Raw genomic sequence first — 144,179 nt, forward strand, 5'->3', positions numbered from 1 at the left:
CACTGTAAACTGAATGTCTATGAAGGATCTATGTCACTATGAATGACAGTGCTTAAGCCACAACCCAAGCCTTGATATTTTTATTAGAATAGACATGACTAATATAATCACAGGGCAAAGGGGCTCTCTGCTTGAGAGTACTCACCGTCTCTGATTTGAACTTCAGATGGGTACCGTTTCATAACTTGCCAACCCTGCTACAGGGGACCTGAAACAAGAAGATGGGAATAATTGCTAGGAGGTGACTGTACAGATTAAGTAGGATTTTTTCAAATGCAAAAGTATATCAGTAACCTGTGTAATAAACATGCAGTGTGTAATTCACTGTTACACTGTTACTGTGTGTGCAGAGACAAGGAAACTTTCTGATCAGCTAATGAGATCTGATGAAAGCTAATGGAGTGGAGTTGGCTCTCACACTAAGCATGTTTGTACCCATGCAAATAAACACATCAGGTACTCATCAATATGCCCTTGTCCAGGAGCAAATTGGATTCCAAACAAGCATCCAAGTATGTAAAAGTACAGATATAGTGATACTCTCCCTTTCCAAAAGTCAGCTGTGTACATTTAACAGAGCCTGAGAGGTTGAGGGAGAGGGGTTTGTATTATTCTACTCACTTGAAATGTTGGCTTAGATAATTCTTCTAATTGAGCCTTGATATTTCACTGCTTCCCATATTTCCCAAAATTATTATTAACAAATAAACAGATTTTTCTTAGTTGTCCCTGAAATAATAATGGCAAAGACTTCATTGCATATGCAGAAGCTCCAATTTAGGTGAAAATTATTTCTGGCAATGCAGCAGATGTCATCATGCAGACACATATACTAATAATGCTGCTTCTTTTGGTGCATGTGGCTTGAGCAGCTATGGCAGGAAACAACCCAAACCTGGTTTAATAAATGAACAATACAGATCATCAATAAGTGTTAAGTCAATGGAAAATAAAACCAGACATTATGCATATAATATAATAATGTGAAAAATCCACATAGATGGCCACATCACTGGGCTTTCCTTCTGCAGGGTTTGGACAGGCTTCCTATGTAGCTGGCCAGTTTAGAATTAGCATGGTCATAAAAAAAAAAAATCCAAAATGTAATAATATTTGGAATTATCAATACCAGATTCCTCTGTGGAAAAATAAGTTCTCTTTCCACAGGATAGACTAGTCTTCCCAGAATATTTCCCCAGACAGTCTCTTCTGCACATCCATTTGCCAACTGGAAGCTTTTGATCTCAACATTCTCGGTGCCAAATTCTTTAATGGTGTAAATGAGTGAAACTCAACCTAAGGCAGTGGAGCAGATCCCATTTACACCTGCAGAGAACTTGGCTTTGATTCTGTAGCCAAGGCGAGATTAAAACCATTGGTTCTAGTAGATTTGTTAGCCTGTAAAAATGTTCTTCATCTCCAGTTGCAGATAGCTCTGTTATCCAGTCCAATTGTGAGAAGGAAAAGCAACACAAAATGTTCTTGAGGGGGTGAATCCTGGACAGGGACAGTGACACACTGGAGGATTTAACAGGATTTTGTGATCTTTAGCATATGATTGAGTATACATTATCATAATTTTGATTCTGATCTCTTCACTTGCTCTCTGTGCAGCTTTTTCAAGATCCCCTAATATGAATCACTTATTCCAGATTGCTCTTTGAAGAAGGCATCCAGTGATGCATCAGAGATTAAATGAGTCACTCATGATGGATTGTGCTTCATGGCTTTATATACCACAGAAAATTATGCATTTTACACTACCTTGTAAAATAACCATTTATCTAAGCAAACAGATTGACTCCTTTTGGGTTCATATGAAAACTATCCTGAGTTGTGAATCTTAATTTAGTAAGCTCTTGACAAGCAGGAAAAAGGACAGCTAACAATGATGGAAAAGAATCAGTTACTTAAATGTCAATAGAGGGAGTTTAAAAAATGAGCTCAAAGTAACAGATCAATTTGTTCTCTAGAGTTTGGTCAGAGATACAGACTTGGCAACTTCTACCACCTTTTCCCCCTTCAGAAAAAAGCTTTAGATTCTGTGGCAAGTGGTGCAGTTATATGCTTCTGTGGTGTCAATTCAAACACAACAGCATGTGTTAAAGAAAGAAATGAGGCCAAGTGGTTAGAACGGAGAGAAACAGTTAAATATAATTTTCCAGGGATTTTGCCTCTTATCTATCTATGCTTACTAAAGTTACCAAAGCAAGATACCTCTTTTCTAAGCATCTCAGCTTGTGTATCTGTAGTATGGTAATTATCCTTCTGAACCAGATTCTCTCTGTGGGTCATTTCATGTGGGTCACCATAATAACACTTAGAGATCTGATACTGGTAAAATAGAATCGGCATACATGCACCCCAGTTCTTCTTATGAGTGGGAGGTGTTAGAAGGTATAAGTATTGTGCAAGAGTGCAGTTCAAGAATGGGGGTATTATGGCCCCATCCCCTTTGGAAAACCCTGTATTGGTCTGTCTAGGGAGCAGGAGTACAGGTTAGCACTAATGGAGTCTCACTTAACTTCCAAAAATAACAGGTTAGATTTTCTTCTACCTGGCCATTTCAACTTATTGCCCACAGATTGCATTTAATTGGTGTACCTGCCTGATTTTTGTCCTCTTCACATCCTTTTCTTGCTAAGTATTTACACCCCTCTCACTCACAACAGAGTCTAAGATACAGAGAGCAACATAGACTTGAGCAAGCTTTGGATCAGTCCTGGAACCACTTCAAGCTTCTGACTAGCTGACTGTAAGCATTTAGGATGAATCATCTCAGAGACAAAGGAAAATATCAGAGGAAAGGATTATCTTATATATTTCTGCCACCCCGAAGGTTTACTTTTCAAAAAAAAAAAAATCCATTGTCCTATATGTAATGTAAAATAATTCACCGTGGAGCAAAACATTGTATCATGATACAGATCTGGGCAGTGATTGAAATAATAACAGACTGTTTAATTGCTAAATTACAGTGGTGATATTATGAAATAACATATTATATCCGCATTTATAATAAATTAATCCATCATGATTAAAGGTCTCTCAATGCATACCAAATGAATTAATACATGATTGGCCTTTATAAGTATAAGCTTTTAAAATTATGCAGTATTCTGCAAGCAGCTAACAACACACAGAATAAAGTTGCAATGAGAGAATGTGTCACAGAAAAACTTTTCTATATTTCATGCAGAACACCTTTTCTTTCAGAACATTTTTGCATTGGATTCATTAGCAATCAAGACAGATAGCTTTTTAAAAGGAGAAGATGTGTCCATAATCACACAATGTTTAGGGGAGAAGGGAAAATTACCACAATATGACTAATTTTATAAAAGACATCTGTCACTTTCTACTGTTGTAATACAAGCTGTTTAGTAACTAAATTTAATTAACCAGATTTCTCATTTTAGAAAGGGGAGAAAAAGGCCTTTAAAGCATGCCAGGAGCATATCCCTTGAATATAGTTTGTTTAATGTGTCCAATTACACTGAATCATCGAAATTTCTGAACCTTAAATATCTCAAATTAATTTGTTTCCACATCATTCTTCTATATACCATTTTCCAGCCATTTGTACTGTGTTGTAGATGTTGTTTATTGTTGATATGATCATTTGGGAGTCTCTTCTTAAAAATGAGGCTTTTCTGTGCACAGTGCTGTACATAAAGGAAGAAGTCCCTATCAAAAAATTTCCCATTGAAAAACGGAGACATGCAAAGAGCAAGAAATGAGAATGGGGACACCTGCAAGGACAGCAGGTGTATTTGCCCCAGGTCATAAATAATTCAGTGAAACATCTGAGTCTTGGTCTAGTCTTGTATCAAATACCAGATAGCACTATACACTAGGATACAATTGTAAGTCAATTGTAGGCACTTGCCCAGAAGTGTGAAATTCCCTCTGCTGCTCTTAACAGTTGCAGACCTGATAGGTGAGTCCTCTTCTTGATGAGGGCAATATGGTTCATTTTGCACAAAATACAGATTGCCTCGACTTCATGGAGCTGGCAGCATAAAAAAGGGTATTATATAAACACCTTTTATTGATAATATGCAGAAGCTTGTGCTATAATACCTTTCCCCTCAAAAAACCTGCCAGTATTTATGCACTGTTTTTCCTATGACAGGAAGCAAAACAATAAAAACCAACCAACTAAACAAAAAACAAACAAAAATTATTTTATACTGATAAAATATAAAAATCTCACAACTCCACTGATTATATTTTAATCTAGCTAAGATTAAAATCCGACTGGCTTATTTCAACCTCAGTTAAAACAAATACTTTACTGATGCTAAAACAGTTGTTTGTAACTTTATATAGCATATTTTCCACTTGCTTAAACTATTTTTTAGAATACTTAAGATAGTAGTAGCTACTCATTTCCTAAACAAACCCTCTTGGTGAACTTCTGAAGTTACAGAATCTTCTGAACTCTGCTCCTAAATACAAGCACCATCAAAAAAATTAATATCTGCTGCTTTTGTACACAGGGGAAGACTTCAGAGAAAAAGAGCAAACATTTCAGAAAATACCCATGCTCATTGTCTAGGAGCATGCTAAGCCATACAAAATTGCACTGAAGAATAAAAGCTCCCTCTTTTTTTTTTGTTTATAATTTGCTTTAATTTAGAAACATTTACATAGATTATATATGGAGAGCACGGCATTAATTCCAGCAAATTTTTATTACCCTAACCTTAGATTTAGGAAGACTAATTGTACATAACATGTGCCTGGTATTTAAAGAACATAATTCACTGGGTAGTGTGAATAGAGTTACTAAATGTAAGGTATAAGTCATTCCAGAAGAAAATAGATTGCTTATTGAGGTGGAATGATCATGAAGAAAGTGGATGGGGAAAACTGAAGGTCTTTGGCTATTGTTATGTATTGGAACACATTGTAAACCTGCCAGGTTTTTACCTCAGGCAGGATGAGGTACCCAGGTCTAGTCAGGGGAGAGTCAGCTGCTTTTGAAGAACAGCTGATGCTTTAGTAAGGCGTTTAGGGAGCTATTTCGAGCAGCCAGAAGAAAATATTAGATCCAAAGCCCTGTTTACAAACCAGGACATTTGAATATGCCTTTTAGATTCTCTTTGCTAAATTCCCCATCTATAAGATAAGACTTTCTAAATGTCCAGGACAGATAAACACAGTGGAGTTTGGTACTAGAGGACATATGAATATCTACATTCATATCCATGCTGTCCAGAGAGAAGAAATATGTGATTCAGCATGTGGTGCATGCAGACATGAAACAAACCCACCTCTTAGGGGTCAGCAGCAGAAAACGTGTTAGAAGCTCGAGGGAATTTTATCTGAGCAAAGGCAATAGGATCAAGCTCTGAGACAGAACAGCTTTTAAGTGAGCACAGACAATCCTGCAATTAATGGAGACATATCTACTCAGTATTACAGAACAGCCAACCTGCATCCTTGGCTTATTAATTTCTCCCACTAGAACAAGTAGGTTGACGTCTTCTAAATTAAAAACAGTTCTGCCTTAGGAAGAATTGCCAAAGAATTTGTACATTAGAAGTCTCAGGAGATGCAACTCTTGCATGCCGCCTTCGCTGGGGAAGAGTACAAGCTTATCCTTCAGGAAGTGTCATCTGCCAGTTATGACAGCTACACATTTGTATTCATTTACGAATTCATAAATTACAACTGTGGCTATTTAACACAACAATTCCCTGGAAAATCTTTGGACTCTATATTTGCATAACAAGAAAAAACTTTCAAGAACAGCTCTTCTCCTTCCCCCTTTTCTGCTATTATTGTTTTGTACCTAGATAATTTTACACAAGAATAGTTTAGGACATCATTTGGCAGAGTTGTTCTGGCCTCTGTGCATGTAGGAAGCTTGTGAATCTCTTGCAATCTTGCTATAGGGGACAACATTTCTAACAGGGGGGATTCAGGAGAGCTGTTTTTGTTATTCTGCAGAATAAAAGTGTAGTCTGTCACCCGGACAGATACAACCATTAACTGGAGCATGGCTCCAGGAACTGAAGCTCTGTTCTGATTCAGCTAAAAAAGTCCTGAGTGACCCTAAATAAATCACTTAATCTAGCTAATTCTTCATCTTTGTATAACAGCAAAATACAGCTAAGATTTCTTCTCCTGGGCACATTGTTCTCTATGAGGTGTTTAGATAGCTCCATGTTGAGCCGCAGCATATGTGAGTTCACCTAGGCTGTTAGCTCTACCCCTTCTGGGTGTATTTCCTAAAACAGCTGAGGTGGTGGTGTCGATCTCACGTTAGCTCATTAACTTCTTTAGAGCAAGAGATTGAGAATGAAAAAAAAAAAGGACTGTCTAGCTCTCCCAAGACAAAAGGGAGACAGCTAAGTACAAAACTTACCTGTGATGGTGAAGAAAAATCAAAATCTTATCTTACTTATTTTGCAGTATTTCAGTTGATTTCAATGACAGTATTGAAATATCCACATGTTCACATCAAAAGTTGATCAAAAGAAAATATTTCCATGAGTCTGATCTCTTTTTTTTTTTCCTGCTTGGATTCTCTGTTCATTATCAGCGGGGGAAGGTGTTGATAGAGGGGAAGAGGATGTTGGTTTGGAAAGGAGTAGGGATTATTTTAGTAGAATATTAGCCTCTGAGAAGTCCAAGAAAGCAAATGAAACTGAGCTGTTGGTAGACTTGAGCCTCAGAGAAGGTGAAGCAACATGCTGCTTAGTGCATGTGTAATAATGGAAGATTTATGAGGTGGAGAGCAGGTTATAAGAATAGATCACATTAATCTTCTGCTTCAAACTCTTCTCATTAATCTCCCAGTAACAAACTGCAATGATCAAAAAAAAAAAAAATAGAATATTCCTTTAGGCTGGTTTTGCCACGATTTTAAGTCCTCAAAGAGCTTACCAGAAAAAAAAAACCCAAACTTTTTTGCTTCTATTTCTCTCAGCTTCCTGTGATATCCTATATGGGACACAGAAAATTCCCAGGCAATCTCTAGGTTTGCTATAACATGTAACTGTAGCTTCTTTTCACTTCTACTTGGAAGTCAGTGTCTTCCTTATCTCCCCTTCTCTCCCTTCTGGCAGCCAATGGGCTATAAGAGAGCTGTGATTTATAATTTTTATCTGCTGATTGGCCTGCACCAATGCCCTGAATGCCCTGCATAGGTGAATTTGCATTTGTAACAGGGAAATAAAGCCAGACACCTGCATAAGCATGAACATCAAAACTAAAAGCAAACAAAAAAACCCACACTGACAAGGTAAGAGTTTCCTTTACCAATCCATAAGAAAGGAGTTTCAGCAAACAGCTTTATCTTTTTCCTGAACTCTGTCTATAACATGTAAAGATTGCAGAAGTGCTGCATGCTGCTGAAACAATCTGGATAACTTGGCTGTATCTCAGTAAAATGGATTGTGCTAATCATTAGCCATTGAATTTTATTCTACATCTGAATTCCTTGGCTTTGGTGTACTGCAAATGTTCAGTGACTCTGTTTTTTCTAATTTTCAGTTATCTTTAAAAAAATCTTTCAATGATTGGAGGCTCTGACTAGATAGGGATCACGGACTCCATGTAGTCATTTTTCTTCACGAAGTAGTAGAAGTAGCACTGTCACAACAGCAAAATTGTATTCTATCCAGGGAGTAAATATATTGATCGCTTACTTAGCAGAACTAGAGAACAACGCACATTACACCTATTCTCTTCAGCTTGCACTGACTTTCAATTTGCTTTTGGGTGTTGGACTTGATGTATGAAACAATGGTGTTTGTGCCTGTGACTGTTTTCCTTCTTCACTCCTTCCTGTGTGCTGCCACTAGAGTTCAGTTGGGTTCCATCTGCTAATAGTCCCTGCTAACTCAAGAGGGGCACAAGCTTCTGCTATACATGGTATTTCTCCTGGCCCAGTAATTTTTAACCAATTAGTGCCTAGTACCGAGACTATTGACTCAGGTGATTACTTGGAGAACTAATGTAGGCTGAGTTGAGAACATTTATCGGAGTTCATTATTTGATATTTCTCAGTTTGTTTTGCAATCATCATTCCCGTCAGTCCTCTGGCTATGACCAGAGACTTGTATCATGGTAGATTCTGTTTTGTTTCCCAATATAAGATAAATATGACAGGGCTTTATGTCTTCAGATCAACTTGAACTCATTTTAGGAGTGACCACATACTGCCTAGGCACAGGATTCCACAGTTCCTGGCTGAAGATTGAAGTTCTCAACATAAAACCAGCATCTACGAAAGCTACTCTGTCTGGTGGTCTGGGCAATGAGCTCCCAGATCTGAATTTAAGCAAAAAATCCTCATTTAAATAGTCTTTGTGCCAAGGTATTTCCCAGTCACTTTGGAGAACTTTGCCACTCTTCTGCGCTAATAATGCTTGCACTCCTTGGGGAAAAGTACAGCTACAGATGTTTCATGGCATTAGCTGCGCATCTCTTCAATACACACATTTTCAGATGCACTTGAGTAGATCAGCAAATGAATGTTTGACTAAGCAGCATACACTTGATGTTTCATTAGTTCTGCTCTGCCTTTGAGAGTGTTTTTCACACTAACCATGGTTTCCTTCACGAACCTCTGTGCCTGTGATATGGGATTGTTAATATGTGTCTCTCTTGTATTTAACATAGATGGATAGAGAAATCCCACTTGACTACGAGGTGTAGTAGAGGATTTCTGGTAATACACTGACTGCCTGGCTAGCAGATGCTGGTCAGCACCCACATAGCATGCACCCAGCTCTACCCATTTGCCCGTGTTTGACCGTGACTCTCTGCTCATATTCACCCTGCACTGAAGCATCGCAAACTATTAGCCTGCTAGCTTCAAAGTAGCTTTGGAAGTCAGTATTTAAGAGGCTTTATTTGCTTAATATATAGCTTGTTCTTAGGTGCACACAGCCTGTGTTTCCGTGGCTTCTCCATACAGTTACAACACAGTCTGTGCATCTGTCTGTATAGGCTGCACCTATTCAGAGCCGCTGCTGCGGTAATCTACCTTCAGCCTGTGAGACAGCTGGAAATTTCTCAGAAGTGTGAGTTTGCTTTAGGAGATACCACATTGTGAAAGCAGTCTTTTTTTTGAGGCAGCGCAGGAATTGTACTGTAAATATCTCATTTGGGTAAAAAGCAGTCACCTCAAACTAAAAATGTGGCTGGATGCTATCCTAGTCACCTACATTGTGGGAAATACAACAGTTATGATACAGGGAATAAGTTCATGTCTCCTTCAGCATAAAAAACCTTGGACTAGTAATGCTTTCATCCTAAGGTAAATTATTTTAATCCCACATTTCCTGAAATGGGCAAGCTCTTTCCTATACAGCTCTCCACCGATTGCAAATGCTTATGTCAACTCAAAAAAAAACACCTAAAAAAATTTACTATTGACCAAATTCCTCAAGAAAAAGTTTGCATATTTGTCTTGCAGACAGAGATAACCTTTATCTTGGTCTTCTTAGAAAACCCGGGTTATATGATAACAGTGCTTGTACTCCAGCCCCCCATAACTGATAACTCTTGAGTCCATGAGTGGACTTGAGTCCAGTTTGCTAGTCACTCTGTACTTTACAGCAGCAGTTGGTTCTGCACACATGAAAGCCAGGGCTGATCACACTGTCTCTTGCTCGCCGAGATTTCATGGGGAGGACCAGCCCATATATTAGCTGCGGCAGGCTCAAGGCATGAATGCAAACCTGCAGGTTGTTTGGCTTCATTAATTCTGCAGCTCACACAGGAGTTTGTGGGTTAGGGGGGAGATGTGGATTGGCAAGAAGGGATTAAATATTTTTGTATTTGGAGAATCCCTCAAAATGGCATGTAAAGCAAATCCTTCTTCACTCTGCAGATTTTTCTGGGAAATGACTATCCCAACCTTTATCGTAGCTTATCTCCTGCACAGTGCCCTTTTAGTGTGTGCACACCAGTGCCCAATCAGACCACCGAGCTGCTGCGTTATCGCAGCTGTAAGCCCTCTCCCCCTCACTCTGCAAAAGCAGATAAATGGGAAGCAGGTGTGTAGTATCTGGCATGTTAACTGAGTGAGTGCTCCCCAAATCTGCTTCTTCAGCTCTCCTTTTTATCTTGTCTTTAACACTAAGCAGCCACCACTGATAACAAGCAGATTAAAAACACTATCAGATTAACATTTTTATGTAATAAATGGTCAAGAACCTCACATTAAAAGAGTATCTTTCCTGGCATTAAGCATCCTTCACTCACCCAGGAAGTCTTTATCAGCTTGAACCTGCTCTGCTCGTTGCATAATAAATCTCCAAACCCTGATTTCATCGTAAGGAAATTCTTCATGAGGACAGCAGGGAGCTAAATGGATGACTGTGTTTGAAAAGAAAATCAAGCAAAAAGATTAAAGTGCTGGTCTTCTTTAGTTTAAAACTAACTCTCTGTGCTAAATCTTTTAGCTGGGGGATTGCTTAGCTTGGATGTTTCATAGTGTGACACAGTTTTTTGCTTTCTCCAGGGCAGGTGAACTTTAGCTTAGTTCAGATTTGCTCCAGGTAGGCTAATTTCAATGTAAAGTCTTTTTTTTCCTTCCCTTCCAAAACATTACTTCCATCCACTCACCCTCTCCAAAACACTAGAATAACTATTAATACTTTTATTTTGTGCTCTCATGTTACTCAATTTATTTTTGACAGTTTCTGTTAAAGGAACAAAGTACTTCTTGGACTGAACACTGGACCTCTGAAAAACTGGAAAATCTGAGGGAACTATTTTGATAAACATGGCTATGGTAAATGTTCCACAGAAAATCCTATGGAAAATGAGCAAAGGTCATGCTGAACCCTGTCAAATGGAAACACACTTGGCAATTTAACTTGGGCAGCAGTAGTCTTACAAGTAAAATGTACTGTGAACATTAATCTGTATTTTCAGGATAAACCCTGAAAAAAATCAGCACAACTCTTGCTACTAGTTTGCATTTTTCTGGTTGGAAGGGGAGCAAGACTGAGTGTAAAGAGATGTATAAGCAAACCACCCCATTTATCTAACTATGGCCCCAAAGACGAAAGCAAGGAGTGATGTGCAAGGACTGATATTTGCACTACAACTGCTACACCTCTTGTAGACAAATACAGCTTCTGAAGCTCTAACATCTTAGAGCACTAAAGCCACTCAATGAAACGTAAAAATAAATAAATAAATAAAATCATTTTTATAGGAGGCTGAGTAAAAGTGAAATTGTCTTGAAGGGAAACGCTGCTTTTCTGCATAGCATATCCATGTTAAAAAGTAATGATTTAATGAGTTTTTCAACAACAGCTGTCCCAGAAACATTTTTATACTCATTCAGTGCTCTGTCACTCTTCAGTATCTTCCTTGAAGATAATCTTCAGCCTACTTTAGCTATACTTTAAAATAGGCTGCCTGACACAGTTCCAAGTTGCTTGACTAGTGTTGCCTGATAGATTTGATTTTCAATATTGAGATTATTTTTTAAAAAACATATAATGCCAGAAGGAATCTGAATTGTGTTTTCTCCTCAGGATACTGGACAGCCTCTATCCTTTATTACAGAGCCATACAGTCACAGGCTCAATCATTAATAACTTTCCTATACAGTGTTCTTAAAAACTATATGTAAACTCTAGTACATTGCCATTTAATAAAACCTTTTTATCAAACTCAGATGTTCAGAGCCACCTTTGGGAAAAGGATAAATCTTCATCTGTGAAGATGTCTCTTTTTCCATTTGGTTGAAAACTACTCCCATGATCGCTGGAGGAAGCACTATTTTCAAGCACATCTCAGAGGTAACCTGGGCAGATGTCCTAGCCTTGAGAGCAAAAAATAGTTAGAATTTTTTTTTCAGTTTTAAAAAGGTCACCTTATGGATATATATACACTAATTAGTAAGTTTTCCAAACGCATATCAATATAAAGTATACAAGGAACCAAAGAAAAAGTTGTTTTGGTGGTTCTAAGAAAATATACTCTGCTTTCTGTTATTGACAAGTAAATCCTACACTGTTGCTTCCAGGGTTGGATTTTGCATCCCATCTTCACACCAGTTAAAACATGTCTGCAGCTAATGTGCATCTCTCATCAATTGAAACATTGCCCTTGATTTCAGCTGAATAACATCATTTGGGGGTGCAAGACATTATCAAGTAATAATTGATAACACCTACTAGAAACTCATTTTTAGTATAGAAATGACAGCAGACTCACTTGACAGTGTTTTAAGCCCTAGTATTTCAGAATAAAATGTTAAGGAGCTAAGGTGGTGTTTGCCAAGCACCTTTCATCTAACCAGATCCTCAAGTATTGCGCAAATGTAACTGATTGCATGAACAATGCAATGTTCCACTGCAGCCAACACCAAAGTTCAGCAACAGCTGAGGCTGAACAAAGCACCTGCATACAGAAAATCCAGACAAAAGGGCATGAGGCAATAATGATTCCATGGAGAGGTCTCTTTTATTTTTAGTGTGAAAGGAGATTGGGAAAGGAATAGAAAGGTTAGGCATGGAAATTCCAGCAAGTAGGAGCATAAGAGGCTGCATGACCAGGCAGATAGTGATGACTGGGCAGGAAGACCAAACAATAGAAGTGCTCTCAGCACCAGATGCCAATTTCCAATAAATTCAAGCATCGCATAGGGTTTTAGCCACATGACTCCTATTGACTTTAATGGGAGTCATGCAGCTAAAAACCCCTCATTGCTTGGAAAGTTGCTTATTAAAAAGTGAATACAAAAATTAATTCAAACAGACGAGCTATTCTGAAACATTTGGCTTGGAAACACTATGAGTTATGCCAGGACAGAATTTGCACTGTTACCCCGGACATCTTTTTCCACTTCATATTGTACATGTGCCTTCTCCAGCATTAGTTACTGCATAAAAAGGAATGTGATCTCAGTTGACATTTTGGTCAACTGCCAAATAGAACTTAATAGAGTTAATAGACACTAATCCTGATTTAGTATTTTTCAGGGTTTGCTCCATAAATTACTGTAGTCACTGCACGTTTAAATACTGGTTTTAAAGACAAAAAGTATATATGAGAGTGTAGTATAGACAGCTGAATGCACCCAAGCTTATGCTGTTCCTTAAAAATTGCATTTCTGAAGTCTGTTTAAGACGTTGTAATGCAAAGAGATGATCTCTATTTTTTGAGCTGTTGTAACAGCAACTGCCATTGACCGAGTGCTGCCCTATAAGAAAGATACTCTGAAAACAAATTTGTAGATTTTTTTTAATCTCTATTTGTACTCCCACTTTCCTTACAAAGCAAGAGAAGAGTAAATGGAGAGGTTTGAGCACAGGTTCAGTAGGATATTTTGACAGGGATGTTAGGTGACAAGAAGCATAAGCAACAATTAAAAGGACAGGAACTCCTTAAAGATGCAATAAAGAATATGTAGATTTCCATCAGGCCATCTTCAAAGTGCCTGGTTTGGCAGATCCTTCTGAGGAAAATGAGCTAAATTCATTCCTGAACATATGATTGTCATATGTGGAACCTTCATTTATCAAGGTTGTTGTTGATAAGCTGGAAAGAGGAAAATACTGAGACTCAGATATATTTTCTTTCACAGGCTGGACTTTCTTTTGTAGGATGAAAAACTCCCAAGTTTAATGAATGAGCTCATTTTACCAGCAAGCAACTCTCCAGAGAGAGTAGCCCAATGCAACCTCAGCTGTTTAACATGCATATCTCCTACCTGAACTACTGCCTAATCATTTTCCTGAGAAGGGTATTATACATCAGGTGCAAAGCTATGATTGCAAAAAGCAGCTGTGATACTAAGTATTCCCATACTAATATTCCCATGTTATGGCAGCCAGAGCAGTTCTTTGCAATATGTACCTTCTGCAAAATGTTATCCTACGTAAACACAAATCAGGCACCTTATAGGAATACTGAATTCTAGCACCTCTAGCTCAGCAGAGCTGTCAAATCTATCCCTTGTTCAATTTTTATGCATCCTGAAACAGAACAGGCTTCTGTTTTAAAAAAAATACTTTTTAAGTTTTGCTTTAAGCATCTTTTGTTTAAACTGATTTGCCTACTTATGTCTTTGGAAATAACAGGCAAACGTCAAGCCAAATTTTGCACCTTAGAAGATTTAGATCTTAAATCCACCTCCAATTACAAGGGATTAGGGAAAGACTACAGTGCTTCAGGAAGGGGTAGCTTTCTCCATCAAGTTTCCGTTTCTTGAATGTTTTTATGAAGCTTCTAGGACTGTACTGGATAAGGTCATAACTTGAGAGTTAAAACAGTAGGATTATTGCTTTCCTTGTATATACCACAACCTCAATTAAGTCAGCAAAGGGGCAAAAGAATTAAAGAACATATGCTTATACAAGACACCGTGTAATACAGTCACAGACTTACAAATAAAGTGGATATTAAAAATCCAAGACAGGGAGCTTCAAAAGGAAGCCATATGAAGTACATAGAAATGAGCCTTACTTACTGATATTATCATGTCCAAGAAATGGATGATGCATGCATCTACTAGGATGCACTGACATTTCTACCAGCATAAACAATATAGAATAAAGGAAGTCTGTAAGATAACAGTGAATCCTCAAAAAACATCTTTGCTCACCTATGACATATCCATATCTCTCTATTTCCATGTTTTTTTGGTTAGTACATTGTCTTCTGTTAATGTTAATCTGGGAAACTCTTCCCTCCTCTCCACAGGATTTTAGATGACTAACTTTCACCCTTCTGAGTAAGAGCATTAGTTTCTCAACATGGAAATGCTAAGCATGACAACTACCTCCTTTCAAATACCGCCACAAGTCTGGCCAGTGTGCAAACTGCCTCTCTCATCCAGATTTCTGGCCACCTTGAGGAAAGGAATAATGAGTTGCAACAATTCGGTCCAGACATCAGCTATTGTTACCACACACTCTCATGAAGATAAGAAATGATAGTCCACCACAGAAGATTTTAACCTGCATTTCTCTAGCTTCTAGCCTTCAATTCAAGGCAAGAGTGTCACTACATTAACACTGTTCACTCCTATGTAGTGACACAGTAGATATTATCAAGAGAGGAGACAGCAACAGAATGCAGGAGGCAAGAGAGGATATGCAGTCGAACTTTGCCATACTGCTTTCTTTTGGGACAGATGCAGTAGTTTAGTCCCATGCAACGCACCTTGTCACTTACAATACAAATCAAAAAACTTGCTACATTTTGTCTTGAAATGTAGGCTGAAGAAAGTCCCTCAGTTAGGCAAGTGAATGTGCTGTGTTGAGTGCTTATTTTTCAATTTGCAGTTGTGATGACAAGCTTGAAATGTTTTGATTCTTCATTTAAGATGGTCTTCCCAAGAGATTTCAAGGTCCTCAGCATAAAGATATCTGTGTGCTTTAGAAAAAAATAGGGAGAGAAGGAGATATCCTAGTATGCCGTGCCTTGGCAGTCAAATACAGCAAAACACTTTGCTGCCCTCAGACATCTTCCTTTGTGTCAGTAAAAATGTAACCCTTAAATAAAAAAAATAAAAACAAGAAAGAAATAAAACCACATAAACGAAATGCTGATACCCTAGGGAAAATAGACAAAATATTTCTGAAGTCCAGAAATATGTTAATTGCAAATCAAAGAAGAAAGCGGAATCCAGTGAAGCAGTGATCCTCTGCAGGTTTCAGCTGACACCTGCATTTAGTTTCCTTGTTTTTTTCCACCTTAATGAACATATGGAGACTGCCCCATAAAGGGAGCAACGTGTCATACACTCAATAAGTAGTTTTGCACAGTTGCTGAAATGAAACAGACTAACTGGCTGTATAAACACCTTTCATTAATCACCCAAATACTGCTATGACACTTAAGTTAGCAGTTCGATTATTAAGAGCCCGTGTTCCTGGATTTCACATTCATGCAAATGTTATGTTATTCCAATAAAACATTAGGAAAACAATGTGTCAAAAGGAAATGAATCAGTCACCAGCAGCTAGCTTAATTTTCCATTTCCCTTTTCCTTTCTTTGCATTATTTTAAGGAGACACATCCTTAAAAACTAAAGGCTGAATGTCTATATATGTGCGTAAAATCAAACAATGGAGTAGATATAAAGGTGTTCAGGCCTCCTGTGCACAACCGGATGGGAAACCTGAGAGATTTTGTGAGACTGAGTTGCCCCAGAGCTGTGGAGCCTGAATCTCACCTTGGTATTTCCAGGAATCTAAAAAGGCTAAAAGATGCTTCTTCCTGTGGTAATAAATAAAAGAATACCAAAACTTCAGGACTTTCTAGCTCAGAATGCGACAAGTTTGTGAGTTCTCTCTCCTGTAGGTCAGATAGATTCTCTGAACTTCTTTCATTCTTGACTATCTTCCTCCTTCATATACTTTATCCCGCTCAGTTCTTAGGTTGCTCACAGGGCATTTCTCAGTTGCTAGACTTCTGGCATTTCCTGGGAACTGCAGAACCTTTCAAAACCTTGAGTTGCTCTAAATTCCTTGTTCCTAAAGCAATGAACATGCCTGGACTGTGCTGAAGCTGAGGATGCCAAAAGCCTAAACACCTTTTCTTTGAAGGATGCTGATGCACTGAAGCTTCCCAGAGCCCCAGATGATCTGGGCTTCTATCAGATAATCTGGCAAGAGGCCAAGCTCATTTCTGATAGAAACCTGCGCTAGTATAATTTAAAGTAAATACAAACAAAAAAAAATCCAAAGAACCCTGCTTAACTAGGAAATTCACAGCTGCAACAAAGTATTTGAAAAAAACAGATGAGACCAAGATTTCAAATCTCAATTAACAGTCTAGCAGTCAAAAAATAAATCCCCATTTAAAGGTAAAGGAGATAAAAAGGTAATGGAAATTCACAGATTCTCTGTTTATATCAAATTATTAGCTCATATTAAATTATTGAAATGGAGGCATCTAATATACACATTAAAGAACATCCCTGGAAAAAAAGATTTCAAAATTTCTTGTTACATTTGTGTCTATTTATGTTTCTTGGGAAAAGTCCAGACTGGATAAGCTCAGAGTATTTAATGTTACTGCAGCCATCCCTAAATTGTTCTTAGTTTTCCTGCACCCATGGCATTTTTCACTTTTCCTGTATTTAAAACAAGAAAGATATCACAGCCAACAGTGTACTGTGTTATTTAGGCAGTTGAGTGAGCTAATGGCAGTAGCTCAAAACCAGATTACTGCCTCTTGAGGTTTGTCTAAAGAAAATGGAGTCTTCAGTATGGCAATAATAAGAACAGGAAATATCTGATTCTAGCAACGCTGTGTAGTTAGCAAGAGATTGTACCTTTTCTTGGTGAACAAATGTCAAAAGGCAAAAGACTCTTCTGGATTAGTGTCTTGAAGCAGTTTTAGTGTACATGTCACTGTAAAAGCTAATCATGTGCAGCACTAAGGCATTTGTCTTAAAAGCCAAGGCGGTTGCATCCATGAGTCTGCCTGCTGGCAGGTGAATCTGTGCCTGCTGCACATAAGCAAACAGGGAATATTCCCTGCAGCCTACTAGAAAAGCTGACCATTTCACCACACAATGAAGGATCTGCCCATTTATGTTTGGACAATTCTCCAATATCATTCACTTATTCAAAAGATTAATGCATACAATGTTATGCAGAAAATCTATGTACCTTTCTTTGTTCCTCAAGCTCAGGCATTGTTTGTTTTTTTTAAATATATGTATTTTATATCATATATAAATGAGCTCACCATTAGAGAATGCGGCTCCACAATACATCCTCTGGATTGCTAGACACACTAGAGTCTTCCTCACTTACTTATACATCACAGTGGCAAACCAGTCCTTCTGGGGCATTCTGGAGATGACACACTGGTAAGCCTTGTGAATTATAGTATTTAAGTATCATTGCCCCAATACGTTAAGTCTAAGATAAAGACTTTGAAGGCAGGAACAGCAAACATGCACTGGTCTTCCTCAGTGTCAATGTGATCCACAGAAGATAATTTGTCCTCGCCCCCAATTATAGCTTTTGCTTTTTAGTTCAAGACGCAATCATATTTTTGTATATATCTATCTCTGCAAGTTTTAGCCTTTTCGGGGAGCTAAGTTTGCACATGAGGACCCTTTTGTTACATCTTTTTTGTGAACGCAACAACACTTAAGCAACTTTGACTTTCAGAAATAGTTTTCACTCTGACTTCAGGTCAAATAACACGTAGACTGAAGTGTCTAGGACATCAGCCAGGCAAAACTTAAGTGTTTCAATAATGACCTCTTGGACTTTTTTAAGCCTGTTCACTTAAACATATGGAGGATCTCACACAGAATCTTAGTGAGAACCAGGCACATTCCATTCATAGCTAAGACTGACAATACATGATTTATCCTTCCTTAATTTAGGGACCAAAAGGTATTTTGGATATAGCTTATGTAATTCGATCTGTAAGTTCAGAATTCTAAGACAAGGTAAGTGATTTACTTTCTTGTGTCTTGAACCAATATTCTGTACTTCCATTAACAAGACCAGCACACATACATCTGAATTAACGTATATCAAAACTCAGTGCTTTAAAGCACTGCCTCCTATCCACCTATTGATTTGCCTTTAATTCATAGAGAAAAAATAAATACTATAAGACGGTTGTGAGTAATTTTATAAATGCGAACAGAACCAGTACTGGTTTATGCTACCTAGACCACTTGAAACAAAATAGGAAAAAAAATGGCTATGGCATTCAGCAGACTCTGCTTGGCTCACTATCTTTCCTTGTTAATGCAATTAACTCCCACACAATCCCTGATAACACTCACATTAACCCTATCCAAACAAGAAGAATAATATAAGCTTATCCTGCCCATACTTTGTCTCTAGCAAAACCCTAAGATATACTGGCACCCATTTAAAATCAACCCTAAAGCCATCCATTCCTAATGACTCAAAACTGACAGATTTATTCATATACTTCACCATACACACTCAGCCCCGGAGGGCCTCGGAACATTTTCTTCCTAGATCCTCAGGGAATTTATGCAAATGCTAAGTTCTGTACTTGAGAGAGTTTCAGGAGTAGAATAACAAGGATGGGGTAGCTCAGGACTAAGGAACCATAATGCAGGGGAAGATTGCGTTACACCTGCCAATATTAAAACTGGGTCTTGCCAGGATAAGCACCCACTTCTCTCACAGCAAGTTTGTGTTAGAGAGCTTTTGAGGCTAGGTTATGCCAGTCCTCTTTACACTCGCTGCTAAAGGCAAGATAGGTTGCCCTCTTGTTGATGCCAGAGCTGGGCACTCTGAAAAGCAGTTTACTCACTATAATAGTTTGACCTGATTTTTTTCTAAAAGCCTAAGTATTTCATGTTGATGTTTTGCAGCTGTTCTGTTCAGAACTTAATTGATTAAAATCAGAACTTTGTGAAGGATTAACAGGAACAAAATTGGATCTCCTGATGTGGGTAATAAGTTTGCACTCCAGTTCAGTGCAGAATTTCCTGATTCTTTTTCCTTCCTTAAAGCATCTTCTTTACTTGTGAACTGGATACTTCTCCAAAGGCAGTATTTTAAGAAGATATCCCCAAGAAACATCTTAATCAAAAAGTATAATTTAAGAGTGTGCAGAATACCCAGAATGATGGATTGCCAAGAAGGAGAAGGATTAAAAACTTCGAATATACTTGTTGATTTAAATTTGGAAAGAAGCTTTCTAAAATATCCCCTGGATGGCAAGCAAGACAGAATAAGGTCAACCAATTGGCAGTATCAGTTGTTATCTAGAAATAACACATGAAAATCTTACAATCTGCAAAATGCAGTAGTCAGGAAATAACGAGGAGGAAAGATTGTGCATAGAAAATGGACAGTATAGAAGTCATGCCAGAGAAGGTAATGTAGAAGACTTCCAAAAGATTTTGAGAAAGGTTTTCTGAAATATTTGAAGCTAGCCCTCACATTATTTTTATGTTTGGAATGAATATATCAGTTATCCCAGACAAAGCTGAGAATGAGACAGATTTTTTTCTGATTTCTGTTAAGAAGGATATAAATTGTACCACATACATACAGCTTTAAAGAAAAGGCAGGAACTAAAGCCTCTGCTAAAGCAGAAAATGTTAAATGCACATGGATTTTTCATTTTACATTTATCTTTTAGATCATGAACAACAGATCATCATAAAACCAGGCATGGCTTAGGCACCCAAGTGCCTGAAGTTACCAGGAAACAGGTACCCACAGTACCTCACCAAAATTTATAGAACTACAATGCAGAGGTCTCCTTTCCAACTAGTCACATTAGATTCTCCTTTATAGGTAATACAGAAAATCAGGCATTTTTAGAGTATAATATATTTTAGTTATCTCCTGCAAGATGAGATTAATTGTTTCTGTGAAGAACCTATTTACTCCTTTGGTTAAACTGAGAGCCTAGACTGCTTATTTACTTTAGATTTCTGTGCTGTATGTAGTTAACAGTTGTTTGAATGATTCTCACAAAAAGAGGTAGTATTTTACCCTAGAAGCAGTGTAGAAAGCTGTACTCTTCAAGCCAAAGAGAATTTTCCTTTCAAGGTTATTGAGAACAGATAATAGCTAAAAAATTGCTGAGCAACCTGATCTAGTTGAAGTTGTCCCTGCTTACTGCAGGGTGGTTGGACTAGATGACCTCTAAAGGTCCTTTACAATCCGAACAGTTCTGTGATTCTATGATTCTATGAAAACGCTGATCTTAAAATTACTTTCATGGAGCTTTGCCAGAGTGCAATCCATCTGCATTCATTGGAACTACTGAATTCCCACACTCTCAGGAAAACCAAGAGAGTGCAAAACTAAAAGCTGCTTGACGATTCATTTCTTTGGGAAACTAGCCTCTGGAAAGCATCAAGAAATACACAAGGACAGACAGAAAACTGGGCAGGTGGATTCAAAGTTTATTTTAGATTTAGAATGTATACATGGATACAAGACAATCAAAAGAAACAACCTAGATATAGAAAGGATGCTAAGTGGAATTTCAATTTTTTAATATTGTGATGTGCTATCTATAACAAATTTTTGGTATTAACGGTGGTGATAGTTAACTTAGACATATAGAAAGAATTGAAGTTAGCAGAACTACATGCTAAAACAAATTAAAAAAGGACAAATATGAGTATATAGGCTAGGCTCTAAGGCATCTTATTCTCTCTTGACATTAAAAGTAATCAAACAAACAACTTTGGTCAAAACACCATGGCAATATATAAGTACTTTAGTCAACATCTGAATTTCTCGAGTTAGTGGGGAGACTTGCATTTCTGCTCTGCGCAATTACCCTTAAGGATCTTTAATAGGAAATAGAGCTTTTTCACAGGGGTTATGCTGAGCAGAGCACTACCTGGTCACAGCAGCAAGGCAGGTGCTCTGGGTGCACAATGTCAGCTTGTTACTTATCCCTGGATAACCACACATAAGTGGAGTAGTCTGACTGAAAGGAGTAAAGGCTGAACAAGGGGGAAAACATAATGCTCTTCTTCATGCAGAAAACATGTAGCTTTTTGAACAAGACCCACTTTACACGTTGGAAAAAAGTAGCATGGAAAAGATAGGTTGGACTTGGTTACTTGGTATAAAATTAGTATGGTAAACCAGAGGTGTTAAGCATCTGCTTTCCCAAGACTGTAAAAATATTCCTAAATATAAGTGATTTAAACATATTTGTGTTAGCTTTGCAGAAAAACAGAGTATACTTTTAAAAGTTAATTATACATCACTCTGGACTAAGATAACATAAGCCTTTTAGGATCGGAAGAAATAGCTGTAACTAAAATTAATCAATCGCTGAGATACAGCATCTACCTATATAAATGTGAGACAATGTTTTATGGATTTGGCTAATTGTTTTAATGAGCATAAGTGTTATATGAGTTTTCTGAAATGGCACATCTCAAATCTCCCATATTGATATGCTGTCTGCTCATTCAAACGGGTTATTAACAGACAAGAGTGAAGGTTTACTCAATGGTATTGATTCACATAGTACTAGAATGGTGGAAAAAATGGGTTTCTCAGGTGGATCGCTTTCCTCAGAGTACCTCAAAATCCCCAGCTAAATATGAAAAGACTACCTCTCTATCACCTAACTTTGAAAAAACAGAAATTTCTGACTTCTGTCTATGAAATGGGTAGCTGTGTTTCTGTCACTAGAGGCACAAGTTGCCAATTAGCACAACCCTTTTCAGAGGAGGATCTGATATCTTGACTACAAATTTGAGGTTACCGTGATATCATAAAACCTACTCTTCCAAAATATTTGCAAACTATAAATTGTATAATAAATATAAATCAGAAAAAACTCTTATAGGCATTTTTATCCTATCTGAGTAATTGACATACAGAACTAAAGAGAGGGTAAATTTCTAAAATACATACAATTTAAAAGAAAAATGGAATATAAGACAAGTAAGCAAATGAAGGTTTGAGAAAGACTGAAGATAAGAATGTGATCCAGAACGTGTATTTTATATGGATTTATTTTCAATAACATTTTCCATAAATGGCTCCTGACTTCAGCTGACATCCATTGCTGTCTTAGTAGTGATGCCTTATGCTAGAGAGGTTGTAAAAAAGGGGATCCCCAATAGCCTTTTAGATTCACCTAATCCTAGAATAGTTTGCCCATTAAATAGTCTTTATAGGATGGTTAACTGGTGCAGACCCAGTGAGGTTCATTTTTATTGTTCTGAATCAAACTTCATTCATTATGAAGAAGAGAGGTCAAAGGTAGTGAGGTAAAGTGGCCCGTCCTCAAATACCCTCTGCAGCAGAGGTCTGATTATTGCTTCCATAAACATCTCATGTCTTTGGTGGATGAGGAAATGAGTGCTACAACAGCAAATCACCTAACCAAACTCATGTGTTTCATTATCTCTATGCCCCTGTATGTCTTCACCCATCTTTATCTCAGACTGGCCACGAGACTAAGATAATAACCAAAAGTCAGGTGCCAATTCCAAAATTGAAATTGTCACCCTTGCTCCTCAGTTCCAGTTCTCCTAGAACTAAAAATCCATGACAAAGTTCAAAATATGCTTTTTAGACAGGTTTACTTTTTTGACTTTTTTTCCAGATCCCTCTAATTGAATAGAAAAGTGTGAAATTGAAAAGATATACACAAATCAAAACCAGGGACTTGTACCCAGATGTTTTCCTGTTTGTCCAAAATCTCTCTCTAATGCTGCCTCTACTGGAAATAAACAAATGTCTTTGTTCCAAGCATGAAATATATTATTAAATAGAAGTTATCTGTGATTTTAAGCTCTAATTCATTTTAAAATTGGAGTTATTGTTTAACTTTGAGTTCAACAGGTTGTTTTATATAGAGGTTAATCAAATGAGAAGTGCTTTTCTTCACTGTCACTCTGATTCAACAGAGTTTCACATTTGTGGTTCACCTTAACCACACAAATTATTCCACTGAATCAATGGAACTGATCTCATACTTAAACTTACATGAATATATGTTAAGCTGGGATCTTAAAGAAAAAGGATGCTAGTGTTTATTATCCCATCTTTATGCCAAGAAGTTGAAACAGAGAGGAAATTTTAGTAGCTTTTATTAATTATTTATTTTTCAAATTATGTTGTCTTTCTCTTTAACAGTTCTTGTCCTTAGAACTTAGCTCAGCTTTTTTCCTGTGGCAGTCACTCAGGACAGCTATCATATCATAGCCAGGAAAGATAATTGAATGAAGAATTGATTTTTATTGCCTGTAATAAAAAGCAGTTCTTATTACTTTTACAAATTACTCATAATTACAATTGTCTAGAGAATGCCTTATCACCCTAAGTAGAGCTGAAATAAGCTGGTTGCACAATAGTACTTCTATGTCTGTGATTTAAAACTTGTGTTCTCATTAATGGCAGTGCAAATTAGCATTATGGCAAATTTAGTTCGTATCATTTTACTGGACAGATTCTAATACTGCTGTGGAAGAATCTTAAGCAGACATGCAATTTATTTCTGAGTGGCATCATTCCTGTTGGAGCATGTGCACTGAGTCTGAGAGGTTTCTTTAATTATTAAAGAAGTACAGTTGTGCAAGTTACACTTCATGAAACATTTTGATTGTGTCTTTTAGAGCCACAGCACTGGAAACTCTGGAGTGTTATAACCAGGTATCAGATTTGTTACTTTGCAGACATGCGAAGTTAGTTTCAGCATTAAGATTGCTCTGATTAGGCTCATCAGATATATATTGAATGGCCTTTCCTAAAGTCTTGTCTTTAATTTTCACAGAAAAGCAGCAATAAGTTTGCACCTGCCACATCTGAATTCCTTTTTCCTGTTTATCATGCAGTAAGGCTAATAAGGAACACACTTGGATTTTTCTGCCATTTTTTTTTTTAAGTAAAACATGTAACTCTAGGTCATTTTCATATTCTCGTGAATATGGAGGAGAGCAGGAAAAGCTGGAATCAATCACAACCTCTCTCACCTCCCTAAAGAAAAATGAATTGTTAAAATTTCCTTGAGCACTCTGTCTTCATTAGCTTCTACCATAGAGTTTTGTGCCTTGTTTAAGTGTGTCATTCTGAAAAAATCAAGATATTGATCTCACTTGATTATAAAGAAAGTGTCTTTTAAGAAGAATGAGAACCAGTCTGAGGATGAGAGGCTGGAATTTCTTCTGTTATGACCAACAGGCAGAGAAATGTCTGACCTCCCCTTGTTAAGTTGTGTGAGCATAAATGAGTTTTAATTTCTAGAAGTGTTTTAATGCTAAATTAGATTTGCTAATTTTGTTCATGTTATACTTCATATTTTATGCGTATTAACTCACTCATTTAAAAATTACTACCTTTAAGGCAAATATTTATGTTAGACAGTACTGTGTAAACTAGGATTCATGGTTATTTTTTACCAATCAACAAGTCCTATTAAGTCACTAAAACCTGCCTAAGGATATAATCAGCAATTTAAAGATCAGTTTGTACATTGTATTTGCATACCAGATATCTAGACATATCCTAACCACACCATGCCACATAAACAGGCATTTTATGTAGGCATGTGAGGAGTTTCTGCATTTATTCAATACTAAAATTAAATTATCAACTCCTTATTAATGTACAAGGTATTTCTGATGCTCTTTGACTTGGGTATTCTTATGGGTAAGAACTTTTTATTTTTTGTTCATTTCATTTGCCAATAAAAGTTCTGATTTAGAGCATCAAAAATTTCTAAAACCAAAACAAAATACTTACTAATGCTTCTCTCAGGACATTGTGCTTGAAATTTCAGTGAAGAAATGCATACTTAGATCTACTTAGTAAAATCATGAACTGTCATTCTACACTGAACAAAAGCTTTTGGGGCTTCTAATATTAAAGGAAATTAAACAAAATATAACCTTGAAGAGAAGAGCTCTTCTAGTCCACTTAATCCTAGGAACCTCAGAGAAGAGAAACTTGCAATATTTATCAGACTGCTGTGGACTCTGCAGCTTCTTCTAAGGTTCCCATGGCAGCCTCCTTCTCTGCATGCCTGACGACTGGAATATTTGAGGAGACAACCTTTTCCTGTTCCCCATGAAGACGCGCCACCAGGCTCTCAAGTAACATAAATCATGCATATGCCATCATACGCACTTAGGTTTAAATCTACATTAAAGTCTAGACTCTTCAGTTGCTTGCTTGCCAGCTTGAGGCCATGGTGGCCTAGGTAGGTGAGTTGGGAGGAAAAGTTCTTCATGGTGGGGTCATTATGCTCAAGTTCTGTCTTTACACGTTTCATAGATTCAACAGTTTCATCATGAATTCTCTTACCCTGTCAGTCCCTTTAACCCAAGTAATATCTGCTTCTAGTGAGGCTCTACAAAAGAACCATGAAGGAATGTTCCGTTCACTGTTGTTGCTGCAGCAGCTCATGGGGAGAGACTGGGGATGTGGCGTAGCTTTCTGTCTGAGAAGGCCTATGGAAAACCTCTTGGAAAAACAAAATGCTACTTTGAGAAGCAAAGATGAGACTGAGGTTTGTGTCAACAGAACAGTGATCAGTTCAGAAACAAAAGGTGAAGAAAGATATTCTCTTGGAGAAAGGACCGAGTCGATTAGGGCTGTGAGATGCACTTTTCCTTTAAAGATGTTTTCCACAAGGTCATGCATCCTTGTGGTACTGGAAGGTTGCTATAAGGTCTTCTTGGAGACTTCTCTTCTCCAGGCTGAATAACCCCAACTCTCTCAGCCTGTCTTTGTATGGGAGGTGCTCCATCCCTCTGATCATCTTTGTAGCCCTCCTGTTCCAAGAGTTCCATATCCTTCTCATTTTGAGGATTCCCAAACTGAACACAAAACTCCAGGTTGGGTCTCACAGGAGTGGAGTAGAGGGGCAGAGTCACCTCCCTCGACCTGCTGGCCGTGCTTCTTTTGATGCTGACTGGGATACAGTTAGCTTTCTGGGCTGTGAGCGTGCATTGCCAACTTATGTCAAGCTTCTCATCAATGAGCACCCTCAAGTCCTTCTCAGCAGGGATGCTCTCAATCATGTCATCTTCCCTCCTATATTGAAAGTGCAGATTGCCCAAACTCAGGTGTAGGACCTTGCACTTGGATTGTTGAACCTCATGAGGTTCATGCACAGAATGTCTGGGTTCCTTTTTGTCCTTAAACTTCCCACCATCACTTCAGAAGCTGATGACCTTCCCAGCTTGCTCTGGAACTCTAACTTTATAAACCCAGAAACTCTTTAATTAGACAGCAGAGGCACATAAATGTAGGCAAATGGAAGTTCTCCAAGCAAGCAGCTGTGTCATGGCCAGAAATGTTATTTCCCAAATTCATCAGCCCCGCACACTTCAGTGTCACACGTGGAAAAAGCCTGGTCATCACTGACCTGCGTGGAGGACCCCAGCCTGCACCGTTCTTCTGTCTCTCCCTCTCCCAACATCAAGCATCTGTCTGAGCTGGGCCACTTAGTTCTGCCCACCAGTGATCCTTAGATACAGAAACCAAGTTTCCGAAAGTCCATGAAGACAATTTACTGTAGAATTAGATCATTTCTCAGTGATATATAGCAGGAGCAGCTCTTTCTCACCCCTTTGTCTAAACTCCACTCATATGCCTCATTCAGCCCATGAAATTCCATCTTCAGCTGACATTACAAAGCCTAATAATAAATGAGGTCTAGTAGGTGCTCATTCCATTTCACTCGACCACTCTCTACTCCACCCCCGACAGCATGGCCTGTAAATTACAGAATAACAGAAGGTTCTAGGACATTTCTACTAGACTCTCAGATATTTACCTGTAGTTTTTTGTTGATCTATTCTTTGTATGGTCTCCAGGGTAACACAATCAGGTTTGGGCTCCAGATACAAAGTTATAAAATTTGACCTGTATGTGGAGGTCTCAGCAGTCCATGTCTGGATGTTGATGTGGTTTATTACCTTCTGTCTTCCTGACCATGCAGCGTAATGACATAGTTGGGTTTTTTTCCTTTTCTCCCAGAACCACATAAAGAAGTATCGATCCAGGATGCTTTCAACATTCAATTTCCAAACAAATTCTACCTGTTCAAGTGGACCAAAAGCAGACGATATGGCAGAGAAACTGCAAGTCAACTAGAGGATTGAAGTCAGAGTCTAGGTCTAGAAGGACTGTGAGGATCAGCCGAAAATCAGCTGAGAACAAGTTGGGCTCTCCCAGAAGTTGTTGGCTGTTAATGCAGAAAAGAAAAAAAGAAAAAAAGAAAAAAAGAAAAAAAGAAAAAAAGAAAAAAAGAAAAAAAGAAAAAAAGAAAAAAAGAAAAAAAGAAAAAAAGAAAAAAAGAAAAAAAGAAAAAAAGAAAAAAAGAAAAAAAGAAAAAAAGAAAAAAAGAAAAAAAGAAAAAAAAAAAAGGCAACTCTTAAGGGATCTCTTTTTTTAAGTGCAGGACAGTGCCTTCTCAAAGGACTGCTCCCCTCCCAGTGTCCGATCTGACTGTGATGGCTAATTCATCCATGCTCTGATTCACTCACAGTTAGTGTGTAACATTTCAGATTTATCTCTTTGAGAGAAGTCACCAAAGTTTTTCTTGTTGTAAGCAATATAGAGTAAGTAGACTACTCCACAATTTTCCACTTGTACTGGTGAAGACATTGTCTTGCCCACACTCTAACTCCATAAAATTAAAAGGAATGAGAAATCTCCATCTGCTTCTTATTTTCTTTCTTTAAACATTAATATAATGGAATAGGCTGATACATTATCTCTTGGTGATATAAAAAGTCAGTCTTACAAAAATTGTCATCTGCTTTCCCTATGTACAGCATTTCTCCTCCTCCCTGCCCCTCATCAGTGAGTTAAGACTCATACTGAACTTCTTTTAAAACAGAAATTATTTACTCTTGGACATTAGGCAAGTAGGATGTTGTAGACAGATACCATTTTAAAAATAGGCTGAAGAAACAAACAACAGAAATCAAAATTCAATCATAAGAATTATTCTGTCAAATTAGCCTGTCAAATTATTCATGTTGTTTATCCTCTCCTCCATCCTCATTGACCCCCTGAAGGAAAGCTGCTTCATAAAAAGACTTACCTAATACCTATCCAATTATTTTTTAAATAGCGTTCTGGAATGTATTTCATGATCACTTGTGGTTAGTGTTTTAATTAAACTTTTGCAGTGTATCTGCATGAAAATATAGCCAGTGTGACAGACATACTTGTTCTATGGGAGTTGATTGACAGAAGGGAACAGATTGACTTGGCATGTTAGTAAGTCTCATTAATCTTCTTCAAGTACATACTGGGAAAAGATGGAGTTCTCTCAACAAGCTGTTACCAAAACATAGTTTGTGTTTGAACAGTTACGAAACTAACAGGACAAGTGGAAGTTATAAATGAAGAGAGAGATGCTCTTGCAGGATGAAGCATTGTAGTTTGGGGAATTTGTTGCTATGTATAATTTACTTTAATTTTTAGAACAGGATGATGCTTGTGAGAAAATAATCCATTATCACTTAGATCTGAATTTTTTGGTTTGAGTATGAATCTGGAACCTAGACATTAAAACCATGTTATTAGTCTTGAATTACAGATTAGTCTATTCATATTATACTGAATAAACATGCAGCTTCTTAAAAAGTAAAGTATATATGATGGGCTCTCATACCTATCTAATGTGATGAAAGTATGGAAACATACTTTTGATGTAGCACAACAGAAGGGTTTAAGAGAAGGTGCAGGTACCTGGACATATTCCTGGGAAATAAAATTAATTAGAAGTGCAAGAAAATATATTTTCACTTATTGCTTCTGATCCACTTCTCAGCAGACAGACTTTTGACATCTCTCATATGTGACTTGCATTAAGAGAGTTTTTCACGTTTTTTATACTAAACACATTGCAGGAAGGGCTGAAATTACTTTTCTTTTCTTTTCTATATTCTTAATTAGTTGATAGCTAACGTTTTAATCACAGTCTCCACAATCTACTCTTGTATTTTTTATTGCATCTACTATTGCATCTAATAACAATGGATGTATCATCTGAAAAAATAAACTTTTAGCACAGAATAGGGAAAGTCATTCCAGCTGAGGTATATTGAGAGGAGAGGTATGATGAGGTATTTTGAGGGAGATACTTACACAGAAACAATTATATTTATGACACACCCCCAAAATTCATCTCTGATAGAGATGCAACCAGTATAAAGATCCTAAACTCGTAAAAGGCTATGAACATCCTTTTGCTGATACTACACTCAACAGAATGTTTAGTATATGACAGAATTCCCTCAAGACAGAGAGATACTCAAGAGCCCTGAGAGGAGGGGCCGTAAGGAGGAAATTAGGCTGAAGCTCTTTCCAAAAGTGTCTTTCCCACTTTACAAGTAAAATTTATGAACATCATAAGCTGAAAAGCTAAGATGATCTAAAAAAGTAATTGCAAGGACTCAGCTGATTTTTTTCTTCATTTTTTGTTTCACTACATTCCCTAAAAAGACAAAGGGAAGCAAACTTAGAGGATTCCTTGCTATCTCAAATATGCAACTTAGTTCTCTGACATTTTTCCATTTGTAAAATGATTCTTTTTTTCTTACTGATGTTGTAACTAGTACAGGCAAATTAGATGCTATCGAAAACCAGATGAAACATTCAAAGCAGCATCAGCATCTGCTTTGCATACAATATATGGAAAAAAATACTTTCTTCTTTGTTGTTACAGGAAAGATTTTTATGCACATTCGTTGTATTTGCAGAGCTTTCTTCTCCAACACACTGTCAACTGGATGGTTATACACTATACATCTTAGCAGGCATACAAACACAGAGAGAAATAATATAGCCTGCAATACATTTAAGCAGGGGATACATATATTGGAAAAAAATTGGACATTGTTAATAGAGATTTCTTGGTAACAGAACTGCGATAATATGAATTTTTATTCGTATTTTGTTCAGCTGGCATGCTTGGGGTGTCATGCTCAGTGCTGAAATGTAAAGCTGACAGGAAGATACAATGCACAATAACACTGCAGGCTTCCGAGGGAGAACTCTACTGAGTCTTCATTGCTTGACTTTTAGCATAGCTGTCTGTAGTTCTTTACATTTTCAAATTTGGGTTCATGAATAAATGTCCCCCCAAGAGAGGTAAGTGTCATTGGTATGAATTTTAGATATCAGGGGAAAAGCAAAGGCATTTTCAGTGATATTTATCAATGCTGGCTACCTCCTTTTGAGATGTTCAATGGATTATTAAATCCTGCACTTTCAAAGGCCATCAAAGGTCTTCAGCCATCTGGAATCAGCAGGCCTATGTAGGTACTCATTACTTCTGAAAATTAAGTCCATGGTTTCAGCTAAGCATCCAAACAGCAAAACTCAGATATATATTTGGAAAACATTCTTCAGGCTTGCTTGCCAGTGAGAAATGGATAATACCATACGAGCTTCTAAATAAATTGGGTTAGAATCTTTTGGATAAGGTTTGACCCAATGCACAGTCTAATTGATCCTAAATCTTTGCAGACATGTACCCGTTAAATTTTCCTTAAGTGGGTTTTACAGATTTTCTGTACTTAAGAGGAGAAAAGAGAAAGCCAGCAACAAGGACCAAAGGCTTTCAGGTCACGGAGAATGGAAGAGCAAAGTACAGTTCACAGCTGCTCAGAAGTATCATGTGGAAAGTTTTGATTTATGGTACCTTTGTAGACAGCAATTGACCTTTATTTTGTTGATGTGACATCTTGGATGAAGGGTTGGGAAGAGGAAAAGTTAGGTTTCAATCCCCATTCTGCTAGATTTGGAAGAGTTTTTTCCACATCTTATACCAATGCTTAATCCTTTATGCTACACTAGACGTCAAAATCAAAGAAGCGGTTAAGAAACTGGCCTTTGCCATCCCAGAAGTTTTACCACAGCTAGACAGCAAAATCATATTGTATATATCACTTCCATCTCATGCTCGTGTCCAGCCACAAGTCCAGTGTTCTGCTGTCTGGGTTTTGCCCAGCACCTCTCACTCATTTTTATGTTTCATGTTGGATAATTCTCTTCCTGCCTTCCCTTTCTCCCATGTGCTCCTTTAACTCAGATTTCTTCCTTTGATATATCAATGTAGCATCTGGACCTCTCCATCATAAAGCAGAGACCTTTAAATTCATGATTTGGCACTGATCCAACATCTCCAAACCACATATCATACTAGATAAGGCTTCTATGAAATGTAAAATCAAGAATTAGACATTGGTGTATTTCCATAGATCTGAGATTTAGAAACTCACTAATTGTCCCTGAGGCCCTTTCATACACACCTAAATAGCAGAGTATTTTGGCAGTGTTAAGACAAATAGCTTCATTCAAGTTCAGCGAAGCTGAACTGGATTACAAAAAGAGAGATGGAAAAACAATATCTGGAAATTTCTGTATTCATAATACAGTGACATTTCAGGAATCAGCCAGGGTCTGTGTTTCTGGAATTAGAAGCTTTACTTGAACATGTTTAAGAGAGAATTTGGCTTGCACCTTTGTTCAGCTTTTGCCACTTGTTGTTTCTTGAGAAATTTCAATCCGAGATTTTAGACCAGTACTCCATCCTTACCCTTCATTCACCCACCTTGTCTTCTGTACATCCTGTACATAGATGGGAGCAAATTAAATAAGCCAAATGTTTATGTTAACAACTTAAACCACAACCACATTGAACGAAGGTGTAAGTAAAGAACAAGCAGTACCTCTAATGATGAAAGCCACATAACACAAGGGTGAGGGCCACTAGGGAAAGAAGCTCTTAAATGATGAGTATTTCATACCAAGACCATTTCAGAACCTGAGGTAAATGGGAATAAGAAAATAGAAGAGATACATTATTTTGGCAATACTCCAAGAAAGGTAACTGTGAAGGTACAGGCAGAATTCTTGTAGTTCAAACCCTTCAGGACATTGATACCAATCAGTGAAAAAAATATTAAAACCAATTAAAAATAATGTACGTATTAGGATACCTGGTGTGGTTAATCCAGACAAGACAGTTTCAGAAGCACCAAAGCTACTTATGCAAAAGCAGTTATCTGAGAAATTGTTGTTGAGTTCTTACACCATTTTCATAGATTGACAGTAAAGTCTGTTATGTTAATCCAGATAGTGCACAGTAATGATTTAGTTATTACCAAATAATTCCTGTATTGCTAATTACATGGAGCATTTTGAATAAATTATTCATACACAGTTTAACCTTTTTGAAACAAATGTTTTTAATCTGTTTTTCATCTGCTGTATGCAGCCTCTGTTTTGTTCAAGTGCACGTTCCCAGGATAAATAATACTGATGCTAGTAATTATCATGGCTTATTCTGGGGGAAAGATACTTCAAATATCCATTTCTTCCCATGTGTGGATGCCTGGCTATGATAAATTGTAGCACAGACTATGCAGTTAGTAGATTCAGCAATAAAACTGACTGTAAATTAATCGAATGTTGTCTTTGTCACAATGATGGATCATGTACAGTCAAAGATCTGACATGTTACAGGTTACAAGAGAGTATTCTTCCATCTTACTTGCTCTATTTTTCAAAATTCAAATGGTAATTTGCCTAGAAAATCTCTAAACTGTTGGTTGGCAAGTCTGCTTTCACTTGACATTTGAATTGTAGTTGAGGTATTATGAAAAGCTGCCTAACTGTCTAGGTGCTGAGCACATTTGCAATTTAGTATAAATTATCTTACAGGATTACCAATGATTTATATGTGTTTTTCTGAGTATTCTGAGTTTTTCTAAGATTAGAATTCCAGTTATTATTTATTTCCACATCTCTGCAAAGATAAAAAGTGAATTATTCATTTCTATGTCACAGACTCATATGGCTGGGAGGGATCTCAAAGGCCATCTCATCTATCCCCCTGCCCTAAGAGGTATCAACAGCAGATGTGTTAGTCCTGACAGATGTTTCTTTAAGGTCTCTCACAGATTTCTAGTGACGGAGTCATCATAACTTCCCAGACAGTCTGCTTGATGTTTCCCTATCCACACTGTTCAAAAGAGGGTTTGTTTGGGTCCCCCCCAACACTTCCCCCAATGTTTTTGCTGCCACTGAAACTCATTATTTCTAATTCTTTCCAGCACTGGCCTGAAGAACAGATTGCTCCCCTTCACGCTGCAGCAGTCAATTCTGCATCTGAAAACTGCTGCTATTCCCACATCAGGTTATTAATTTCTTTCACTCACTTCTTAAAGACTGTATTTCCTTGTTCTTCTGAAGGTTCTCTACCTTGACATAAGTCCTGTGTGTAAAATGTGGACTCTAGGTGGGATTTTGTCTTCACTGGAACTTCAGACCAGTTTCTATGATGTAGATGTTTATAGCTAAGCAGGTCACCATACTCTTTTTATAGCATCAGAGAGCTTGTCACCTCCTTATAATCAGCAGTGTTTAGGGGACAAGTGGTTTCATTGCAAAGTGGATACTTGCTTTTGGACAAATTAATTGCATCTTAAACTCCAACATCAGTATTGGGGGAGATTCATTTGTGCATAGTAAGTGTATAGACAACTCATCTTTTAGGTGCCAAAACAAGGTGATATTATTTCTGGAACAGTGATCTCAGAGGTAACTGGCTTTTGCTGTGTATTGCTCCCATGTAACCATCTAATACCCATACAGATAGCATCAGCTTGTCCCATTTGGTCTCCATCTATTTCTTTAGAAAGGGATGAGTCTCATATGGCTTCTCTGTACTATCTATCTGCTCTATACTGAGGTCTTAAGTATCCCAGAATGGCTGAAATGGCTCTATATGCCTGCATTTAGACAACTGAATCTTTCTGTGTCTTGTAGATTATGTTCTTCCTTAGATTTCTCTGTATAGGAAATGAGGAAATTACAAGATTCCCCAATACTGGCCCATACTGAGACACCGTAGAATCCATTGCCTTTTCTGAGGAGAAGCCACATAGCTATATATCTGTGTATTTGATGCTAATTATTCCTGCTGAAGCATTGTGTAAGTCTTATGTCAATCTAAATATATGTGGGAGTCTAAATAAATATATTTCTATTACGTCCGTGTTTGAATGTGTCTACATTTAATATCTCTTTCCTGAACTCTGTGGAATTTTATTCTCCAGAACTCTAAACCTCACTCCAGTGTCTGTGCTTCACATTTAGGTGGCACAACTCTTTTACCAGTCACAAAAAGTGGTGGATTGCAGAAAGTCCACAAGGATCAAGACACCCAGGGTCTCATCCAAGCTCATTCACCAACTTCAGTCTTAGGCAAATATCTTTCTTTGTTTCCCCTTTTATCTCCATCCTGTCAGTTCTCTGGGACAAAGTATATCTCTTCCTTTGTGTTTCAGACTCTACTGAGTCTTCTAAGTGCTATTGGAAACCAATTAGTAATAATATGCTATGCTTACAATAAACCTGTTGATTACAGAGAGAAAAGCTACTCGTTTTTATTTCTGAGCATGCTAGATAGAAGGACAACTATATCCTCCACCAGGAATACTTTAATACCAGAGGGGGAATTTCTGGCCCATTGAAGGAAAAGTGAGTTTTGCAGCCATAATTTTAACTGCAGTCTATTCTTAAACCCAAAAACAGCAAGGTGTGATGGCAGGGTGCGATGTACTAGGTTTTTTATCAGACAACTTAAGAATTAGCCACGGAGGTGACTTTTCTTAGGTTTTAGAGGATTTTCCTTATGGATTGTTGCTCTGGCAGATTTGCCAATACAGTATCTATTTCTCGTAAGTTTAGAGTTCATATTGTGTCACTGCTTGTGTCTACCTGTGCTAGTTCTAACAGCTAGCAAGCATTTTCTTATAATCAGTTTACAGTTTCCTTTGTTCATAGAAAGGCATATTTAGAGCTTCATTTTAAAAGCTTGTCTATCTCATAGAAACTAATGCACTTTTCATTTTTTTAGTATTTGGTATTAAATTCAGATAGCAATCTCTGCATTTTTTATGGAAAATATTATTTTTCTCTTTTATCACATGGATGTCTGTAAGTAACGTGCAAAATTATGTCTACTCTTCTCTTGTAGAACTGTAGACACATAGTGCTTGACTGCAAAGCTCTGTAATTTTCTTTTTTTTTTTCCTTAATACCCTGCATTTAAAGTTTCACATCTGCAAATCTGAAGAGGAGGATGTAAAATAAAAAGCACACAATGTTCTCAGGAAAACAAAAGAGAAGTGGGTGGCTTTTAGATAAAACGATTGCCTTGTACCTCTGACACGGTTTATTTTGTTTGGTGGTGCATAAGGCTCTAAAAGAGTCCATTTAGGAGAAACATCTGCACTCTGAAATTGCCCAGTACAATGGGATACAGGTTAGTCTTTGGCTAAAGAAGGAATTCAGATAAATTCAGACAGAAATGAATGTTCAGTGTTAAGCAAAGAATACTGCATTTCTGAATGGGTGTTAAATGATGTGTCAGGCAGCTCTAAAGCGTACCCTTTAAAATGAAAAGATAGTATTGCTTCCATGTCCTACTTGCTTATTTGCACTGAAGCATCAGTGACAAAATATGGATTGTTTCTCTGATTCTATCCAAAACAAGGCTTTGATTATCCACAGCTGCCAGGCAACTAAACCCCAGGTATTATCACAAGACAGACATATTTTCAGTGTGAGACATAATTTATGCTGAATTGATGATGAAAACATTTATAGCTGACCTGGGCATAGACAGTATCATAACTAGAATGCAAGGTATTTTTCAAGTAAGAGTAATTTTGTTATTTTTTTAATATATTCACTCTGGACTTTGAAAGGCACCTTTTTCTAAATAAATCACAAGAATTTCTCAGGGAAGAGGTAGGTACTTGTGTGTAGAAATGAGGAATTACAGATTTTACTGTAACAAACCTACAGAGTGAATTTTTTTTTTTTTACAGGTCAGTGAAAACAAGGTTAGTAGAACTTCTTGTTGAATAATCAAAAAGCAATATGCTATCATCCACGTAAATCTTATTTGATTCAATATTTGCTTTAATTAGGCTTTCTGCAATGTTTACAAGGGCTAGTGATCCCTTTAGAGAACCAGCATTTCAGATTAGGATTGAGTACTAATGAAAAATAGTTCCAAACTATGGCATTCCATACTTTTTCAGAAGGCTAATCTAAGGGACAGAGAGGTTACACAGTTTAATATGGCTAATGTGACACCTTGAAGGCAGGGTCAGGACTGGGATGTAAGAAGTTTATGGTTTTCTTTTTTTATCCTGGGAATATAGATAATTGTCATCTCATACTTAAGAATAGCATGATAACAGCCTACTTCTGCTATTTTTTTATATATGATTCCTGATAGGTGATAAGGATATAATTCAGACAAAAGGTTATGCTTCCAGTTTGTGGAAAAAAATTTCTTGTTCTTTCAAAAAACACTGAATTGGTCTGAAAATGTTTTATCCCAGAATTTTCTGCAGAGTAGAAGCTCTCAAGAGGCATTGAAATTGGCAGTCTGGCTACATGTATTTCTGTAAGGATATCAGGTTTACAAGACTGCAGCAGGGATTTCATAAGCTCCCTGGTTTTATGGCAAATCACCCAGGAAGACTATTCCAGAAGTGAGGACCTCATATCTCCATGGTGTCTGGCTTTAAGTGCTAGTCTGCCTCACAGCTAAACCAGTGATGGAGGTGTCTCACAGAGGGCTGCATCTGGAATGAGACATATAATTTGTTTTTGTTAACTTTGTCCAAAAATTTTCAATCACTATGATCATAAAGGACAGTAAAAAACCTCTATGTCTTCTTGGCTTTAAGATGACAACAGAATAAGCACTGGAAACATCTATTAAGCTAAATTACAAAGGTTCCTGTCCCCTCAGAGCCTAATAAAATAGCCTTCAGATGTTAGAGCTTTAAATGAGACAATAAACTTCACAATGTTGATTTATTTTTTTAGGCTCTTTTCAGATCATTGCTAGGGTAAGACTTTTAACATTCATAATTTAAATATCAGTCAGCAAAGAATAAAATCGATGGATGTAGGTTTCTAATGTTTCCAAAGCATTCCCCAGGAAACATATATACTGCTACCTAATTATCTGTGTTTCTCTTTGGGTAAAGATTCTGCTTTGGAATTAAAATCCTTACTCCTCTAGATAAGGAGAGGTTTACAGGTCTGACATCAAAATTTATCCTTCAGGTATCTTACTCTTAGCATTCCACTTTCTAAGCACACCATGTCTGAAATAGTGAGGAGCCAGGGTTTCTCCAGGTGTTCTTTAGCAAAGAGAATACCACAGACATTGTTTGTTCACTCCTTGTCACTGTCATTGCATAGCGGAAACTAGGGAAAGCCATGGAGTTAGAAATGAGATAGAAAAGATATGAAAAAAAGTAAAAGAAATCTTAAATGAAAAACAAAGTTGTAGACAATCACTGACAATTAAAAAACAAGTTAAATCATTCAATAGAAACAGACATAACAGCTCTAAATGAGAAAAGAAAGAAGGATGCTGCTTATTTTCAGTGTATTAAAGGAATGATAAATGTAAAGTGCAAAAGTTCAGGAAAAAAAATCGAAAGCAGAAAAATAAAACCATAAAAGGATGAAGAAAAATAAAACCAAGACATGCTGTAATAATTCCAAACATCTTATTTACAGCAAATTACTTGTAAATATGCTTTCCATATGCTTATAAATATTAATGTTACATATTGAACATATAATAAAAAGGTAAGAAAAGAAAAGATTCTAGCTCTAACATGACTTTGATTTTCTAAACTATGACACTTTTTAACATTGGTGTAATACACCAGGAATCTAATCAAGCATGAAACTTAAGCATATGCTGAAATCTAAGCACTTCGAGAATTCCATTCACTGTTGTAGCTGATTAAAGCAACTATATGCTTAAATGTATTGCTGGATTAGGGTTTCTGGGGAAGGTTAACTCACAATACATACAAAAGAAGATGATGTTTTAAACAACATCAATTTCTCTTATTCAAAGTCTTTCTATGGCAGCATAGATTTCTATGCAAATATTTGGGATCTCTTTTCTGCTGAATTTCTCCCTGTATTAGTTGATTTTAAGTGAAAATGAAAATCAGCTTTTCAGGACAGATGATTTTTAACTGGGGTGCATCCTATGTTCCTACTGCCATCCTGTTTGCAAAATTCTTAATTAACAAAATAGGTTTACAAGTCAAAGCTGCTGTAGGAAGGGAACATTTTCAGCACAACACATTGAAAATTAATGAAGATGGGAGGTTGAATTGAAGGGATAGGGCTTGGAAAATGCAGAGCAGAATTGCAAATGCACAGGATTATTACTCCACTAATTACTCAAAAAAAGCAAGTTGATGGTCAATATCACATTTCCTGGTTTGTGTTCTTGTTTGCAAGCAGATCTGCTCTTAAATCCTACTTATATTATGATTTTTGACACAACACTCAGACAGAGATATATCAGCAGCATCAGTGCCAAATTGCACAATTAATCTAAGGTGACCTGAGTAATTCAGCTAAATGAGGCATGATCTGAATATGACAAGGTAGAGGACATGCAGAAAAAAGAACAGAACACAAAAGGAGAGGGTCTTAGCTCAAAACAAGAATTAAAGATTCTGGTTCGCTATTTCCCCATGCTTTTTATATTTATTTGCATCACTGTACAAAGTGGATGTTACATGATACAAAAGAACAAGTAAATGAAAATGCATCTCAGTGGTACTCTTCAATGGTAAAGTAGGACAGTGCTGTAATTTAACACATAGGGACAAAACTACGCTAAAAAACAGCTAAAACCCCCTGCACTTTAACAACGCTCTCTCCTGCTCTCTCAGACCTTTTCACTGCACTTTCAAGCCTGACTCTTATAGATTTGTATAAAGATGATAGTCAATTGAATTTTCCTTTCAACAGCCCTACTAGCTCATCATCTTTTTTTTTCTGTCTGATTCATTTGTGTCATTCTATGGCACATTTTTTCCAGCTGAAAAGCCTGTATAAGACTTTTTTATCTGATCGTGCCCATGCCTCACCAGAATAATTCAATATCTTTGTTCTACCCACGCTTTTTTTGCAGAGTTGCACCATAACCAGAATTAACTGAGTTAAAAAGAAAGAAACGAACAAAAAAACTCAAACCAAAACAACAATTCAACAGCTGTGTGGAGAGCAATGGGAATGTTTAAGGAACTTGGAGAACAGAATTTTGTGGCAACTGGGGAAAAAAGAAAATCTTCAAGCTCTTGTGAAACCATAGCCAAAGAGGAAAATATACAAGCCAAACAGCAGAAGAAAAAGCAATGCTGAATGAAAAGTAAATTTTATTATAGGCAGACTTTAGTGAGCTGTCAGAAACATGTACAAAAAAAAGAGTCCAAGTGCCCTAATAAATCACAGTGCCATAATAAAAAGATCATCTTTTCTCCTTCTACTGATGTAGTGTTCAGACGAATGAATAATTCCTCAAGTTTTTCTGCAACAGGAGCTAAAGCAGCAACATTACATATCTTTGATGATGCTGCGACAACTTTCAGACAATTGTCTCTTTTTATACCCTTGCCATTAGGATCACAGTATAGTTCATAGTAATTTTAAATTTATCCTTATCTCTTTCTTACATCTCTCCAATAAATCTTATCTGCTTGCTTTGTAGAGGAGAGGAAGGTATAGAAGACGATTGTAAGAGCTGTTTGTTTTACAAGCCAAGGTAAAATTTACAAGTTACAGTCCATCCAGTTGCTGGAAACGTGCCTTTTATCACATGCAATTCATTTCGTATTTTTACAATTTTTTTTTATTTTATTGTTTTATGGAGAGAGCTCTTGCAGTTCATTATAAGCCACTACCAGAATCAATTAAACATGGCACAGAAAAACTGCAGAACAAAGGACAGAATCTTTGCAGGATACAGTATGTTCAGTTAATTCTTCCATTGCGAATTAGAGGCAATTAAGATTGAAATCTTTTTCATTGATTTGTGCTAGTTTATCTGTGATTGAGCCAGTAGATGAATTACATTAAAGAAGAGAAAGAAGGATGAGTGAAAAAAAAATCTAAGAAACATTTAGCTTAGTTGGATTTGTTTAAGGTCAGAAAGCATACCAGATGTTTCTCAGACCTGAGAACAGAAGCGGGGACCAGGAACGGTTGGGGCGCAGAAGATGGTTAACTTTAACTACAGAACTTTGGTGTATATGACAGGAATAGAACTGGCTAAATGCTGTGTGGCTCTAGTGGAAGTTTCCACTGTGTTCTAGAGACCATGAGGGTCATAACCATCTCCTGCCAATACTCAGGGGAAACATCTGGTCTTTTAAAGTGCACTGTTCTACGTGGTATTTAAATGCCTTCAAGACAGCTATGATGGAAGCAGCTAATCTTAAATTTCAGTCTAGGAATTTTTGCTTTCAAAGTGAAAATCAGATGCCTACATAACTGAGCTGGAAAGAAAAAGATCAGAAAATTTACCTTAGAAAATGTTTATACTAGTCCATACATATATCTAATATTTTCTAACTTGTTTTCCTGACAGAAACACACTTATTTCTGAACCTGGTTATCGCTGACCAATTCAGTCACACAGTTCCTGAAGACAGAATTTTTTTTACTACATATTACTCTTTTGGTGGACTATGTTCCACTATCCCGATGCAGCTCCTGAGCTGGAACTAGAAAAGCAAGGTCAGAATTCTTGACAAAAATACAAGTATAAAGGCAGCGCTCGAGACGCTTATTGTGCAATGGTAAAGTACCCATAATGAAATGCCATTATGGTATATTAAGTTTTTTGTGGTCTGTGAAATGCTTTGAATACAAAGGGAATTGCTTAACTTCCAAACCCTGGAATACCCCTAGTTTTACCATCTCTGAAATGACACTAATGCCACAGAAAGGAAAAAAAAAAATAAATAAATAAAACAACGTATTTCAGGCATTTTTTAGTTGCTTATAAGATACCAGATTTATGAATGCATGGAGCCAGGCTACTCAATAAATTGATATCTTGAATCTCAACAGCTACAAATCAGTCAGAAGTTGTTACTGTCTGGTGGCCATTTAAGAAAGTAAGTGAAATAGCCCACATCTCTGCGGGCAGAAAACATCCTAGTAACCATGGTATATACTCTGCTGTTATCCCTGCTGCCACTCTCGACACTCAGAGATGGAAATGACCTTAATTTTCTCCCACTGAGGCTACATCTTCATAGCAAAGCGGAGCTGCTTTGACAGAGTGGGTAACTCTGTACTTGCTGTGATAAACATGGCTTGCAAAGCACAGCAAGGATTTGAGATCTCCAAAGGTTAGCAGTGTACCCGTATCTACCATTAATAACATCAGACACAGATGTGAAACAGAATCCCATCTTTCTGCATGCAAAGTGCATTTATGTTCACATATGTCCATGAAAGAGGTTCCACATGGTAGAAGGTTAATTAGAAACCTCCAACAGGTTTATCACAAACTTCACATTTCTCGCTCTCTGTTTTCTAACACGCTGGCTCTACCTCTCTGAAAGCAACAGGTGTGGGTATAACACAGGCGCAAAGGTAGGAAAGCACAGATGGATTCATTAGAGCTTGAATGCACAGGCCAACCCAGAGCTGAGTTATGTAACTACTTCTCTGCACACGTGATTTTGGATCACAGCTGTAGTAAAAGCACCATTCCCTCGTTAACATTTTAAGTGCACAGAGCAGTGTTATCTTGCTGAAAAACCAAAGTGCGAGCATAATGAATTGCACTAAGCTGATTTATTACTGCTCCATTATGCTTCTGCAGAGATTTTTTTTTATGTTAGCTTTTCAATGCTCATAACAATTATAACATATAGTTATACCTACTACACATGCACCTATCTCTCTTTTTAAATACATGGCCATACCTCTATATATTCATATATAGTGATAGATACAACAAATAAAGCAGTATGGCACTCTTGATGACAATAAATTCTTGTACATGCAGTAAGGAGTACTTGCTCTTATATACTTCAAGTATTTGTATATTTGTTTAACACATAACATCGCAATACCAGAACACATTTTAGCTGTAGTGCTAAATAGCAATAGTGATGTTATTTCATAATACGTGCTAATACTCAAACTCAGAAGAACAGGTAGGATTTAGGACATTTTCGGTATAGACCTTTCAATGCACTGCATATTTTTACCTGCTCCCTGGGCTACATCTCCGACCAGGTAAATTCCAGGCTCCTACAATAGCCAAAAAGATGTGCCTGAACACTTCCTCCAGAAACAAAACCCCGCTTTTAAAAGATACAGAGAAACCTTTTTGGCCATTTGGGATTTCAGAACTCAGATTCTTCATAAGCCTGAGAAGGCAAGTAGGATCCAACTCAGATCAAGATACTCAAATGTTGAGATCTACACGTATTACATGTAAGTTAGGAACCTAAGCTTCTATTATAGTCATCAGGAACATGGGATTCAATATAACTGCCCTCAAACTGGCATATAATGCTACTTGGGATGGAGTCAGGCATCCATCCTGTCCTTCAGAGAGCCCCTACAAAAACCTCCGAGGATCATATATTTTGTGTTATGTGAGCCAGACTTGTAATGCACCTCAGATCTTCGAGGGCATATAAGGTCGCACAAGAAACTTATGTTTAAGCAACTTTATTTTGTCTGCTTTCAGGTGAGTTGGATTACTGTCTAGATGCTTTCAACTGTATTGACCAGGGGATCAATAAATTGTAAAACTTATGTATAAGAAACTCAATAAGTTTAAAATATATATGTACATATAAAATTGCTTTCTGTGAGGAGTCTGCTCGTATCAATGTGAGTTAAAAACATTATTCATGGACCTACTAGCCTGGGCACCTGAAGAAGCTAAGACGTTGTCCCAATAGTTTACTTGGAATTTATACAGCAGATAGCTGTTCAGACCACAGCAAATAACTGCATATGGTACTTCTGATCTGATTCAAAAGAAGAATAACAAGCTACTGAGAAATAACCTAAGCAAAATAGCTTTCTGCAAATAGTGGCATTAGGCACCTTTTGAACAAGACAGTTACCAAATAATGACATCCCATAACCTAACTTTCAAATATAAATCAATTTAGTTGCCTACAACCTTCTTTGAATCTTACTCTACATTTCTATATAACCCCCATATTTGGAGTGTGTATAATAGAGTACCAGAAGATTTGCACTTCACACATTTCCTATCAGCCTACTGCTGAAGTTAAACCAAATACACACACAGTATTAAAGTAGAATACTTATCATTTTGTATCAATTTGATTAAAAAAATACTGGAAAGCAATAATTTCCCTACATTTCGCTTTTAGAATTTTGTAGCAAAATTTTGTTCCAGAAAAGTAATGTGTTTTTTAAATCTGCTCCAGTGCAGTGGCTACAGATCTCTGGCATCTCAATGACAACCCTGTGTCTTCAGTTAATCCTTTGCTTAAACAGGACATACTTGGGTCTTGTTTCCTTTTTCTGGAGGGAGCTAATCATTCTGCAGCAGAAAAAGCAACCTACCATTTTTTCGTACACTCACTATAAATCTCAGAAATTTTATTCTGAAGCATCTTAGGGTCATACTAATTGTGCTCACTCATTCCCTGGCACAACAGCCCCATAATGAATGTGTTTTATTAGATCATTCCTTCACACTCTGACTGGAGCTCCCAAAAAGTGTTTGTAGTTTGAAAAATGACAGAAAAATAACACTGTAGGTTCCTATATGTCTTCTACCAATAGATTCCTGATCCAATTTTCTCATTTTATGAGTGAAAGGATGCTTATTTTCTCTTCTCCCACTTGCAAACACTTGCCTGTGATCTGAAAACCAAGCAGGGTTCTTCTTGTCTCTTGCCTCATTACCAATAATAAAGGTTCTGCAAGCAGGATTGACTTTACCTTTCTAATGATGAGAATACATTCGAATTTAATCTTCACTTTTGACTTTCTTTCTCTAATCATATTGGGTCTTTTTCCTGTCAAAAGGATAAACATAGTAAGGGCCAATATCTGAATAAGAAGAAGTCACTTTTACAGAGTCATATGTCATTGTAAAACAGCATTTCACAGAGATTTGTTAATGTGTCAAGAAAAAGTTTATATGTGCAGGATGTTAAAGTTTATTTCTGAATTTCTTGGTTTGAAAGACCAGTCTGAAATAGCATCAAAACTGGACTCTAAGGCCAGCAGGGAGTCCCACAGGTATGTAAGATTATAAAGAAAGAAAAATCTAGAAGAAAAAAAAAATTATTTTTTTTTAAAAAAAAAGAACACAGGAAAGTACAATGTTTGTCTTTAGACCCTTGACAGTATCATTTTCATTGAACCAGTCATCATTTTTTCCCACTATTTTTCAATGAACTATGTGGAGACCAAGTGCTTCCTTCAGGGCAGCATGGGGCAGCCAACCAAGATCACTCTAATGGGATTACAAGTGACATTTCACTGGCCCTCATTCCAGGTAGATGTTTCTGCATCAGCAGCCTCTTTTCAATCCTTTCCTCATCGCTCAGAAAACCAAGAAGCTTTTTCCAACAATTACCTTGACCATATATGAGCAGGCCAAACTGTAGTCAGTTCACATTACTCTGTCATCTTGAAACTGGAGAGGGGTGAAAGTTGGATTTGAAAGCAACAGAGGAAAGAATGTAAAAAAAAAATATCAAATTTATTAACACTAAAAAATCAGCCAAATATAGTGATCATAAAATAGTCACGAACTAAAATCAAGGGGCGTGAAAAAAATCCTTTAATCTTCTTACTTCAAATCACACTGTTGTATTTTATGGTAGATTGCACAAAATGCTCTTTGTGTTCCTGCAGTTGTAAGACTTTTTTATTTTTAATGTGTATATTACTGTTAACCTTACCATCTCTACAAAATCTCATAGTTCATTGCAAACTGTAACATAATGCACTTCACCATTCAGATTAGATATGGGTGATTATAACACAATAATCGTGTGCATGTGCAATACATCTATACAATCAAGGCATTCTTTTTTAAATATTAAATGGCCTCGTGGGGCAAAAAGTAGGTTAATCAAAATAATACTGTCAAGTAGAGAGTACAGACCTTTTTATAAAAGAAAATTAAGTAGAACTGGTAATTATAACTAGTGTACAACCTTTCAATGTAGTCAATAAGAAAGTCAATTTGCTTAAAATAATGAGGTATTCTGGCATGAACAATCTGTTCATACTTTGTTCCCAAGAGCCTCCAGAGGGAATCAGAGCCCTAGCTGACATTTGATACTTTCTGTCAATTTATCAGCTCTGTGTCAGTCTGAGTTTGTAAGATGGTGGTAGGAGGATGCTTGGGGACTTATACAAAAACTGGGAAAGCACAGTTGATTTCCAGTGCCTGAGCTTATCCTTATTAAAAATAAATAAAGCTCTCACATTTCCATCCACACTCCCTCCAAAATCAACTTGAGATGTTTAAATACGGTATTAAACTAGCAAGAATAACTAGGGTAATAATGATAAATGCTAGCAGTATTTGGGAAAGGTGAGGAGATCCTAAGCTTCAGACTTCAGTAACAGAAATCTGTTTGCAAACTAATAAGTATAGGGGAAAGCAGATTAACTCCCATTTCTGTTTCATTCTGACATTGTTCCTGTGCTTCCAGGAAGGCTGTCAAGTGCCAGCCTTGGTACGATAAGAAACTGGATGAGGTATGTTTGGTAGCCAGTTCAGATCAGTATTTTTCCATATTTAGTAAATTATACAGATTTAAGCTCAAACTATGGAAGCTTGCATTCCCTTCTGCTGCCTTGCCTTCAAATACATTTACTTTAGGAAGTTTTTCTTGGAGGATAGAAACAAACAGCCAAGTAATTGGTGAAGACTTAGGGTCTCAAAAGGCTGTGGTTATGACAAGTTGTCCTGGTTTTGATACTGTTCACACTCGATGTGGAGAGATTTGGACACCCCCACAAATCAATGATGCTCCGTCAGAAAGCAGTATTATTAGAAGAGTAGTCTGGAAAGGAGATATCTGTACATATGCCACAAAGAGGTCACAGCTAATTAACAGTCTATGGTTAATGGGAATATGCAGTGGTTCATGATAGTACTTACTGGTTCATTAAGATGCTGTGTTGCCAGCTTGATTGATTTGCGGAATCATCAATGTCTAAATGGAGATTGTCTTCAGATCGCCAAAATCAGTTGTTCAGCTGACAAAAAGCAACTCTTACGGTTTTTGCAGAGACTGCTAAAATGACCCACCATGATAATTGACAGTACTGCTCAGCAAGACAGCTGGTCAAAGGAAGGGCAGTAGCTGGTCCATAATCTCAAGTCCTTCTCAATTATGACCACGTGAGGATGGCTGATTATCCTGTGCTAACTGAACTCACAGTGGATATGAGAGAAGTCATTGCCACCACCATCTTTCAAAAATAGCCCCCGAAGACATGCCTGTGAGGTCAAAGAAATAACATCACATTTCTTCAGTAATGATGATGTTACAAGAAAATGGACGCTTCAGTACTGCTGATACTTTTCGCTTTGATGCAGAGTATATAAAATCAGACAAATCTTACTGAGGACAAAACAGGGATGAAGAAAGAGAAGAATGGAAAACCCAAAAACTTAGAGAGGATATCCAGATCATGTACCCATTTCAAAGTTTGTCTAGTTAACTGAGGAACTGACATGTCTGTTAAAGAAAGTCTTATGCATTTTGTAAACAGATCAGGGAAGGGGACTGGAACACCTCACCTACAAGGACAGGCTGAGAGTGTTCAGGTTGTTCAGCCTGGAGGAGAAAAGGCTGCAGAGAGACCTTATAGAAGCCTTTAAGTACATAAAGGGGATCTATAGGAAAGCAGAGGAAGGGTTCTTTATCAGGGAGTGTAGTGATAATACGAGGGGTAACAATTTAAACTAATGGAGGGTAGATTTAGACTGGATATAAGGAAGATACGTTTTGCAATTAGTATAGCGAAACACTGCAACAGGTTATCCAGGGAAATAGTGGAGGCTCCATCCCTGGAAACAATCCAGATGAGGTTAGATGGGGTTCTGAGCAACCTGATCTAGTGGAAGATATCCCTGCTCCTGCAGGGAGGGTGGACTAGATGACCTGCAAATGTCCCCTCCAACCCAAATCATTCTATGATTCTATGACTGAAAAGCCACCAAGAGCAAGTACACAGAAGCAAGAAATAAAGATTTTGGGCTTCCTGTGCACAGCCTTGAGCAGGCATTCTGTTTGTTGCCAGCTTGTACAAAGCCCAGGACAGGACTTAGGGAACTAGAAAAATCCTCGCTTTCTCCAGTGCTCTGCCATAATTGTAACAAAAAGATGCCCAATTTCCTTCAGTTTCTGATAAGCTCTATTTAGTAGATTTGTTTATTCTGACAGTGGAGAAGGTAGAAGAATTTGTTTTCTCAGGCCTCCCTACAGTCAAAGAGGGAATGCTGAGTATTTGTCAACCATTCCTGGGAATGTGCACAGACTTGCAAAGCCTCACTGCCTCTGAACCTTTCTACATGGATGCAGAAATCCTCAATGAGACATCCCTTTGTAAGATCAGTCTTCACTTGAGACGGTTTTTTTGTGTCTCCTGGGCACAAATGTGAATGCAATATGTTCATTGAAATGAAAGTGTTCTGCAAAGTCACAGCACCCAAAATATGTCCCTTAGGGAAGTTTTCAAAACGTCTGATCTCTTTTCCAACCCTGAGGATGAGGATGATGGCTCCCACGGCCTAGAATCCTTCTCTAGGCCACACCATCCTCAGAAAAAGATAAAAACATCTTCCATTAAGAAGAAGAGGAGGGTGATTGTTGTAGGGGACTCCCTCCTAAAAGGAACGGAGGGACCCATTTGCAGACCGGACCCGCTCCACAGAGAGGTCTGCTGCTTACCGGGGGCGTCAGTGAAGGAGGTAGCTAGAAAACTTCCTTCCCTGGTCCACGAGACAGACTACTATCCTCTGATAGTAGTCCAAACTGGTAACGATGGTTTAGCAAACAAAAATGCTAAAACCATCAAGAATGACTTCAGGGCCATTGGGAAAGTGATGGAGGGCTCTGGGGCACAAGTAGTATTCTGCTCCATCCCAATGCTAAATAGAGAGGAGCAGGAAGTCAGGAAGAATTCAATTAATGCCTAGCTCCGAGCCTGGTGCGAGGAGAGGGGCTTTGGCTTCTTTGATCATGGGGTGGCTCACGCACCCCCAGGCTTTCTTACTAAGGATGGGACACGTGTGTCTCCTAGGGGGACTAAATCCCTTGCAAGAAACCTATCTAAGCTCATAAATCGAGTTTTAAACTAGATGTGAAGGGGGACGGGGTTGAGCCCAGGCTAGACAGGAATGAGCCTGGACGTGGGGCAATGGTGATTGGGAGAGGGTGTGCTGGTGAGGACCACCAGTACCTCACCACACAGAAAGTGGGTGAGAACACACCTCGGGGTGCTAAGGGAGATACGGGCACTCTGGGGCTAGCTACTCCCGTTACCAGGCAATTGGGAATGAACTCTGTTCCCTCTAAGAGGGCAGATGGCTCAGCAGCTCAGTTGAAGTGCATTTACACCAATGCACGCAGCATGGGGAATAAGAAGGAAGAGCTGGAAGCTGTCGTAGGGCAAGGAGCCTATGATGTCGTCATCACGGAAACCTGGTGGGACGACTCATATAACTGGAGTACAGCTATAGTGAGTACAAACTCTTCAGGCAGGATAGGAAGGATAGGAGAGGAGGCGGGGTAGCCCTCTTTGTAAGGGACAACTTGGACAACATTGAGATGGATCGTGGTGATGAGGAGATTGAGCGCCTATGGGTTAAAATCAGAGGAGCCCACCAGAAGGTAGATTTTGTGATGGGAGTCTGTTACAGACCACCCAGCCAAGGAGAAGCAGCTGATGAACTCTTCTATAAACAGCTGGGGTTAATCTCTAGATCAATGCCTCTTGTTCTTGTGGGAGACTTCAATCTGCCTGATATCTGCTGGAAGTACAATAGAGCAGAAAGGAAGCTGTCTAGGAGGTTCCTGGAGTGCGTGGGAGACAACTTCCTTGCACAGCTGGTGAATGAACCAACAAGGGAGGTTGCCCTCCTGGACCTGCTGTTTGTGAACAGAGAAGGCCTTGTGGGGGATGTGGCAGTAGGTGGACGCCTAGGACAAAGTGATCATGAGATGATAGGGTTTTCTGTTCCAGGTGAAGAGAGTGGTTAGTAGGACAGTAGCATTAAATTTCCAGAGGGCAGACTTTGATCTCTTCAGAAGGCTGGTTGGCAAAGTCTCATGGGAGACAGTACTTAAGGGCAAGGGAACCCATGAGGGCTGGGAGCTCTTCAAAAAGGAAATCCTAGCAGCTCAGGAGAAAGCCATCTCCATGTTCTGGAAAAAAAGCCGGCAGGGGAGAAAGCCAGCTTGGTTGAACAGAGAGATCTTGAGTGATATCAAGAAGAAGAGAAATGTTTATGGGCTCTGGAAGAGGGGACAGGCCTCTTGGGAGGACTACAGGAGGGAAGTGAGATTGCGTAGAGAAAAAATCAGAAGGGCTAAGGCTCAACTAGAAATCATATTGGCAAAGTCTGTGAAAGACAACAAAAAATCCTTCTATAAATATATAAACGATAAAAGGAGGTCTAGGGAGACCATACAGTCCCTATTGGATGCAGAAGGAACAACAGTGACAGGGGATGAGGAAAAGGCTGAGGTACTTAATGCCTTCTTTGCCTCAGTCTTTAATTGTAAAGGAAGTCATTCCGTCTGTGTACAAACCCAGGAGCTAGAGGAGCAAAATGAGGCTCCCATGGTCCAAGAGGAGGTGGTCAGAGCCTTGCTAGTCCGACTAGACAGCCACAAGTCTATGGGGCTGGATGGGATTCATCCAAGGGTATTGAAGGAGCTGGCAGATGTGCTGGCCAAACCCCTTTCCACCATCTTCCAACAGTCCTGGAAGACTGGGGAAGTCCCACTGGACTGGAGGCTGGCTGATGTTGTGCCCATCTACAAAAAGGGCTGCAGGGAGGACCCAGGAAACTACAGGCCTGTCAGTCTGACCTCAGTGCCAGGGAAAGTCATGGAGCAGGTGATACTGAGTGCTATCATGAAGCACATGCAAGAGAACCGGGTGATCAGGCCCAGTCAACACAGGTTCACAAAAGGCAGGTCTTGCCAAACTAACCTGTTCGCCTTCTATGACAAAGTGACCCGGCTACTGGATGAGGGAAAGGCTGTGGATGTGGTCTTCCTGGACTTCAGTAAAGCCTTTGATGCAGTTTCTCACAGTGTTCTGCTTGAGAAATTGTCAGCCTCTGGGCTGGACAGGCGCACACTCTCCTGGGTGGAAAACTGGTTGGATGGCCGGGCCCAGAGAGTGGTGGGAAATGGTGTGAAATCCAGCTGGAGGCCAGTGACAAGTGGGGTTCCCCAGGGCTCAGTGCTGGGTCCAGCCCTGTTCAATGTCTTTATCAATGACCTGGATGAAGGCATCGAGTGCACCCTTAGCAAGTTTGCAGACGACACTAACCTGGGTGAAAGTGTCGATCTGCTGGAGTGTAGGGAGGCTCTGCAAAGGGATCTGAACAGGCTGGACCTCTGGGCTGAGTCCAACGGCATGAGGTTTAACAAGACCAAGTGCCGGATCCTGCACTTGGGGCACAACAACCCTGTGCAGGTACAGACTAGGAGAAGTCTGTCTAGAAAGCTGCCTGGAGGAGAGGGACCTGGGTGTGTTTGTTGACAACCGACTGAACATGAGCCAGCAGTGGCCCAGGTGGCCAAGAAGGCCAATGGCATCTTGGCTTGGATCAGAAACGGCGTGACCAGCAGGTCCAGGGAGGTTATTCTCCCTCTGTACTCGGCACTGGTGAGACTGCTCCTCGAATCCTGTGTTCAGTTCTGGGCCCCTCACCACAAGAAGAATGTTGAGGCTCTGGAACGAGTCCAGAGAAGAGCAACGAAGCTGGTGAGGGGGCTGGAGAACAGGTCTTGTGAGGAGCGGCTGAGAGATCTGGGGTTATTTAGCCTGGAGAAGAGGAGGCTGAGGGGAGACCTCATTGCTCTCTATAACTACCTGAAAGGAGGTTGTGGAGAGGAGGGTGCTGGCCTCTTCTCCCAAGTGGCAGGTGACAGGACAAGGAGGAATGGCCTCAAGCTCCACCAGGGGAGATTTAGGCTGGACATTAGGAAAAAACTTTTCACAGAAAGGGTCATTGGGCACTGGAACAGGCTGCCCAGGGAGGAGGTTGATTCACCTTCCCTGGAGGGGATTAAGGCACAGGTGGACGAGGTGCTAAGAGGCATGGTTTAGTGTTTGATAGGAATGGTTGGACTCAATGATCCGGTGGGTCTCTTCCAACCTGGTTATTCTATGATTCTATGATTCCAGTACTTTCTAGCCTATTTTAGAGGTAAACGTTTGCTCTTCAGGAAGGATTTTAATGTCTCCCGGGGTGAGCATCATCCTTAGCAAGGACAGTAGCACTGATTTTGGTTTGGCTAAAAAATACGTCTATTACAAGATCTTTCCAGGAATAGTCATCAACACCTTGTAGCAGGTCTCATGAGTGGCAATAGCTATAGGAGAAGCAGGCTGTTTTAAAAGAAGGGGCCAAAAAGTTAAAGAATAGTTAAAGGGTAGAAAACTTCATCACTTTCTGATGTAATGCAGAGACAAAGAGAACTTTCCTACCATGAGGGTTTGCTAAAAAACCTTGACCCCTTTTCCAATTAAAGTAATACTTATATGGACTGCGTACTTTTATTAAATAAAGTAAAAGAAAATAATGCTCAATGATACATTTCATCTTGTCAGAATCCTCACATTTTTTCTGGAGCGACTAAACACAAGAGGGACTATCAACTTAAATTTCTACAAATACAAAAATGTGAAAAAAACCCTGATTTCAGTCTGATGTGCTTTTCGAAACTTTCCATATGAAGGAACTAGCTAACGTTAAAATGTAGAGACTTACAATGGCAAATACAAATTGCTGATGCTGAAAACAGCGCACATAGCTTCCACTGGGCTACAGCAGTCCAGATACCTGTCTGTGTCATACTGTCCCATCAACAACAGATGTCTGACCATCTCCCCTGAAAATAAACTATCAGTCTAGGGCAAATCATATACCTAATTAATACCAGGGAGAGGTTGAAGTTTGACAGGAATTGAGGTGATAGTGGGAAATATTTTGTATGTTCATTATCACAAGGGGATTAAGAGAGAAAAGGTTAAACCTTCTCACTGTCCCCACACATCAAACATAGACCTTGAGTCCTTAAAAATGCATAACAAGTGATGGAATTATTTTCTAGGAAAACTTGCTTAGCTATTTTTTAAGATTAAACCAATCTCTTGCTATGAAAGTTCAAATAGAAAGACCTTCTTTTGGTTATATGAAACTGAAATTACAGGGAAAATCCTCGCACATTACATAGCTGCACAAAGCTGGTGGTTGTTTCAGATTCCAGCAACTCATTTGACTGTGTATTTACGTTCTTAACTGGGTTTCTGTGCAAACCTACAAGGCACCTGAAGAATTCTGGACATTTTGCACCTATATCTGCACATATTAGCCATTTGACTGCTGAGTTGGGGTTCTTTGATTTTGGAAATCTTCTTGAAAATGCCTTAAATGGGCTTTCAATAGACAATGGTCTCCACTCACTGATGATTAAGACTAAAGTGTCTCAGGTTGAGTATGGTATATATTAAATTAAAATACAAGCTGTTCTTGAAAATGTTTGCTGTGTTATCTATGGACCAAAAGAAAAGCAAAACATTATTATTATTATTATTATTGTTGTTGTTGTTGTTATTATTGTTACTACTACTACTACTACTATTACTATTATTACATTATTACATTACTATTATTAGTATTATTATTATTACTATTTTTAGTCTGTCTGTACTGCACAGAGTGGAGTTCATCTGACAACACATGGATTTCTGGATGTGCAAAGACACTTATAAAATATTGGTTTCAGCATTTCACAAATTAACTCTAAACTCCCTCTGTTGAGAGACAGTCAATATATCTAAAAGTGTCACCTTGTTTTATGCAACTACACTTCATTAAAGAAGTCTTCCCCCACATTTCCACTGACTCTCTATTCTTATAGCTCTGAAGCCTCAGCTCAGGCATACACTCTGCTTTTGTCGGATGAATCCAAGTTTGTATTTCTGACTCTCTGATTCAGTGTTTTTCTAAGCTTTAAGATATTTTTTTTTTCTTGCAGAAGTTAGAATTTATGCTCTTTCCTCAGGGTTAGGGTTCTCCAGTCCTATGAAAAAAATATAGTCCAGTCTGTTCACCTCAACAGGGAATTCTTCATGTTGTCATATACTGGTTATGGATATGTATTTTCAGGTCTTATCCACACACTGTTCTCCACCCTGTGCTTCTGTGAACTCTGCCACTTCATGGCAAAATGAACACAAGCAGTCAACACTAAGAATCATTAATTGTGCCCACAATCCACTCCACAAATGCCTTTCACTCTGCTAGGTCTTACTGCTCACTCACAACCGAGTCACTTAAATTTTGCTGCTCATCATCAGAGGCTTCATATTACATGTGGCATTTGCTCCTTAAGGCTGAGAGTTATTCCCAGGATTCAGGCAAGGGTTAACTTCAGTAGGAGTTGCATCCTAATTCTGTAAAAATGTTGTTCTGAAGCATGACTAAAATGATCATCGCATGTTAGAAATTTACTTCTTGAAGAAATGAAAGGCATTGTCAAATAAAAATTAAAACTTCCAAAGTTCCCAGTAAAACTGACATACCTGGCACGCATTAAATCAATTAGCTGTAAAGCTGAATAAATCAAACTTTCTTGCTTTTATTTTTTTTAAATAGAGCACAGACTCACCTTTCATTTGTTATACGGCCTGAATATTTAGTGTACTCAAAATGTTCAGTTTCTGGAACTGAAGATAACATACAAAAACCATGAGCATGTTTTTTGTATGTTGTCTTGAAAAATTTTTAATAGATTTCTCTGTCATCATTGCTTCAAAGACACATTTACATTCACCATATTTCTTGTGGGACTTTTAATGTTACTGTGTGGAGGAACTTTGACTTGTGTTGGACTGCTGTAAAAAATCAATATCAAAGAACTGAATGTACTGCAATAGGGAATGCTTATTAATGTGCAGTTGAGGGAAGTAGTGAAAATGACCCATCTTAATGCTGCTGACAGCACATTTGTCTTGGTGTCGTATTGGTTTTAATTTGTCATCTGATAAATGTCCGTTTATGTAATGGAGAGTTAAGTGCTCATTAGTTTACATTTAGCTTTGTGTCTAGAGTCAGGTCAAGCTGCTGAAACTGATGTTACATGAAAACTATTAATACTCACAAAAGGTTATTTCAATAAAAACAACCAAAAGGAAACATTGTATTTGTAACTGTTCAAATAAATTCATCATTTGGCTGCTTGATTGACTCTAGTGTCAAGACAATAATTTTCAGTGGTGTTTTTGAAAGATGTGGAATTTTATACTCCCTAATGTCCGAGACCTTTTGTATAAAATGTTTATCAAATCAATTTTTATAAATACAGCAATAAATCTACATCCTTTAGTACTGGTAAAAAAAGTGAATGCTATAGAAAAGTATGTAATTATTATTTTATGTAGTGTCATATGATCTGTATTGCCAAGCCACTTATCTTTTGTCTCTTGCAGTTTTTATTTATGTTAGCTCACTTTTACAGTGGAGTTATCAATGCTACTTATAATGAAGAGTTTATAATAGAAATCATTATTTCTAGGGCTTTCACCTGAGACCTGTATATTTGATGAACAGCAAGGCAGCCACAAACAATGGCATAATTCAAATTCCTTCTGCAGAGTTGGGCAGGATTTTCCCTCAGAAATTTGTGTAATAGTGAAGATTTTACCATCTTTCCCTCAATATCTTAAAGAAAAACTCCTAGAAGTTCTGGTGTTGTTTTGGTATGGGGTGAGAATGTTCATAAGGTCAAGTTATACACTGAACTATAGGTTGGACTACAGAGTAGTAACAGAGTCCAAAGCGAGGTGTCTTTAAACCAACCCTGCCAAGCATGTCTGCTTTGCTCTCACCTATTAAAAATACTCAATCTGTTAAGATCCAGTAAAATAACTTTACCAGTGCCTCCCTGTAAATTCTGGCTTCTTCCATTTGCAACAAGTTATTACTTTGGTGTATCCATGAACTCTGACTATGGCAGATGAAGTGGTGATATCTTTAGTCTCAAATCCTTTTAAATACAGGAAGATAGGGAAGAGATTTGTATGTAACGGACAACATTACTGACACTTTAAAACAATACATGTTAAGCTTTAAAATCAATCTTAGTCCAAGATACACACTGGCTTTGAATCCATTCTGCTGCTGTGATCATCGTACTGAAAAAGGCAAGATGATTTTATACCACTTTGAAAGTTGAAGAATGAACAAAGAGGACAATGAATTGCAGGGGTAATTGTTTTCCACATATTTTTGAAAATCTAGGTAAATATTTTGATCCAAATGACCACTTCAGTTAGTACTATACAGCTTAAGTCCTAACTTCAGCTTTCCCATCCACTGAATATCACTAACCTTCAGAAAGTACCTTAGTTTTCACTGATGAAAACCACAGTGTAATAGCTGCCTGTTGGTATTTTACATCCCACAGGTCAGTGAGTGCAACTCGTGTCATGTGTGACTAAGCCACACTTAATGAGTATCTGCACTAGCTTTCAAGTCTGGCCCTTTTCCTTAATTTCTCTGCTTTCCAGTCCAGTTCCAAGCCAGAACAAAACTACGGTTGTCGTGTTTCCAATGTGCTGAGATGCCAAGTATTCCAAAGTTTCAGAAGTATCTTTTTTCAGATGAGTCCTATGTTTTCTAAGCAAATATACTACCTGAGCAGCAGAAACTGAGTGAGGAGCAGCAGAGAAGCCTGGACTATCAGGCTCAGAGTGAGAGAGGATTCTTCCCCGAGAAGGTCCATTTCCATCCAGAGACCAGAGGAGAACAGGAACACGTGAATTCAGATAGAGGATGGTTTTGAAATGGGTTTGGGTTGATAGCCTCATTTTTTTCAAAAAATTCCTGGGCACAATCGTGCCAAGATAATCTGAGGCGCAATCACTATGTTTTGAGAAGATGTTAAGAGTTCAGCTGTACGCACATGACCCGTGCAGTGCTATCTGGTTTCAGACCAGTTGCCAGTAGAGAAGTCACCAAAGAGGCATTAGGGTCAGAGAAAATATCAGTAATCAGTATTAGTACATTCTAGTGCTACACAGAATTACTATGATCTATATTCCCTGTCTGAAATAAAGGATGATGTCTTATCCTCACAATGTATCTCTCATGCTTTTTTTTCATCTCTGTGTTCCTATGGACCTCAATGATCTTATTACATTTCAAAAGCTTAATTGTGTTTTTTAGAATTGTGCTTATCAGTTTTCAAACACTTCAAGATGTTTTTAACCATTTTCCAAAAATGGTGAAATTGAAAACGGTTTTAGTTTTGATTACAGCATTAAGTGCATCAATGTTTAGCCAATTCCCGCAGCCTATTCATTTCTGCTTGGAATAAAGGAATATTCTTATTACCACTTTTGAGACAGAAACAGAGAAAACAAAAGTTCACAAATTTTCATAAGTCCAAAGAGTTGAGATTTGAAGACAAAACTTCCAGCAGTTTCCTAGAGCAAGACTCCTCATCTTACACACACCCTGGGCTGAATCTCTCAGTACACAATATTCCTCAGACAAACAATCCATGCCCCTACTCCTTATCATATTTCAATCCTTCAATAATGCTCACAATTTCATGTGAAGTCAGGGCTTCCTTAGAAAAAGTGGAGGGATCAGGAGAGTTTATTTTGTTTGCTGAAATCAAAATGTGAAGCCCAACCTTTCCATGAACTAAATCCCTTTCTACTTCTCTTTTATAGTCAAAGCATTTAGAATCAAGTCTTTGTTATAAGTTTCCCTCTGATAGGTATACAATATCATAATTTTAGCACATAGGAGGTGAGACTTTTATAATTTTAAGCTTATATTGTTGTATTTCTTTCTTCGTATCTTCAGTCATTTAAGGTATATTCATCATCCTCAAAGACTATAAAACTTTCATCTAAGTAATCCTGATCTGCACATAATTACATAGAAATCAGTAAACAAAAAGTAAACTGTAATGTTTGGAAATACCTTAATTTTTTTTTCAGTATTGGAAGTCTAGGAATTAACAAACCTCACCCGTTCCATTAAATAAGTATTGTTTAAAAAAAAAAAGCAAAACAACTCTGCATCTGTTATTGTTCTGACAAATATCAAAAAGCAAGAAACACTTGTTACACAACATGCAATATCAAAAATTATTCTCTGTAACATAATTTCTTGTATTATATAACACCTGAACTGGGCAAGTAGCTGGAAGGAACCATTCATTGTCTTTTTCCATAAACTTGCAAACAGGATAGTATCTCTTAAAAGAAAACATTACATTTTAAGGAGCCAATATAACAAAGAATGTGTCTGTAATAGGGCAAATGTTTTTAGAAAAAGAAAATGCTCTTACGTTAAAATTCTCTGTATGATGGCTAACAGCAAAATCCAGATTATACATAAATTTAATGGATTTTAATTAAGATATAGTCAATCAAATATGGCATTTTGAGAGAAAGAGGTGTTCAGTATCTGTGGAGCAGAAAGTAATAGTAAATTGTAAGAACCCTTAAAGTAAAAACTCATCGACTGCTACAACACAGAAAATAGTCTTATGCAAAAGGAAGAGCTTGTAGCACAAAGGCAAGGCTAGACAAAGAAAGCAATTATGTTCTTATCTACTGACAATTGCAAAAGGAGAAGTGAAGTGTAATATCATGTATTAAGAGGCAAAGTACCAAACATGAGGCCACAGCCATAATTTTATTTCAGATGTGTAATTACACGAAGTTGTAAGACAAAACAAAAAAAAGAACCCTTTTTTTTCAGCTCTATGATTAGTTCTTGTTAAATCACTAGCTTTCTTTGAGTTCAAATCTGAATGGAAATAAAATTTAATCAACAGCTATGTTGCTTAGTTTTACTCTGTAAAGTTTTGAACGATTGATTGAACTTTCCCCTTATCCATGTAGCAAATCAAAGAAAATAAGTAGAGAAAGAGAAATAAGTAAGAAAATAAGGAGAGTAGATCAATTAAGAAAGATTAAGTCAGTCACTCCAAGTGGGATATAAGTAAGTTCCTTTACTTGGAATGAGAATTCCAGTAATCTTGAGTATTTTGGCTAAACAGGTTTCATACTTAGTTATTACTCATTTAGTGTAAACTTGTTTTATATTTTAATGTTCCTTATTCTGTTTTCTTTGTTGAATAAGAAAGCTCCAACCAGCACAAAACTATTTGAGACCTATTTGCCTCAAACTGGATGGATATAACGTCAAATCAGTCTCCTACTGGCTAGCTGGTAACAATTAACATTTTGGTAATCATGATGGTTATTATTGGCTTATATGCATTTTGTTAATTTTTTTTTTTTACCTTTGTATTAGTAAAACTGATCGGGGTAAACATTTGAACCAAATTAGCACGGAAGAAACTGAAAGACAGGGTTTTGTATGGAACTGGCATAGGGTTGTGACTGTAAATACTTAACATCACCAAGACAAAACAGGACACTAGCACCATTTCAGAAAAAAAATGGGATTCTGTCTCCCATTTTTGGGTACAAGTAGTGCCAGTAAGAAGGATGGTTTCTTAATGGCACAGGGTCATATTCTATGCCTATGCAGAACATACTGACAATACACAATGTCACTGCACAAAAAAATACACCACCAAGGCCTTCAATTCCATAAAACAGAAAGGAAGTCATTTTATTTGTGTTACTGTATTACACAAGAGGCCAGTGACAAGGATGGGACCCCATAGTACTAGACTCAGTACAAACACAGAACAAAGAGACTGCCCGGGTCAGCAGTTTACAATCTAAATTTAGCTCTTGATTTGTAGACGGAAGGATAAAAACAGTCTGTTCAGTCTGGCCAGAACTGGTTTAGCATGTGTATCACATTCTTTTTTTCCATTCTGCTTTCCAGGACCAATCAGGAGGGATCAACTAAGAAGTGTAGTTCAGGCAGAATAGACTTACTATTTTCATTTTCTTCTACATAAATAATGCAATGTTATTATGGAAAGGAATAGAAAAAGATTATCCTCTTTTTAGTTCCAGTCCCTGGATGAAGGTTGAAAAATATATTATTGTAGTTCGCAATGTTACACTTGCAGAGAGAATTTGAATATCAATAAGCAGAGAGATTTTTAAATGGATATTTACATATAATATCACTGTATGTTTACATTTAATATCATATTGGATTTAATTTTATTATGTTCAAGAAAGCAATTGGGTGAAAAATAAACACTGTGGGATGTTATCTCATTGATATGCAGAATCAAAATGATAATCAAGTTGCAGATATAAACTCATAAGAAAAAGCTTCTGACATTTCATCTAGGATCCCTAATTTCATATTTACAATGTGGTGTGAACCTATATACTGCAGTCTTAGTGTTTAATTAGGAAGATTACTCTCGTATCTTTTTTATTTTTTTTCTAATTACTTTTACTCCCCTTTCAAAAGATGGAAAACTAATACTGGCTTCCACCAAAAAGTCATGAAGAATTTTTTCTTTAAAAAAAAGTGTCGTGAACAAATATCATGTGTATGTATGAAACCAAAGACCATCCTAAACCTATGCTATAAGCTTTGTGAGAAGTATTTTTGTCTTTATTAGTTAGAGTGGTTAGCGTCTGTTTCCAATATCGTAAACAAGTATATTATTATGAAGGAATTTGGACTGAGTATACATTATATTCTTAGCAAAAGTACAGCAAGTCATGGTGATTAGTATGTATATGCTTCATGCTATATTTTAGGGAAGTCATGCTTTTTCTTATTTGCACTATAATTTGATTAATTTATTTAATAAATTGACTTATTCTTTTCTATGCCTTTGGTCAAATAAGCCTCCAACAACTTCAGTGGTTGACATGTTACATATTCACAAAGAGTACATACCTAGTTACTCCTCAGAAAAAGAAAACAAAGAAACAATGCATTTCCCTAAATTTCACAACCAGCACCCATAGGATGGATTTATTGCGTGACCTCTCTTAGGGTCCTTGGGCATACAGAGCAAATAGCAGCAGTGCCTGGTGCAGGGAACTTACCAGAACTGAGGACTTACTGTGGTTTTGGGGCAGGGCACTAGCATGCTGTGAGGCTGGAGAATAGTCTACTTTGACTACAGATGTTTTGTATCCTTATAGATCTGGGTGCTGAAAGAACTATGAATGTTCTCACCTACGTGAACCTGCCTTTAAACATTATTAACAAATAGTTTGCTCTCCCTCTGGATCACCCTCGGGGCAGTATCACACACAGGGCAGATGTGTCACCCCTGTAAGGGAATAAGGAAAAATGACAGTGACTTTCACGTGTGTCTTCAGTGGTGTAAGAACACCTAATGAAATATGTTTCTCTGTCTGAATAAAATAAAACTTATCCCTTTGCAAACTGTTCTATAAAAAGATATGAGAGTGAAATGCCTCTAAAAGTGATGTATCATTAAGGCTTCTACAACATTCCAGGAACTGCCACTAGTAAATTTTTGAGTTAGGATTGATTTGGTCTCTATTCCAGAATAAAAAACAAGTGGTGTGCCAAGAATGTTGACAAGGAGCGATATGAACCCAGTCTTATCGCAGTGTTATTGCTCTTGCCAGTCGCTATCTTACTATTAAGATAAAGCAAGTTACCCCAGTGTGAAAGCTACTGATTGAAGGCTGGATAATGATTTCTGGATTTCTCACTGCAGCTGTAATATTGGAGAGGGTCTGGAAAAAGATGTATTGGCAAATTGTAAATTTATGGTCTAGGGTGTGCACATAAAAAGCAATTTAAAAAATTTGTATACTTGTTCAAATGTACTTATTTCTGTCTTTCATTGGCATAAACAAATGGCGTCTACCCTTCATAAATAGGTATACATAAATATGTCATCTCTGCTTGTTGGTATGGCATTTTAGGTGTGCAGAGACATTTAAAAATAAAAAAGACGTTGCTTCTATTCTGAATCGTTCTATTACTGTGATATATACCTCAGTATTTGGGAAACATTGACATGGCCTATATACTATATATCTATAAGCACTGTATGTGTATATACGACATTTATATGTGGATAGTCCGATCCTGTAAAATGTTTCATGCTTTTAAGTGGCTTTTCAATCAGACGCAGTATTTATTTCTTGTTTGGCTGCAGCAGAATTTAATTTTATTTTTTTTCTTGTTGGTTGTCTGATAAGTTACGGTTACAACAAGCAAGGGTTGTGCTGAGGGAAAAGAGGTTATGAGATTCCAGAAATTTATGTGTTCCAAGCAAGGATTAAACTAAGAATGTAAAGATTTTCAAAAAGATAGATACAGTCCTCATAGGATAGTAATAGGGCATGCCAGTAGGGTGCTAACATTAAATTCCTCCTATACATAACTCAGATCAGGAATCTGAACCTCAGTTCCCACATCTCGGATTCAGTTCCTAACCACCAAATTATTAACAGTTATAGAGTGATATTTTTATTTACTTCTTTTGTGATAGTTTCTTTCCCATCAAAACTCCTACGTGTTTCAAGAATTCTTGGTTTTTTTCAGGAAAATTTATTTTATTGAAAGATCCTTGACAAACTCTACAAGATAGCTTCCAGTTTCAAAATTGAGTGTGTCTCCAAATACTCTGGCTTCACCTCCAAGCTATCTGGTGGAGCAAGGATGTGCACAGCATCCTATGTGTCTTTATAAAATACCTAGCACAGCAGAGCATGGGCTGAGTTAGGCTTTTAGGTGCTAACACAGTATTTTCAAACTTACAGAGCTTGTTACTCTAGGACTACCTTTGTACTGAATGGACAACAATAGCCACCTCAAAAAAATAACTAATTTAAACTCCTATATTGGAATACGATTAACCTAATTCTAAAGAAACAATTTTGAGATGATGGGACTGTAGGACAAGTCATCCTTAATGCTATCCTACAATTTCTGCAGGATTCTTAATCCATCATAGCTGTTTCTCCTATTTTTCCTCATTAGCCTAACCTTTTATCTTGGGAATTTTTTAAACATTTCCAACAGTACATGTCTTCATTTGGAGAAAATATCTACCCTTTCAATATTAACTCTGTATTGGGCTAAAGACAACACACGTGCATGACTTTTAATTTCATTAGTTATTTGTACCAAACTTTCTGTACAACTTATAAAAAAATGGAAACACAGATGTTTTTCCTCCTACTGTACTATTTCAGGTAGAAACTGTTGCTCTTATTTTATGGTAAACAGACTCATTGCTATGATTTCTTTCTTCATTTTAGTATTTTCACTATCTCGAAGCCCTGAATTCCATAAAAATTAAGGTATTTGATTTCTTTTTTTTTAATTTTAGTTCATAGCACTGATATCAACATTGATTTACCTATTAGTCTTGTGCTACATGGCTGACAGGATTGTCTTTCAGATAATGTCAGTGTCCACTTCTTAGAACAGAATTAGAAAGAAACTATATTGTACGGTATGAAATCAGAAATAGCTAATGGATTACTGCCAGCCTTGATAATTATGACAGCTCTGGGATTTATTTTATTAATTGATTGCATTAAAGGACTGTTCAATCTAAGCCTTTTCCAGTTTTTAATTAGTGTTTCATGGACTTCAGGTAAATAACTATTTTAACCTGCACTGCTACAAATTATTCAATTTGGTGTGAAATTCAGAAAATGAATTTAAAACACTTAGTACCTATCCTGTGTAGGTCTAAGTGCTTCATGAAGTCTTACATAGTCTCTGTTTATGTTACACATATCATATAAGCTGGCATCCTCTACAGACCTCAAAATCCCTTGTAGACCATAAACAAGCAGTGTTATCTCCATTTTCTCACATTTCAAAATCCAGGCATAGAGGCTCATCTGAAGTTCAGTTTAGCATACAAGTTCTTCATCCAGGGTTTGATATTAGCTGTTTGTCTCTAGCATGTTGCTTTTTCTAAACAATAGCACATGTATTGCACACACAATACTTGCAAGAACAGAATTTTTCCTTCAGTGTATACACAGAAGTTGAAGAATAAGAAAGAAAAGTTACTTTCCCAAAGTTGGACAGATGATGTGCGGCAGAATACACCTCCAGCATGCTATAAATCTCCTTCTCATCTAATGTGGAATCCTGGATTTATTCTTACCCTCCTGCTTTAACCAAGAGCTTCCTATTTACTTTTAAATGCTGACAGATGTCTTCAGATCAGAAGATCACTTTTGTTGTGAGGAGCTTATTGTATAAGTAGATAGTGTGAAATGGAATGCCTAAATCCCTGTTACACCTAAATTGGGACTAAGGCTTCAAAAACCTAAATCCCATGCAATGACCCAGTCTGCTTCATTTCCAGGGGAGTCTGCCGTTAAAGATACACATATTCATTAGGCATCTCCAGTCAGTACCTAACTTTATATATTTGCTTAAATATGCTTAGAAATGCTTGCTGTTCAGATAGAATATCTCTTTCTGTAGATCCTGGTTTAGTCAATCATGCACACTGTGCTGATGTGCCCAGCAAAGCCCTGAGACTGGAAACGGGTGGGAGCACAATAGCATGAGTGCTGCACAGCTTTGCATAGCATTAGGATATGAGGCCTTTTGGGTAAGAATGACTTCTATTCTTCCATTTACATTACTGTAAGAACAAAAGACAAGGACAAGAACAAAAACTCCCAAGGCAAGATTGAAATCCCTTAGCTACTTTCTTTCAAGCTGGCTTTCCTAAATAGCATAAACTCTGATTTCCGGCCCATAGGCTGCACTTACAGGCACACAGTCTTTCAGCCTTAACATATTCTTACTTAGAACATTACCAAACCTCAAAATTTAGCATTCAAAGTTTGACTGACTTCTGTCTTTTCAGAGGCAACAATCTCTCTCCAGTAACCATACACATTGGGTACAAACCCAAAGCCTCATGTTCCTCTCTTCTCCATTTCCTTTTTTCTCTAGGTTTACGTGGTCAAATTTTTAGCAGGAATATGCTAATATTTGACATTGAAATTTTGCCAGTAAATATCCATCACAAGACTCTCATGTTTAATGTTCCATCATTTGCTATTGTTTTGGTTTTGTCCACTAACTCTTCTCATTTTGATGATTTGGAATGGCTTTTTTAAAAAATTAGTCTTAGGTAGAAATTTTGAAGGTGAGAATGTGGTTAAACATCCTCAGCCTGAGGGATTTCAAACCTAAACCACTGAGCACCCTAATTATTCATTTTGGAGTATTCTGAGGAACAAAATATCAGAAGGAGAAGTGATGAAAAAGCAAGGTCTTTAGTCAGAGCAAAGAAATGCTAATAAGAAAAGACAACAGAGAGACAAACAGCTCAGAATGTGAAAGGGAAGAACTCAAATTTGAAGCCAGGAATTACTCTGAAAGGAGGAAGCTTCCTGTTATCCAATCCAGATCTCATTGATGTTTTCTTATTTTTTGCAGCTACAGTCCGAAGATGTGCAACATCCCAATATTTCATGGTGCTGCTAATTTTCTGCTCAGGCTGCAGCCTTCTCTTTACAAATGTGCCATAACTTAACATGTAAACTACTAATTATGAAACTATGCTAAATAACATGTTAATGCAAAATTTTATATGTCTGTACCAATTTTTATTAATCTAAAATGCACATGTGCCTATGTAGTCATTACACACTGTCACAACTGAAATTACTTCAGGGCGTGCAACAGTGCTTGGACTTACAGTTTCATCATTCAGGATTAGTCATCAGTGCTTGGACTCACAGTTTCATCATCCAGGATTAGTCATTAAGATATCGAGATAACCCTAAAATTTCAGTCCCCATATGTGGTAAGCAACTTCTATAGGGTGATGTGTGGCATAAATGAGGTAAAATCAGAGCAAAGGCTGTAAATCTTCAGGAATTTAGTATGCAGTTAGCAGCATGTAGATCCATGAATGTGATTAACAGTCACATGTAAGTAAGCCAACTCCTCTAGCTGTCAGGATTTTCACAAAGCAAAACCCAATTACACATAAACAGATCTTGAGTTCTCCCTCTGGGCTTATGTTTCTCTTAGCTATAGATTTTCATTGTTACTTTTTTTTCCAAATGTAATATTTAATACATCTAAAGGTTGCCATTTTATTGAGGAATTCAAACTGCATAATCCCATGGGTGGCTTTCTTTGATCATATGTGGTAGATTTTAAATTGAATATATTGGCAGCCTATTATTACATACTATGTCTTGTAAATTAATTTTCAATTAGTTTTTAGTGTATGTAAAATATGGATTGTAATCAGTTCTTGTGTTTGTGTTTTCATATCATGACCACTTCTTTCATGAATGGACAAATCCTTCTGCAAATGGCTTAGGGCTGCTTTCAATTAAAACACATCATTTCATCTCAAAGGGCACAAATGAATGTCACCTGGGACAAGGTTCCTGTGCCTTAACTCAGGCATCTAAAACTTTCTTCTTTAAATCTGAACTGCACATGTTCCCTGCATATTCTACAGAAAGAAATTCTTACATCTTAAGGGTTATTAATTTTCTCCAGAATGGCCAGTTTTGCTAGGTCAAATGCATTATCCTCTGAAGATGCCTATTTATCTCTAGTAACTCCACAAATAGCCTATATTGTCTAGCTCAGAGCTCAAGAACACGCTTTTTAAATACATAGAGTAGGATTCAGTTCCTTAAAATAGACACACAGGGGCTTTTTATATGCCCTTTGGTATCCAAGATGTCCACTTGGGGTAGCAGACATGATGCAGAGCTTACAGCAGGCACAAGATCTCGTAAACTAAGAACTAGAAACCGGCAAAATAGTCCATAACACATAATGAATACTAAATGTCTATTTGAGGCAGCTGAATTCTATCCCTGATTTTAGGTGTCACACATTCCACCCCCAGCAGCTTCAGCAAATGAGTGAGGAATAAAGGATTACCATTTCCCCCTAGAATGTTAATTTAATATTAGAGGACTCACATTTACTAGGTTTGAGATTAAGTCATTGAAATGAGCGATGAGGCTGAGGGGAGACCTCATTGCTCTCTACAGCTACCTAAAAGGAAGTTCTGGAGAGGAGGGAGCTGGCCTCTTCTCCCAAGTGACAGGGGACAGGACGAGAGGGAATGGCCTCAAGCTCCGCCAGGGGAAATTTAGGCTGAACATTACGAAAAAATTTTTCACAGAAAGGGTCATTGGGCACTGGAACAGGCTGCCCAGGGAGGTGGTTGAGTCACCTTCACTGGAGGTGTTTAAGGGACTGGTGGGCGAGGTGCTGAGGGGCATGGTTTAGTGTTTGATAGGAATGGTTGGACTCGATGATCCGGTGGGTCTCTTCCAACCTGGTTATTCTATGATCCTATGATTCTATGAAATTTAGGTGTCCACATATAGCTGTGTATCTGTGGCCTGTGTAGCTGAGCTCTCATGACCAACAGTTGCCCATTCATACGTATGGCCTGCAAGGTGTGCTTTTCAGATATATCTTAGGCATTCACGTTTATTGGTAGCTATGATACAGAACTTATGAAAGATCCATGCCCATCTGGACTGGTAGCTGAAGAACAGATGAGAAGTTGTGGAGAGGAGGGTGCTGGCCTCTTCTCCCAAGTGACAGGGGACAGGACAAGAGGGAATGGCCTCAAGCTCCGCCAGGGGAGGCTTCAGGCTGAACATTAGGAAGAAATTTTTTGCAGAAAGGGTCATTGGGCACTGGAACAGGCTGCCCAGGGAGGTGGTTGAGTCCCCTTCCCTGGAGGTGTTTAAGGCACGGGTGGATGAGGTGCTAAGGGGCATGGCTTAGTGTTTGATAGGAATGGTTGGACTCGATGATCCGGTGGGTCTCTTCCAACCTGGTGATTCTATGATTCTATGAATAACCTCTATGTCAACATGTGGGCAGATGGGTCAAGCCCCTCTTTACACAGTCATTGCAGTCTAAACAGTCATAAGGCAAATCCCAGAAGCAACACTTGCATGTTGTCACACTTTAGATAACTGATTTTGTTAATTAGGTCTCCATTAGCTGTTGTGAGGGATCTGGTAACTAGTGCACATGTAATTGCCTCAGTCTGGAATAGATAAATGCAATATCAAAATCTGACTGAACTTTGGTTTGCATGACATGAGCTACTTCTCATCTAATCATCTCTAGAGAAGGTCTACATTTCTAAATTTCTTTTGCTTTATTCATTATCAGTGTTAGAAGGGGGATAGGACAATCCAGAAATTCCTCTTTCAGTTGGCTTTAACTTCTGTTAAAAGCCGTGGGGCTAATCTGACTCTCTTTGAAAAGTTTGATAAATGAAGCAGTATCTTGTCCCCTAAAATTGTATTTTGTCTGCAAAATGCCTCAGAAAAATCACTTATCTCAATAGCACCAAAGAAACCATCTCAATCCTGGCAGACGCTTTAAAGGAATTCCCTGTTTAGCTGCTCAAATGAACAGATTTAAAACTAACTTAAATCACAGTCTGTGTTTGCACAAGTACTTACGCTGAGTCTGAAGGGGTCTTTAATCTAGCAGAGAGAGGCAGGATAAGGGCTAATAATTGCATGCTGAAATCAAAAAAAGTTTAAACTAGAATTAAAAGGAAACTCATTTATTTTTTAACTGTGTAATGACCTAACTGACTGGGGCAAATTTCTAAGTGTCATTGTAGTCTTTAAATCAAGATCAGACATGCTTATAAAACATACATCTTAGTTTAACAACATATAGCTGGGCTTGAGGCAGAAATTCCTGGATGAAGCACGGCCTGTGTTATGCAGGAACTCAGACTAGATAGAGGTCGAACTAGTTAGTCATAATGGTCCTCCATGGCTTTAAAATTCACAAGCCCATTAATTTCAAGTAATAGGAAAGATATGTTCACGTAAAACTTAATTTCCTTAGGGCCTTTAACCCCACCTTCTCCTTATGTACTAGTTTCTGCTCTTATTGGTGACTTGAGTCTGCTGCCTTTTTGCGAGAGACTGTAGTACTTTAACAAATAAAAAACCAGAATTTAACTTACCTCTCACTTAAATGCCAGGATCTACAGTTAGGTGAAATAGTAGCTAAGTGGAAGAGGATACATTTCCACTTTTGCTTTCCCTAATATCTCATGGGCTAAATCTGACTTGCCATTTTTATTGAGACATCTTCTACTTTGGTCTAGCTAATATCAAAGCAACATCAAAGAAAGGAACCCTTTTACAGATCATCAATAGGGTCCTGCCTCTGGAGCTTTATGTGAGAACATGAAGTTCATTTGTACAACTCTCATGTGTATTACTCCCCCTCCCTCATCTTAAAAAGAACTATTGTATTTATGGAACAAAGACAAATATCAAAGTTTCAACTAACCATGGAAGAATTAGACATTAAATAAGAATGTCCTTTAAAATGCAAGTGGCTAGGAATCTTCTTAGCAGTTCAAGCCTTACTAGTTGCTTTTCTTTCCAAAGTTGTGAATTAGCCTTTCAACAGGAGCATTCTAGTGCCAGTGGTCTAATGGAAACATATGGAGTATCATACTAAAAGGTACCTATAAAACAACAAGCTTTCCTAGTCCATGGATTTTAAAGTCCATCAGCAACCAACTTCAACACTGAAGTTATGACTGGAGAACAGTTGCGTGTGATGTATACAATGGAGAAAAATCACATGAAAAGAAAAGCAAACCTGGATAGTAACCTATATGTCTATTTTAATGTGAACTCTACCTTGGGAAAGAGATTTCTCTGGAAACTACAGACACTGCCATTACCAATATAAAAACCTCTTACCAATATCAGCTTGGACAAATTGTCCTCAGAAAGACCAAAATCATCAAATGTTGTTGCTATCAGGCACCCTACAGTCTGCCATTTCTACATGTGTAGTATTTTGTGGCAGCATCAGTTGAGTGCATTTGGGAGTGTGGACGCACTGTGAAATCACTATGCATTATATTCGTGATTTTGGATGCAGTACTGAATTTCATGACTCTCATACTGCAGAATGCTCAAGAATGATGCCTTTCTGTAATTGAAATGGGAAAGCAAAAAGAGGTCTTTTTCACTGCATGTCTTTGATCTGAAAAACAGTGGAGAGCGTATTTCTCACTGTAACCACTTCTTGGTGAGAACTCAGATGCAAAGACAGCATTTCATTTCCACTTAATGTCAGTGGTCATTCTAACCATGGAAGAATGTGGCACTTTACTTTTCATTGTGAACAGGACTAGACCAAGAAGACAGCAATTAGAATAGCCTCATTTTTAATATTTGATTTCTTACAAACCACAAAGCCTCCAAAAATAAAACCCTTAACATCAATGTCTTTTTTATTTTTCTGCAATTTCTGCTAGAAATAATCATTTTTGTGTCTCACTGAACGTGAATCACAGATTTTCTACTAAGTTCAGGACAACCATTAACAAGCTTATACAAGGAGAATTAGGCAACTTATAGGACTTGTGGGGCCAGTAAAAAACCAAACCTTTCTTTGCACATCTCAGCTTCCTTAAGCAACTCTTTAGTTCTTTTAGATTGGGAGAGAATTTCTATTGGTTTTATTCATCACAGGCACTACATCATCACAACTTTGTCACTTTGCTGATTTCCTCAATCCAATTCTGGTCACCTAGATGTCTGCGTGGTGAATGTTTCTGCAGATTTGAATTTGTTCATGCACGGTAGGTCTAAAATGAGATGAGACAGATTTATCTGCAATCAGACTTACCTTTGCTGACTTATCTCTTTATGTTCTATTGTTCTCTGGATTTTTTGTGTTATAATTGTTAATGAAGTACAAGTCAATGACAGAAAAATAACACTTAGCATGTAACATTTTCCATTGGTTCCTTTGGGTTCACTGAAATACATATACCATGGCAGAACAGACAGGTACATTAACCATTCTGTTTGCAATAATACCCATTCATAACTTAGTACCTTATGGCAAGGATTTCAGAGAAGAGCTACTAACTTAACGCTTAATTTCCCTTAAGGGTCAATGGGCATTAGACTCCAAATTTCCTAGGCACAGATGAAAATTTCATTTCTAACCAACGCATTTGTAACCTCAGATTGAGCAAAGTGTTCAAGCCGGGATCCATACAGGTCTTTGGAGCCATAAATTCCAAAGGAAAAAATGGGAACAAGCCTCCTATGTGCCACAGGCATTTGGACTGTATGAGAGTATATCTTTCAGCTTGATGGGTTTTCATTGACCTTGATGGGCTTTATTTTTGTCCTTATAATTGGGTAAATGCTTACATTCTTTGCTCTAGACCAGTATGGGGTTTCGTCCATTGCTTTTAATTTCTATGGAATTGTTCTCTGCCAGTTATTACTATCCTTAATTCAAGTATGGGTTGAAATATATTTATAAAGAACTCCATCCATTATCAGAAAGACAGTTTCTAAAGCTAAGTCCACATGGTTTGCTGTGATACAGACCTAATAACTGGCTTTTCAGCCTGCAATAAATATTCTTTCTCCTGTCCTCTTCTGATTGCTCCATAATTAACACTAGCGAGAGATAGATTTAACTATCTGACAGATATTTATTTAAAATACCTTCTGCTGCATATATTAACATTTCTGTATCTACTTTTTTAAAGCAGCTTTGAATTCTGCAATAAGATCAGATCCAGAGTCTGGTTATGTTAATAGCCTTGCATGGCAGCGGTATAGATCAATTTGGAAAAGGAGATGAATCAGTCATTTGCAATATAATCGTGTGTGTTTACACTTAGAAATGCTTTTAGCATAAAAACACAATAGAAACATATGACTCGCATCAATATCACTTAAGCAAGATAAATTATGAAAGGAAGTTTAGTGGAAATGAGGATTTAATGCTCTCCACATGCATGTACTGATAGCATATATGTATGCATTAAGTAAGTCTTTCTCCTGACCCTCTTTGAAAAAGTAGGACTTCAAACAACTGCTTTGCCACTCAAAAAGGAGGCACAAGTGCCCATCCAAGAGGTCAGTTTCATCAGTTGTTCTGGCTTTCTAATGCATCTGTCCACTAAAAGTCAACAGATCAGATATACGATAGCATTTGCAGTTTCCTTCCCTCCCCTCCCCTTCACCTCCCATCCCTTCCCTTCTCTGATTGACATGGTACTTTGCAACATCAATGTTGAGGACACCTGGCAGAGGTACTGGATGCAAATAGAGCATGAACTTCATCACTACTATACTGGAAACCAGCTAGGGGACCTCATGACAGTACTATTAATGTTAACATTTTTGCACTAGTATTCCCCAGGCAGCCCTGACCACTTCAAGCTGCAGCTGACTGAGCAATCTGGGGTGCAGAAACCCCACAGGGACAGCCAGTGAGGTCAACAGCCACTGCATGTTCAGAGCTCAGGAAATAAAGGAAATATGTAAATATTTGCACTGTTAGTGCATGCTAGAGGCCCAAGACAATGTAAACCCAGCTCATGTTACTTTGTGAGTCACTATGGGCTAATGCTACCCAAAAAATTGTGCTCTTGAGCAGTGAATATTACCAGTAATGTTCATATCTACCATGTGGTAGATATGCTAGTGTGGCTGTAGTAGCCAAAATCACTTTGGAACACAGATTAAGCACATAGAGATAAAATAGGTTAGTGATCTGTCAGGATGCATAAAACCCAATCCCGCTGATCCCAGTCATTGTGCTAATGACTATAGGATAGTTCACTGGAAACTTAGCAAGGGGTTTTAACTCTCTTTCACAACGTAATCTCCCTGAGCAAATGAACCAGGAAAATGTCATGGGTTACATAATTCTTTTGCCAGAAAAAGTAAATTATATTTTTTTGTGCATATGTATATGAAGATGTGTCTAGAATAGAATTTATTATAAACATGTTCTAATGCTATTGTCATCACAACAATACATGGGCACTTTCATGTCAAGCCTTAAGGTCCTTTGTTAAGATCTGCAGTTAACAGCTCAACTTCTCCCTGGGAAGAATCAAGTGTGAAATACGATGCAGTGTTTTGAGAGTGTATTATTTTGTTTGGGGTTTATTTTCATAATATAGGCTGAGGTCTGACAAAATGAACACTGTTTTCAAAACCAGCAAAGTTGCAGATGGAGGAAATTATTTGTTTATGGTATCCTCTATTAAAGAAGTGTCACAGATAGAAGGGTTCTACACAAATATTAGAGTTTGCAACCAGTTCTCTGATTTAGCTGGGTAATAAGTATATGCTCAGGCAGCAAGACAGCTTGTTGTTGGCTACATATATCATGTTCAAAATGATATTCAAAATAGAGAGGAATCCCAACAAAGACACTTGTAATTTGCACTCTCTAAGTTGGATACATATACACCTCTTTTTTTCCAACCATAGCCTAGAATTAACAAAAGTTTTGGGAGAAATGCCTGGTTTTGGTTGAACGTTTCTTCTCTTTGGCTATCTGCCATCACAAACACAGAGGGGATATAATAACAGTCATTTGGATTTCTGTAAACCTTGTCATCTGAGGACCTCAGAATGCTTTCCAAGTGTTAATTAAATCCTCACAACAACCATGTACCCATGCATAGCAGATTTCAGGTTGTTAGGCTCTCCCTGTGACCACAACGGCTCACTAACTCTATTGTTCTTGGGAGACTTCAGACCCTTTCACACCAAAAACACGATTTGTATCTCAGCCTCTGCACTGCCCCCCCAAACACTGGCACTGTGGTTTTCAGCTAGCTCTTTCTAAACAACCAGAGGAATTTGTAAGAGAAATTGAACCACAGGACATTAATTACAGTGGAGATTTAACACATGTTAATGTGTTTGGGGTAGATAATGTTTTATTAGTGGCTTCAGAGATGGTAGCTTAAAAATATCACTGAGGACAATACAGAAAGAAATTGTTCCTTAGTTCTGAAAAAGTACACAATACCTCCTCATGTTGCTGGCTCCAAGCAATGAAAAATTATTTCACTCCAAGAAATTATTTTAACAGTCTTTTTTTCGCAAGGTTTTTCTCCCTGCCCAGTCCTTGAGACAATAGAGTTCTTTGGAGTTGGAAAATATTTTCTCCACAATCATAAGAAAATGGAAACAGATATTCTTTTCAAGTCACATGAATCATTAAGCTAGAAAAAAAGCAAAAAAACGCAAACAAATATTGCAAGACCTGGTATAAAACCATGCGAGTCAGAAGTGTCATTATTTATTATTTAACATGGCAATATTTTCCTTAGTTCCTTAGTTACTAGCATTAGTTCTGATAAGATACTTAATCTCAGACTCAGAGTAGAAAGACCTCTTTCTTTCTTATTGCACTCTAATAGGCATCTTGTAGTACATCTCTGGATATATCTGTCAGGACAGTCTTAAACAAAATTCCATCTAAATGCTGTTTTCTTCCCCCCACCCCCTTCTGTGTATATTTCTTTAATCATATAATAGTTTGGGTTGGACGGGACCTTATAGATCATCTAGTTCCAACCCTGCTGCAATGCACGCTCCTGAGCGCATCCAAATTAATCCTGCACCAAATTTAGAGAAAGACAAGACTGAGGATGCAGTACAGCACACGTGGAACTTTGCCTTGCTACCTCCTGTCAGTGCAGTTCACATTCTTAGCTCTGATCATCCCAGGTCAAATCCCAGCTAAGTCACCCTTGGGGACAAGTATAGCACAAAGTTAACATTAAACATTCTCCAGACAGCCTTCTGGAAGTGTTTCCTTACCTTGAAATGTCAGCGGATAGTGCTTTATATCATCAACTGAACCCTGGGAGGTCATTACCTCCTGTCTACCTTGTGATCACAGAGGAAACTGCGCAATGTTCTTAGTGACTACTGTATATTATAGATACATAAGAGGCTGCTTTACAATGGATCATTTGGATGCCGTAACAGTCCCACCGTAGTTGCCTGGAGCTCATTTGCCCTGCCAAGGGACCTCTTTAGGTTATATTAAACATGCAAATCATAACAATATTTCTTCTGTGTTCAGCAGAAGTCTATGCAAGTTAAAGATGATCTGAAATAGTTAGCTGGTCTACTTTATAACTCTAGACATAACAAATAATAAATTAGATTTCCAGAAATTGCTTCTTCTGACATTGTTATGATGAATATACTTCAATAATGTTATATACAGCACCACTCCTGGTTTATAATTAGTCATAAGCCTCTAAAAAATGTATTGTCTAGAAGAAAATATTACTTTTTTTGTATTGTCTCTCAGTGATTGGCATGAAAGTTATAAAAGTCTCACTGGGTAACAAATTATAATACCTAAATGTCTTGATTTGTTTTTCATGGCTAATACAATTTTCAATTCCTGACATGTTTTAATTTTAATTAAGGCAAGGAGGAGACCTTGCAAACTGCCTTAGATAAAGTTGAAAAAAATTTTAGTTGTGAATTTTTTTTCAGGGAAATGTTATTTGGAAATGAGATGTGAACAGTGTTCCCTTTCCATACATCCGTTACACCACAACTAACACAGTATTTGAGAGCCTTCCAGCCCCATATGCAGTAACATTACTAACTGTTCCTGCACTTTTTGTGTTCAGCCCTCTCTTTGAATTAAAGGTATATGCAGTAGAATTGTTTTCAGTGTACGTGTACAGAAGGTATTAATTATGTAGTATATTTGTTAGAGGAGGCAAGTTCAAAGAAACATACACTGTGTATTAGATGGTTCTTGCTCCTTTGAGATTATTATTCGGATATCAGACAGTAATTGAATCGCTATCTACTTTGTGTAGCCACTAGTTCTAGTTTTTCAGACTTACTGCAGGACTGGTAATCACAATCTTTCTTTTAACATATACTGTGTTGGTCACTATCATTTAAATATTGTTCTTCAGAAAAACTAAATAGTTTTAAATTTCTTCTCCTAAAGCAGGCAGAGATGTGCTTTCCAACATCCTTTTCCTTAACCAGTTTATGAGGGGTCAAATGGTAAATCCTGCTTTTCCTTGTCACTCTGCAGAATTCTGACCTCACCCTTCCTCTTTCAGTTTCTCCTCCTGAACAGTCTTAAAGAGATCCAAGATCCAGCTGATGAAGACAACACCTACAATATTTCACACATCACTGTTCTCTAGGAACTATTTAATGCAAACACACTTACCTAGGTACTTACAAAATCAGCATAAATTTCCCAAGAAGAAATTGTGTCAAAACAATCTAGATGTCACCCACTGGAATGGAAAGGTTTGGGGGCAGAGAGGAAGCAATTGAAAGAAGGTTTTTTGACTCTTTCGTACAGTTTTTGACATTGCCTTACGTGAAGTTGTCACAAAGAACATTAAGAGAGGGAAGCAGCAAAATAATTTTGTTAATTCATCAACTGTAGCTTGTTATCAACTTAAAGGGAGATATCAAACAGAGTTACAGGGAATTCAGCTCTGCTTTAGATTGTATTGGGAATCTCTGTTAAAACCTTAACAAGGGATTAAAGATTATGTTCACTAAAACTGCAGATGACACAAATCCGTGAGGGACAGAAAACACTCTGAAGGACAATAGAATACCCATAAAGATCTTGATCACAGTCCTTTGACCGGCTTTAGATCTCCTGGAAGGATCCCAAAAGATGGTGATGGTAATAGCAAAATTTATTAGGGTTTATTTAACCTAAAGGGGATATGGTAAGTATTAAAGATATGGAAGGTTAAAAGAAGTTATCACAGGTTTATACTATAAGAAAAAGAAAGATTCAAATTAGACATTAAAAGTGGTTTCTAAAAATGAAGATAGTAATTCTCTTCAATAAATTGAGAAGGGGGTTAGAGTCCCCACCAGGTTAGACAAGTATCTACCAGAAATGTTGTAAGGTGAAGCAAATCCCAACTCAGAGAAAAGATTTTTCCCACTTACTTTCACATTTCACTGACTTCAGTACTGTAAAATCTGAGTGCCTTTAGAGCTGCTACCGTATTTGTTTTCTCAGCAAGAACATTAGGCCGGCAAACAACTATTATTATTTGAAATTTGAAATTAAATGAATGAAAATAAATGTAAAGTGCCTTTAGCAATGCATAAAGAAGCCACTATGGCCCAGATCCAAAAGGTACTGAGCAATTTCATGCTCACTGATGTACTGGTGATCTTCTCTAAGTCTAGATCAGTACTAGGAACTTTATGAACTCTATTTTGTTTATTATAGTATCTGAACTGCAACATTGTCTGTTGTTCCATTTCATGTCTCAAGAGAGAAAACAGAAAATTTCTCTTCTTTTGACATATTATACAAGCACAAAGGCTAGAAACACTATGTATGAAATAATGGATCTAGTATGTATATTCCATAAACCAACGTATAGGCCTCTTGGCAACTTTACAGTGCATTTCAACTTTGATCATAATTTAAAGGATGGAACTTACCTGCATCATGACTGCTCTCCTTTCAAAGTCTTGTTTCTCATGAAAAGTAGGGTAAGATGTCTTTGAAGCTAACAGCCATCAGGATATTATATTAACGCTATATTGACTCAACCCTTCATACTTCCAAGGTATATAAATTGAGTTCCATGCAGGCAGGTATGTGATGGGACCTTTAAGAAAAGGTATTTGTGTGCTCATTATCGTCACTATTACTCTATGTGTCCCAAGAAAGGTATCATTGTGGGACACAGTAAGTAAAGCACAGAAATGTGCAACTTGGGGCACCAGACTGATGCTCCTGTCATGACCTTGGACATGCAATTTCCCCTTACTGTGCCTCAGTTTCAGCATTTATAAATTGAAATAATGATACTTTGCAGACTACATTAATATCTGGAGCTGAAAAGCATTACCTGAGAGACAGCTATTGCTACTATCTTAATTGGGGTCTTACTTGTGTAAAATATTTTCCACCCTTAACTGCCAAAAGCTTGCAGTTTAAAACAGTGGAGGTAGAAAACAGAAAGCTTCATCTTTATGTCAGTTCCTTAAGACTTTTCCAGGTGTTCTCCCTGCATGTTAAAGATTTATTGAGAGTTTTCATGAAAGAGTGGATTTGTGCCTGTATCCACGGCCAGGATTTTTCCCTTCCTCTCAAGTTACGTAGAAAATTGTTTGCTCAGAGTTTGCTGGCTTGTCACCCCAGAGGCGACCATATAGCAGTAAAGCTACACAGACTGTAAATCACACAGATGTTTTCATCCTATAAAGTAGCAATCAAAATCTTATACAATTTTTCCAGACCTTTATTTGAATGGAAGGTGGATCAGAAGGAAAATCAGTACCTACTGCAAAATGCTAAGGGTTTGGAAAATTCCTGGGGACACAGCATACCCGTTCAGAGAAGAAGGATGGATCAGACTTTGACACTGGGTCAATGGATTGGGGCATAAACCCTCCAGGCTTTTCACAGCAGCTTCCTTTCATTGTCACTCTCTGCACAGAGACAAAGGGGCAAATCTGGTATAATGTAGTAATTGAACATAATAGCTGTTACCACAATATACAGCACGTGAAAACTTTTTTGTTGGTTACTCTTTCCTCTCACCGTCTTTATCTCTACCTCCGTTGTTTCTGATTTTTTTTCCTTCAGCATTTCATGCCCTGGTGCTACTCTCCGTTTGCAATTTAGTGGGTTTTGTTATTACTGTCAGGTCCCATTCCATTCACTGAAATGATCAGTGTCTAAATAATGTCATTGATACTGATTTATCAGTATAGCTCCTTCACTTCCACCGATTAAGCAAAGATTGTGGTGCTTAGATTTTTGGTTCACTGTTTCAGGTTGTTGATATATATGAATTGCAACAGACTAAATATGATATACTTGCTTTGTATGTAATACTAGGTTTTTCTTTCAATACTTGGATCTTGTAAGCCATATAAACGTAATATGTCAATGGAGCTAGGCTAGGAACTACAGGTGGGATCACCTGTGTTCACAAACCACCTTATGAATATTCTTACTAGAATAATTAAATTTTGAATAACATTTCCTGTGCACCTAAACCATCAAAGGTTTTCTATCCCAGCTGCTGTGGTTGCCAGACTCTAGGTACTTAAAACTCTAGGTACTTAGCGTATTCTGTTTCTGCTATCCAAGAATCAATATCAAGAAACAACACCAGTGCTGAGCAGCATTAAGTACAAAGAATCATGGAATCATTTAGCATGGAAAGGACCTTTAAGATCATTGAGTCACAACCCAACACCTCCAAATGCACCACTAAACCACGTGCCTAAGTGCCACATCTATACATCTTTCAAATACCTCCAGGGATGGCAACTCAACCATTTCTGTAGACAATCTGTTCCGGTGCTTGGCAACCCTTTCAGTGACGTAATATTTCCAAATATCAAACCTAAACCTCTGCTAGCACAACTTGAGGCTATTTCCTCTTGTGCTATCACTTTTTGCTTCAGAGAGGACACCAACACCCACTTCACCACAGCCTCTTTTCAGGTAGCTATAAAGAATGATAAGGTCTCCCAAAGGTAGGGGATATACTGGAATGAATTCAATGACAGGCCGTGAAGATGATTAAGAGACTGGAACATCTCTCATATAAGGAGAGGCCAGTAGAGCTGGGACTGTTCAGCCCTGAGAAAAGAAGGCTCAGGGGGATCTTATCATCATGCGTAAATGCCTGCTGGTGAGCCATAAAGAAGAGGGAGACAGATTCCTCTCGGTGGTGCTCAGTGACAGGACAAGAGACAATGGGCATAGGCTGAAATACAGGACATTCAGCTTAAACATGAGAAAAAACGCTTTTCTTTTTACCATGGGGATGACTGAGTACCAGCACAGGCTTTCAAGAGAGGTTTTGTTGTCTCCATCCTTGGAAATATTCAAAACGTGGCTGGGCAACCAACCTGTTGTAGGTGACTACTTCAAACAGGAAGTCTGGACTACTCAATCTCCATAGGTCCCTTCCAACCTCAGCCAAACTTTGATCTTATGTCTCTGTGAAGTAAAATATTTTACTGCGGGCAAAAATTTAACTGTCTTCCCTGGACCCACAGTATGTAGCTATATCATACAGGAGTAGAGGGGAAATAAAGACTTACAAGTTCTGAACACTATCAGAAACTAATACCAGGGGAACAGTGGTCTGAAGGGCACATCCAGAGTAAGACAGTTCAATCCTCTGTTTTTGCAGGTCATTGCAACTGATAATCCTTATTCTAAACTCCTTTACTATAAATTAGGTCCAGGCACACCTCGGAATACCAGGTATTTCTAAATTGAAAAAGGGAACCCAATGGGGACACTTGCAGAGAGATCAGCCGAACTGCCCCACAATCTAAAATGTCCCTGAAGGAAGATGACCTGCCTTGTACTGTGAAATAAAGGAAGCCAGAGAGCCGACAAAAGAAGGTCTAGGTGCAGTTATTTTCTTCTCGGGGTGGGTAGGACAGACTAGTTTTCGGTCTAGCTGGCTGAAAGATGCATTGTCATCTTACTGTTAAATTCTCTGTGGAATCCAGTATAAATAGAAGTAGTGCACTTTAGGTCCAATGGCAAAAAAATAAAAAAAATAAAAAAAAATAAAACCCCAAACACACCTTAGGTTTACACAGTTACAAAAAGAACAGGAAGGAGTAAAGAGTGTTCAGGGCTGTTAATAACACAATGTTGCCATTTAGTCTTCCTTTACAAAATAGTGCCCGCTATCTACTATCTCATGATAAATAGAAGCTGTATCGCGTGACACTTGTGAACAATGGCTGAAATGGATATTAGAAAAATCTCATTTATCTTCTGCTTTATTTCTTGATAGAGGTCCCTGTCACCGTGGCTATTATGTGACTAGCCCTAGAAAGGGCACCTCATTAGTTTTCTTTATCAAGATAGCAAGGTCTCCTTTAAAGGAACAGTGCTTAGATTTTAGATTCAAATACAAAAGAGACTGCACTCTGTCAATGTGTTTCTACCTCAGTTTTCACTGCTTAAATGCATAGGCTATTTCCATAGCTGTCAACCAGATGAAATTAACACTTCTGTGATTAGGAAGGTGTCCCTGGAACAGAAATATAAAAATGACACTTTATGAGCAGATTGCTTGTATTTGCCCCCTGGATTTCTTTAATGCATGTCAGATTTCATTAACAAACAAACACACAGCGAAGAGGGAGTGGGGTGGGGAATGAAAGCAACTTTCTGTAAATTCTGAAAATTTATTTTCCCCTTTGTCTCTTCCACTCACAAATACATCTTCCTCTTGTCTGACAAACGCTTTGAAAATTTTCCTCTGTTGCCACCAAAGCAACCATGTGAGTGGCAACAAATCAGTAATGATTTAGAATATGTCAAAGGAAATGCAACATTTTAGTCTCTTTTCAAAAATCTTAATGACAGGTAGGTAAGGTTGGACAGCACCATCTCTATGAGTTTTCTCTGAGTTTTGATGGGTATTTTTCATAGAATGAAACAGTTTTCTTCCCTTCTGCAGCAGGCAAGGCAGTGGAAGAGTAACTGAAAAAATCTGACAGTGCCAAATAGTTGTATCAACCATGTCAAGCTTTCAGTATAATTAAGAACTTTTTGGACGCGGGGAATATGGAAGATCAATGATTACAAAATATTATTGGTTTTTTCTCTCTGTTCTGAATTATGATATAGTAGTAATTAACTCTCAAAATACACTGCTAGCTTTAAGTAGGTGATTAAAAGTACCCTCTCATTTAATAACTCACTAAAGAAGAGCCTTAGAGGTAAGAGGACACTGAATGGATCTGACAATGCTATTAGATTACTGTATAAATCACAGTGACTTATTTCACTACATTTTAAATGACGATAAAATATTAAAATGCAAAAAAAATTGCATTAATACAACATTGAGGTTCAGAATTTTAAGGCATAAGATCAGGAAATTAAAAAGCTAAGATTCTTTAGTAACAATTCCGTATCTGGTGTGTGTTTTCAATAAGTAACCTGAGCAACAAGTTGTATCTGAATATACTTAAAATATCCTAGAAATAATAGGCCAACTACATTTGCTAGAAATAGATTAGATAGTACATGGAATTTGAAATTACTATTAGTCTTGTATTCACAGTTTTAAATATGAAAGAATAGAAGGGACAGTGTGGATTTTTCCCTCAGGTTGCTGCATGCTCTACTGACACCTTTTGGTAGTAGTTTCTCCATATGTCATGTTGTCTAAAGAGATGGAGCAGTCATGTTACAGAAGCTCACTGTGAAAATGCCATCAAGAAACTACAAGAACCGCTTGTACTTCAAAGAGTTTGCAAGTTCAGTGTTGGAGTTAGCAGATGTAGAAGGAGTTCAGAGAAAGAAGATAAAATAAATCACCATGGTGCATGGATGGTTATTGGCTCTGTGAGTCCATCCTTCTTGGATAAAAAAAAAACCCTTAGGCAAGGAAGGTGCAAGACTCATTCATTAAACAACCAATGCAGAGATCTTTGTTGAGTTACTTATACTTGAAGTGAACTTGTGGTCCTGTAGTGGCAGTATTGTTACTCCCCTGCTTTCAGCAATTTTGGTGTTGGAATTTCTTAAGTGTTTAACAAAACAAAGGAGACTGAGACAGGAATGGAAATGAAGACAATCTAGCACTTCCTTTCTCAGTTTATTCCTACCTTTCTAGCCACAAAGACGTTTTCTCTAGGAGTTACTTTTATTTTAGAGTCCTTGAAAGTCACATTCCTATTCCATTGGAGCACAATCATTCCACTCTTGCACCATTTTTGTGCCAGAAAATACTCTATTGCATCACTAATACACATCACATTGGTTATCATGTTGTGTAAATCAGCATGTCATTAGTAATGCGTACACATGAGCTGAAGAAATGTAAGAAGCATCTGAACTTGCCACCACTTTTTCTTCCTAATAGAGATACTCAGCTAGGACTCTGAACACTAATGCTCAGGCCAAAACCACAACAGCAGAAAAAAATTAGAGCTTGTGCAAGCTTGCAGGAGCTTAGTCTAAACAAACAAAGCAAAGTGGAGGAAAAAGCAGAGGAAATGGAATGCATATGTGGAAAGAGAAGAATGGCTTATTGAGTACAGAGTGTAGCTAGATGGTGACAAAGCTGGGAACAGAATCAGCTCCTCAGACTTCCTTTTCAGGGCATAACCTAGCAGGTTTGGTAGGTGGCCATGCTGTGAACATATCCAATTTGTTGATATTTCACAGGCCAGCCTAAAATGAAAATAAATTAATCAATAAATCTGGGTTTAAAAGACACTTGTTTGATATAATAATGGGGGGAGGGTATTTTAAATGTCATTATTAACCACTATCACATATATTGACCATCCCCACGATGGTCTGGATGACCACCATGCAGAGACAGACCAGCCAGTACAAATACCAACTGCATAACAAATCTGGATCTATTTACCTTTCAGAACAGTCAGATCGATCTGCTCTGAACTTTGGTGTTTTCATAGTCGGAAGTATTATTGTTTCCCATTCTTAGTGACTGCAGAAATAACAAGGTTGCTGCTGACGGAAAGACTGTGACCTTACTTATTACACCACCTGTGAACTATTGAGAACCCTATAATTGAAACATTACATCTTGACTCACCTTTTTCTTACGATGTATTGTAACTTCTCAAGGCTAGAGTTTTCAGTCATGGACTTTCAGAGTTATATCACTAAAAGAGATTTTAAATCCATTCTACTCTGAGACACGCTGGACCTCATCAAAAGACTCTCCATCTTTCACATTTATTTTATTCCATTAAAATGAAAGTTCTAAACAATTCCTTTTTCTCTTATAGCTCAGTATATTCTTGAATAAAATTTTACTATAAGGTTTTCTATTCAAAAATATAGTCAGGCCATTTAGCACTCCAGCATTTCAACAGTGCACATTCTGTTCTCCTCTCAAAGGTTTCCATACTTTCCTTAGACCACATATAGATATAAAAATATACTCCTGCTACTACTACATCTTGCAAATGTCATCCCCTCTGTTTCATTTGCCTTCTGCAAACCTCTCATGTAGATGCTACCTTCAGCTCTTCTTTCCTACTGTTCCCCAAAACAATGATCCGGGAGAGTATCTAAGATATGTTCATCTGTCAGTGGAAATACTACACTTGTAGAGACAGCCTGTGCCATTTGCCTTTCCAGAAGACACCTCCTTATGAATGCAGTCAGATGCAGTCAGACCATCTGCAAATCATCCTCCAGGAAATTTACCTGATGATTTAATATGAATGGTGGATTGGCCTAACAAAGCCTATTAGTCCTTTGGGACTAATTAGGGGTGAAATTACTATGGAGAGCAAATATAGAATCATAGAATCATAAAATAACCAGGTTGGAAGAGACCCACCGGATCATCGAGTCCAACCATTCCTATCAAACACTAAACCATGCCCCTCAGCACCTCGTCCACCCGTGCCTTAAACACCTCCAGGGAAGGTGACTCAACCACCTCCCTGGGCAGCCTGTTCCAGTGCCCAATGACCCTTTCCCTGAAAAATTTTTTCCTAATGTTCAGCCTAAATTTCCCCTGGCGGAGCTCGAGGCCATTCCCTCTTGTCCTGTCCCCTGTCACTTGGGAGAAGAGGCCAGCACCCTCCTCTCTACAACCTCCTTTCAGGTAGTTGTAGAGAGCAAGGAGGTCTCCCCTCAGCCTCCTCTTCTCCAGGCTAAACAACCCCATTTCCCTCAACTGCTCCTCGTAAGACTTGTTCTCCAGCTCCTTCACCAGCCTTGTTGCTCTTCTCTGGACTCGCTCCAGAGCCTCAACATCCTTCTTGTGGTGAGGAGCCCAGAACTGAACACAGGATTCGAGGAGCGGTCTCACCAGTGCCGAGTACAGAGGGAGAATAACCTCCCTGGACCTGCTGGTCACGCCGTTTCTGATCCAAGCCAACATGCCATTGGCCTTCTTGGACACCTGGGCCACTGCTGGCTCATGTTCAGTCAGCTGTCAACCAAATATGTTTCTAGCTTGACTGTCATACTCATTTAAATATATTTCTGGGGTCCGGACCTTGTCCTGTCAGATATTTGAAGGATGCCAATAGCCAGAAGACATTTCTTACAATGAACCCCATGGAAGTTGTTCATTTACCAGGGCTTGCTGTAGTCTTACACAAACAGCTGAGAGATGAAGGAGCACAGAGTATGGTTCATCTATCTGTGGCAGCTTCCTCCTCCTATAGGGGAAATCAGGTCCTTTTGCTATCAAAAAGCGCAGTGATCAATGTATTTTAGTCTATAGTCCCTACCACACTAACCAAAAAGTGAGAGAGACTTTTAAAGACAATTGTTTCTCTAGCCGTGGGAAATGTATTCTCTCTACACTGATTCATAAAATAATCCTAATGATATTCAAGTAATGCTTTGGAGGTTCTGAGCACCCTGGATATTTTTTCCAAATTTCTTCATTTTATGCTAGTTAGCTACTAACTGAGAATACTGTTAAGAGAAGCATGTCACCTCCTGCAGGAATAGGTGAGGAAAGTATGTTACAAGATGTTATAGAGGAAGCTACTTACAGGTGAGAATATACGTCTGATATTTTCTCAGATTCTGATTGGTTGCTTACCAGATAAATGGAGAGATGATTACAAAAGAAGATTAAATAATTTATAATTATTCACCAGAATGCACTGACATCTCTAGGCTGATATTATTTATATGTTGTTCACCCAGAGTATCCCCTTTGCATATAGTACCTTCTGGATATTTTCTCTTTCAGTATTGTGGAAGGTTTCCAGAAACTTTCAGGAGGACACTAGTTAATATAAAGTGACATGAAATAATTGACCCCAGTTCTTGGCTCTGTCAACTGCTTGATAATTGACACAATGTGCACAAGTTCTACTTCCTCAAATAGACTTAGCACTTAGTATCTACTCATCCTAGAGTGAGCTAGGTGCCTGAATAAGTTCAAGGATCTACTTATGACAGATGGGGTTCTGTCAAGAATCTCAAACACTTAAATCTACTAAAGTAGCAGTAAAATATTATTATTAACAATAGTTTTGAGTGAAAATATTTAATTACCTAAATCACTGAAGATATAACTTATTTTTGAGAAGAGAGATGTCATTCCTCACCTAAAATTCCTGGCACAATTTCCAACTTCTTTCCTCTCAACAGAAAAATGTTCCAAGACTTCTTCCATCTTTTGCATATTTTAAATAATTAATGTCTTCTGAAATAATGCATGAAAATTATGCTTGGCTTTGGTTATTAGAGAAGTTAATGTAAGCTACTTAGGTTGCTATTATAAAAATGTTATTCAAATATTTTTACTAATGTAAGTCCATATTGAGAGCTTGATCACAAATGGCTTTTGTTTTTCAAGTTCTTCTTGACCTGCATAATCCTCTGGTTTAAATTCCTGAGGGCAAATAAAAGTGCATTAAAGAGATCATGTTCTGTGTACAAATAATTTTTCATTATTTGCATAATGAAGGAGTAGTATTCCTATTGCACACGGTTTTCTTCTTTAGGTTAAATATTTCTTCACATCCAAAAAATACATAGCCTGGAATCACAAAGGTCTAAAATTTGACAATGTGTTAAAATACTTTCACAGCAGTAATTTAAAATAGGCTGCAAAGTTTAGTACTTTTTCTTTCAACCAGATGATTACAAAAGATTTTTAAAGGGGAAAAAATATATCCTGCCTTTTTTGCTGCCCTATGTACAATTTCCCATCTGCTTTAAAAAAAATAAAAGGAAGGGGCTGGGGGAAAGGACAGAATAAGAATAAGGGAAGTCTCAGAAGGTATCAGAGACAAAAAGGAATTTCAAATTTTGAAGAATACTCTGCTACCAAAGTAGTAAAACTGGACTCAGGAAAGGAGGGAAACATTTAGCATGTTCATAGTGCCATGAAACTGCAAATGTAACGCATCCTGCCACACTGTGGTTCCTTATCTCCTCTAGAATATAATCCCACATTGCACTATTGATGAATATGCTGCTGTTATTGGTGAAGTTAAATATTATTAGTTCATCAGAGATTCACATTTTCAGATGTCCTGGAATTCATTCTCATCGATGATTATCCTCAGGAGTATTATAATGGTTTGTAGTCATCAGCTGACAGTAATTATGGAAGGAAAATATTTCAGATGAAAGAGAGGTGGAGATTGAGTGGTTTGGAGGTGACTGGAGTGATTTGGAGATTATTTCCCCAGTCCAATTCCTATCTTGTCCCCCAGGCATATTCATCAGCATGGTGTGTTCTTCCTCTGAAGGGGGAAGTTTTACTCCCATGCAACTTTTCTTTTACCATGGGAGTGTGGTAGTGTACTGCCACCCTCTGCTGGAATACACATGGACGAAGCAGTTTCTCCACCTCCCTCTGTTGATTTAGAAAGGATGGTATGAACTGCATTGTACTTTCTTATCAGGCATGGGAATAAAATAAGGAATATGGAAGGTTAATTTGACATGCCTCCCACTGGAGAACAACTAAAAGCAGAAAGTGCCACAAGTTCTGTTATTGTCCTTTCTTTATATGAATAAAGGTCTAGTTGGTATTACTTAGGTTATAAGCCACAATTTCCTGCTTTATTACAGTGAAAGTCTTTTGAGTTATAAAAGCAAATAAAGGATGTGATGAGATGGGCAAGGATAGATTATTTAAACGAGGTAAAGACATCAACAACTTTTTTTATATGTTTGTCTAAAGAAGTACAACATGGTCCATGTTTTTAAATGCAACTGATGAAACTGGGCATCTCCATTTCTGCTTCTCCAGCCTGATGGTTTAAATGCAAGTAGACAATGCTCTGTCCTCTCTGAATACGAGACTTCTCCAAAATATTCAAATCCAGTACCAAGAGGCTGAAAACCACAAATCCCCTCTGAAATTTTTCCATCATCACTAAAGCACAAGATGAGTTCAGTTTCTAAAAAACAAAATTGAGCTATTAAGATCAAATTCTGACCATATGGGAGTTATAAGAAGGTCTCAGTGCAGAAATACTCCATCATGTTAATTGATTAGTGCAATATGTTGCACATGAGGAGAAGGAAGCAAAAAGAATGTCATGAAGATGTTCCAGCAGGTCCCGTCTTTGAGTAATGCAGATCACTGAGGATTTATTGCCCAAGAATTTACTGCTTTTATTCACATTTGGCTCTGATTTAAGGATCTGATTCAGATTCATGAAACAAATGGTAGACAAAACCTTGACTGTACTTGAGCTAGGTTCTTTGCAAAATAAAGTTAGCTTTTAAGCTTACCTAGGGGAATCAGATTTTTGCACTGGCAAAAAAACCCCACTATTGCTGTTGCACAACACTGACTTAAATGGTCGTCTGACACGCACTACGATAGTTTCATGATCAGTCTATTAGATTGGGTAATCACCTAATCGTAAAGTATTGTTCACATTTATTCCTAATCTGGGTTGCATTTATTAATATTTCCATCCAACAATGCCTTCAATCCCTGTGTTTTAACCTTAGTTATATGCAGTGAAAAATAGAATGAAGGCAACTATATTGTAAGCAAGAGAAAAACCATGACAATTTGAGTAGTAAAGTGTAGCACAAGGGGAAAGTCGGGTTAACATAAAAGCTCAGTATTTCATCACTGTTACTAATAATTTGGAATTTAAAATCAATTCAAATTACTAACACAAGAGGGGTTTCAATAAAATCATTGTTACTGGACTTATGAGCCATCTGTGCCATATACCGAAGCTTAACTGCATTACTGCGGTCAAAGTACTGAATTAAAGGGAGTCAGGAGGGGGACAAGGGAGGAGAAGGAGGAGGTTTAGCCTCTAAAACCTCTATAAATCTAACCTCCCTCCTTCTTACTGCCATCATTAGATTCGTACTCTGACATTGAATAGTCTCAGGTAGGGCTTTAGCATTTGACAAATGAAGGCAATTTGAGGATTTTATACTTGTGGATACATTGTAAGACTTACTGTGTGACTTAAAAGCATTTTTCTTGTAAATCAAATATTACCTTGGAAAATAACAATACTGGCAAATGAAACCAGTGAGGTGCCACTCAAGACTGCAGTCCTGCCTTAATCGTTTTGCTCTTTGAGAACTTAAAGCTTTTTATCATGGCAGGCTGCCATGTTTTGGGTTAAAATTCATGGGAATTTACAGACATTATTTTGGCCACTGGAGAGCTCAGTTATTAATACAACAGGGACCGTACTGAATTCATGGAATTTTTTTTCATTAATATATTTTGAATGCACTACAATGACTGTGAAGTTCAAACCCACCTGAGTTCATACGTGACTAAGTTAATGAAAAAGAAGCTTTATTTGCAATGATTTTGCATCTTTTGTTCTTCTGTATTTTGTCTGTGTTCTACACATTAGAACTGCTTCAGTGTAAAAACCAGCATATTTTGATTGCTTCATATCTTCATAGTAAAAGCCTTTTGTACTAATGCTGTAACCTTGAATTAATAAATATATAAATAAATCCTTTCCTCTGCTGTTTTCAATATCCAATCAAGGCCAGTGTGGTCTTATGATAGGATGCAGGCTTACAATTAACTGTTTAGAGCTTCATTTAATAAGGGAATTCTTTATCTTTCACATGAATTATCAAATAACCAGCTTTGAGATACCAGTCAAAAATACAGAACCACTAGAAACTAGTCTGTGTTTTTTTTCCTCCTAGGATTAAGGGCAAACCTAATGGCTGCCAGCAAATATCAAGGGCAACTTCTATTTCCCTCCCCTTCTTGTCATATATGTAGTTATATAGCATTGATAAGGTTCAGAAACCGATAGGGGCAGATAATGTATAGAGCATATCATTGCAGATACAAAACCAAACAAAATCAGAAAATAGTACCAAGTGGTTGCTAGTGCAAATAAACACTGGAAATATATGCTTTAGTTTTATGAGCGTGTAAGTCTGATTTTAAGCAGTAGACTGCATGGAAGTCTAAGCCTTTTGAATATTCCTTCAGCGGTAATATTTCTCCTGTTGACAAATCTTTTAAACACCTTATGCAAGCATCACTTCATGCAAATCAGGTTTTCGGAGGTGCCATCTGAGAATGCATGCATTAGATCCAAATCCACCAGAACGTCAGGGATAAACTTATGTCGCAGAGTCATGGGAAGATCAGAACAGTTTTTAAAAAGCAGTCTTTCTAGAATGTAGATTCATTTCTTCATAACACCATTTTGCAGACAGATTTTTTTCTGAGTATCGAATTTAGAGTTCATTTTAGTTTGTATTTCTGAACTTAAGACTGTCAGCCAGATATTTGAAATGCCATCTATTTCTCAGACATTTAAACTATGTCATTCATAGATATGCATGATTTGTAAACCTGCTTCCATATACCAGTCTTAATGAGATTTTGCTCTTCAGTCTTCTAGTTATGGGCAAAACAACCTGGTTTTTTGACTCCAATGTGTACTCTTCAAATGTGAAACAGATTTGCATGTTTCTGTCTCTCGCTTTTTATCTGGGTGACAATTTGTTATGCACAGAGAAACACAGTTTTAAATCAGTAACAAAACCACTTTAATCTTACTTAATTTTCTGTATTTCATATATTTTCCACTGTGTGTAAGCATAGAATATTTACTGATGTGTTAGTCTAGGAAATAGATTTCTCAACAAAACTCCTATGTAATTGTTAACAGCAATTTTATCCAAAATATAACCCACTTAATATGGAGCAGAGGGTGTATAAGCCAGTTCCAGTGCAAGAACAATGCCAAACAGCAAAATAGATTTCATATTTCTCTCAAGGTGTTGAAACAGTTAATTAACCAAATTCAATTAGTTAAATATAAAGGACTGTATCACTATAATTCTAGTTATGTGACCTTTAACAGCTATGAATTATTAGCACTGTGATGTTGTTTATGTGTTGCCTGAGAATTCACTTTCAAACTCCCTAGGTGCTTGCAAGGGATATGGTTACACGACTGCCAGTGCCTGAGCAACTGATACAATTCTTGCCAGCTGACCTGTGTTACCTGACCTTCTGCACGCTCCACTCTTATCCTATTTTTACAACAGGGCAAATAGTCTTAAATCACTATCAGGATAGCTTAAAAATTTTTAATTTAGATTTACAAGTGGTGACAAATTTACTTAGAGTCAAATGCAGTAGAAGTTTATCAAATAACCTTTATTTACAGTGAGAAACAATATGTGATCACTGGAGTAGATGACTTCCAGACATCCCTTCCACGCTATTTTTTCCCTAGGGTTCTATGAACTATGTAATTTAGTGACTAAATTCATAGAATCATAGAATCACTAGGTTGGAAAAGACCCACCAGATCATAGAATCCAACCATTCCCATCAACCACTAACCCATGCCCCTTAGCACCTCATCCACCCGTGCCTTAAACACCTCCAGGGAAGGTGACTCAACCACCTCCCTGGGCAGCCTCTGCCAGTGCCCAATGATCCTTTCCATGAAATTTCTTTTCCTAATGTTCAGCCTAAACCTCCCCTGGCAGAGCTTGAGGCCATTCCCTCTCGTCCTGTCCCATTTGCATCAAAGGTTTGCAAATAGTGAACTCTGATAGCCAACAGAAGTAACCAGAACATCTTGATTGGAGTGATCATTACTTAGGTGAAGGAACTCTTACTTGAAAGGAAAAGGATTTCAATCACTAATGAATAAGTTGCCAGCATTAAAGGTTTACATTGGAATATCTGTAGCCAAGACCGGCTAATCAGTTATGTCCCTGAAGTGCATACAGATTTTAGAGCTGCCAAGGAATCTCTTAAAGCTTCCCTGGAATGAGAATGAATTGTTGAGGAAGGAGATGTGGGAATAGGAATATTACGAAACTCACTGGTGAAGTAGAGGCTATAGGGAGGTAGGTCATAGCCTCAAACTTTATAGGTTTATAGCTCCTGATCTGTTATTGGAGAATATGTATTTTATAATAACAGGATGCTTTTACTTCATAGATTGGTGGCCTCATCCAGTTCTAAGTAAAAGTCTGACTCAGTGTGAACTATGAGGACTGATCCAAGACCAGGAATTTTCACAGTACAGACAGACTGGGAAGCCAAAAACAAACTGGGAAGTCCAATGACTCAGAGGACATAGTCCTAGATCTTTAAATCTTCCTTATCTCATTCTTACTGAGAACCTCAAATACATACGATCTACAAAGTCAAGTCAAATTAAAACAGTTTTATTAAAGATTTAAAAGATTCAAAAACTTCAGAATCACATGCAGAATGTTCACAGAGTGAGTCACAAATTAAATCAATTAATTTTTTAAAAAAGGATTTCATTTGGGAAAAAAAATCAATTTTTTTAAATAGTGGGCAGGCAGGTCAATTTGTAGTAGACTTGCTGTTCAAGAAAACTGTGGAGCACTGTGGAGCAAGGAAACTGTGGAGCACTGTGTTGTCCAGGCTTAAAAAAAAATTAATTAAAAAGTTTAAATAATATAAATTATATTCTCATCTTATTTCTGATTTGAGTCTTTTAAAGGCTTAGACTGCACCAAAGGAATCAATTCACAGCTGCATTGTGGGATTTTTATTTAGCTTACTTTAACCTCCATTATGTTGGTATTTTATTGTTATTTAAATGGCCATTATGTTGGTTAGTTAACAGCCGAGTTCGTTATAGGAAGGCCTTGAAGAGAACAGATCTCACCTTAGGTGACAGGACACAGTAGACAGAGAGAAGGGAAACAACAAAGATCAGTCATGGCTATAAATTAATTGAATATCCAGTAGGAAAGGAAAAAGGACATTTTTTGGTTCATGGCTCAGGGGAAAAAGGAGGAAACAACTCAAAGAGACAACATCAGAAGTAGCTCATCATCACACTTCCCAGTAGCTGATGTAGGATGAGTAGGAATTGCCTTCATTCCTAGCACATATTTATCTTTTATCTAAATACTTTCTGTGATGAGTGTCTGTACTGTACGTAAGTGCTCTCCAGACCAAATCTGAATGGAACTTGACCAGTAGGGATAGGAGATGAAACACTTGTAGAAAGTTAGCTTGGTAGTATTAAATTGTTACAAGGCCATGATCCTAGATTCAAATCAAACTATTAAAATCAAAGAGAATAAGCTGCTTGAGAACTTTAATGGGGACGTGTTTGATTTCATTTTGTGAGCCATGTGATTGGTCAGGCAGGGCTTGCCCTTGGTGAATCCATGCCAGCTACTTCAAATCACCTTCCTGTCCTCCATTTGCCTTTGTATAACTTCTACAAGGATTCATTCTATCTTTTTCAAATATTTTGTAATGACAGGGAAACAGTGATTGTCTGTGTTGCTTCCATTCAAATACTATGTATTTCCTACATTATGGAGGTAATAATTTTCATAAGGAGCCATTGGATCAGTTTTAATCAACACTTAATTTCTTAGGTGAGATAATATCTTTTATTGCAATGAGACACTGACCCAGTCACCATAGGGATTGTCACAGCACATACTACTCAGTGCATCGATAATTTTCTTTCCAAGTGGCTTCGATAGACAAAGTCTGTTTAGTACCTGGGTCGTGGATATGGTTCTCGGTCACTACATACACACTAGTGACCAATAGAAAAGAAATTCAGTCTGGTCATTTTATAATGCCTTTTTGAGTCTCATGGTATTGGTAGCGTGTTAAATTTTTGCTTTCTAAATTTAGGGTAGACACATTGAGTGAGTATTAAGAAACTGACTGACTGATGTTTTTATCTTATCCACATATAAGCCTGATTTTGAGCATGCAAATAGACCTTTTGAAGTTGTAGAGAATTTGCATGTCATACTATACATATGCTTTAGCAATGTGCTTTATGGAACCATTAATGATTTCTGTCCTGAACATTTGTCATGCATGAAATTCCTTTTACTGACACACTCATGTGAATAATCTGGCATTTAACTCCTATCTTTGCTGAGTCAGATGCATTTTGCTTTCTTCTCTACACTAAAGCAATACAGTGTTCAATGACTACCTTTATCAATCTCCATGCACTAAATTTGAGTATATTCACTGAATAAACTGCACTGTAAACAACCTGCTTGGTACGTAGATAAGAAATGGATCCTTTTAATCCCAAATCTTTATTACTTCAGGCCCCAAATGTATAATTTCAGGATCAAAGTCTGAATTGTTCTCATAAATACAGTTTGGCAGCATGGAAAATCGGAATGATTTTTAGATAAAGAAAATCAAGTTAAATCAATTTAAATCTATAACCATTTCTGTCACATAATTTAGGGTATTTAATTTCGTTTTGAATTTCTCTTTGTTAGGTCTACAAATAGAAAGAGTTCAAGGTGTTAATCAACTGAACAGGTAAGGGTCAAGTTTTCCCTAGGACTTCAGAGTTTCATATTAACTATTCTATTTTTCTACTCTCTATAGTATAAGATTATAATAAATTTATAATATATAATATTATGATTTGGTTATGAGATCTTCTTTCCTATTTCTATAATATTATTTACATTAATTTTGCGCCTTCTTTTTGATGTGCTTTATTTTCTTTTAGGCAATTTTCATAATTTCTTTCATTTCTTTCTCATATATTTAATGCTTTTTTTTTCCTTGCTTTAGCTAGAGAAGCTCCAGGATTATCAATAAAATATTATTTAATTGGTAAAAAAAAAAGAAATAATAGATCCTAGAGTTTTATGTGAATTCAAATACTTTTTAGCAGTAAAATATGAGCTTGATCAGTTGCATGAACATTCGAAGCATATTGCTCAGTTTTGAATGCAATTTTTGAATATTCTCTCCTTCCCGTCATTGTACACAGAACCTTGCAACAAGACAATACATGCATTTTTAGTATATTCTACATGTGTTCATGCAAACTTTATCAATATAATTTAATAAATTACAGAAATGGAATTGTGGACTCTGAACATGTGGTTACATCATACTTTTTCTGTCTATAATAAAGTTTTAATTATGGTTGAAAAGCACTGAAAATGTATGAGAAAAATGATGTCTAATACAAATATTTACTTGACCATCATTTAGTAACTACATAAATCTTTTCTTCTTTCCTTAACTATTCAGCTGTTTTCAAGAGAATAACAAGGAACAGGTAAGTTACAATGATGAATTTTTCTTTCCGGTTTCATATGCTATTTATAGCCTTTTCATTCAGTAGAGTTTTTAATTTGCTTGGGGTTTGTTGGTTTTCATGCTCCCATGTATATTTTTAAGAAATAATTTATTACAATTCATATTTCTTTCTTTTCAAAATTATAATCCAATTACTCTCTCAGTAAACAAGAAATCTTCCTTTTATGTGAAATGAACTACCAGCAAAAATGGTTTCTGATTAGACAAGCTAATTTTGAAAGGACAGATAGAATCAAGAAACTAACTGGAAAAAAAATAATAATGGAGCATACTTTGTTAGATAACAAATGGAACAGACAGGAGATAATTAATGCAGGATCTATTTGATGCTGAGATATGTTAAACAAGCTTTGTCTTATTTATGTGCTGTTAGAAATCATAGTTGACCTCCTTAAATAGTGTACTATAACCTCCTAGGTACCATCATGTTCCTGTAGACAAGTGCCGCTGTAACTCTTTGTTCTTCCCTACTTTGAACAAAAGCCCCAGCACTCTGTAGAGGGGGTTGTGTGTGTATATAGATGTGTGTGTGTGTGTATAGATAGACAGACAGACAGATAGATGGATCAATCCATTTGCTAGCCCGACTGGACACCCACAAGTCTATGGGGCCGGACGGGATTCACCCTAGGGTACTGAAGGAGCTGGCGGATGTGCTGGCCAAACCCCTTTCCATCATCTTCCAACAGTCCTGGAAGACTGGGGAAGTCCCACTGGACTGGAGGCTGGTTGATGTTGTGCCCATCTACAAGAAGGGCCGCAGGGAGGACCCAGGAAGCTACAGGCCTGTCAGTCTGACCTCAGTGCCAGGGAAAGTCATGGAGCAGGTGATCTTGAGTGCTATCATGAAGCACATGCAAGAGAACCGGGTGATCAGGCCCAGTCAACATGGGTTCACAAAAGGCAAGTCTTGCCAGACTAACCTGATCGCCTTCTATGACAAAGTGATCCGGCTACTGGATGAGGGAAAGGCTGTGGATGTGGTGTTCCTGGACTTCAGCAAAGCCTTTGACACAGTTTCTCACAGCGTTCTGCTTGAGAAACTGTCAGCCTCTGGGCTGGACAGGCGCACACTCTCCTGGGTGGAAAACTGGTTGGATGGCCGGGCCCAGAGAGTGGTGGGAAATGGTGTGAAATCCAGCTGGAGGCCAGTGACAAGTGGGGTTCCCTAGGGCTCAGGGCTGGGTCCAGCCCTGTTCAATGTCTTCATCAATGACCTGGATGAAGGCATCGAGTGCACCCTTAGCAAGTTTGCGGACGACACTAAGCTGGGTGGAAGTGTCGATCTGCTGGAGGGTCGGGAGGCTCTGCAAAGGGATCTGAACAGGCTGGACCGCTGGGCAGAGTCCAATGGCATGAGGTTTAACAAGGCCAAATGCTGGGTCCTGCACTTGGGGCACAACAACCCTATGCAGTGCTACAGACTGGGAGAAGTCTGTCTAGAAAGCTGCCTGGAGGAGAGGGACCTGGGTGTGTTGGTTGACAGCCGACTGAATATGAGCCAGCAGTGTGCCCAGGTGGCCAAGAAGGCCAATGGCATCTTGGCTTGTATCAGAAACGGCGTGACCAGCAGGTCCAGGGAGGTTATCCTCCCTCTGTACTCGGCACTGGTGAGACCGCTCCTCGAATCCTGTGTTCAGTTCTGGGCCCCTCACCACAAGAAGGATGTTGAGGCTCTGGAGAGAGTACAGAGAAGAGCAACAAAGCTGGTGAAAGGGCTGGAGAACAGGCCTTATGAGGAGCGGCTGAGAGAGCTGGGGTTGTTTAGCCTGGAGAAGAGGAGGCTGAGGGGTGACCTCATTGCTCTCTACAACTACCTGAAAGGACGTTGTAGAGAGGAGGGTGCTGGCCTCTTCTCCCAAGTGACAGGGGACAGGACAAGAGGGAATGGCCTCAAGCTCCGCCAGGGGAGGTTTAGGCTAGACGTTAGGAAAAAATTCTTTACAGAAAGGGTCATTGGGCACTGGAACAGGCTACCCAGGGAGGTGGTTGGGTCACCTTCCCTGGAGGTGTTTAAGGCACGGGTGGACGAGGTGCTGAGGGATATGGTTTAGTGTTTGGTAGGAACGGTTGGACTCGGTGATCCGGTGGGTCTCTTCCAACCTGGTTATTCTGTGATTCTGTGATTCTGTGATTAATCCATCCATCCATCAATCCAGTAAGGGAAAATGGTCTAATAGCATTCAGGATGAAAAATAGTTGGTAACTTCATCCAATGGATAAACACGATCTCTTTCACATTAAGTTTCCAAAGCAATACATTACAGCCCTTACTTTCTATGCTTCATCCTGTTTCAGGTTTTAGAACTTTCTGTTGGACTGTTGGAAAATATGTATCAGAATGAGGTGGTCTGAGGAATATTTTTTCCTCTATTTGTTCAATATAGTGAAGTTCTGTTTCTAAGAAGCAGCATAAACAAAGAATTTTTTTGAGTAAAATACTGGAGTGGTAGACTTTTGAGAAAAAAATAATATCTATTACTCTTACTTTTTTAAGTTCTGGAAACAAGCATATGTGTGTGTATATATATATATGTATATGTATATATAATTCTAAAGAAAGAATCAAGTTTGCATTAAAAATATCTCTGGCCCATAGTAATGACTTTCTCCCTCCAACAGATGCAATCTTGCAAGGCCAGACCTTGTCAACTCCAAAGATAAACAATGTCAGGTTCAGGACTGTATGATGTGTATAATGTAATAAAAGTGAAATTTCAAGTACTTTAGAACAGATATTACCCTGATTGTGTACATTCAGCTGTTAAGTAGCTGGCAATTGAGTTAGGAAAGATAACATGTAGATGCCTATCACAGTTCTGTGCATCTGATAGTTTTGTTTTATCGGAATCTAGAGAAATTTTACATAAGATCTGTTTGTTTCATCTGTGAGAAACACATTTTCTTTATCATTCTTTAGCAATAATTCTTTCTGGGCAATTTTCAAGACTGCTTCCAAACAGTAGAGAAACACTATACGCAACTACTAAGAAATCAGTGTCTGACATAATTCTCTAACTACATATTGTATGATTACATTTTGTATCAAACAGTAAAATATACTGCTGTGAAAGATTAAATTATAATGCTGCTTCTTTATCAACTGCCTTCAACTAGAAGGCTGCTGAAGAGATGATTCACAGTGGCATGTAAAGGAACTGAACAAGGTTATAGGGTGTCAAGGCATATTTCCTCAGCAACCCACAACTACAAAGCATGTTGGAAAAGCCTTTCCCTGGGAACACAAGGACCTGAGTGGTGAATTTCTCATATGATTTTGGAAACACATAACACTGAAGTGCTAACACAGGACTTGAGAAGCAGATCTAGGCACCATGGAAGTTTAAGGATACTGTCCTCCGGGCTACCTATGAACCCAATCCAAAGTTTACTTCCAAATGCTTGATCTTCCTCTTTCTGTGGCTTTATCTCATTAGCAGGAATTGTGCTGCTTCCTCTTTGTGGTATGATCTGTGAATGTCCCAGTGTCATGTGAAAAAACACCATAAAAAAATTTCAACAGTTTCACAGGGAAGATTCAGTCCCCTTGGCAACTTGGCAATCTTTTCTGTGAAACAAGGGAAGATGGAAACAAAGTCCTTCTTCATACGTAGTCAGTCTTGGGTTTGAGTAACCAGGTTTTTCCTTGAAATGAGAGACTTGTTTTGGACATAGTGTCAGGCACTATGTCCCAGTATCCTTCACATAAATCAGTCCTATCATTTTGAAACTGAGGATCAACTCTTTACAGTCCAATTGGAATAGCTTAAGGACATCATCACTTACAATATGACAAAGTTCCCACTAGCATAGCATCCAACTCAAACTTAAGAAAGATCCATTAAAAAGACTTAATGGGAAATGGCTGCTGATTCACATCACTAGGAAGGTAGAAAATACTACTATTACAATAAACAGTCAACCTTTAGTCTTGGAAAAGGGAAGGGAATCATGAATCTTCATCTTTCCCTAGAATCGCTGTGGGGGGCCCACATGCTGTGTCAGTATGAGGAATAAACTCTTCTCCTGTGCCTTCACAACTTCAATGAAATCAGTACTTCTGCTTCTGTTTGTGCCGCAGACCTCAGTCTCACGTAATGCTTTAGTAGTAAAATCTTCAATTGTATGTGTGTATATCTGAAGAAATAAAAGTAATGCTCCTAAATGTATGAATGTCTCTTATTCCAAAAGCATTAACCCATTCCATCTCTGTTTCCTTCTTTCTACTTTTATTACTCAGAACTCAGGCAGTTAATCATGTGGATGGTAATTCTTCTTGGTAAAAGGTAACCTAGTTCTAAGCATTACCTATACTGAAACTTCCCCTTATTCACTTCCTTTAGAAGAGTGTACTGCCAAGTCACTCTTATCTTTTATGTCTGTATAGGGAAACCATCCCTAACTGCCTTCGCTCCCTTACCCAGCCAAAATGCATATTAATACTGATACAGTAAAACAACTTCATATTTTTAACATCAGAAATCTCTATGCCTTTTTGAATCTTCCTCCAGTCACCAGCTCCAGTGTTTCCAGATGTCTGTTACTGATGCTATTTTGCATGGCTAGTGTTATCACCACTCTTGTTTGTTCTACTTATTCCTTCCACTACCATATCAGTTTCCCTTTTTGTCACAGCTTTCTGGATGTACATTGCCAGAGGAGCATAAGATGCAGAAGATTATGTGCGGACATAGAGCTGACACCAGAATATGAACCTCTAATATCTCAGTATAAGGCATAAGACTGGGCTTGTAATATGTGTGATATCAAGATTTTTGGGTACTGTTGAATAACACCACCATACTTTGCTTATGAACCTTGCCTAATTTTGTGTAATTTCTCATCTTGTATATTCTTGGTTTTCCAATGAGGACTTTGTGGTTTCCTCCTGAGACCCCCTACCTTACAAGAAAGTTCTTTCCAAGATTATTACTTTTCTGGATTTGTGATTTATCTTAGATTACCCAACCCTGTCCTATGACTATAATGCTTACTAATGGAACTTATTTTTGTACAGATTGAAGTCTTTCCGCGTTTCAGATGTCCCTAAAACATCAGTCAATCACTTTGTCAGAGAACCACTGCACAAGTGCCTTTACCATTGAGTGCTGCATGTGTTAGTAAATATTACTGAGTTTCATCTTGCTCGCCTGTTCCCTCTCATTATAGACGTATTCAGTAAAGAACAAAAGTGAAAGATTAAATGCTCATTTAAGTTTGTGGAAAGATTCTGTTCAAGATAGCCATTGCATAATTCTGCATGTTTTATTTGTAAGTCGTATTTTCATTTCTCATGGGAGATGTTGCACAGAAAGACTTTTGGCTTCTCTTGTCTGAATCAGACCCTCCAGGCAGCTCATACTGCAGTCAGGTGTGACACAGTTTAGTAGTTTCTGTAACACTGGCTTTGATTTTAGTATTTTTTGGCCTAGGGTTACATGTAGGCCAGAGTTTCATGCTGCCACAGAGCATAAGATTTAACACATAGGTAGATCGTCCTTTAAGTTTCAGCTATCTTAGGGCACGTGCAATGAAGTATATGGGAAGGCGTAGAGACAAACCTTGGAGCACAGATTGAATTCCTCCCATAGAAACAGAAAGGGTGATCTGTTGTAGTTTTAGCCTGAATTAGTAGGAAAGACAATGGTGGAAAGACGTCTGAGTGCAGGAAACATGGGAGTGGGAGAGTAAGAACCATCCTGAGAAGGAGAAAAAGCACAAGAGGCAGTTTGTAACAGGAACCAGCTGTGATTTCGAAAGCTTATTGAATCAAACTTCCTCCAGCATAGCCTGTGATGGAGCCTGAGGATGAAGGAGGTCTCTGAGGAATGATGGCGCATGATCTACCCAGGAGAAAATGAAAATTTCAAGGCTTGCCTGTATTTCATTAGAAAAACTGAGCAAAATCAGCACATTTCCTGGGAAATATTCTGTACTGATGAACCAGCATTTTCTGTAAGAAGACAAAAATTCTGTTGACAAATTTGACCAGCTCTGTTTTCAGCACCAAAGGATCTTGTGCTACATCTCTCTGTCATATCTACTCCAGCCCTTGATACAAGAATTGTCATCTTTAGTTATATTTGCACAATGCCTCCAAAGCAGGCTGGAGGCCGTACACTATAGCACAAATAGGCATAAAAATCAAAAGACCTAAGGTGTTTTCATTTCTCTGCCTATCTAATTGATGTCTCCTCTAAATAATACTGCCACAAATTGATATTGTCACATTTCAGATCAGCCTTGAACAAGTGAACCATATGCAATATTCCAGATTATTTTTGGTGTTGCTGGCTTAGAAATATATTACAGCAAAACCACAGGTTTTGTGCCAAATGTGGGTAGTTCATACCCAAAACTTAATCACAAGTGATGACAGTGCTGTCCTCTCTTTTATGGCAAAGCTGATTTAAATTTAAGTTTAGTTCATGTTTTTAATTTATTTCTCCCTTTAATTTCCTTTTTTCTTATAGGGGAAATCATTATCTTATGAAGCTGACATTAAATGATCAAGCAATATTGAACAACCTAATGAAAATCTTAAGCAAAAGTCATTGTGAATTAGGTATTTGCTAAACTGACAACACAAGCCTTTGTAAACCTGATATTGTTCTTATGTAAACTCATGAATGGAGATTTTCTCAAATAAATTACTTAATAACATCAGAGAGTCATTGGCTGTGTAAATATATCCCAGGGGCACATACTAAGATTCCTGAATTTAAATGTTCAATAGAACTTCATATTTGTCACCTTTACTAACGAGTTTTTCCTTATGAAATCATTATTAGCATGAAAAAGTTAAATTTTGTATCTAATTTCTTGAATTAATGCTGTTTGAAGACCCTAAGGGTTTGAAAGTTCTTTCACTGGAATTCATCATTTACATAATTTTCATAGCCCCAACTCTTTGCTCTCAACTATGAATGCACATTGTGATTTTTTTATGCATTAAGGCAGCAACTTCTATTTTTCTCTAGACAAAACAATTAACAGAAGAATAACAGGTAATAAACATTTTTAATTTTTAATGTTACATTAACAGTGAAGTGCCATGTTTCATGCTTTTGCAACAACACTGCCTGCTGAATGATGCCTTTCTGGTTCTTCACTGTGAAGATATTTGATTAGAAAAGGAAAAACAATTGAGTTATTTGAGATCAGTGGAGCTTTCCATCTTTTCCTGCTTGAGATACTTGCAAACGCACAGCAGCATAGCAAGGTTTTTAATCAGACTAGGCAGTACTAGGAATTAGGACAGATAGGAATTGTATTATTTTCATAAGGCCAAACTCTGGCCACGAACGCAACACACATTTTGACGAAGATATCTACTGACATTAACCTCTCCTCTGCTAACTATTACTTGTTATAATTTTTGTTACGGTAGATCTTTGTGAACACAGGGTCATGTACATATGTTATGCATAGGACAAAGACATAAGAAGGACCCAAACCTGAAAAACACTACCAAGTTAGTTGTAAAGATGGGTCTATTATCTGGGTGGTTTAGGTTTAGTAAAACAGCCACAGTGGAAATGTTGCAGTTCAGACAGTACTTTGAACAGAAAAACTGAGCTCTGTGTTGAGGATGATCTTGTTTGACAGCAGCTGCTTCTATCTAGTGGTGTGCTACTGACTAGAAATTGATTTTACATGGTAGACACATCCCATGTTCCCAAACATAACAATGTGCATGATTGTTTTATTACTATTGCTATTTGTGCCCAGTGAAAAGACTAAGGCAAACGGTACCATTTGTTTTCTGGTAAACTTTTGATTAGGATTCAATATAATACTAAGATTCGGCTTTTAGGTATACATTTTTCATCCACTTATGGTTACCTAAGAAGCTATTGCACCCACATAAATTCCATCAACACTACTGACTGTCTCACCCTGGTGGCGATGGGAACTTACACTCCTAATTAAATTAATTCTGTATTTTCAAGATTTAAAATCTAAATCTGGAGCCAAATATGGCCCTTCAAGTTTGATTCATTTGCCCATGCATTTATGTCTAGTATGTCTAGCGCCACTTGAGATGCCCAGTGTCATGTTCTCATATAATAAAAGTATTAACACCATCTTTTTACACCAGTCTCTGGAAGTAGCTCATTCTATGGAGTAGCAGCTTCATAAAGTTTATATTGGACAAAATTTAACTTGCATTGCTAAATGCAATACAGTGCTTTGAATAGTGATGTTTTTTTCAGGCCAGAATAGTGTGACTGAGATTTCATCCAATCTTTTTCAAAGTTTCTGTAAGCACACACTCTTGATATTCACTAGAAGGAAAATTGCATACCTGCGCGTTTTCTCTCCAGTCACAAAATTCCTAGAAAAAGCTCTTGGGTGCATAATGTAGATTCCTATTTTTTTCTAACAGAAGTTTCAAGTGTTTTGTTATGTGTTAATGTCACTGTTCTTCCCACCAAGGGACAGTACCAAAGAGTCTAAAGGATGTAAAAAAACCCGACGAACAATCTTTAAAATATTGTGTTTTGATTTTTATTTTTTTTTTGTGATGAGTGCTTGATGTAGAAAAAGGCTTAAATCAAATACTGAATCAGAATGAACCCATGAAATTCTCTGTAAGTTTCTCTTTGGACCACCAGCACCTTCCTTGTAAACCTTGTCCTACATTTTCTCTCTAGACAAATCACTCTGCTTGACATAATTGTGGAAGTCCAGTGCATGCAATCAGCTGTGTATGGTTTTAAATTTCCTACAAATCATGTCAGTTGTTTGAAAATATGTGAAACTGTAGGAAATTAGCCATACCAAAGTTATTCACTTTGGGCTCCAAACAAACAACCTCGGAACAGCTTGTTGGAATCCTGGCACTTAGTTACAATAAAATTTGTTGATGACTTGTAATGTGCATGTCAAAACAAGGTCAGCCATTTGAGGCTGCTCACTACCAGCCTTTCCACGAGCCAAATCACTGCCCAGACGCTCGTACAGGCTTGTTATTACCATAATGCCAACATGTCATCCAGGTTAAAATGTGGTTTTGCTATTGATCCAAACATACACTAAGCCACTGGAAAACTTTATCAAGGAGTGCTATGCTGTTCATGAATGCCAGAATTCAGCTGGCTCAGAATTTTGATGGATTATGAGCTATTTGCTGTGTCCTAACTCACTATGTTGTACATTCTCATTTATAAGACATGAAATGAATCCAGATGTTTGGGGTTTGGGTTTTTTTCTTCCTTGCTTTTGTATGGCCATTTCCAATAGACAAACCCTCAAACCAGCACTTACTAAGGACTCCTACTGATTTCTGAGGTTTCTGAATGCAGTCATTGGAAAACCAGCACTTGACGTTGGTCACCCTGCTGAGATTCCAGCACATGTTCTCATTCTGTGATGACGTGCTCTTCACGTATAACTTTGTCTCATATTTGCAATGCACAGTAATCCAGGCATTCTCTTGATTAATTTCAGTGGCAACAGGCACAAATTAAAACAAACAAACAAACAAACAACTACTTCTAAAACTCAAAATAAAACACATAACTCAAACCTTCATGCTAAGCAATATTTGACTGATTACAAATAAAATCCACCTGAACTGATTTTAGGATTTTAAGAAAATACATTGCCTCCCTGTAAACCAAAGCTATGAAAAATATGAATAATGTCACAAGGACAATGGGTGCTACATGTTTCTATCTGTTTATCTATTCTAGCTTGAATAACTCAGGGGTATATTCAATTCATACTATTAGGGCACTGATTTTAGGTTTGTGGATGTAAGCTCCACATATCTATCCATCAGAAGAACTTGAAGGCATTCCAGACTCGAGTTCAAAAAAGAGAATATGGAATCAGGAGATATTTCTTTTATTCTTGCCCTACCTTATTTTCATAGTATGAAAGTTAATGTCATTGCAGGGGTTTTTGTTGATTTGAATTGCTGTAACAGGTGCTTAGTACATAGAATGAGCATGTACATTAATTAAAGAGAGAGAATCTCAAGCTATTTAACTTAATAAGGAGAAGTTAACTGGCTTGATCAGAGTCTAATACTTGCAGAGGGAAGTATTTTTTATAGTAATTGACTCTTTAATTTAGCAGAAAAAGATATAACAAGATCCAGGCAATGGAATATGAAGCTTAACAAATTCAGAGGTAGAAATAAGATACTCAGAGTGCAATTAACCATCACAATTTCCCTACAGATGTATGGATTCTTTGCTACTTGCAGTTTTGAAGTCTTGAAAATCTTCTGACAAACTTGCAATATTCAAATAGTATTTACTGCTTGGTGGGGATGCTGGGCTATTACTCCTAACGTGAAATTGAGTAGACAAGCAAGCAAGTAGTTTTACAGCAAGCTCTGTTGGATTTCATGTCCGTTTATGGCAGCATGCTGCCCATTCACTCAGTTATCTCCATCACATCTTCTATATGGCAGGACTACACCCTTGTGCTTTGTGTGCAAGGCTGACTTTGTTGAAGCTCTGGTTTGCATCTCTGTAGGGCGCAAATGATACAGGACTAATACTTCTAATATTTAATAAGATAAACAGCCTGTAATGTACAAGTAACTATAGTATTGTGCATGGAGAGACACAGATGCTTTCTCCTAGACAGCCTGACTTTGACAAAGCATGATCCGTGCTCCAAGAGATTGATTACTATTAGACTACCAATGTGTATTTAATAGACTCCTAGATGGGAAGGCCTCAGTAATAACAAAGAGTCTCTACTCATGGCAAAACCAGTGGGTTGTTTGCACCATATATTTCACACAAGTAGAATAGGCATCTAATGTGAACTGGTTCTCAAGTTATGCCAAAATGTTCTTCATACAGTCCACAGTAAAGGTCTTCCAGGGAGAGGTTCAGTCTAACAAAATTTAGTTTTTATATCAAAGTTCTGGGACCTAACCACCTTCTGAAACAGTCTCTCTCTTCTTTAACCATGTAATGATTCTAAGAGATTAAATCTCTCACTTAGATAACTAGTTATTTCAGGAAAACACTGACCTCAGTGCAGAGGTAGACCTCTGATGACCATCAAAAATTAAAATATTCCGTTTGCTCCTTTAATACTTGCAGGTGCTGTTTAGCCACAATACATGACAGACATTTTCAATCTTTCTTTAAACCTGCATTCCTCTTTGGAAATCTGAGGAGGGATTTGTCAGTATAAATATAGGCCTCTTGACGTAATCATCCTCAATTTTCTTTAAAGACACAAATAAAAGAGTTGTTTGTAAGGCAGGCATGATTAATCTCCTTTAATGTACTGCTACATACAAATTGCATTCTAATGATGCCTATTTTTCCCTAGTACTACGTAGTTGGCCTAAGGAAATTAGTTGGAATTTAGATACTGACACTGTAGATGTCTGAAGTTACATCACATGAACCTTCTAAAGGTCATCATGCCATCAGGTCAAACTAACAAGGGCTGAGTAGAACCCAAGGTAACTCAATCACATTTCACAAGACATCTCAGAGTAGCAGTAAATGAGTTTTTTATTGTATTGCTTGCACTATTCATTTACTATTTACACAGCAGAAAATTCTTGTGTTATGCAACAGCAAAAAATATGGAAATAAATTTTGAATCTGTGGTACAGTACTTCTCTCCTGAATAATCTTTTAATACTAAAATAACACATCAAATGTGAATTGCCATCAGTACTTTTATGATTTGGAGTGCACACATGGCATTTGGGTACTTAGTTGACATTATAAGTGATAGAATTTTAGGAACCTATATCCCATCTCTCTGGCAGAAAATGTGCTTCTAGGGTTCATATCCTGGAAAAGTCCTGGGTCATAGGTATAACAACAAAAAGATGAAGAGAAGTGAAAAGATGTTATCTATAAGGTCATACAGCTTTTCAGTGTGAGAGAACAGGTTTTTAAAGACAGCAGAGGATTTGGAAGAGAATGTCAAAGCTTTCAAAGCAGAGATTCCTTTTTCAATAGGAGTTGGGGAAAGTAGAGGTATTGAAGAGTGCTAACTTTAGAGCATAGCAACTGTCTTGATACAACCAAGAGAAAGAGAGGGATGTCAGATGATGAAAAGAACACATAAACAAATCTTAAGACAAATATTATTACTCGTTGTCCTTTACCATGAAAGAGATCAGGGTTAATGATAACCCCAAATGCCTCCAGTCTCTAATCAAAAGAAAAATGGAATTTTATACCGATTCTTTGTTTAAACTAGAGTTCTATTCTTTTTCCAGACTGACATCAAACACTTCCCTCTGTGTTCTATTTCGCTCCAAAAGTCAGCTTAAAGGAGTATAGGTCAGAGTAGTGTTATGCCTCTGATGAGCATAGGAGTCTATATCTAAACTGCAGCCACAGAGCTGTCTTTTCCATTGCGAATCTATTATGCACATAGATACAATTGTATGAAAGTGAGACTGACTCATCTTACTGCAACTTCAGGATCTTTTACTACTTATGTTTAGAAAGCAGGAGGATTTAGTTCAACCCTATGATTCTAAATGGGTTATCAGGAGTAAGTGCCTTTGAATTTTTGGTTTTATACAGAATTTTTTTTGCAGGGCAAAAATTCTTAAGGGTTGATTCTACTAAGTAAACACAACATGATATCCAGCTGTGAGTTCCTCTGTAGGTTTGGCTGTTTATTGAATATATCTGTGGAAGTTCTCATATTCCCATCCCATCACACTAAAAAGCAACACCAGGTAGCATCACCTGGCAGTGTTTATGTACGTGCTAATAAGGACTCCTGGAATCTGTAAAGTTGCTCTACACAATTTTCAAATGGTGGAACTTTGTAAAGTAGCTATTTGCATTTTATTTCCACCAATACAAGATAAAATTTCAGTGTTCGGATGAAATTTCATTTGTATTCAAAATAGAAACAGAAAAAAAAGAAGATTTCTTTCTATGAATCTTGTCACAACAATTTGCAGTTGGCCCATTTCTAGGTTTTATTTTCTCAGAGCTACCAGTCTGGGACATATGAAAATGTAATTGAGCTTGAAATGTCATCTTGATAGTAAGTGATACATTTAATTCTGTTGGTAAATGTTGTGCAGCACTAATTGCTAAGTCTAAATTTAACAATTAGTTTAGAAAATCTGAAGTGTAATTTATAATGGGATATAAAATGTAGGCTTCAGTTTATACTGACTTTTTTATTATTATTACTTATACTAGTTTAGAAGGATACAGCTGAAGAATTTTAACCAAGAATCAAGATACATGCCTAATTTAACTTTGACTAAATCTGACTAGTAAATTTGCTATGGCTTAAAACATGTTCTAACAAATTAAGCTTGTATCAAGTCTTTTGCTTTCTACAGTTTGTAATTATACATGAACTGTTATTGTTATCCTAAACTTCATTAACTTCTTTATAATTTTCATTGAGGCTGTCTATGAGAGAAGTTGGTTGGTACTGATCTGTGTCTTTTCTGTCCTCTTAAAGTGGAATGTTACCATATTTTAGCATCATGGGTTTTGAAACCTTGAATTAGTCACACAGATTTCATATCGGACATTCTGCAATACAGAAATCTTTGATATAATTAAACATTAGCAAGTAGGAAGTACACTGGAGATCATAAAATTAAATCTTATTTTCTTTGCACTGAAATATTTTGTATCACAGAATCACTGGACAGTTGTAGTTGGAAGGGAACACTGGATATCATCTAGTTCAAATCCCCTGCTCAGAGCAACTAGTCAGCTAGTGTAGGTTGCTTGAGGTCATGTCCAGACAGGAAGGAAACTTCACGACCTCTCTCAGCAACCTGTTCTACTATTTGAGCAATCTCATAGTAAAAGAGTATCGAAGAAATTTCCTGTGTTTCAGTGTGGGTCCATGGCCTCTTGTTCTGTCACAGCACTCCTTCCAGTTCTGTATCACTTGCAGACATCTTGAGGGTGCACTCTGTCCCATTACCCAAGTCATTGATTAAGCTGCTACACAGAACTAGCCTCAATATTACCCCATGGGGTGCTCCTCAAGTGACTAGCCTTCATGTGAACTTTCTGTTCCTGATCATAACCCTTTGACCCTGAGAGTTCTGCTAGTTGTCATTCCACCTCATAGTCCAATAATCTATTTCCTACATCATCAGCTTTTTTATGAGGATGTTACAGGAGATACAGCCAAAAGCCTTACTGAAGTTGAGATAAACAACATCCATTGTTCTTTCCTCACCTACTGGGCTACTCATTTCACTGGAGAAGGCTTTCTGGTCAGTTAAGCATAATTTCCTTCTTGTAATTCCATACTGACTACTCCAAATCATCTACTTGTCCTTCATGTGTTTCAAAAGGGTTTCCAAAATAATTTATCCCATCACCTTGCAAGGGACTGAGATGACACCTTTATTTCCAAGCCTGTATTTCAAAAGATAATTCTTCTTGACCTTCTTGAACATAGGATTTGCTTGCCTTTTTCCTCAAGAGCCTTTCCCAATCACCATGACCCTTCAAAAACAAGAGACTAGTTTCCTCAGCAGTCACGGATGCATTCCATCAGGCCCCATAAACCTGTCTGTGTGCAATTTATTTAAATATTCTCTATCCTCATCCTCTCCCACCAAGACTAAACCTTCCTTGCTCCAGACATTCCCTGTGGTCTCAAGGACCTAGGGTTCCTGAAGACTGGTCTTAGCAGTGAAGTCCAAGACAAAAAGGGCATTGAGTATCTTGGCCTTTTCTGTCTTCTTTGTCATCAGACACCCTGCATATTCAGAAGTATTTTCTTCCTACTGCTGCTGATGTACTTTTAGGAATATCAATATGAGGTTTCATAACAGCTTTCATTAGATGTCCCACAGCACTTCTGTAGCCTGGGCTCACTGCTTGGGTTACAGCTTGGATTCATGGTATCAAGGAGCTACAATGACAGTCAGGAGCTTCCACTTGCAAAAATATTTTATTAATCAGATTTGAAGAAAAGTGTAACATCTCTTCATGAAACATACCGTTCAGACCTTAAACTTCAATTACATCAGTGTTCTTATATATTTATTTTGGCATGTTCTTTTCAGTAAAATCACTTTTCTCCAAAAATCTGTGCTCCTTTATCTGTTTCAAATCCACCAAAGAAAATCATAAATTATTCCTGCATTCATCAATCTTATCAATTTACCCAACTTTTTATTTACCTATGAATGGAAAAAAACTTCCCACTAACTGACATTACAGTCAAGATGTAGCTTTGTCTTTGGGGCTCTGCTAATTTGCAAAAGTCATGAAAATGTTGAAAGTTGTCACTACTTAAATACAACTAAATGCAAGGTGTACTTAAAATTTCATTTCAGCTGGGCTTTTATTTGGGTTTTTTTATTTTCCACTTATGTTTCATTTCTTCTGATTTCTGACTCCTTCAATTATGCAAATCTGTGGTTTGTCATCCTTTTCTGTTCAGATCTTTAGATACAGTAGTGTAGACATAACTTCAGTTTTGTCATTGGCAATAAACACAATGAGATTTACTGAGTTACATAACCCTGAAGAGATTTACTTTTGAGAAAGGCAAGATCCTCAGCTAGTATAAACTGCCATGTTTCATTGAAGTGTCTCATACCAGATTTGCACTGGCTGAAAATTTGGCTCCAAAAGCTCTTTTTGAAGTTGGTGAACATTGAAGTTATTGTCATCCCTGTGGAAGATGAAAAATTACACCCATGCCAAAATCTTTTAGGTAGAACTGAGATGAGTTTTCCTCACCAAGCAAGTATTACAGATCAGATAGAACACATTATCTGCTCTTTAAGCTATACAGTGTTGTTACATTACAGTCACTGCTCTAGCACGGGGAAAAATAACGACTGAAATAATGGTCACTGAAAGAACATACTTCCTCTCTCACAATAGTCCAAAGACTGGTAATGATAGCTTGATATTCTGCACTGCCCCAGCTTAGAATGCAATTTTCCTGTCATATAAAAAAAATCTTAATTACAACAAGGCAATACTGTAGTTCAGCACTCTTGGTATTGATCTTACCTGTTCATTACTATAAGGAGACAGTTACGTGTCTTCTTTTCCACTTACCTTTTCTTTACATCCATCAGTCCTTCTCAGGATAGTATGCAGAGTATCACAATGACTTTGGTGATGTTAATGACTATTACCCTGGATTCTAAGGGGATAGGGTGCAGTTTGATGAACTGAAACATGCCTCACACAACCACAAAGGCAATGGCAGAAAGAGGAGAGGGTTTTAGCTGCAGGATGTGCTTAATAAACTGAACACTTCTTAAACCAACACATATAGCGACTTCTCTATGCCTGTGTAGTTTATTTTTTTTCATCCAGTAGCAGGTTTGCAATCTGACATTTTCCTTTCTGTATGAAAAGAAAATAGGTTAAATGGAGTCAAAATGTTACTCTGCTAAAGATGCAGGAACTCGTCTCTGTTACAGCACTTGTTTCATTGCAGTATTGCACAGGATTGCCATGGCATTCACATTACCAAACGAAGTAAAATGCATCCTTTACACTTTTGTTGTAGAAGCAGTGACACCTTGCCAGACCTCTTTACTGAAAGCCAAGTGAATTAAATGAGCCTAAAAACTACATACTTTACCCTATAATCATTGAAATGAACAATATTAGATTTCCAGGCATTTTCAGAGATTAAGGTTAGCTCCAAGCAGTAAGTATGACTTCTAGTGTTCTCATTGTACAGTATCAAAGGCAAAATAAATTAAGTAAGTTACTATAGTCCATAAAATCACTGTAAATGTAATACATCTGAGTTGATATAAATGAACTCAGTTAGGATTTTATATAACAAAGATGAGTTATATTTAAATGATGAGTTATATTTCTGCCTTTTATTAGTTGAACTAGAGAAGGTTTTTATCTTACATTTGTAAAGAGACAGTAAAGACATAACTTCCAGGTGCTGCATCAAATGGATTTAGAAGCTTTCACATCAAAAAATCAAAAGAGGCAGATGGTCAACAGAATTCATCAGGTGAATTTTGTAAGGATTGCAAAGAGTTAGCTTGGGTATTAGAAAGCTTTAGCACAGGACATTAGAATCATCATAATTTTAGCTGCATTAAACACCCAGGAAGAATTTTAATACTTGGCATTTAGAATAAGGGGCACAAAAATGTTAATGATATAAATACAAACCAGGCAGAAGTTAGCAAGGAACTGAGGTGAATACAACAGTGAGCTTCTGAGAAGTTCTTCTATAAAAGAAAATGCTACAAATTTTTTCTTATTTTTATCCTTTTAAATAAATACAGTATTAAAAAGGTGAGTTCAGTAAAACCAGAGAGAATTCACAGCTATCAGTGTACAGTGTGTGCAAGCTGTGGTATGAATCCTGTCACAGATAGCTGCAAAGCTCTTATGCCTACATGTTTTCTTATTGCTTTTAAAGAAATTTGGACTTGAAAGCAATCCAAAGCTACATTGTTACATTTTAAATTGATGTACATCAGCCTTAAACCAGTCATTAGTGTGGAGAGAACCAGGAGAAGACAAGGAAGACATTAATTATTCAGTATACCGGGAGACCACTTTTCCATATACTCCCATTTTTAATTTAAATAAATAAATGCACGCTCAAATTTATGCACCCACATATACAGACACTTTCTATAAACCCTTCAAGTCTGAACAGCTTTGAAAGCAGCATCACACAGATATGAGTTGATGCTTACTCCTATTCTCTGCACAATGGCATTATTGTAAACAGAATATGTTTTGTATTCGCTGAGCAGAGGAACAGGAAAATAAGGTAAGTCTAGCTGTGACTAATAGGTATTCACATGAGGTTTTCAAACCTCTCAGGTTTTGACCTGTTGACTTTATTAAGCACAAAATTTGTCTAAAATGAAGTACTCTTCACAATTTGAGCCATCATATACTACATTAAGAGCAACAGACCCCATTTGTGTTCATATATTTTATGGGTTTATAATTGTCTTAGATGCTGAACAAACACACAGCAACATTACAGAGAAATTAGTCCTACAACTAGTAACTAGTCTTCATATAGCCTGGAATAGAACTGGAAAATAATAAAACTATACCCTTTAAAATGTATGCCTTATAGTCCTAGGATATATCAAAAGGAAAAAAAAGTCCTCTTCTGTGTTAAAGAAATAGAAATTATAATTTTTTAAAATCCACTTTTCTTCTATAATTCTATCTGTATTTAATATATAAGCAGCACCGAGTGAAAACTAAAGCTGAACCAGGCAATGTCGTCTTCCAATTTATAAGCAACAATAGAAAATATTAACATGTATCTCTGGTGCCACAATGGAACATTTATGAAGCTGTATCTGTCCACTCCCATTTGCATGAAATATTTGTGGTCCTACTATGAGTCACAAACCTCAAAACGTAAATTTGGAACACATGCTTCCTAATATCCTCTCTTTAATAATGTATCTGTGATCCTAATCAATGTGACTGAAATGTTTTCATAATTTAATAATAAAGTGGGTACATTCAGAATTTTGAACAGGTGAGGATAAATCATGTTTGTCTGTGAATAACAGCTTTTATCATTTACTCAGTGGGATCATAATGTATTCTTTCAATCTGCACCAAAGGTAGTAGCAGGAAGCTATTTTATAGATTTCTTGGTAATCTGAGCTGATGTTATACCTGTTACAGGACACTTCCAATAAAATAGAAACACAGCAGGATGAAAAAAGATACAAATGGTGGTTTATACCAGTCAATAAAAGCATGACTCTGTAGTAATAGAAAATTTGTTCATGAATCGTGAAGTACCAGTGACTCAGTTGGTAAGGTATTAAAATAATTCATGTCCTGCCATTGTAACATTTCTTACAATTGTACCTTTAATTTGCTGTCTCATTTGAAAAAGTAGGTCATGTGCATTTATAGACCATATCATTAAAGCACTTCATTGGAATTGCTTTTTATTTTTTGAGAAGGAAGTCTGGCACATGTGTACATAGGAACTAATTTCTAATGACTCAAGTTCATGTTTTAGGCAAGAATTATTTTATTTGAGATTTCAAGTCTGCTTAGCCAATGTCACAGAACCACTTCAAAAAACATTAAAAAGGTCTAGACTGCTATCTGTAGGGCAATGAATGTCAGCAAACACTTTTCTCCTCTTTGCTTTAACTCTGCAGATTTCAGGTGTACTCCCAGTAGGCATAAAGGTGGTCAGCTTGGCTCAGTTTTCAGGACAGTCAATAACTTAGAAAAGAGAATTACAGATATTGAAATTAATTGGGTGAGTTGGATTCTAACCTCAGTCACACTATTTAAATTGAGAGTCACCCCAAAATGAGTAGAAAATATTGTGCTTTATGGTTATGGTCCAGAAGCTGAGATTCTCATCAGTGTGAGTCTTGTGTTTCTTTTAAATCAGGGAATGAAAGTTAAATACATTGAAAAGAGATAGGAGTAGCTGTACTGCATCTAAAATCTAATTTTTCTATCTGGCTGGAGAAGATTCTCTCAGTTTTGTTAAATAGTTGTCTTAGCACATTTATGTGACCAGTCACCATCCTTTTAACTGTGGATTTTGCATGGATTTTTCAATGTCCAGAGGGACATTGCTCTTTAAGTTCGTTTCACAACATGTGCACTTGTTATTTTTTCCCTGGAAAAGAAATTCTAATTTTTATAAACACATTGTATTTTAAAGAACATGATGCCAAGCACATTCAGTCTGTGAAGGAATGTTCTTTCTACCTTCTATGGGAAAAAAGAAATAATGAGTGGTATAAATTTTGCATCTTAGATCTCATTTCCTCTTTAGAATATAAATCTTGTGCAAAGGAAATAGGGTCTCCATTATCTCTTAAAGATGAAACAGCTTCTAATATGGATAGTCTGCATTCCCTCTATCGTGTTCCTGGGGGATAGGTTAATAAATAATGAACTAAATGTCATATTTTGAAGTCTCTTAGTTCACGGTGATGCAGCTTTCATACATGTTTATTAAATTTCAATCTTTGTTAGATAGGGTTATTGGAGAAATTAGGTCCCTCTTGTATTGATTTAGTAATGCAGAGATATAAAATAAATAATAAGCAGACAGATTTTTGCTTTTTTTAATCATCTGTGGGTCTTTCCTGACTGTGCCAGCACACAGTCTATGACTGAATTGGCTGAAACCTTTGTCAAAATTATTTCAATACTGTCCACTGTAAAGGTTAAAAAGGGAAAAGAAGATTTGAGATCACATGCTATATTTGAACAACAGTCACCAGCCCAAACAAACCTGATAAAACTCTTTATAAAAGCTCTTAGCACATATTAGCCAGGACCTTGAAACCCTATCAGTCCCCAGATATAGGGAAGTAAGCGAACACTGGCCTTGTCACCACATCTCTTCATCTCCACACTCAATTGTGTCATTTGGGCCAACCTTTTAACTTCTCTTCAGTATCCAAGGGCTAATCTGAGTTCAGACAGAAGGATTCATGCTGACTTAATATTTGCTTCTCACTTTTCCCAGTAGTAGTTTAATGATGTCACATAAGCATTAAAAACAAGCGGTTTGGGAAATCAGAAGTGATTCAGGGACTAGGAAATCCCACCCACTGGCCATCCTACAGTTTGGTGGGTTTGAGCTGAATGGCTCAAACAAGCTGAGCTGAGCTTGGGTTTCTAGGCATCGTGTCCAAATGTAATGCCAGAAACATAGAAGTCCACATCTCTGGGCACTCAGACCACTGCTTATGTTGGTCTTCACATATTCTCTGCTCTCCAAGCAGTTAGCAAGAAACAAATCCCCAGCTGGGGTGCCACTTGGTGATAATTACTAGCACACAGCTCTAATGGTAGCAACATGTACAATCATACATGAGATATTAGGCTAGATAAGTAGTATATAAGTACAAACTAGGTATAACTAATCCTATAGCTAAGAAATGGACTTTGGAAAACTATAAATTTTAAATTATGTAATGCTTTAGAACCTACTTTGTAGAAAATAATATTAATTTCTGAAGGGAAAGGAAAAAAAAATATTGTACAAATACAGTATTTTCAGTGCCAAGATAACCATCGAGTTGAAAGAAATTTGGAATTTACTAAACTATTTCCTCGGGTAATATATGGAAAATCATTACTCCTTTTGGAAAAAGTGAGAATAAAGAAACTGTAAGACAGGTCAGCTGAAAGGAGGCAAAGTGGGTAATACAGTGAAAGATCAATGAGGTTTGAAAGAGGATATAGATAGATCCCAGGATTATTGGAGTAGTTGTATGCAACTGTGAAAAAGAGTGTGAGACCTTTTTCCAGTATTCTTACTGCATGCAATACTGTTAAGACCTCACTAGGAAAAGAGGGTGACTGATGGTCACTCCTATATGAGGAACATGCTTTCAAGCACTAAGAGACACAAGCAGAGGCTGCTTGGATGAGCACATAACTAGTGTTTTCCTTGCGGAAGGACACAAAGAGAGTTTGGCTTGTTTAGCTTTGCAAAACACACACAATGACAGGGTGTGATTGCTCTCTATAAACTTATCAGGTGGGTAAACACCAGGGAGAACCGCTTAAACTAAAGGACAATGTTGGTCCAAGAATAAATAGTTATAAGTTGTCCATGAATAAATTTAGGCTGGATATTAGATAAAGTTTTCTAATTCTCTAGTGAGTAAGGTTCTGGAACAGTCTTCCAGTAAGAATAATAAAGGAAATGGAGGATCTAGTTGGTTTTAAGAAAGGGCATTAAATAGTTATTGAAAGGGATTATATGGTGTGGGTACCTGTGATGAGCAGATTAGATTTAGTGGCCCAGTGGACTCTTTCCCAATTTACAAGTAGATATTCCAGTCAGACTGATTCTACTGCGTTATATCTAACTCTTTACACATGGGTGTCCTGTTTGAATGGATAGTCATACAAATGTAGGATTCTTCCCTGATGGCCCTAAAAAGAATTAATCATTTATTTTTGTGCTGTATTTCACATGAACCTGAATGTAAAAGGCATCAGAAAATGAAAACAAATAGAGTATTTAAAGTCAGCTGTTTACTGTACAAGGCAAATCACAAAGAGAACAAAATAAATCCACTTGGTGCTCCAAATAAAATGTGCAACTTAAAAATAAGAAAATAGTCAAGAGCTAAATAGAGAAATATGAGAACGACTGAGGCAGTATTGGTCAGCATGCTGAATAGATGGGTAAGTACATGACAAGATTTTAAAATACATTAATGGAGACTTCTGAGGAAGAAAATAAGACAACTGTATTTATGGGAATTTGCTTTAAAGCTTCTATGGCAGTAAAATTGTAAGGGAAAAAAAGGGCGCATGCCTGTATGCAGTGAAGTTGAAGTATTTAACCAGAATTGAAGTTGAAGTATTTAACTCAGTATTTAACCAGAGAGGAGTCCATTGCATGAAAGAGAGAGAGAGAGAGATGACAGGCAAGTCTGCAGGTGGTAAAGAGCCATCAAAGTAAAGAGAATGGTTCCCATTTGATGAACAGGACTGCAGGAATTTCTCCTAAGTGATTATTGTATTTAATTCCTGGATGAAAAATTACAGTGGTCTGCTCTGTAATTATCAATGGCCATTCAGTGCAGAAAAACACAGCCAAGCAGGTGCAATGGGACAGCCACATGTGGCCTAAGTGTTTGGAAGATATCTCAGGAAGAATTCTTTCCCTCCTCTTAATCTGTCTTTTTTTGAAGTCTAGTGTAGATGAAGGGTAGAGCTTTGAACAGACTTTTCTTATTGTTATTTGTTATTTTAGAATTATTTACATTAAAATACAAACCAGGAATAAATCTATCTGGAAAATGACACAACACTCACTTATTTCATTGCTCGGACAACACTAGTTTATTAAGTCAATAAACTAACACTAACATTGGCAGTAGAGCAAACCTGGAGGTACATATGACATCAGGTACTACAATGACACATGATAATATTCCTCAAATTATTCATTCAAATTTCTGAATAGGGTGCTTTCTTCTTATCTTCATGATCATTCCTGTAATCTAAGTGATAAGAAGTCCCTAGCAGTTAAGATGTTCCTTTTATTACTTTTGCTTTTTGTCTAATCTGATTGGAACTAAGCTTTAAAAAGTGTTCACTTGTTTAGTTACGATGATTTTCATACCTGTATGATAGTACAATGACCAAAGATACCTTAAAACATCAAGGAATTGTGAGACATCCATACAGAGACATGTCAAAAAGAGTTATACATATAAGGAACCTTTTTCATCCAGTGACCTAGAATAAAGTCTGGGAGCTGCTCAAACCATACCATTTAGGACAAGAAGTGAAAGTAACTTCTGTCTCAGTAGTAGGAATCTAATTATCCTTTTGGAAATCAGTCAAGATCCTGTATCTAATATAGATATAGTATTCCTTACTAAATGATACTGACTTTTAAGCAGCAAGTGGCCAACTTTTTGTTCCACTCTCTTATTCAATACATTACAGGCAGCTTCTTGTCTCCTAATAACATAGACATTACCTCAGGCTTGACATAGAGAAACAGACTGTCTGCTAAATTCAGCCTTTCTGGTGCGTTGTCTTACAGAGAATATGGCCATGCACTATTCCCCAAGCTACATGCCATATATATCTCACTAAGACTGGAAGATATGGGAAGGTAATTCCTGAGGTTGAGTGGCTGTGGGTGGTAGGATACTGTTGAGAGTAAATGAGAAGAGAAATCTGAGCATCAGAATCTTAACTGTGAATCACCACCACATCCAACCTGCATGATATATTAATTTATAATTGAATGTTGAATTTTTTTTCCCTAAGGAAATTTTGGCTTCTATACCAGCACAGTTCATTAGTTAGTCACTGCACTTGATCCAGTTATTGTCATGCCTTTGATCACTTTCCATTTAACTGAGCATGTCAAAGTGAATACCAAAAACCTTTGCGCTTCTTTGTAAATGCAGGCAGAACATTTACTTCCAATGGAAGGAAAAACATTTTCTCAGCCTCAGTGTTTCTCCTCATGACAGTCTTCTTATTTCATTGAAACTACTGAAGCTTTCTCAAAATTTATGGTTTGTATCATGATGTCCCCTTTTCCTGGTGTCATCTACATCAGCAAGATAACCAGTCTTATTTTCATGAGACTATCTAGGGATTCTTAAAAGGATTAATTCTTGTTAGGAGACATGAAAAACTGGTTAAAAAAATATTGTTAAGACAATGGCTATGCCTTTGGTGCTCTAGGTCCAGAAGTACTCCAAGTAATTAATACTTCTTTATTTAAATACAGTGCACAGTAGAATTCCTGTTCTGAATCAGCCAACAAAGGATAACAGTGTTTCTGTCTGTCAGAAGGTAAAGATGCAGAAAACATGAAGTTTACAAGAAACTTGACCAAATTTAAGTGTCCTATTTCCAGTATGATCCCCTTTAGTTACTAATTGAACTTTCTTACTCAAAACAGCAGGGGGGTTTTATTTTTCACAAGACATGCTACTACTTAAATTTTTATAGTTTAAAAAAAAATTCCTTCATGCAGAAAACAAATACAGAACTGAAAATACTTTTAAGTATCATTGTCAACACTGATGATTTGCAGCTTGTTAAAATGCACCAACTTTATAAAACGTCAATTTCTCTTTCACAATTCTCACAGCTTTTGCTACACATAACACCTAAGACTCCTGTAACTGAAGGTTTAATGTATTTTTTAAACCTGCCTCTTTAATCTTTCAGTGTTTCTTTGAGCATTTGTCAGAACTTTGTGCTTACACACCTTCATTAACTCCCCTGTATAGTCACTCAGTTAGGATTCGTTTAATGTAACTTCAACCATCTAGAAGTTAGTATGTGGAGTAAACGAGCAATCTAAGCTTTCTGCAGGGACAGCTGATCCCTTGCTAGGATACACATCTGACATAGATTGAATTATTTTCTTCTGAAGTTGTTTATCTCTCTCCACTGACTACAGGGGAAGCATTGGCAATTACCTCAAAAGAAACAACAAATATTTTAACAGCTAAAATGACGAGATGAATTTCTCAGCCTTCTCTTTTGTTAATGTAGCTGAGCTATGCAAGAGGAAAGGATTCTTTTCATTTTCCAACAGGATATCATGATTGTGAATATAGCAGCAGAAACAAAATTGAAAACTGTGCTTTAGCTCATATTTTGAAATTAACAGCAGTGAAAATTGTATCTTTCCTTGTCTCATGCACATCACTGGAAAGTGTGTCTATGACTGTATTTTCTGTATCTCAGCTACAACTGTTGAGGCAATCAAGATATTTGCCCACTGCCAACTTTTGACATGACTTGATATAATAACTAAGCTGGGGCTGTCACCAAAAGGAACAATTTCACTTTCCCTGTGCCTAATCTTGCACATGCATAACCTCTCTCTTCCTTGACTAAAGCTTGTATGGAGAGGTGATTCAATGCAAAACTCTCTTTTCAAAATCAATTTTGTTTAAAATCCACTCACTGCCCTTCCTCACTTGATGCCAGGCCAGTGGCAGGAACACATTGTTTGGGTTGGTCGTGCAGGGAAGAGACAGGCTGCCCCATTTGCACCTTTCAGCATTTCTAGATAAATGGAAAATCACACCCTAAACAACCTTATTTTCAGAGCATGCATGGTTTTGAACTTGTATGCAATATGTATATAGGAATGCAAGCACAAATACTTGAAGAAACATTCTTTGCCTAACATCTTAAGAGCAGTGAAGTATTTTGTATTTATTTATTGTTATCCTAAAATATTCGGAAGTGTACATTGCTCAAGTTTCACAACCCTGAAAAGAAATGTTCTACTCGGGACTGTGTAACAGACTATTGCAAATAGCATGACACACTGCTGTCCTCCTCTGAGTGTTACAACTCCACTAAGTTTGAGAGATGAAAAACACAGTCTTTCTTCATATGTGCTTGAGGGACTAAACGAGATTGATACATAAACAAATTGTGGTCAGGCAATTTCTGGAAAGCACATCGTTCCTGAAAATCATAGCTAGATTTTCAAAACATTGCCTTTCAGAACGAGTTTGTGCAGTGCTTTGAAATTATCTTTTGCTATTTATGCAGGATTTTATATCCTTAATAATCTATCTTGTTCTAATATTGCTTTTTATGGCTTCTGTTCATTTCTTATTGATTTTTTCTGATTTATTAGGGACCCAGACTCAGACCCTAGACACTCTTCAAATGTGTCATAAATTGCTGTACAGAAAATAAAAATGCCAAAATCAGGCTGCGCTTGCCAAGTCGTAACTCAATGATATCTAACATCTATGAAAATAAAATCCATAAATGCTTCTTAATATCTACATTAGCTTTATAGAACATAATCTGTAAATGCTGTAACCACTCCTTCCTCTGATGCTTGAAGTTACTTAATCCAGATGCTAGAATTATTTCTTTCATGAGCATTAGCACTGATCAAAGTGAATCTTCAAAGCTTCCACATGTCTAAGCATTTGCAGGATCCTGGGAAATCTGCATACAGCCTTGCTACCATATTTCAGACTGTTTATGTACTAAACTTCGTGTTGAATATATAAACGCTACTGGATTGCACTGAGTGCGTTGTGCAAACACTGCAGTGGGGAGAGTGCTTTCTCTTCTGGGCTGTACAATACCGGGAAGACATTGGGATGCTCTTCATAAAAGCAGCAGGAATTATGAGATGACTGACTGATAGATGTAGGAAGATGGAAGAGACTAAGAATAAATCTGCCTAGTTTGACTAAATAGTGCCTCAGACTTATGAACAAATTGGTCCAACAAATCACTTTTAAGTCTTTGTCCCTTATCAGCAGGCACATAACCAATTTTCAATATGGGTCGTAGGGCACCCAGATAACATTCATGTCAAGATATTTTTCTGCCTTATGGTTATGCAGGTAAATATATCATCTATCATGTACTTCTCCTTATTCACTTGGAAGACAGTGGAATAATTTGTGGCGTATTCCACAGGGATTTGTAGAAAACATTGATATCCTGGTATTCACTATCCTTACATTGGCTTGAAAGTTTGCTTTGCACAGCAAATATGATGTATAACGTACATGAACTATAATGCAAAATTGCTGTTAAATTCAAGAAACATTCAAGGACTGAGGTAACTGCAGGTATACACACTATGCATGAGGAATATTAGTGTGTATATATATTTTTTGAGCAAGAGGACCTGACATCTACAGGGATATCAGTATTACAAGGAATAACACTAGGTTTCCTCAGCATCTCCTACAAGTAAAAATCCATCTTGATGTTCAAGACATGTTTTCAATTTACTTTAAAATTAAGGAAATCAGTTTGTTTAATAAATGAATACCTTTGCCAGTAGAAAACAAATTCACAGTGCATTTCAATGGAATTAAGCAGGAGGAAAGCAAGTCAGAAAAGCACAGTGTAGTATTTAAGAAAAAGCTGATAAGAGCAGGGCACTCATCTTGCATCCGCTGTGTCAGAATTATAGAATCATAGAATGGTTCAGATTGGAAGGGACCATGAAGGTCATCTAGTCCAACCCCACTGCATCTTCAACTAGGTCAGGTTTCTCAGAGCCTGATCCAACCTGACCTTGAATGTTTCCAGAGATGAGGCATCTACCACCTCTCTGGGCAACCTGTTCTAGTGCTTCACCACCCTCAGCAATAAAAATGTCTTTCCAATATCTAGTCTAAACTTCTCTTTTATCCTAAAACCATTATCCCTTACCCTATTACTACAGGCCCTACTAAAATTTTTTTCCCCATCTTTCTTAAACCCCTCCTTTAAGTATTGAAAAGACACAATAAGGTCTCTTTAGAGCCACCTTCTCTCCAAGTTGAACAACCCCAGCTCTCTCAGTCTCTCTTCACAGGGGAGTGTCCTCACTCTTTCTTCAGCTCTTCCACATGGATTCACCCTCAATGGCTCAGCGAAGGCATGCCTGGCTCAGGCACTGGTCCTCCCTCAAATTTTACAGCAATATGCAAGGGTGTTGAGGGCAACATATAATATCATGAAGTTCCAGCAGCATGGCTTTGCAGTTATATCAGAGAGAACTCATATGCAGCGTGTGCATATGGGGAACACGTGTGTAACCCACAGTTTTCCCCTTTCACAGTATGAGTTTCTGCTGCTGGTAAATTGTTGCTGGAAAGACAGAAATACCAGGAGGTGTGTCTCTGCAGGTTGTAGGAGTGGATATATGTTGCAGTTTCTGCTCATATTTACTGCATGCATTGTTCTCTGTGCTGCCCTTTTGCAAATTACCATTAGACCAAAAGCAGTATGTCAAGATGCCGACACAGTCACTTTCTTGTCATCTGAGTGTTGATTTCTGCAGTTCCTTTGACTGTGGTTCATCTGCTGACAAAGTTTCTTTCCTATAAGAACCAGCAGGGCCATTACTATTTCTTCACTATCTGGAAAAATAAAGTTGTCCCGGCTGCAGAGCCGTGTTCCACTCAGAGCAAAGCCGAAGCTGAAAATTCAGGCAATATTGCACTTAAATGCACAAAGCCACAGCTCCAGGGTGAAAAAGCCTTTCACTGCATGAGGAAGAAACATACAAAGGTGCTGTTTCTATCCTGGCTGTGTAACAAATTCGGACTTTTCTTTAAAAAAGACTGTTTCTCTAGAAAGGAATTTAGTTGCACATAATGCACCAATTAATGCAGGCAGACAAACAAATGAGGTCTCATCTGGTCTTTATTGAACTAAGCTTCTATTGTTCTTGGAGGTGGGACAGTTGAATAGCTAGAACATGAATATGGTCTGTTAAGGACAACCTTCTTAGTTCTTAATTTTAAACGTTTTATAATGTTTCAGAGAGCACAATGGAAAAAAATCACTTAATTTGAAAACTAACATTCTTCCCTTGTAAATGTTGTAAAATAAAGCTTCCATTCAGAAGGACTGAGGCAGGCCTAGGCCAGTCTGAATTATTTGCCACTATTAAAATATTAATGATGCATTTTCTTGTTGTTAATGTAATTTATCTCTGTTAATTTATGTAAAAATATTTTACAAGTTAAAAATAGTCTATACACAAGCATCAAAAACTCTGTAACTGTTTAGGAAAAAAATATATATAAACCACATGCAAATTTTTATATATATATATCTATATGCATACAAATATATTTTGGAGCTGTTCTTTGCAGACTTTGATTAACGGTTTTGTGCCAAAATTTATTTTGAAATTAAACCAATACCCCATGATGTTTTTTCTTCTCTTTTTAAGCATACACATTAGATAACTTCTTGATGATTTTCAGGGCTTTTTGATGGCCGAGAAAGGATTTTTCCCATCTTAGAAGGATGAAGGATTACATGGAAATGGGATTTGCAAGTAAATTAGTGAATGTCTCCTGCAACCATGAAAGATCTATTGCAGCCAGACATAGGTTAGAGCAGAAGAAAAACTGCTCCAATAATATCAGAGGATGAAGGGACCAAAGGGTTTGACCTTTGAAAAGCTATTTTTGTGTCCTTCTTTGGCACTATACAAGCTGGAAAGCAAACAGATGCTTTGCATCAAATGATCCTTATGGATATTTAAATAAAAGCTACTTTGCAAAGGCTTGAAATTTTATACATGCCCATAAACACAGGCAGAACCAGGTTCTGAATCTAGCCCTGAAGCTGAAATGTCAGCTGGATGTTGAAACTCCGTTTGTAGCTTCAAGTGACCTGTGAAAAAATTCTATACACGAACGTAAGATTTGGTCCAGCATCAGAAGGCCTCATCCGACATCTTTATCTCATATTGCACTTCTTCACACAAGTCAGGAGAGGATAAGAATCACAGGATCATGGAATTATTTAGGCTGGAAAAGATCTTTAAGATCATCAAGTCCAACCATACAAATAACACTAAGCCACCTAGTCACTCAACATCTACATATTTTTTCAACTACCACATTTTTTTTAGTCTCTTATCAAAGAGTGATCTAGTCTCAAATGAATTAAGTTGGAAAGACTGGCTAAATCAAAGTTCATGTTTATGCAACTGCAGATTTCTAGTTAGAAGCATTCAGGTTAGATAATTTGAAGTAACTATGCCACAAGAATTTGGCTGAAATCTCAGGGAAAAATTACTATTTTTTTAGAAATCTTAAATAAATTTTAAAAAGTAAATAAAAACATGCTTTGTCTGAAACATTTCATGGAGGCTGAGCCTCTTCAAAAAATGCTAACCAATACACATTTTGCTGACAGTGCATTTTATGCCACAAGACATTTGTATGAAAGTTATTTATACAGACTTAGTATTCCCCTTATATGAAATAGGAAAAATTGCCAGAGTTCTGGAAACTTTGAACTAGAATTACAGTTCTATGACAGAAAAAAATTTTGAACAGTGAAAGGTGGTGCAGATTTATTGCTAGTGTCCTGCCAATGTTTTCAAAGAGCTTCTATGCAAACACACACACACAGAGAATATCTCATAACAGAGATAGATCTATAATACAAATACACCACTTGCCAAGAAGATGAAATCCATACACTTTAACTAGGACTATTTTGTCTGTCAGTAAAAAATATTGCTTAAATCACTTATACAGTTTGAAAACAAAGTAGGAAGTTAAATCCTTCATTGTGGTGTAAATACTCCAAAGGCAAAAAAAATTTGCTCTTCAGAAGTATTTTTCAGAACCCCAAGGATAAGTCTCCTCTGGTAAAGAGTTAGCTGTAGACAAAGAGGGGGTGGACTCCATCAGAGGCAGAAAAAATCACACCTACTCTTGAGGTGGAGGAGGATTTCTCCAACTGGAGCTCCCAAGAGCCCCCTCTAGCACTCCATCGTACGAATGCTTTGAAGATCTGTGATGGGGACTTGGAACCATATTCTTCAAAGGGAAACAAGTAGATATTCTGTTTAGACAACTTCAGCAAATAAAGAGTAATCCCATTAAATATTTTTTCTACTTAGAGTGAAAGAGTTTAAACAAGGGGTTCTACTGATTAGTGATGGGGTTTGCAGCTTTGAAATCTAGCACTTGAAGAAGAGGCAGTGATATCACTACAGAAAAGTGAATCAATGACATAACATTGTGGAAAAAGTTGACTGTCCAGTAACATACCCAATGAAAAAAATGTTGGTACTACAGAGGACTTTCAGCTGTTTTATTTAAATGTAAACATTTATATATATATATATATATACACCTTCATGCTTGACAAAATATAAATCTATGAGAAGATTCAGTATGATCACAACGGTAAAATTACTGTGGTGAGCTGTTACATCCAAAGGTGAGCAGAAATATATCAGCTGGCCAAAAGAGATTCCTTTCTCCACACACCTTGCCTCACTTATGCTTCCACATCATCATGGCTGCATAAAGTTACTGATACTTCACAAAGTGCCCACACACTTTTAGAGGTGGGTGCTGGACTTTCTTCCCAAACTGTTTTCTACACAACTGAACTAACAGATCATATCTTTGCTTGAAAAACAGCTCAATCTCTAGATCCATTTGCTTTCCTATTTAGGTTGCAAATTATTATATTTTTGAAATGGAGAGACCTGTCTTCTAAAATTCACATAGAGGGCATTCAACTTATTTTATGCAGAACTCATTGGCAGATTTCAGGTGCAAAAGCATCCTGTTCATTTTCAAGCCAAGGTTTTAATCGGTTGTCTCAGGGTAAAAGGCTTTGCAACAGCAAACTTTAGTCTGTCTGCCACTGCAGTGTTTGGTCTGCTGTACAAATCAGGGATTTTTCAAGGGAGTTTCATGCACCACAGACGGATTACAGTGTTTGACACAATGTCTTCAAAAAAATGACATGCTTTCATGCTCTTAAAATAACATGCTTTCATAGTTTCGTGTGCCCTTCTAGCTGAAACAAGGAGAGAGGAGTTCCAGAATCATAGAATCATAAAACCATTAAGGTTGGAAAAGATCGTCAAGTCCAATCACCAGCCCAACACCACCGTGCCTACTAAAGTCCCTAAGTGTCACATCTACATGGTTTTTGAACATCTCCAGGGATGGTGACTCCACCGCTTCCCTGGAAGCCTGTTCTAATGTTTCACCACTCTTTCAGTAAAGAAATTTTTCCTAATACCCACACTAAACCTGCCCTGACACATCTTGAGGCTATTTCTTCTCATCCTATTGCTGTTCCCTTGGGAGAAGAGAACAAGGTCTCCACTCAGCCTCTTCTTCTCCAGACTAAAGAGCCCCAGCTCCCTCAGCTGCTCCTCACAGGACCTGCGATCCAGACCCTCATTTCTATTTGTCCTAGCAATAGGGTCCAGATTGTGATATTAGGTAGGATATTTGCTAGTGCTATGGTTAAAGACAGTCCTGCGGAAGAGTGCCTACAAATCTCAAAGCATTCGTAGATGATACCTTTCATCAGTCAGAATTAAGAAACTCTGGCAATAAGCTCTGTGTGATCCCATAGAGTTGGTTTTCTGCATCACTGTGGAGTGCTATCCATTAAATCACAGTGTTATCAGTCTGATACATCCATCACAATATTTGAAAATGAATAAAATTTCTTCTTCCTCATGCTTTACTTTGACCCTTCAGATACATCCAATAATTAAAAAATCAGTTTTTAACCAGGTAGAAAGTTATATTTTAGGACCTTATTAACATAGAATCATTGATTCCATGTTAATGGGACAGTATGTATGCTAATATAAAGAAGCCAAAGTGAGTTCAATCTCTTGTATTGTAGGGTGTGAGAATAATGCCAAGAGCACTGATAAATAAGAGTAAGTCCATGAAAAAGCTACAAGTATTATCAATGTAAACATGTTGCTAATACTGCAGCATGCCATGCCTCAGGGAAAGACTTAACTCTGTTTTAAAACAGAAAGGAATGCAGATAGATAAAAGCAGGTTTCTGTTTCAAATAATTAATTTTAGTCTTTTTTTCCAGAATAAAATAACATGAGAGAAAAGTGTTCTGCTTTCAAAGGTTTTACAGAATCACAGAATTGTTAGTTTGGAAAAGATCCACAGGATCATCAAGTCCAACCGTTCCTATCAAACACTAAACCATGCCCCTTAGCACCTCATCCACTGGTCTTTTAAACACCTCTAGGGAAGGTGAATCAACCACCTCCATGGGCAGCCTCTGCCAGTGTCCAATGACCTTTTTCATGAAAAATTTTTTTCTGATGTCCAGCCTAAACCTCCCCTGGTGGAGCTTGAGGCCATTCCCTCTTGTCCTGTCACCTGCCACTTGGGAGAAGAGGCCAGCACCCTCCTCTCTACAACCTCCTTTCAGATAGTTGTAGAGAGCAAGGAGGTCTCCCCTCAGCCTCCTCTTCTCCAGGCTAAACAACCCCAGCATTCTTAGCCGCTCCTCGTAAGACTTGTTATCCAGCCCCCTCACCAGCTTTGTCTCTCAAAGTGCTCACTTTTATTTTTACTAAGGAAAAAATGAGATCCTTTATCCAAATCTGCTAACATCTGGCAACTTATCCGAGATTAATTTGTGAAGAGAAAGGCTGTCCATCCATCTCCATGCAAGTGTGAAATTCACTGGCTACCTTGTGTCCTCTGAGGTTTTTGCTTAGTTTTAGCCAACAGAAAATAAGCCCACTTTTTCTCCCCTATTATCAACACAATAAGTGCAACTTCTTTTCATTGTGGAGGAATATTTTATTATCATCATCCTAGACTGACAAAAAACTTCCTTTCACAGGAAGTGTGAAATGTGTGATTTATTCTAGAATTTGCAGATGGATCTTCACAGAAACAGAGACGGCATATATACAGTTGACACTCCTCTAGAAGGAAAAAAACACATTTATTTAGAAATCTTCTATTTAATTTAAAAAAAAACAAGCAAGCAGAAAGACAGAAAAACAGAAAGACAGTGAATTAAAAGAGCAGAGGAAGAAAAAAAATGAAAGCTTCAATGTGTAAAAGATCTGATGTATTTAAAAATTCACTAGCAAGAATGAAGTTTCAAAAACTGTAACAAAAGAAACCTTCCTCCCTGTATATATGCTATAAGTCCATTCAAATGCAATCTTAAAAGATCTGAAAATCTTAGAAGAAAACTTATGATCTTCTTCCAGATTGTGAATGAAGCATAGTCACATCTACTCCACTTAATAACAACCCATTTAAAGTGAAAAATACAGCCACACAGCAAAAGCTTTCAAAAATACATAAAGAGATTTTCACCTATACATTCCAAAATTGATCCTTATAGAATCCCTTGTAGGGAATTTCTTTGTATAAAGTCAACAGATTTTTTTGTTGTTGTGACATCTTTCTTTGTACTTGTGATAGACTGGGTGGGATGGTCAAGAGAGGAACAGGGCACTTAATATCCATTCTTGACACTCGACCCACAGATAAAAGTGATCTGCCGAGGTCAAGCATGTTCACAACACGGAGATAACATCTCTATTGACAAGTCTCCTCACTCAGACCTCTTCTCAGACCACTACACTGCAGTAATTGTTTTCTCTATCTATTTTTAATGTCAATTCCCTTTTCAAAATCAAAACAACATTTAACTTCCTGTTTATTGTTCAATCCATTTCTTTACATTCTTCAGAAGAGATCTGTGCCTTTTTTAGTAAATTATATTACACGCTTCAGCAGCTTTTGTAGTGATTTGTAAAGTATTTGTAAGAGGTCTTTGTGAAAACTGATCTGTGGTTCCCACGTAAAGTTTCAGACTAATCCTGAAAAGACTAAACTCTGTTTTAGCAGATCAAAATTTAGTCAGCTTTTAAACACTTTGGGGAAAGGCCCTACACCAGTACAGATGGCAAAGCATTCAACTAGCTTTGGAGTCTATAAAAATAATTCCTTTTTATTACTCAGCTGTTTCACAAGTAATATGAAAATAGGACTCTTTCTTGATGATTATGTTAAGGATAATTGGGAGAAAGTAATAGGATATCTTCTTATTATTGTCTATGAATTCATGTTCCTCAATTATATCCTTTCTGTGTGAATGGCCTATATTTTTTTCTTTTTTTAAGGGAGCAATTTTGCCTTCCAAGTGTCTTTTCCAAAATAAATTAGCACATATCATGCTTTTAGACAAAGTACTGTGGCGTAATTCATCTCTGCACTGTCCTTTCCTAACAATCCAAAGTAGGAAATATATGCAGCCAAAGTATAAAGCTAAACAGTTAGCAGGTTTCTATATTTACAAAAATCAAAGCAGTTAAATGACTCAGCTGCCTCCTAATGTGGGTTATATTTGAATTTGGGGGGGGAGGGAGGGAAGAATGGGACATTATTGCTTTAACAAGGTTTACTGCTAAACTGAACATATGTTGCTCATAATGTCACTTTCTAAATCAATGAAATTATCATTATAGAACATGTCGACAAATTAGACATGTAAAGTGCAGGCTGTATGTGGGAGAGATGTAATTTGGCTCTATAAAAAGAAATTAAACAATAAAATATCAATGACAGATGTAGTTAGCTAAAGGTTTTGAGGTTTAAATACCAATTTGTGAAAAAAAATTATGCAAACCCAATCAGGGTACGAGATAAAAATACCAGCCTTCATGCAACAAGATGATTAAGTATTTGGACCAGATGTTTGGAGACCTTAGCTGTGCCCTTTATTTAACTGGCAAGCATGCTGGCAAGTCCTTAAATTTGTAAAATCCCAGTAACGAAGGTTAGCTCAGATGGAAGTAATAAAACAATCAAATATCAAGAGTCATTCATGTCTGTGCACAATAGATCATGCTACAGATCTGAACTCCACATTTAATATACCAGCATAGGTTTTAAAGGAATAGGATTTTGCATTATTTTTTAAGAAACTTGGTTGGTTTTTTTCTGTTCCAACTTTCAGCTCTCAAAGCAAATGCAGATATTGAATGCATTTGATACATTTTAGATCCATTTCCCACAGGTTTGCAGATTTTACAGCTCTCGAGTCTCAGCTAAAACTCTGTGTCATAATTCCTGGGTTATAGCTTTGTCTCGCAGCTGCTATACGGTTGTGGGCAAGGTATTTAAGATTAAACCATAAAATGTCTGCACATTCAAAGAAGAATGTCTTGCAGGTTAAGAGATGACTTCTGTTTCAGACTCTTCTATCGATTTTGCAGGGTGATCAATCTCTTTGTGCCTTGTCTTTTTCTATTCACAAACAGCAGGGTGACATAATCTCATCTCGTAGCTCATTTTCTCTCTTGGGCACAGTCTCATTCCTAATCGTCCTGGATCACCATTGTGATCTGCAATCATGTATTTTGGGGTCCTGGCTGACCCATGGACTAAACTCTGCTTCCTATAGAAATCAGGGCAGCAGATGCTACAAGGGGGTTTCACACATAGTGAAATCTTACCAGAGTGTGAAACAGGGATGTATGCCAAGCTCAGAAATACTTTCGATGCAGCCACTCTTCTTGGACAGTGACTAACAGAGATGGCCCTGATCTTGATTAAGCCTTCAAGACATTGCCATAATATAATCAGCAGCAATTCTGAGGACATAAATAAAAGATAACATTCATGAGGTTTGCGGAGGGATGACATAGTGTGCATAAAACATTTGAATACCACAGACAGAGCAGATGAAAAGGGATTGAGCTGTAAAGAAGAAATCATGCCTTGACGGGCTGATGTAGTTTGGCAGTAGAAGATGGGTTTCATCTGATCAATGTAGGCATCCACAGAGTATAGAAAGCATCTCAGCTATTCACCCTGACTCTTTACTACTCTTACAGAAAATGAAGAAAAAGATGTTTCTCACAATTTCTCTCTTCTGAAAATAAATCTTTTAAAAAGATTCATTTTAGCTACAGTCTAAAAGTGCCTGTTCCTCACCATTAATTTCAGAGAGTCTATGGTTACTAGCTCAGATGTGGGCATATGCTGGATAAACATGAAAAGGCAAATGAAATGTGTGCCAGCCTCAGTGACCATCAATTGGTAGCTTTTCAGCCTGCCTTGGTACTGTAATCTCACCTTAGGAAGCATCACAGCCTGTTAGAAAGTTAAAGGAAATAAATTCATAAAACACACCAACATGAAAAACTTTCTATTTCTTACAAGAAGCTTTATTTGATATTGCCCAGGACTTAGGAAAATGAATCCACTCATACAAGAAGAAAACGCTCTTGGGTACTCCCTTGCTCTTGTGTAACGTTCTTTGAAATATGGGTTTCAGCTCTTCCGTTACCATGGTGTCACTTGCAAAACACTTGTAAGGCTTCTAGGGACATCAGAGCTCGATTAATTAATCTCTACAAAGTGTTTTGAGTTTAGCGGGGTGAAAGATACTTAAGGTTACTTTCTCTTGAGAAGCGGTACTTTCAAAAGGTGAGTGTAGGTATGTCAAAATTATTATTTGCCTGAAGGCAGATAAACTAGCCCTGAAAAATTAAGTTTTGTAAATTCATTTTGACCCTTCTTTTTTCCCCATTACCATTTAAAGGGCAAATCCCAGAACTATTCAAATGATTGCCCTTGGTGCACAGCCTACTCTAAGTGTAAACTCTACCCCACTCTGGGCAAGCAGGGAACACAGCATTCATTATTCACAAGCACTTACACGAAGTAAAACACCTTCTTTTAAGTGATTGTCTGAGCATGGAAGAGAGACAGGACTTATAGTGAGAAATAATGTATTTTCTGAGACTAACTGATAGAAGTGAAAAGAAACAGACAAGCTTTAAGGGGCTTTTGTCCTGGAAAGATTGTTTTTTTCCAACACTATCTGTTATTGTAATAAAAGACATTACCTCTTCCTACAAACCTTGCCTCTCACTTCTTAAAGTTTCTCATACTGATACTTCTCTTCATTCTTGTTTTTGAAGCTATATGGATTTAGAAAGAGTACACATCCATCTTCTGCAGTTTCCAAGAGCTTGAAACACTCTGCCTGTAGAATTTATGCTGTATATGGAGTGCTCTCAAAGAACTGCGCTTACATAACAGCACTTGATTGAATGTCTTATTTTCCACGTGCAAGTCCAACAGGCTGGAAATCAGGACTGCTGAGATATACCTGCTTTGTGACAATAATTGTCTTTTTTTCCTCTCCCTAAATAATTTTTTGTACTGCTTGAGAATTTTGCTGAAGGTACCAGATTGACTGAATCTGGATCATGTTTCAATGTAACCTTGGCTTGCTTAGGGGTCCACTAAGATCCCCTGCTCACTGCTAGTGGGGTTATTTGTAACCTTGACACAACTTTATTCACAGAATTCATGCTGGAGTTATATCTAATCACTTTCACTTTTCTCTGGAAATTATTAGAAGGATGTTCACTTTGCCTTTTCATGCTCAAAATGGTGAATGCTTGTGGGTATTCATACTAAAATTTCCAATCGCCACTTATCTGCACAAACTGAAAATTATCTGCAATACTTTGGATAATGACAAGATTACCTTGTCTACTGAATTGATCAACAATAGCATTCCTCCTGTTTTACCCAGCTTAGATTCCTTTTACTACCTGCTAATTTGGTTTAGTTCTACTGTGCCTTTTTCCAAACTATCAGGGCACTGCTTTACCAAATCGAGACAAAACACTTTGGTAAGAGCTACAACCCCCATTTTGACCATTTTCATGCAGAAAAATTATGCCTAGAAGGGAAATACTCTCAACATTGACAGAGTCTGATAATCCTAGTTTAGAGAAAAAATAAGCAGAGAGATTATTTGTTAGAGGGACAATTCAATATGCATGAGCCATCCAGGACATTTCTGGAGTGCATTGATGAAATTTTCCTCCTCCAAGTGGTAGAGAAACCAACAGGGAGAGGTGTTCTGCTAGACCTCATACATACCAGCTATAAGAGGCTTGTTGTGGATGGGAAAGTCAAAGGCAATCTTGACTACAGTGACCCTAAGCTGGTGAAGTTCAGAATCCTGAAGACAAGAAGGAAGGTGAAAAACAAGCTCACAGTCCCAAACTTCAGGAGAGCAGTCTTTGGCATCTTCAAAGAACTGCTCAGAAGTATTGCATGAGCTAAGGCTATGGAGAGAAAGAGAGACCAAGAAAGCTGGTTTATATTAATGAATCGTCTTCTCCAAGCTCAACAAAGTTCTGTTACAGAACATGCAAATCCAGATAAAAATACCAGGAGGCCTGCATGGATAAACAAGGAGGTCCTGGCCTATCTCAAACACAAAAAGGTCACACAAAGAGGGGAGCAGCAACCAGTTCCATGTGGACCTGCTTGAGCAGAGGAGGTGGACCAGATGACCTGCAGACATCACTTCCAACTTCAACCATTCTGTGATTCTGTGATTCTATGGTAACTGCCATTATGTCTTGTCCAATAAAAGTCAAAATATATTTTTCAAGCTATATGAAGATATCAAGACAGCACATCTGGCTCACTGAAACACTAAACATTGGAGTGTAGGTGTTGTTCTGGCATTGTATCATCTCCCATCTTCATCTCTGGGCACTGGCTGGTGGTTACTGGGTCCTGGAGACCAAGCTGACCTTTAATTGGAGCCAGAACGTTTTTAACAAATGACCAAAGAAGTCCATCAACAATAACAATTTCTAACTGCATTTCCATGGTGTATTTTCATCATTAAGTAATGAGTTTTGTAGACATAAATGTCACAAATGACAGGATACAAACTTCTCATTTCACTGAGAATATAAGTGTTTGAGAAAGATTGCAGCATCCAAGTGTTCAATAATGTAGTTTTCTGCTGCTGTAAGACATGGAAATCTATTTTCAGTGAAATGGAATGCCCCTGTTTGGTAAAGTATTCAGGTTTGTGCTGGAGAGAAGAAAATCAGACAACAAATTTTTATTTTTGCAGTCATAATCTGAAAAATATAGAAAAATACAAAAAATTAAAATTAATACTAAATAATAATTTCTGATTTTTTTCAAAGCAAAAGCCATTATTTTCTGACTAGCTCTCTTTATACTCTATATTTTGTGTAGGAGGCTGTATCAGCCCTCTCTTCCATAAGCAAAATTAGCAAATATAAGTTGTTGGCACAAGCCCAGACAGCTGGCCTCAGTGGGACAACTTCCTTGGTCATGCCTTTGAATCTAAATATTTTAGACAAAAGGTAGTGGTGAATAAGTCACCATTTTCACACTGGGATCCAATTACATCTGTTGCTTTTTGAAGGAGGGTGTTTGAATTTTGCAGACGGTCCTTGGGCAGCTGTTAAGTTTGTAGCCATATCTGAGTCTGAATTCTTATGAATTGGAAGTACTTAAACTCCACTATTATTCCCATATTCTACAACCATGGGAACCTTGAGAAAACTTAGTCTGATTGATTAGACTCTCTGAGTCACCTAGCTTCTGTCAGGGATGTGAATCTGGAAAACTAAACTAAGCTTCCTTCATATGAGGGTTCATGATTTCTCTGTGGTGTTCAATAATATGATTATGCCCAAGGAAAACCAATAAATTGTGTGCTTCTTCTCATCTGACATTAATAAAATTAATTTGCCTTCAGAGTAATGCTGAAATATTTCTCAACGGAAACTTTCTTTACATGTATTTTTCTTTTCTTTTGAATAGATTATCTTCTGCATATTCTGCTCATTATATTTAAATCCTACACTATTTTGAAATCTGAAATTAAAAGGTTTTCAAGCATAAAAAATGAAAAATCTGATTATAGCTTCTTGGTCCATTTTTTTTCTCCTTCAACCTTAGTCTCATGAAACCAAAATGTTAGGCGATATTAAATCCCTTTATTTATTGGTTATCTAAAGATGTCAACAATCTTGTGATATTTTCATACGCTGTTTCCTAGCGAAACAATTAAGGTATCACAGACAAAACATTGTGACACTGCCTGAACAGTTCCAAAACATGTGATCTCCATGGAGACAGTGATCCTAATACCAGTCCCTTTCCTACAGAAGCGATCAATGGTACAAGGTGCTGTGAATTGTGCGTTGAGCTCAGCAGGACTACTCGTAATGTATGAAGATCAGTATGTGAAATATGTCTAATTGGGTAATTTTTAAAATAAACTGTACACAAATTTACCTCAATGGCATGCTTCTCAGGATATTCAACTCCCCTTGTACTCAAGAGGATTGTCGCTACGAGAAAAATAAAACATTTGGGCAGTTCAGCTTTCAGTGCAAAAATAAACCATGAGGACTCTGAATGTGGTATGTCCAGGCATTGCAGGGATTGGCCAGCTTGGGTTAGCTTCAAAATTCGAGTCTGCTTTCATAGAATCATAGAATCATAGAATCATAGAATCATAGAATCATAGAATCATAGAATCATAGAATCATAGAATCATAGAATCATAGAATCATAGAATCATAGAATCATAGAATCATAGAATGCTTTGGGCTGGGATGGACATTTACAGGCCATCTACTCCAACCTCCCTGCAAAAGAAGGGATATCTTTAGCTAGATCAGGATGCGCAGATCCCCATCCAACCTGGTCTTGAATATTTCCAGGGATAGGGTCCACACTGCTTCCCTGGGCAACTTCTTCCAGTGTTTCACCACACTCATTGTAAAAAAATTCTTCTTTACAACCCGTGTAAACCTACCCTCCTTTAGTTTAAAACCATTATTTCACATTACCATCACCTTCAGCCTAAAGAAATATCAGGGCCTCTCAAGAGATGTAAGGCAATTAACATATTCCAGCAAACACTTCTTACAATGAGGAGGAAAATGCAAAATAAATCATGAGTTTTACAACTCTACACATTATCTCATATGCAGTCTTCCTAGTTAAATACATTTGAATTGTTTGTATTTCCACTCGAATACATAGAGGCTTTGTGACTGCAGTATGAAGATCTCTCATCCCTTCACAGAAGAGGTCTGGGACAGCACAAGGATACACAGACATGTCCCCAGAGGATAAAGCAGTGTTACAGCCACAGGACAGCCTTGCAAATTTATTAGAAGAAGGAGAGGGGCATGATTTTCCTATGCTTTGCTGAACCGGTACTTGAATAATCTTATTTCCAGGTATTTTTTTCTTAGTTTCTCTCACACACTACTTTATATTGGCTTCACAAAATCCTGGTGTATTAGATGTATTGCAAATGATATCTTAAATATCACTGATGGCTCCCTGAAGTATATTCTCTGTTAGAATGTTCAGTCTGATTTAAATGACCAAAGCAACAGAGCTCCCACCAGCTCCCTGAGGAAGCTCTTGAGACTCTAACAGATTTCACCTTCCAGTCAGCCATACACTTATTTAATATTGCCCACCTATTACCTGCAGACATTTCTTGCACCCTAAGCATGCCGTTTGCACTTTCATTGTGATGTGTTATAGCTTAGGATACAAATGATTTAACTGTCTATTGGTTATGTCTAGCTTTTTATTCAGAAAAGACATGGAGAGAAAAACACAGAGTAGAAAAACTGCTAGATATTTTATAGCTAAGCCTACGAGATTATTCCCTGGATCTACTTTACTCTATTTTTCACTATTTTCTGTTTTAATTGTCTTAGCATAGATAGCTACAGAGAAGTACTAATCCTATCAACTGCACTCTCTGAATTCCTCTACCTTTGTTCAGGTCAAAACGTAAGTCTTCTGTAGAGATTGCCTTTAAAGTTGTTTTCAAGAACTGTATCAAAGGGTAGAAGCTTTTAATTTCTCAAAGTTGAATTGGAAATGGAAAAAAAAAATCTAAAAGCAGCTGTTGCTGGAGTCTTTAAGGTAATGCATCTGGCAATGAAATTTGAAAAAAAAAAAAAAAAAAAAGCTAGGAGATTTAGCAATTCTATTATCCGTGAGTTTATAAAGGTATTTAATGAAAGGAAGGGGAATGGTTTAGTGTTTGATAGGAACGGTTGGACTTGATCATCCGGTGGGTCTCTTCCAACCTGGTTATTCTATGATTCTATGATTCTATGAAGCTTTACATTAAAACGGACCTGTTGGTTCTGGAACAAAAATGTAAGCCATGCATCTCTTTTACGATATCTTAGGTGAAGCTGGTTTGACAAAACAACTTTGGATAGATTGGCATTAAGATGTGAGAAACAGAATATGAAAAATAGGACTTTTTGTCTCGAAGCTTTTTACGGAAAAATATATAAAAAAAAAAAAAATATGTATGCAATAGGAGTCTAATTGTCCCTGAAAGCGCAACTTATCTTCCTTATATCCAGGCTAGATATCTAAGTTAACATTCAAGTTTGTCTCAAGCCAAATTAAGACAAGAAACAAGAGGTGACCTTGTTGGACTGAAAAAGAAAATCTCCACCCTAAGATCCACCATCAACACAAAGTGGCATTCATCCAATACTGAATTTATATATTTTCACCTTTTTCTAACCTTTGTTTCCCATAGCACTTGTAAACTTCAATGAAAGGGCTATATTTTAATGTGTGTGCCTGGCATGAAGGATTTCTCATCTTGGACATCACTTTTAGGTGCTAAAATTATGCAGTAATGACTCACCTTCAATTGCAAAATGTTCTGCCTAAGAAATCACAGTTGATTATGACTTGTGCTACAGTGATCCAGGATAAGTCTTGCTTCTTCACTAAGTAGGGTTCAGATAAAGATGAAAAATCCCACTGCTAGAAGAAGAGACAGCATTTTAGGGATAACATAAGGCTATACGCACCTCTTGTACAGTGTCAACAATGTGATGAAGCTAACAGCATTTTTTGTTTAGTATTTCTCAGCCCTAAGAGCTAATCCTGCAGGAAGTTAATAGTACCTCTAGTATCCTTCAGTCTCGTTGTTTTTTTGGTTTTAATGGTGCTCAGTGTCTTAAAACACAAGGGAAAACATTTGAATAAAATGTAAACATAGGGTTTTACGCAGGTTATAAAATCAGAGTAAATGTAATATTTGAAAGTGGCAATCAGTCATAATAAACTTAAATGGAAGTGATTTTTTCCTACTACATTGAGCTTTCGTTTAGTGTACATCTGTACCTTTAATTATTTCAGATATGAAATAGCCAGTGTTTCCAGTACATGCGCTTCAGAAGAACATAAAATCAGACTAAGTTTCATGAAAAAAACCCAAATCTGACTTGTGTGAAACTGAAATGCAAAGAGGCAATGGTAGCATTTGGCAGAAGGTTTGTGTATGAGTGACAGTTGCTCTGTAGCCCCTGAAATAAAGTGAAAGAGCATGGCACTGTCATCTGCCTGTCTCTCCATCCATCATCAGTTAGGCTGGAATTGGTTAAGGTGTCATATATGCTAATTTATAGAACGGGATGCTGTTCAATATCAGTTGCTATGGGTCCCAGAGTCACTAAACCCCTTTTTATTCTTATTCAGACTCATGGCCTATAAAAGTTGCCACACCCCTTTATTAAAAGCTACAAGCTGGCACTGGTACCCACAGAAATGACAGACAACATTGCTTTGAATACCTGTATTAACCTCAGACATGTTTTCTGCATTACTTGGGGAAAAAAAGGAAAAAGTAAATGTTTTCACTTATTTTTATAGACTGTGGAGGGATTAAGAGTACAGTTTTCTGTGGGATATAACTCACAAGATTTACTAGTGGCTGTGGGGTTTCAGTAATTTTTTTCTTACCTTGCTAGTATCCTATAAAATCTCTCAAAAATCAAAAGGAGTCTTTGAGATTTCAGACTTTGTTTAGTCTAAAAAGGAATTCTTCAGATGAAGCACTTAAGTAAGGAATTGTGGGACAAAAATAAACTACTCCAAGAGGTTCTGCTTCCAATGTAATAAGCTAATATGAGTGTGATTAGCGTTTATAGAAAAATCAAGCTGTTGGATTTTGAGGCAGAGACAACTGTGTTCGTTTTCTCCAGCTTCTCACAGCATCTAAATAGCCGTCCTGCTGTTTGAAGCAAAAATTTTCCAAATTTTTGTTTGGAACTTACTGCTTTCTTTGTTCCTTAAATTTGTGGGTGGAAAGTATATATACATATTTAGGAAGTAAAGAGCAAGAATCATAGAATCATCAGGTTGGAAAAGACCCACTGGATCATCGAGTCCAACCATTCCTATCGAATACTAAACCATGCCCCTCAGCACCTCGCCCATTTATTTTGATTCTATTGAGCCATTTGTACTGTATCCAATGCATGCTGTTGATTAAGATCAGAACTTTCAAGTAACATTAAAATCAATATTTACTTACACAAAACATAGGGTGCGTATTTAGAAGTTGAAGTAAATGTTATATTAACTACTGCAAAGGTGATATCAACATGAGGAATAGCAAAGGCTTCTTACTAAGGAGCTGCATGCCATTGCAAGGACTTTACCACCTTACTTTCACAATGTAATTTGTCCTGGGCAACAATCACATTTCAATACATTTCTCAGTCACTACCATAAAATTAGAAATGTTTAGCTCACCATAGAGTTAGATGGAACCAAAGGGACAAGTATAAACCTGCAGACGCAAGAAACTATTTGGTATTCTTTCCATATTGAAAACAATATTTTCAATATTGTTACCATTCTTATTGCTTTCATTACTGTCTCAACATGTTCTGTAGGGCATTACAACTAAGAATTTCATTATATATATAACATGGGATCTGAAGTATTGCAGGTAAGAGTTATATCACATCAAACAATTCTGAGGCTACTTTTTACAGGCATCATTTTAAATTTATAGGTCCATTACTTCCAACTGAGTTTGCAGATTGAGGATTGGTTTATGAAGTATTAATTCTTGTTTTATTTTTAAAAATACTGCTTTCTTAGTTTAAAAAACCTAATATATACAATAACAAACATTTTCCCACTGGGTTACAAGCAATTAGAATCCACCAAGAGAAAAGTCATCTGTCAGTTGCAACCATGGTACTTAAAAATAAATCCTTGGTGCTGTCTGACTAAGCCAATGTTTAAACAAACAAATATATTCAAATATTCAAAGATATAGCTGATGTAGTAACACTTTTTGCTGAGCTTAATTCAAAAATCATTGCAGTGTAGTAAACAGAACACCCCCTAAACCAGAGATTAAAACAAGCTATGATAGAACTGCATATAAATGACAAAATAATCACAGATATATGAATCTTTATTGCTGAAGGAGACCACATTTCACATTAAACACAAGAACCTGAGGTGGGGTGGCAGGAAAAATAGCTATTTAAATAAAAAAAATAATAGACTGCTATCCATCTGTGGCACCATCACAGTGTCTGACAATGCTTTGATTGTGCACCAGACCAACAATGTCTTGTTCTTATGGACACATTTAAGTTATAAATATATACTGTATACAGACACAGTATTATTCATCTGGCTGCATCTTATTGATCATAAGACAAGCATAAAATTTCCTTTTTCATTAGTTTTTAGTCTATAGGGTACATTTGAGTCACGTTTTCATGCTTTTCTTCAAGGTCTTAGGGACCTGAAAATTCATAGTTTTAATAAAAGATGAGGGTTTTTTCTGTTTTCATATGACTCACATTAAATGACAGGACTTGGCAACATTGCTAGAAATTTATAGGCATGCATCACAAAGTTTAGAAGGTGGTACTCGCTGTCTTTGAACACCTTTGACTTTCTCTACATTTAATTTTAACCCCGTTTCTTATTTCTCCCCCCATACCCATCAAACTGTAAAGCCCAAGAATCCAAGTCTGTGAACTAGTGTGACGTCTACAGCACTAAAGACTGTACTGAATGGTCAGCCAGCAGAAAGCGTGCTTCACATAATTTGTATGCAGTGCTGCAACAACAGCAAAGAGAGGTTACATTGCCCACTGCCTGGTTTAATTGGAGTTAAGTAGATCTATTATGTCAGTGTGCCCCATACACTAACTGCTTATTTTGATTAATTCATGCATTCCTATGAGTGATATGTCTGTGTGAGAGAGAAACTTTTATAAGAAATTAGTGAACAGTAAGAAGACGTTAGGTAGACTGATTTTTCCAAGAGAGATCTATGTATTTTTAATACTTCTGCCTGTCTAGAGCACCTAATTTCAGACTCCCAGATAGGTTTGATGCTCAAGGTGAGAAGTACTCTGCAGTTTTTATATTTCATAAGTTGGGACCCAAAGAACTGAGACACTCTTATCACCAGTCTTGCTTAAATTTTAGTACATCTGATTTTTGACAAAAAAATAATAGTAAGTAAACCATAAGTAAGGATCTGGCTGAAAGGGATGTAGGGACTCAAAATGGGCAGTTTAAAAGAAAAAGGTTTGAAATAAGACAAGGAATATAGCAGCCAGGAAGAAACTTCTTAGATTTGCTCATAAGGAAAAGTATGTATAGCCTGCAAGGGTACAGTGATGGGGTAAACAACAAAGGTTAAGTCATTAGCTAGAGAATGGAGGATAAAGTCTGGCAGTATAGGTGTCAGATTGGCAGAAAGTTTCAAGGCTGCCATCTTCCTAGATTGTAACAAAAAAAAAAAAAAAATGGTTCTCTTTAGGTAGATTCACAGGAGGCGTGACTCTCCTGGAGAACACAAGGGGTAGATGAACCTAACTGAAAAGGAAACATAAGAGCCAGGACAAAACCTTTCCAGACAAACTCCATCAAGGTCAAGTAAATTCAAGTCCCTTGCAGCATCAGCTGAATCTTCCTGGTGGTTACAAAGGGAACCTAAATGACTCGTTTATGCTAAATGCCTGAAACCAAGACATCAACCCTGTGCCATCTGTGAATGTTACCAGCCGTGTGTGCTGCAAGGAATGGCTGTATTGTGGCCTTGGACTAAAGGTTATTTAGAGAAAGTCCTTTTGTGATTTTATTTATTACACCGAAATTCTTGAGGAAATGTAGTGTCCCTCAGCAGCCAGAACCTGCTCAGGACTTCATGGAGCCACACTAGCCACACATTCTGGAGGAAAACAGGTACAGAAATATAACCCCGGGGAGATTTTTTAGGAGATTAGGACCAAGAGAGACAATCTCTTATTAGAAAACAAGAATAACAACCAAAGTTTGGGTAATAGCTCATAAGCATTCAAAGTTTCTAGCTGCTTATCTTAATGAAAATTGAACCTCTGAATCTTCTGAGGTTAACTTGTCCCCACTTATAACATCATTAGGAAATAATGTCAACGAAATGGAACATTGTCACAGGACAGCAGTTTCCCACTGCTAAATAAATGCTGAGCCAAAGCCAAGATATTTATTTTCAAAGTGGGAGATATTTACCCTGTAAACATGTTCTGTTCCAGTGACTTTCTGTCTGTTACACCAACTGCTAATGAGGTAGATGCCGGCTGATGCATGTGGTTAAACTAATAAGAGTTTTTCTGAGTCATTCTATTGAAAATATATATTTTTATTTGAATAGAGAACAGATTAGCTCAGCATTTCAGCTAATCTGGAAAACAATTCTATTGTAGTTTCTGATACTTCTGTGATTCCTCATCATAAACAACTGGAAAGCCCTGTTGTCATTCAACAGCTATAGAGCTGTAAATTAGTTTTCTTGCTAGGCTAACATATATGATTTATATGACATATATGATGTGACACTAACACAGTAGACATCACAGGAAGCAAATCTGCAGAAACCCATTAGTTTCAACATGGCTGATACCAAAGGAATACCAACAGTTTCTAGGGATATGGAGAAGGAGGAAGATGTCTGAACCAAGAAGAAGGTAATTGTGTGGACCCCAGAATTTTCAGGTCCAAGCCCAAACAGAGAATGAAAGTTGGAGAAAAGCATGTCTGCTCAATCAGGTGTAGGCAGTTCAGGTCACAGAAGAAGGGGATGGATATAGGAGCAGGAACTGTAGATAGTTTTAATAGACACTTCTGTTAAAGTAAATCCCTATTACAGCTATACTCTCTCCTACTTTGACAATCACAGTCCTTTGCTGTTGACTGCCAAGAGGAAACAGAGAAACCATTTGTAAAACAGACCTTTATTTTTAATTATTGCTTACACTAAAAGAAATCAAAGCTTAAGTTAGAAGTTCTAAAATTCATAATATTCTTCCTTTTCAGCCATATATATTAAGAAAAGGCTTTAAAGTATGACTTAGAAAATAAATGCCTAGAGAGAAAAATTCCCATTAAATAGACTCCTTTTCTCAAGGGCACTGAGTTCCTAAGTCACATTGATGTTAGTAGAATATTTGTTATTTGGGGGGTTTAAGGCTTCCTACTGCTTCTGTGGATCTGTATCCTCATGCCTTAAATTTATCAGATCAAAGTTTCTTCAATAGTGAGAGCTGAATATTGCATATTGCATAGGCCTGAATTTGAACTTGATACAAGCAGTAAAAAGCACTGACTGTTAAGGAATACTTATATATTGTAACGAAGCACCTCTCATTATTTACACCTATTGTCATTATTGCTTTTACAATGTGAGCTTTTTCTTGGTCAAAGGATTCGGGTAGAATTACCTAATAAAACTATTAACCCATTACCTAGCATTGTGTAGCAAGTTATTCCCAGTGCTTCCTCCAAGCACTTTCTCTGATGCTAGATGAGAGCCAGGTTATTTTAGTGTCTCAGAAATAAACCAGCCTCAGAGCGTTAACCACAAGGGCATACCTTTATGACTTACTGTAGTCCATTTCCTTGCTTTTATTATGAACTCTCTCAGTGCTTTATTCTGTTCTGAAAATTATTTTTTTTTAAAAAAAAACTGGATGTATTTTCCAGGAGCAATCCTACGCAATGCTGGCATGGGTTTGCGTTTACATTCTGAGAAACCTTTCTTTCCAGCATATACCCACAGCTCTATGACAGTTCTTCCTTGGACCATATATGTCAATGATGATAAGCTTCCTCCATACTCAAGTTGCCTCAACATGCCTTTTCTGTGGGTTTATTTCAATTCATTTTAATATAGCCTCAGAGCAGATGTCATCAGGATCCAATAATCACAGTTTATTGAGTGGACGGAAAGCAGGCAGTGAAGGCTCTATTGGGATCTTCAGCATCAATTTATGAGGTGCATTGCAAAACTAAAATCCATCTGATTTCCATCAGCTTAGCTATAAATGTAGGCATAATGATTCTGTCCAC

The sequence above is a fragment of the Phaenicophaeus curvirostris genome, chromosome 1 (genome assembly GCF_032191515.1).
Source record: "Phaenicophaeus curvirostris isolate KB17595 chromosome 1, BPBGC_Pcur_1.0, whole genome shotgun sequence".
NCBI lineage: Eukaryota > Metazoa > Chordata > Aves > Cuculiformes > Cuculidae > Phaenicophaeus > Phaenicophaeus curvirostris.